Raw genomic sequence first — 139,720 nt, 5'->3', positions numbered from 1 at the left:
CTCTGTCCCTGTCGTGTGAGGCTGCCCAGCCCTCCTGCCACCAGTTCTGGTGACAGTGCTTGGAGGCCAGGACAATCCCATGTCCCCTGTGGCTCCACTGTGGGAAGAGGAGCTGAGGACAGGGGAGAAGGAAGGAGAGACACAAAAGGGCTCTTCACAGAGCAAAGGAATGGGATGGACAACAGCAGATGAAAAGGGCAGAAGAGAGAAATTGATAAACAGTTTTAATGATTGTTATTTTCCTCTCCAAATTAGTGAAAGTTGGTTTGGGACACACAAGCAGGAGTGGGGCAGAGAGGACTGAAGTGGCTTTGTCACTGATGTCACTGAAAGCAGCTGGTGGCTCCCAGCCCAGCAGCAAAAGGGGAGTGATATCCCACGGACCTGGGCTGAGAGGAGGGGGAAAATCAGCATGAGACAGAATGGTAAAAACGCTGGTCATGCTGTTGTAAAAGTCTCTCACTCAGAGGAGGAGGTTGGGGAGGGAAAGGGTCCCACTGTGGAGCCAGAAGGCTGGGAGTCCCCTGGCCACTGGCAGGGATCCACAGACCAGGTGACAAACCTTTCATAGGCTGAGCTTCTCACACCTCAAGTCCTGGGACATGGGACCAAAGTGTAAAGGGGAAAATGTTGATACAGATCAGGTTTATGCTGTGTAAATATATCCTTGCACTGGTATTTGGGAAATACAATCCCAGCCGTGGCCAAGGAGGGATTAGCAGCAGGTTCAAAGGCAGCTCAGGCTGAATATTTGATCAGAAATTGTCTATTTCTGCAGTGCCTGCCTGACTTTGCTCCCCAGCCCCTGAGACTGATCATCCACCCAAGCCCAAGGCCATGTATGAGCAGCTTTTCCCAGGCTCATACTGAGGTTCAGTTTGCCAAAATGCAACTGGAATAAAAGCCAGAGGGATAGAAATAGCCTGTAGGGTCCTGAGGGGCTGAGAGCAGCCCCTGTCCCAGCAGGGGACACCACACATCCAGCCATGCTGCAGCTCCAGCCAGCCACAGGGCTCATGAAGACCCCAAATCCATCCCCAAGGGTTTCCAGCCAAGCTAAGGGCTCCTGGGGAAGCCCATGCTCAAATGCTGCTCACAAGCCTGGCCTCTTCTTCAGACACAGCCACATGCTTGGCCCTACACAAAGCTCTGGTCTGTTCATTTGTCTCCCCATCACAAACTTCCAGGGATTTGCTTTGTGAAGGGGAAGTGAGCTGATCATTCCAAACTGGTGTTTGGGATCCCCAGCCAAGCTCCTTCCCAGTGGATGGGGTGTGGATGGGGAGCTGCAGGCAGGGATGGATGGCTCCACCTACGGAGTGTCAGGATCAGGAGCGGGAGGGCAGCAGAGGATGGGCAGGATGGGGTGACCCTGCAGCAGGACAAGCCTCTGGGCCATCCCTGAGCCTGAATCTCTGCTGACCCTCCTGGACTGGAGCCTTCCTGTCACTTAAGTGTCCCCATCCAGCCCGAGGCATGTCCCAATCCCCCCTCCTCTGGAAGAGGCACCACCCTGAGATCTGGTGTGCCTGGACAGCCCTGCCTGGACTTCAGATGGGGCTCCCTGGGAAGAGCAGCTCCAGATGTACCTTCAGAGCTCACCCCAATTCCACCCAGGCCCAGTTATTTACCGCAGGGCTTATTCTTTCTTCCTTTTTTTTCCCCTTTCTTTTTCTCTTCCTCCACTGGCATTAAGAGCCTAAAAATAGCCTAAAAATAGCTGTGCTTCCCAGTGCAGCCGGCAACACAAAACCAGGTTACCAGTGCCGCACAACAGCAGCCAGCTCGTTTGCTCTGAAATCAAATTTGTTAAGGCATTAGTCTCCTGCTCCCTCTCTCCTCCCACTCTCCCTCCTCACAGCCAGCCCAAGCTTCCCTGCAGCCACTGCCACAGCTGGCCCTGGGCACAGGGGGGATGCCATGGGGTCAGAGAGAGGGGCAGCCGCTGCCAGGGGCTCAGCATGTCCACCCATGGGCACCTCATTGCTGGCCATGCCCAGCAGCCCCATCAGAGCTCACCCCTCGGCTCTGGGAGCAGCTTGGGGGGTGAGGGCAGGGATGGGAACGGGTGCTTCTCCCTCAGGCTGCAAAGGGTGAGCAGTAGTGCCCAGCCAGGACAGCTGGAGCTGGGGGCTCCTGCCAGCCCCACCGCAGGGCACCAGGAGGAACCGGCTCCAAGGGGAGAGACCCTGAGGCTGGGCAGGGGCAGAAGGCAGCTGGAGCCTCCAGGGGCTGGGAGAGGCTGTGGACAAAGCGCGTTGTGTGCTCTGACCGCAGGTCGTTACAGACCAGTGGGATCCTTCATGAATTATGAGCCGGTATCGATCGTCTTTGCCAGTAAACACAGAGTGACCTTTATTAAAAATACACGAAAAACTCACTTAGGGAAACTCACTGACTTCTTGCTGCTGACAGATTTACACAAAAAGCAGATTTGTCCCACAACAGGAAATGTGATGAATGAGGCAGGAGAGGGGAGCAGGGCTCCAGCACAGTAAGGACCACATCCCTGCCAGCTCCTGCACACCAGGACCAGCTGCCTGCTCATCTGGCAGAGCTGCCCACCCACCATCCTCCCATCAGACCCCGAGGGCAAGGGTGCAGGTCTCTGCCCTGGAGGAAGCTGCAGGGTGAAAGATGCCGATTCCTGATGGATGCAGTTATTTGGGACAGGAGAGGGACAGTGTAAATGTGGGAATTTGCTGGGAGCTGCCCACCATCGGTCAGGTCTCTTGGGATTAGAACAATTCATTTTGTGCAGTACAAGAGCACAACCATTCCTCCTGGCCAAGGTTAAACATCCCAGTGCTGCAGAACAGCCTTTGTGCTGGCTCAACATAAACCCCTCATGCTCCCTCAGGAATGCTGCTGCTCCCGATGTGGTGTCCATGGATTAGAGGAAGGAACAGCTGTGGCTCAGAGCTGGATGGAGATGAAGAGCTTCTCAGCCACCACTTGAGCTGTGAGTGACCCCTTGGACTCACCTGTGGGCAAATCACACAGGATCCACAGGGATCACTGAGCCCAACTCCTCACCCTGTACACAACAGCCCCAAAATCCTTCCATGTGCCTGAGAGCATTGTCTAAATGCTTTTGGCCATGACCACTTTCCTGGGGAGCCTGTTCCCATGTCCAGCCACTCCCTGTGCTGCTGAGGGCCAGAACTGCGTGGTCTCCAAGCAGCAGATACCACCAGCCACAAGTGCATTTGAGATCTAATTGATTTATAAATAGGAATACATGGCACCACCAACTCAACGATCTTGGAGGTCTTTTCCAACCTAAATGACTCTGTGGTTCTGTGATCCTACCCGGAGCATCTTCAGGATGATGCCTCAGGAGCTCTCAGCATCTTAGCTCAGGAGTGGGAACTGGTCCCACAAAATGACCTGCACATTTCCCTCATCTTTTTTTTTGCAATTCTGTTTTCCAGACATCAGCAAGAATCTGGCTTCTAAGGCTTGTGGGTATTTTTCAGGCAAACAAATAGAAACCAATAGGTAAATGCACACAACGATAAATCAATCAATCAATGGCTCAATTTGTACTTGTTTTTTACCCTGTGCTGAGGAGAGCTGAGTGTAATAAATATGTACAGAAATGGAAATGATGGATCAGTTCCCAAACCAGCTCAGGTGTTTGGTTTGGGAAGCTGTGAATACCTGGGGCCATGTTTGCTCCTCACCTCCATGACCTGCGCTGTGCTGGGATCCAAGCCAGAGGGACAGGATTTGCATTTTGAGCAAATTTCCCAACTTTACAAGTTGATTGTGCTCAGCTTCCTGCAGACTCCTCTCGGCAGAAAGGCTTTCTGGCAGACAAAACCCCCCTTCTCTCTAGAATCCTCGAAATATTCCATTTTGGAGCAGCCAGAGCAGATGATGGAGGAGACCAGACTCTCCAATCAGTGCCGGGACAGGATGGCTGGGAGCAAGCGGATGCGACACGGAATGGGATGTGCAGTGGGATAAGATAAAACTCCCCAGCTTGTTTGGGCCCATTATGGCACATTATTCATCAAAACACTCAGCTGAAATCAGCCAGCTCCGGGGTTTGTTAATTCGCTCTGTTTCAAAAAAACCTCAGGCTTCAGAGGAAAAAAGGGCCCAAAATATCTCTTTAACAGACTGCAGCCAAGTGGTCCTAGAGAGGAGCCTGCCATCCCTAGTCATTGCCTTGCTTACATCCCTGTGGAAATTTGGGGATGGTTTCTCTGAGCTGAGAGGGGAGGTGAGGAGCTGAATAAGTCCCTGCCTTGTTAAAACATTCGGGATATTTTCCTGCATGGAAAGGGGCTGCCAGGATTCAGTCCTTATCCCGGGAGGTGTGTTACTGCAGCATGCCTGGGTGAATTCCTTGCACAGTCAAAGGTGATCCCTGTGTCCCATGGGAGAGGGGAGGCCTCACTCTGCCCTGATGCTGCTGGTGAGAGATAAATGAATCCAAGAGAGAAAACCTGGGGGCTCACAAGGAAATCTGGGGTCTGTGAGCAGATTTGGAGTTTGTGAGCAAATCTAGGGGTCCACGAGCAGCTCTGGGGTCTGTGAGCACACCTGGGGTATCTCTAAGCATATCTGAGGGGTCTCTAAACATATCTGAGGGGTCTCTAAGCATATCTGGGGGGTCTCTAAGCACATCTGGGTGGCTGCACCCACTGTCTCCCTGCCTGGTGAGCAGGGATACTTTCCCAGGGAGGGAAGGCAGGGAGCGGGCTGGATCCTGCATGAGCCCCCCTCCCTCACCCTCCAAGCCTGTCACTGTCCCATCAGGGGCAGAGGGACAGTGCCAGGTGGGATGGTGCTTCTGATTTCCAAGGGTAGGTGGTTTTGGGTAGGTTGGACCTTGCTGGATTTCCTTAGCAACACAAATGCTGACATTTTCCCTGCCCAGGAACTGCAGATGCAAACGAAGCCCTTCCATCAGCCCCTCCATGGCATCCACCGGGACTCTCGGGAATGTGTGGGACCCCTGCCATGCCTCAGCAGTGACTCAGAGGGTCCCACTGCAATCCCCTCGATCTGGATCTCCTCCTGCAATGTTAAAGGGCAGTCTGCCACAGCTGGAGGGTTTAATCCTGCTGCCCACCTCCCTTCATCCCTGGGGGCAGATGAGCTCCCTTGAGGACCCCATCAAGGACCCCTGGACATCCAGAACCCTCCCTGAGCTCCTGGAATTTGAGTCCCAAATCCAATCTTGTGAACCAAGAACAAATCCTCTGTTTTTTGTTCAGACTTTCCAGCCCTAGCACCAGGCATGTGGCAGCATTTGCCAGCTGGTGACATCGTTGAGCCCCTGTGTGAACCTCTCTTGTCTCTGCTTGGCTCACCAGGGCTGATTTCCACCAGTATGGAATTTCCAGGCTTTTTCCAGGCAGCATTTCCAGGAGAAATCCAGTTTTGTCCTTGTGTTCTCTCAGCCCAGGGATGCTCCTGTGCCACAATTTCCCTGTACCACCACCACGAAGATAAGGGATCCCAGGTTTGGATGGTTTTGCTCATGAACTCTCTGTGGAACAGTTTCATTGTGACCTTTGGGATGAACCTGGGCTTCCACAGGGGACGTGGGCTGAGTCTGCATTGGAACCGTGAGGGCTCCAAGGAGCCTCTCCAGATCCTGGCAGTGCCTGATCCACCTTCCTGAAAACACATGTCCACGTTGTGAGTGTGGGCAAGGCTGAGGTGGGAACGTGGCCAGACGGGTTCTCCTGTGTCCCCCTCGCCGCTCCCCTCGCAGCACGGGCAGCTCCCGGGGGCTGCTGGACGTGCCGAACCCTCTGGAGCAGCGGCTGCAAGATGGAGCCGGCGATCTGGTTTCAATAAAATCAGCAGATTGTTTCATGGCTGGATGGGAAAGTTGTGAGGCTCCAGGATTTGCTCCTCTGGCAGCTGGATCCTGTTTGTCCATCGCTGCAGCTCCCACCCCTCGTCTCTGGAACAGGCTTCCCAGAGAGGGCGTCAATGTCCCAAGCCTGTCAGGGTGTCAGGGGCATTTGGACAGTGCCCTTAATGTGCTTCAGCTTCCTGAAAGAATCAGGTCATTGGAACAGATTCATTTTGTCAGTCCCTTCCAGCTAATATCTTTTATCTAAAATATCTTTTTCTATTCTTAGTCTTATTCTATTCTTATTCTTATTCTATTCTATTTTATTCTCTATTCTTCTTCATTCTGTTCCCACAGAATCTCATCCCACTCTGGGTGCTGTGCTGCTCAGAGCACGGCGCCTGCCCTCAGTCCAGGTGGACGCAGCACTTTGAAATATTGCAGTTTTCTAGGTTTTCTCTATACCTTTAAATTCCAAAAGCATTGTGACTTCTAAGGGAAAAGCCAAGCCTTTAAAGCTGTAAACAGCTGGTTTCCCTCTTCCTATATAAGAGCAATCTTTAAAAAAACCACTAAAACTTTAACAACCTTATTGTTTTTTGAAGTATTTTGTGAAGCTAGGCCATTCCTGGGCTCAGTCTGTTATCCAGGCAAACTGAGTAACAGCAGGACATATCCAGGACAGCATCCCCAAGAGCCAGCCTGGCCTTCCTCCCTTGCCTGGCTCTGTTGCAGTCTCCAGACTGGCCCAACAGGAATTTCGGCTCCATGCTGAAATGAACTTGGGGCAGTAAAAGAGTAAATGTGCAAAGAGGGGGTGAGCGCTCTGTCAGCTTGGTGCAGTGGAACTCCTCCACTTGCAGCCCCTTTATCTTCTGAGTTCTGGCAGTGGCAGAGGCACTGACTCACTCCAGAGCCTCCATCCTGCAGCGCTGTGAATCCCAAACCCGTGGCTGCACTCTCAGCGTTCTGCTCCTGCCAGGACAGAAAAAGCGCAGAGCAGGACAGAGCAGCTGCGTTTCGCGCCCCATCAGCTAAATTTCGATGAAATCATTTTGATGAATTGTTTAGGAAGGGAAAAAGCCCCATTAACTGTGCATTTGCTGTTAATTAATAGGCTGCTTTTTCCTCCTCTGGCACAGCACTTCCGAGCTGCCTCACGCTCTGCTCCGAGTGCAGCATCCTGGGGGGCACAGGGAGGTGGGGAGGGGGATCTGGGCAGGGTGGGACCTGCAGCAGCCTGACCCCGGGGAGAAGGGCTGTTCCCAGCTCCATACCCTGCTCCAAACGTGAAGCATGAGGGTGGGAAAAGCAAACACCCTCATTCTTCTCCCAAACCTCTGCAGGACTGCCCCACCCCAGCCCATGGGCAGCCCCCCGGGCACTGTGCAATGCCAGTGGGGCAGCCGAGGAGTTCCACAGATTCTCAGCTTTCTTATTTCTAATAAATTCTCTTTTTGTGTATTTATTTCCTGTATGTGTCTTGTAAACATCTCTGGAATGTTATTGGAGGGGAACATTGGCTGGTATCCTCCAGGAACCAGACGCTGGAGCTGCTGGGGATGGGAGCAGGGCAGTGCCCAGTGCCCAGGGCTTGCACCAGCCACATGCACATCAGGGAGCTGGCATCAGTGAAAAGTCTCAGCAAATCATTTTCATTCAGAATGATTCTGTCAAAATGCTCCACGGGGGAGCAGAGGAAGCAGTCACACCTGTCCATCTCCTACACAGCCTCTGGCAGCATGGCTAAGGGGACATCCACAGTGTCCCCAGTCCTGGCCCTCAGTAGCACAGAGCCCCAGCAAAGAGCTCAGACTGGGAGAGCTGGGGGTGCTCACCTGGAGAAGAAAAGGCTTCAGAGATACCTCAGAGCCCCTTCCAGTGCCTAGAGGAGCTCCAGGAGAGCTGGAGAGGGACTGGGGACAAAGGATGGAGGGACAGGACACAGAATGGTTTCTTTCCAGCCCAAGACACAAAGAGAAGGGTCAGGTGGGAATTCTTCCCTGTGTGGTGAGGCCCTGGCACAGGGAGCCCAGAGAAGCTGTGGAAACTCTCTGGAAGTGTTCAAGGCTGTGCCACTTGCTTCACCACCCAAGCCAGAGAGAAGAGCCCTGAAACTTTTGGTCCAAATTAAAAATGGTTTGTTTTGAGATGCAAATAGTTTGTAATCAGAAGGGGAAAGGTGGAAATAGCCACAACCTAATTTCTACAGTCTAAAATTAATCAAGCATCTGTGAGGTTTCTTTTAACATGTATTTCTTTTAATAGGGTGAGTAACTTTTGTGTGGGCTGAATTAGCTCTAAATGAAAGCAAACAAGGCATAATTAGAAACTGGTTTACTTTTTTCCTGGTTTCTTTCCCTCTGGAAGGGCAGCAAGGTGTGCATTCAAGGTGTGCATCTGGAAGGGATGGATGAGCCCAGCAGCGGGGTCCAGCTGGAGGGCCAAGGAGGGGGCAGCAGGAACTGCCAGCACAACTGACACAAGACTTGGGCACAGACCAGGGATCATTCAGTGACTTTAAGGCTTCTGGAGGTGCAGGAAAAGGCCCCCTCCCAGCAGCCAGCCCCACTAGTGGCCGTGGCACTGTGGGTCCCTGTCCCGACAGCCAGACATCCCTACTGAGGGAACCTGCCTCTGACAAGCAGCAGGAGAAGGGCTGCTTTGTAAAGGCAGCTCCACGTGTAAATCTGAGAAGCTCCCTCTTGGGAAGTACATGAGTTTCTCATTTAATGTGGTACCACACTGCATTCTTTCTTTATAAAGAGCCCTCATTTAACTTTAGGCGTGTTTGTACATCTAATTAAAAATGGGTCATGTTTAATTGATTTCATATATCACCACTGCTGCCGCCAGCACAGTCCAGCGATGATGGCAGTGCTGCATCCCTGGCACAGGCACATGGCCGGCTCCCAGGTGTCCTTTCTGCTCTGCCCTCGTTCTGCTGGCATTGCCACAAGTGTCACCAGCCCCCAGTGTCACCATCCCCAGGGAACTCCCCCTAGCCAGAGGAGCACCAGGCTGAGCAGGCAGGGAGAGCCTTTCCAGCTGTTCCATGGTTTCCCTCCAGCTCCATGGTGCCCACACACAACCATTGTGGGCTGGTGGTTTCCAAATCCTTGGGCTAGGGAGGAGAATGCTGTTTTCAGGTCAAGGCAGGAGCTGGAGAACTCTCTCCATGTCCCTGCCACCCCTGCATGGGGGCTGGGGCTGAGCTGGGGTGGTGGCACTGCCTGTGCTTCCCATCACCCTCTGCTTGATGTCCCCGGTGTCCCTGCTGCAACACCACCATGACAAGGGACACACCAGCTTCTCGGGGCAGGAGCCTCTCCAGAACACAGGGACAACAGGACAGCAGAGAGGGGGACAGCACTGGGGGTCAGGGAGCATCACTGGGGAGCCCAAGCCTGGCAGGACATGTGCCCAGTGCGTGTGCCCAGTGACTGTGCCAGCCCTGCCAGCCCTGGAGCTGCTCGTCCTGCTCCTGTCACAGCTCTCCAGGGGAGCTGAATCCAACTGTCAGCAGAGAGGGGATGATGAGTCAGCTCCCACCAAAGGCTACACTATTACCTAGCAGCTTAATAATGAAAACTGTCATCATTCCTGCAATAAGGAAAGATAAATAAGTTATTAAAAGAAGAGCCTGCCACCCTGCCTGGGCAGGGCACCGTGCCAGAGGGATATTATTAACTGCTGGCCGTAGCCTGTCTGTTTGGGGAATGAGGGGGATACCCTGTGTGCTCTGAGGAAGAGCTCTTTCTCCTCCAGCTGGCTTGGAGAGGGCTTGTGTGCCTGGCACAGCAAGAGGCAGCACTCCTGCTCCAGCCACCACTCCTGCTCCCATTCCTACTCCTCCTCAAAGCTGCAAAGACAAATACAGCCCCAGAAGAGAGATGTGGCTGGAGTGGGGAGGACAGAGGGTGAGGAGGGGCTGGAGCAGGCTCTGAAAATCTGATCACTCCAAATTGAAGAGTGCATTAATGAGAGCTTTGCTGAGCACTGTCAGTGGGACGCTCTGCTGCAAGAGCACCAAGGGACCAGCCAGCAGAGCATCCCTGTGGCAGTACCTGCAGCTGATGCTGTGCAGAGAAGAGGCTGGTGCAGCTTCCACACCGGACCCTGCTCAGCTCCACAGCCAAGCTCCCCTGTTTGGGGCTCAATTTTAGCACATGTCAATATGTGACACAGCTAAAGACAGCTCTGATGGGGTGAGAGAAAGGTGTGAAGCAGTAAAGGAAGGAGGAAAGAAGTGACCTTCCTTGCCCAGCTGTATTTTAGTGGGACAACATCCACAAGCTGTTCCATCTTTGGCCAGGAGTGGTGAGGCCCTGGCTGCTCTGCAGAGCTGAAGAGAACAAATGACCTTCCTAACACTTTCTCTCTGAAATCCTCCAGCATTCCACTAATAAACAATGTGCTTGTCAAGGCAGTCCAGCCACTTTATCTAAAAATGGCTCCTTCCTTCCTGAACAGTCAGAGAATCTTCCCTGGGCCCTACAGCAACACATTCTCCTCACTGATGTCTTCTGGGGGTGAGTCATCCTCAGGTCTTTGCCCCCTTCCACATCCCCAGCTGTGCCCCCATGACCATGTGCCCACTGATGGTGTGAGCTCCTGGGCGTCTTGAAAAATAGATATTGTGGCACCCCCCTCTCTCTCTCTGGGCTACCTCAGTGCCATTTTTAGCCTCAGCACAGCCCCTGGAACCGCATTTTTTAATCGCTGTGTTTACATGCATCTTCTGGAGCTGCTGAAGTGTCCTGACAAGCCTTTGGAATCAAAGGCTTGGAGCTGCCCCAGGGGCAGGGAGCAAAGAGAAAGAATCACCTGGGGATGGCCCAGGAAGGGCTGCAGGAACACGCCTGGCACGAGGGGTGGGCTCCGGGCCACGGCCCTGCCACCCACGGCGGAGCAGGCCCCGGCACGCCGGCAGCCACAGCCGCCACCAGGCCCACAGGCGAGTTTCCACTCTAGGCCAAGAAAGAACCCGTAAAGTTAGCGAATATCTTAAAAGTTAAGAATCTAACGAGGCCCATCGTGCAGCCAAGGGTGCCAGCTGGGCGCTGGCTCCGCACCCGGCCCTGCCTGTCCCGGCAGATGAACCCCATAGCACCCACATGGCTGTGGGCCTTGGGGACAGAGCAGGCCCCAGCACGCGGCCACCACTCAAATGGCCTGGGGACGCTGGAGAGAAGTGACACTGAATTGTCTCACCAAAGCCCTTTGCTCTCCGGCCCCCAGAAACATTTTGCTCCCTGAAAACCAATTTTCAGGTCTTGCTGTCACAGGTTCATGTTCCCTCGGCCACCAAAGGGTGGCTGTCTGGGAAAGGTCAGTCTCCTGTGCCCCCAGGCTAAAGCCAAGGACTTGTCTGTGTCAGGATTTCGTGAGAGAGACAGGATCACAGGGAGATGTTTCAAATCATGATTATTTATTTACTTCTAGTCTTATCAAGGAGTAAGTATGTCTTCACCTTATTCACCAGATATTCTTGATCTGTGGTCACGAGGTCTTTTAAAAGTTATTTAGCCAATAAACTAATGCAACAAAAGAATGTTTCTACTTTCACACCGATAACTAATTATTTTGGTCTATACGTCTCTGCCGCAGTGCAGACTTTCTTACCCAATCATACAGTGACACACAAAACTACTTATTATACCTTAAACTTCTTATTACTTTTATAATTACTTCTATATCTTATCTTTAAAACCTTTAGACTTCTTACAACTTAACCTGATGTCTTTCTATTTAGGCTTGCATTCTTACTTATGATTTTAAGTTTGGAAGCTTTCTCCAAGGCCTCAAGTCAAACCCTGTATCCATGTCTATATCTAAGCTTGTATTTATAAGATTTTGAGAGCTTTCTGTGTTTGGAATTCCCACAGCTGTGGTGCCATCACCCTGATGCCATGGTGCCATGTCCTCTGTGCCATGGTGCCAGCTCCTCCATGCCATGGTGCCATCTCCTCCATGCCATGGTGCCATCTCCTCTGTGCCATGGTGCCATCTCCTCCATGCCATGGTGCCATCTCCTCCGTGCCATGGTGCCATCTCCTCCATGCCATGGTGCCATCTCCTCTGTGCCATGGTGCCATGTCCTCTGTGCCATGGTGCCATCTCCTCCATGCCATGGTGCCATCTCCTCTGTGCCATGGTGCCGTTTCCTCTGTGCCATGGTGCCATCACCCTGATGCCATGGTGCCATCACCCTGATGCCATGGTGCCATCTCCTCCTCACTGCTGGAGCCGGGCAGCAGCAGTCCCAGCTGTGGCCATCTCAGAGGGAGCTGAGAGCTGGGCTGAGGGTGATTTATCAGAGCTTTCCATCCCTCTGTGCTTTCCTGGCTCTGAACACAGCATCATATGTGGATGAGAAAGCCCTCGGATGCCTTGGCTCTTGCTGCAGGAGGGGACAGCCTCATCCCAGCCCACAGCACAGGATTTCCTCTCACATCCCACTGGGCAAAGCTGACCATGGCTATGCCCCCTCTCCAGCCACCCCTCCTTTCCCCTGCTCTGGTCTGGCCATGCTGAACCTGACCCATCCCTCCTCCCGGTGCTGGTCCCCTACCTCTGCCCCCACTCAGGCCCTGCTTCCAGGGTACTTTCCCACCTTGGTGCTCCTCTGGAGACTCTTTTCCCCAGCCTCCCTCCTCCTGGCCAGCCTCCTGCCGTCCCTGCCCTCTACTGCTCTCCCGCTGCCCATAAAAATATATAGAATATAGAACATTATTTTATTATGTACTATAAAAAAAAACAACAACCTGGAACTAGGAGACACGTGCCAAACCTCAGCAGCACATGCAGGAATGTCTTTGTCCCAGCTGTTGCTGGATTGCCTGAGTCTGAAGGCTTTTCAGGACAGGAGCCTTGTTTTCTTGATTTATGGGTGTTTTCCTGGCACTGGGCAGCAGTGGTGGCAGTGGCTGTGCACAGTCAGTGATGCCATCTGTCCTTTGGGTCCCATCTCCCGAGGCCCTGCCCAGAGCTCTCCAAGCCAGAGCTGGGACTGTGGTATCAGTGGAGCTGCACAGTGTGAGGAGGGGCAGGAGCAGGGGCCTCCTATTGTCCTGAGGATGCTGCTGCAGTTATTGCTCCTCAGCTCCTGTTCCTGTCAGAGCGCTCTCCCTCCTTCCTCAGGGCTGAGCCTGTGCCCATCTGGGATGCCTCAGCTTTTCCTGGGTTCCTCTGAACTGCTGGTTCCTGCACAGGTGGTTTGGGGCACCCATGAGCCGGGAACTGCTTGTCTTTCCTATCAGGGCTGACATCAGACCTTAAACAACCAAGGGATTCCATCCCGCACCAGTACCCACACCCTGAGGTGCCAGCCCCACTCCCCAGGGTGCCAGCCCCACACTAGGAGGTGTCAGCTCCCGGTCCTCCCTATTTTCCTTCCCATCTTGGGCTGGTGAACTTTCCTACAGCCCTTCATTCCTAGCTCCATAAAGCTCCCGATTCATTCCGCAGATATTTCCTGCGCTGGGGCTTTCCGCAGCATCTGCTGGTTTGAAGTGCTCCGTTTATTCGTCCTGGGGGCACCATTACTTTCTGCTTTAGCAGTTCTGCCTGCTCTGAAGTCTCTGCCAGGCTCCATCCACGGGAGAGAAAATTGATGAAAGAATAATAATGATGATTGTTATAAATATATATTTCATTGCGGTGGCCCTTGGTGCACGTGTTCGTCACTGATGAGGAGACCAGAGGGCGAGGGGGTGCTCAGATCCCAACAGGCTCCCAACAGCAGATGTGCATCCTCACCCTGCTGCCCTCCTCCTCCTCCTCCTATCGTTCATGTTCCTTCTCCCTTTATCCTTCCTCTTCCTCCTCCTCCTCCTAAGGCTGTTCTCCACAGAGTGTCTCAAGAGGGTCTTGTGGCCAGAAGAGCTGGACATCTCTGGAGACTCTGGATTCTGGTAGTGCCTGTGGGACATGTCCTGTGCAGGCTGGAGCCACTTCCAAGCTCATCCATCCATTGGGGTGGCTGGAGCAGGGTTCAGGGCGAAGAGCAACTGAGCTGGGAATAGAGCCTTACGAAGTAGGACATGGGGAGAAGATGCACAGCCAAGTCTCCTGGCCTCTGCCTCCATTTCTCCATGGATTTCTGCTCTCATCCAGCTGAGTGGAAACATCAATCACCAATAATTTCACCCATAAATGATCCCCTTCAGCACCAGCAGCACATTTCCCCTCTCCTCAGAGGATTATCCAACCAGGGATTCTGTGAGTGCAGAAGATCTTTCCCCTTCTCTTAAAGGAAATATTTTTCCTTTGTTTCACCAGCTGTGGATAATCCCTTTCCCTCCACATTCTCAGCCACAGCAGACTGAGGATGCTCTGGGCCATTGTCCCGGCCCTCATGGCCACTCAACCTCCTCCACTTCCATTTCCTGCTGCACAGAGTTTCAGGTATTTCCTGTAGACACTTTAAAATTCCTCAAGGGCTTCTCCATTTCACCCGCAGTGGGATGGCCTGGAAGCAGGACAGCAGGAGCTGCGTGGAGTGGGGTACCTGGGAAGGCTTTGTACAGATCTGCATTCTTTGGCTCATTTTCCTGCTGGCCTTCCCACTCGGAGCAGCCCTCCCTTCCCTGCAGATCAGACTAGAGAGCTGTACATGGGCCCTCCTGGGTCTGAATATCAGTAAATGCAATTCCATCTGCAGCAAGGATAACGTTACCACTGCCGGCTCATCCCTGCTCCGGCCAGGAGCCATCTGTGCGCTGGGGGCTGTGCTGGGGACGCACACGCATGCACGGAGAGCACCAGCCCATGGGGCTACTGTTACCTACAGATGGAAATTCATCTCCGAGGTACTTGATCTCCCCTAAACTTCTTTGCTGTAACTCTTCCAGAGGACATCTGTTAAATCCCTCCAGGGATGGAGACACCACCACTGCCCTGGGGAGCCTCTCTCAGTGCCTCACCACCCTTCTGGGGAAGAAATTATCCCTAATATCCACCTGAACCTCCCCTGGCACAGCTTGAGGCTGTTTCCTCTCATCCTGTCCCTCTTCCCTGGGAGCAGAGCTCGATCCTGACCTGGCTGCACCTTCCTGGCAGGGAGTTGTGCAGAGCCAGAAGGGCCCCTCTGAGCCTCCTTTTCTCTGAACCCCTCCCAGCTCCCTCAGCCACTCCTGGTGCTTCAGACCCTTCCCCAGCTCCGTTCCCTTCCCTGGATACACTCCAGCCTTTCAGTGTCTTCCTTGTCTCTCCAACTGCATCTTGCAGAGCAGCAAGGTGGGAGAAAGAGATGAAAATACATCACCAGAGCTTGTGCAAATGTAGATGCAAAATCTGGGATTTTTTACTCCTTATCTGCTGTTAGACCAATCATAAACTCTGCTGGAGCTCCCTCCCCGCATGGTCAGAGGCAGCAAAGCTCTCCTGTCCCCTCGGGGTCAACATTTCCTTCCCCACCTCCCATGCTGCTCCAGTGGTGCATCCTGGAAGGGAAGGAGGGCAAGGAAGAAGGGAGCAGCTCCCTGCAGACGCCCTGCTCGGCCATCCCAGCCTCACCTTCCGGCAGATCCTTCCCAAACACTCTGAGATCCAAATGTAAATGGACAATTCCATGGAAAACCCGCAGCTCAGCTCAAGCAGCAGGTCAGGGATGTTGGCTGAAAGGCTGTTTCAGAGCCCAGAGAGAGACCATGCAGCCCAGCTTCCCTTGTTTGCTCCTGAGGAAGTTGGTTCTTATGGCAATTTGTGCTTCAATAAACGTGAAATAAAATCCATTCTGCCCTTTCCCTGCTGGCGTCATCCTCATTTCCCTGTGTTTATCACATCACATCCATTGCCCCGGCAACCACGGCAGCCCAGGCAGGGATGTCGGTGGCAGGTGGGGCCCGTGCCAGCCCCACACCCCGGCACAAGGATCCCGCTGTCACACAGGTGTCTCCAGTGGGACACACCACGGGGAGGGAGGCAGGCTGGGAATGAGCCCAAGGTGGGAGAAAACAGAAAACACAGAAGAGGATGCTCTTGGCAGGAGCAAGTGCTGGCCCCTGGCAGCACCCACCGGAGGGACTCTGGAAGTGTCTGCCTGTGGGATCTGCAGGTGTGGACATCCACACCCATGGCCTGGCTCTGCCTCCAGGACGGACACAAACAGAACCCCCAGCTCAGACAGAGAGTCTGGGAGCAGTTTGGTGACTTTCTCCCAGTGCAGGTCCCTCTCTGCACTCACTCGTGCCCTCACACCTCGTGGGGCCCATCCTCTGCCCGTGCCTCCCCTGTCCTGTCACCCTCCAAGTTCACCCCTTTGCCCCGGCAGTCGGGAGCTCATCCCCGGTGCATTGGTTCCCTTTAGCCCTGTTCGGATTCACAGCTCCTTGTCCCACCGCTCCCAAGAGAGCTTGCGGACCCCACTGAGGACAGCGCAGCCCGTGGGGTTCCCCCTGCTCCAGGAGAGCTTCGCCTCCATCCAGGAGATGTTCCCAGAGGAGCGAGAGCCCGGCCCCGCTCTCCTCCCGCGGTCTGAGCCTGCCCCCGCGCGGCGGCTCCGGGCACGGACAGACCCACGGACAGACCTGCGGACAGACCTGCGGACAGACCCAGGGACAGACCCAGGGACAGACCTGCGGACAGACCAAGGGACAGACCCACGGACAGACCCACGGACAGACCCACGGACAGACCAAGGGACAGACCCGCAGACAGACCCGCGGACAGACCCGCAGACAGACCCAGGGACAGACCCACGGACAGACCTGTGGACAGACCAAGGGACAGACCCACGGACAGACCCACAGACAGACCCACGGACAGACCTGCGGACAGACCAAGGGACAGACCCATGGACAGACCCAGGGACAGACCCATGGATAGACCCACGGACAGACCCACAGACAGACCTACTGACAGACCGGCACCCACGGACAGACCCACAGCCACACTCACAGAGGGACACACATCCAGCAAGGAGCCCTGCCCAGACATACAGACAGACCCACAGCAGCTCGAGACAGACGAGGGTCACCAGGAGGGAAGAACGATGAGCAGGATGGGAGAGAGACGCTGAAACACTGGGGGAGATGAGAGAGAGAGGACTGAGACTATTCAGAGGGTGGCAAGGCCCTGGCATGGATTTCCCAGGGAAGCTGTGGCTGTCTCATGCCTGGAAGTGTCCAAGGCCAGGCTGGACAGGGCTTGGAGCAATCTGGGGTAGTGGAAGGTGTCCCTTACTTTAAGCTTCTCGTGTCAGTGGGGATGGGATGGGTCCTATCTGTGCTGGAAACAGAACCTCCTGGAGTCTCCAGAGGCAGCTCTCATGTCTCCCTGCCCCACACTCTCTGTGGGCACCAGAGCCTCGTTGCCACGTGCCCAGGAGGGACACAAGCGCTGTCCAGCAGCCAAGGGAGGGGGTTGAATGCTGGGGTCACCAAGCCTTGTGTAAAGCTCCACTGGCAGAGTCAGTGAAGGAAGATTAACCAGCCACAGGGAGTTGCTTCACCTCTTATCAGACAGCTGCTCTCCCTTCTCCTGCAGTGACTCATGCTCTGCTGAGCCCTTCCCACCTCATCTGGGACATGTTACAGCCCTGGACCATACTCCCTCTCCATACAAATGGGGATTCTCATGTAATGGTTGTCTCTTCCTCCTTCTCCTCCTCCTCCTCTTCCTCTCCAGCGTTTCTGCTTTTCGGGTGTCCCCTCACCGGGTAACACAGTCTGTCCCCTAAGCAGGGCTCCCTTTGGCTTGTCCCCACTCTGGAGCCAGCCCTGGAAAGGGGATGCTCCCCAGTGCTCTCCGTTTCCCAGAAGCTGTTCATGCCCGTTTCTGCCTGCTTGGTTTGGCTGCCAATCCTCCCCCGGGCCAGTGTGACTCTGCCCTGCCAGGAGAAGGAGCAGACACCCAGATTCCAGGGAGTGAGCCCAGATCCATTGGTTCCTGGTGACGAGCTGCCAGCTGACATTTCTGAGGAGCTGAGCACGTGCCCCTCCGTTGGGTGAAGTTTAATTTAACCATCTCAGAAGCACACACGTCTTTCGGAGCCAGGGACGGTGGTGACTTGAGGAGGGAACAGAGCTAAATCAGATGTCAAACACTGATTCCTCCACACATCTCCAGGGACTGACAGCTGGAGTCACTCTCACCATCTGTCTTCCTGCTGCAGCCCCCAGAGAAGACACACTCTGTTAGCTGCTCCTCCAGCTAACAATGGAGACAGCGAGAGAACAAATGCACTCATTTCCAGGCCTATGGATTTTCCATTCAGGGATTTTGGGAACACGTTGTGTTGGGAAATGTGCTGTGCTCATCCCGGTAACAGGACACAGCTCCTGTGCTTTTTGTTTTGACACTGATGAACCATCTCCTCCCCATCCCCTGCCCAGGGCACCCTTCGGGCAGGTGTGTCTGGGCTTTCTGATCCTCAGAGGAAAAACTGTCAGAAAGATCATATTTATCGTTCCTCGTGCTCTCATCCTCACCCCAGGCAAGCTTGGAGACCAAAGGGGTTGGCCAGAATCTTGGGACACATGATAAAAGCATTTTGTCTCTAGATAGGACACATCTTCTCGGGAACAAGTCCAGAATTAATAAACCATCTACCAGCAGCCAAGTGCGTTGTGTTAACTCAGAAGTAATGAGGTCGTGGTGAATCACCAGGAGTCTGGGATGAAGGGGGAGAAACCAGCTCAGAAAAACACTGGATTAGACCAAACCTGGATGCAAACCCTGCTTCTTTCTTCATGACTGAAACCACTTAATAGTTTGTGTTCCTATCATTAGAGCTCCATCACAAGCTCCCAGGAAAGCAGAAGGAGAAAACTGCAGGTACCACAGGAGCCGAGCCAGCTCCAGGGGGATGCAGGAGCTGGTGAGGGGGTGGGGAGCTCAGGCAGGTCTGGCCTCTGCCCCCCCAGCAGAAGTCCCCTCGGGGATCCCAGAGCCCTGCCCTGGCCCTGCAGGGACCTGTCCCCACCCTGCCCACGGCCTGTGGCTGATGCTGCTGTGTCCGATGAGGGAGGGAGAGCTGCAGGCTCTTACCAGCCCAACGCATCCCAGGGAGCAGGAGGAGGAGGCTGAGGGCACCTTCCTGCTGTCTCGAGCTGTCCCCCTCCACAGCAGCTGTTCCCAAAGCGTTCTTGTTCCTTGTGGCTGTGCACTCACAAAATGTGGGCAGAGCATGCCTTTGCAGAAGTTTCCCAGGTTACAGGTGTCTGGGGCTTTGGGAAAATGACTCCGTGGTGGAGCAACATCCGAATCAGAGTGCTCACAATGAGAGGGAGCTGCAGTGGAACAAACCCTTCTCCTCAGCTTTGCATATCCATTAATTATTATTTACAGGCTAATCCTGTGCCACTCAGCCTCAGCACCCACCCAAACTTGAATGATCTTTTTCCCTACAGACTCTGGCTTAGACCACCCAGGGGAGTGCCAAGGCCTCCTCCTACCCCCTGCCCTCAATGTCTCAGGGGAGCCTCCTCCCTCTGAGAGTCACCCAAGGGTGTGGAAAGCAGCTGGGAGCAAACTCCAGCTCTGAACATTCCTGTGCATGGAGGTCTCAGCCTCAAACCTGTACCATGGTCCAGCTGGAGCTGGTCTCTGATCTGCTGTGTCTGTCACACTCTTCCCCAGTCCTTCTTCCCATGCTTGTGTTCTGTCAGGTTTTCCTCATCTTCCCCATCCAACCACTCCAGATGTCTCTCCTCTACCCCTGCAGAGGTGCAAGAAGGTCTCTTTGCACAGGTACACTGATGCCTCATCTTCCTCCTGTCCTCCCTGTGGGTCCCTGACCCACATTTCCACTCCCATCCCCGGTATTAAGCTGTGCCATCAGTCCACAAATCCCTCAGGCACTGCCTGCAGCAGGAGCATCATTCCAGGGCTGGTGAAAACTCCCAGAGTCTGCTGGACAGAGGGTTCCAGCCCTCACTCCTCAGGAACCCTCTGCCTTTGCTCTGGAAAAGCTCTTGGGCAATCCCAACACCGTGGAGGTTAATCCAGGCTTTTGTGCATGAAAACCAAGCCAGAAAAAGGGATATCTCATCTCTTCAAGCTGTAAGAGACAGCAAACCCAAGGGACCAAGGGTTCACACACGCCCCACTCAGAGCAGTTCTATTTTATTCAGCCCTGATTTGCAGTTCTTTGCATTCACAACAATATTGAAATAACTCTGGTTTCCAACAATGGCAAAACCAGGCTTGGGAGGGATGGGAGGGAGCTCATCCTGTCCCGGCAGCTCGGTTCCCTCAGCATTTCACACTAGAGCAGGGAACAATTCTGCAAACCACGAGCTGAAAAGTGACATATCGCCGTCCTTTGTTTTCTCATCCATCAGTTCAAATTTTCCTCTTCCCGAGTTCCTGGAAGGCTTTCTTTGTAATTAACTTCCCGGGAACACGTGAGGCCCGCCGTGCTGTGAGTTCCTCGGCAGCACAGAGGGCTGAGCAGGACAATCCATGGGAAGCTGCTTCAGGAATGCCTGAGCCTGGTGCTGCCCTCCTGGGTGTGTGGACACGGTTGGGCACACCCTGATCCCCGGGGGCTCATCCCACGTCAGCCCTGGCGGCTCCCCCATCCCAGGGATTTTGTTCAATCCAGGTGCACTTTTTATTGGATTTTGTTAAATTAAACATGTGATCCTATATTATCTGACCCAACTCTGAAGTCTCCCAGGCGCAGGCAAACTCTGCTGCCTCAGCTTTTCATTTCCATGTTTATTTACTGCCTTTCAGATCGCCTGGGCTGCACAGCGCAGCCTCTGATGAATAAATAACCGGTGCCCTTCCAGGCCAGATTGATTAGATGGATTTAATTAACAAGCCCAGCTCCCCTTGAGGACTATCCCAACTAAAATACTGGAACCAGCCAGTGTGTTACAGCGCCAGGACCTATTGATTTACGGGAATATGAACAAGGGATCATTTAGTGACTTCATCGATGCCATAACAAGAGGTTGCGAGGGGTTGGGTCACAGCTGGTTCATCACAGGGAGATCGTTCCCTCCCACTGCTCAGCCAAGCAGCGCCTGCAAACATCCATCCATCCATCCATCCATCCATCCATCCATCCATCCATCCATCCATCCATCCATCCTCCCAGGGCTGGCTGGACCTGTGTGGCCAGGGGAACAGGGAACCAGAGCAGCCAACTCGGTCTCAGTGGGATTGGAAACCACAGGGAAAAAGAAAAAATCCTCAGGAGATCACAGTGGGGGTTTCTCCACACAAAGGTCAAATCTGGAGCTTTGCTGGGAAGGGGAAGCAGGGCAAGAAGACAAAACCCACGCTGGGCTGGGGTGGAGGGAGCTGTGCTGTGCTGAGGGGAGCTGCCAGGACCAGCTGAGCGCCCATGTGCCCAGGCCCACCTCTCTAAAGGGGACAGATGTGTGACAGGGTGCTCAGCCTCGCTGTCCCCTCCCTGGCTCCATGGCATGGCAGGGCAGCTCCCACACAGCCCTCACCCACAGCACCCCGTGGAAGGTGCCACGTGGGTTTATTAATCAGCCCGGTAAATTATCACAGAAGGAATTGTGTTCCCCTTGTGGGGCCCTCCCCGGCAGCCACGGCACCGGCAGGAGCCGTGACACAGGATCAGGAGCCTGCGGATAATGAGCTGCCAGTGCCGAGCGGGCCGTGCCACCTGCCCTGTCCCTGTCCCCATGCCACCTGCCCCATCCCTGTTCCTGTTCCTGCCCCTATCCCTGTCCCTGTTCCTGTCCCTGTCCCCATGCCACCTGCCCCAACCCTGTTCCTGTCCCTATCCCTATCCCTATCTCTGTCCCTGTCCCTGTCCCTGTCCCCATGCCACCTGCCCCATCCATGTTCCTGCCCCTATCCCTGTCCCTGTCTCCGTGCCACCTGCCCCGTTCCTGTTCCTGTCCCTATCCCTGTCCCCATGCCACCTTCCCCGTCCCTGTGCCACCTGCCGTGTCCCTGTCCCTGTCCTGCCTGCCCCATCCCCATCCCTATGCCACCTGCCTGTCCCTGTCCCCATGCCACCTGCCCTGTCCCTGTCCCTGTCCCCATGCCACCTGCCCTATCCCAGTCCCAGTCCCTGTCCCTGTGCTGTCTGCCCTGTCCCTGTCCCCATGCCACCTCCCTGTCTCTCTCCCTGTGCCTCCTGCCCTGTCCCCACCCCAGCCTGTCGCGGCCGGCTGCCAGGCTTGTCACGGTGACAATCGTCAGGTTTTAATTAGTCTCCAACACGATTCCTGTCACAAACACTCTGCTGGGGGTTGTTTGTTTTAATTTGATCAGGGACAGGCACAGAGAGGGGGAAGAAGGAAGGTAATTAAATTTGACTAAAAATCTTGGAATGCCATTAAAGCGGATGTCCTCATCTGCATAATCCGCTCCCCACAGCGCCCTAAGCTGCCACCAGTTTAGTGTCACTCTCCCGAGGTGTTCCACAACAGCCTGGTGTGGGTGACTGAGTCCCAGCCAAGGGACAGGGGAACACGGGGGTGCCATGTCCTGCTGGGTCAGGACACCAGGGACACAGTGACAAGGCAAATGGAGCCATCTGTGCCTCCAGATCCCAGCCTCGGGAATGCCAAAGCTCCTGGAGCTGTGGCTTCAGGCCCCTGCACAAAGCCAGCCAAGCAGGAGGTGGTGGAGAGTCAGAGTGGGTGTCTCTCCTCATTCTGTAGCCTTAAACAGCAATTTTTGCCCTTTGGTGCTTTTCTTTTCCTACTTGTGTTTTCTTGTTTAACATGGAGAAAATAGTGTTCCCTGCCTGGCTGTCCACAGAGCAATTACCTGTAATTATTTCTGCTCATTGGAAAGTTGTTACTAATGATGTTTGCTGAAGGTTTGATTATTATTGCAAATGCTGCTTCTACATCTGGGGTTGGGGCTGGGATGCTAGGGGAGTTTCTGGGACAAGCAGGTTTTCCAGGGAGGGGTTGTGCTTCATGGAGATATCTCAGTTGGAACCAGAGATTGTGGCGCTCACTTTGGGGTGGGTTTTGTTTGGTAGGGGGTTGTTTAATTATATTGATAAAATAACAAGTGTGATAAACTCCCACTGTGTGACAAATGGGTTTGATGAGACACAGTAAAAATCCTGGATAATTTGGGAAGAAACATGAAATGCCACCAGCTCCTGGCTGGGCTGCAGAGGCAGCAGCACCTTTGGGAGAGCACCCACGGTGGAACTGCCTTTTCTAGAGGCACTGAGGGAACAGCGAGAGCAGGGCAGGGCCAGGGCAGCTTGCCTGCCAGCTGTCCCATAGCACACACAGCTTCAGCAGGTGATGTGAAGTGTTCCTGCCCTAGAAAACCTCTCATAGCCCCCAGCAGAAACAGGATGTTGTAAGAATGAATTGCACTTGGGGACAGGATCACCTTGTTACCATAGATGTGCCCTGGGAGTGCCTCAGCGCTGCCCCAGCTCTGGCTGCAGCAGCCAGGTGCCCTGAGGATGGACCAGCTGGGCGAGGATCAGGATCCCCTGCAGACCCCTGCAACCACACCAAGGGATTTTCTGGGCATCCTCATTCCATTTAAAAACCACAGGGCTGACACAGTGACTGTCACTAAAAGGAGAGCTGGAGCATCATCCTCTGAGCACCTTGCCCAAGTATCCTTCCATCCTGGTTTGTAGCTGTACCACTAAACCATCCCTGCTTCCAAGACTTGTTCTCCTGCTTCTTTCAGCACCCCTTGCCACGAGGACTGTCTGACTTCACTTACCTACAGGATCTGGTCAGATTTGTCCAGTGTTTCCAGCATGATTCTGCCTGGGTTCCTTTTTTAACTTTCAAAGTCCCAGTTAAAGCAGTGTTACCTTCCATTTGCCCACTTCCATCTCTGTTCTGCCTGAAGGATCTTCTTCTACATCTGAGAACAGAAAAGGAATGCAGAGTCCAATGAGGTGCTTCGTGGCAGCTGCAGATGGATAATCTGTGTTCTGAAGTGGGCTGATCCCTCGGGATTCCTGTTGGGACCACTCACCATCCCACAGGACACATGGCAGGCCCTTCTCCAAGCTGAGTGTCTGATCCCAAGAAGAGCTGTGTCTGTCAAGGTGCCAGCTGGCCATTCTTTTATGCAAAAATGAATGGTTTTGTCCCAAATCTCTGTCAGTGGAGTCAGTCAGTGAGGATGCCTGAATTCCCATGATGTCCATGGCCAGACAATATCTGTTCTGAGGAATGCTGAAATCAGAGTGCCTGCTTGTGTGACTGCCAGGCTGGGCAGGTGGAGTGGTCTTCATCCAGAGAGGGGGTAAAAGGCTCCAGGGAAGCCAGACCTGAGTGAGAACTGAGGGATCATCCCAGTGGCAAACAAATCAAAAGGAAAAGCTGGCTTGGTTTGCTCAAACACCACATTACCCCGGTGGGAAGGGGCCTGCATGGCCGTGCCTGGGACATGACTGCAGAGCTCTGCCATGGAGGTCACACCTTCGAAATCCCGGGATATGAATCTCTGCCATGAGGTTGCACAAGCCTTCCCGAGCCCCTCGGGGTCTGTAACATTTGCTGGGCTGCACAGCCCAGAGGCTGAACCCGTGTGGGGAGGTGTCCAACAGCCCTACATTACCCTAGGCTTGGGAGGAGATGCAATCCCAGGAGCTGGACAAGGACTGCTGCCAAAGGGTGGGAAATTCTTGGACCACTAACAAAGCTCATGTTGAGAAATACAACCAGAGTGTAGAGATGCTGTGACAGCAGGGGGTGGGTGATTGCACTGGGCATCACTTGTTTCTCCTGCATTTTTATTTCTCTCTCTTCATTACCATTATAATCATATTTTGTATTAATTGCTAAGCTGTTCTTATCTCAACCCACAAAGTTTCCCTTTTCTTTCCCATTCTCAGGCACACATGGGGGGTGGTGGGAGTGAGTGGCTGTGGTGCTGAGCTACTGCCTGGGGTTAAAAGCCCAATCTGAGTGTGGGAAGAGAAACCAGCTCACTCCATCCCCTGAGAAAGTTACTCCAGCCTACTGGAAGCCCCCCAGCATGAAGATACTGCTTAAATCCCCTGGGAGAAGAGGGTCTCTCCTGGCTGGGGCTGATGTAGGGCAAGGGGAACATTCTGCACACAAAGAAGTTGCAGAGTGGCAGGGGGGCCTGTCCTGGCACAGGTGTGGTACAGAGTGAGGTGCATTTGTGAAGGTGCACACGGGGTGGGGGCAGGCAGACTCCACCAGCCAGGTGCTACCTGTGCACTGAGAGCTGTGGTTGAGCAATGCCTTTAAAGATCCTTCTGCCAGGGCTGAGGCAACAGCCCAAGGATCCCAGGGATGGGCAAATGGTCAGGCTGGGCAAGCATCACTCCTGTGCCAGGGATGGGCCTCACAGCCAGCTGGGATGGCTGCAGCTTCTCTTTGGAAGGAGAGAATCATTAATTTTCCCCAGATACACATTTTCAAGTACCTGTAATGAAAGACAACTGTGCATGTTCCTCCCTGTAATTGGGCTGTTTGCACTCTAAATACAGTACAGCTTCTACCTGACTGGCTAATAAGGAATGATTTTCTCTCCTTTTATCTCTAATTAAGCCAAACTGAGCCTGGCATTGCTGCTCTGCAATCATCTCCCAGTGCAGGGGTTTGCTAAGTTACAGGGATTGGCTTTTATAAGGTTTTAAAAGATTAATCTGTAACAATGTGCAGGGAAAAAACATAAATCTGTTAATGAAACTTGGAGGATTTCAATAAGAAATTGATTTTAAATGTTAGTGTCTGCAAAGCAGGGGTTGGAGGAAAACACTCTTGAACTGATCAGCTGATGGTGCTGAGCAGAGGTGGATTTGGGAGCATGGCTGGGATGGCTCCAGCCAGCTTTGCAGAGGCTTTGGGGTGTTATTTAGTGTCTGCACCCAGCACAGAATCATGCAGAGGGCTGGGGAACCTCTTCCTTCAATCCACTGGGGACTTGGGACCTGAGGATAGGGACGATGTGGGGCAGGACAGGGTTCCCTGTGGGAGTGGGGAGCCTGAGAGCTCACACACCCCTCCATCAGTGCAGTGCTGCCACCCTGCTGGGGCCCTGGAAGATGAGCTGCCAGCTTGGCCTCCATCCCAGGATGGAGAGGGTACACACTCCATCCCAGTGCTGGAGCCCTGGCCATGGGTGGATATGGGATGAGCCAGGGCTGCCCCAGTGTCTCTGCCCATTAGTGCTAAAAGCCAGAGCAGTCCTGCAGCTGCCAATCCCACACTTTAACCAAGCTGAGAGAGGGTTTTTTTCCTCTCCAGGCTTTAATCTTGCAGCTCTCATCACCATCATCTTCATCTACCCCAGCATGTTCCACCCCATTCCCATCACTACTTCCAAAACAGCAGCGAGAGGTATCTGCTCCAGGGAATTCAACAGCACAATGTGGTTCCTCTTCATCAGCATCACCGAAGCTGGACGCTCATCTTCCTCCTCAAGGTGCTCTCCCTGCTGCAGGTGGCAATGCCAGGAGAACCCCAAACCCTGGCAAGGCTCTGGAGCACAGCTGGATGTGGGAAATGCTGGATTTGAGTCTCCTCACCCATGCAGGGGCTGCCCCAAGGGCACACATTGCTCAGCACTGGGCTGTTGCAGTGCCCTGAGCACAGGTTTCCTCATCAGCCAGCAGATCTTGTTAGTACTTTATTAATTGCACAGATGGGAAGAGCAGCCCCAATCCAAAGCTCCAATGGCTCCTCCAATCCAAGTCAAACAACTGCTGCAGTTTCATATGATACAAAACAAAAGTCCCTTAAATACAAAATACCCGGCTCTAAGTGAGCATCACCTGGTGTTGAGCTCTGCCACCAGAGTTATATATTAATATTCCACCTGTACAAGTATTTATAGATAGAAAAAAAGAAACACTTTAAAAAAAATATCAGGAGAAATTTCACTCCCCCACATGTTAGTTATATTTTTATATATATATATATAAAATACATATATATATAAAAACACAGACTAGAGGCTGATTTGTGCTTTTTTTTTTACCAAAAGACAGACAGACAGTCATGGCCAAACTGACACTGGGGGTCTCCAGCTCGTGGGTCGTGTTGCCTTCCAGTTGGAACGACGTCTGGGAATTTGGGTCCCTGCCTCAATGGAGAAACCAGGTCATCTTCTGGGTGCTGACAGCTCTGGTGAGCAGCTCCTTCATGAAGGGAAGGAAGGGTGGAAAGGGGAACGGATGTCTCTGCAGGGAGTAGGTGCACATGAGCCACGTGTAGCTGCCCAAAGAGGGGTGAATCCCAAACAGCTGCCCCTCCTGTCATCCCTGCTCCCTCTGGGTACAGCCCTCAACACTGAGGGCAGCACAAAGGGGGAGCTGGTCTGGGAAGTCTCTCCCCACCTCGATGCCTCTTTCAGGCATTGCCCCTTCCCACTTGAGCACAGCTGCTCCAGGGCTCCAGCCATGTCCTGCCCCACACAAATAATGGGTCAGCGGGTTCAGGGATGGCCTTGGCTTGGAACGTGGTCCATCCACCCCTCCTCCCAGTGACACACAGTGCAGAGAGAGGGCTTTTAGCCAAGAAAGAGCAAGGCACAGGAGTACAGGGCTGCTTCTTCCATGAATTCAGCACCAATGCTGCAACAGGTTCCATCTGCCCCTTGACAGGTTGGCACGTAAGCTGTACCTCTGTATCTACGTGAAGCCCCCTCCTCCCAGAACAGCAGCCTCTTCCACTAGCACAGTGACTCCCTGGCTGTCCCCACTGGGTGACACCACACACAATCCCCCTTCACTGCCCTCCCTCCACTTCCCGACCCTGTGCTGCGACCTGCGGACACGGTCCCGTTTTCTCCGCTCGCTCCTCCTGCCTCACTCCACGCTCCTTCACCCCTGCTGTTGCTCCTGGCTTGTGTGAGGGGCTCCAGCTCCTGCCACAGGCTGCATTAAGGGTCACCCCATGGCCACTCTTTCCCTCTGCTCCCCCACCTCTCCTGTGGGACACCACGGCTTCCCCTCTGTGGCCACCCTGCCCCACAGCACCCGGGCCGTGGCACAGGACTGCCCAGCCCGGGGTGAAAGGACATTTATAAATATGTGCCTCTGTCTCCTCTCCACGGGCACTGCACCACACTGTGCTTCCTTCTGAGAGCCCCAGTCCAGATCCACTGGCAAGTCCAAGTCTGAAAGGACAGAGCATCTTCCTGGTGCCTCAAATCTTTGTCTCGGGGCCGTTGGGACTCAGGGCTGGGAAAGAGTCTCGGATCCTCACCAGCTCCATGGCACAGAGGTGGCCAAATACCCTGTTATACCACTCGGGAGACCGGCCCCTGGAGAAGGGAAGAGTCAGGAGGGGTGAGTGGGCAGGAGAGGCACTGACAATATCACAGAGCAGCACATCCTGCTGCTCCATCCCCTCCCCATCCGGAGGGTCCCGTTACCTGAGGTCAGCCCTGCAGATGTGGGTCACCCTGGAGCGGCCCATGGCACTGGGCTCGATGAGGTACTGGGACGTCAGCACGATGGCCTTGACACCTCCCTCCACCGGCACCTTGTCGTGCTCCACCGAGAGCGAGCTGAGCAGGCAGGCTCCCCGCGGCAGGTCCGTGCGCCAGCGCCTGCGACGGAGCACGAGTCACCACGGGGCCCACAGCGGGATGGGCCAGTGTGGGACCCCACGAGGCCCAGGAAGGAGGAGATGGGGCTGGAGCAGAGGGGAAGAGCCAAACTGAGCCCAAACTCGCTGTGGGTCCCGCCGCCCTCACCGGAGCACCATGCAGTCCCTGCGCGGGTGCGGGGCCATGCTGTCCGTCACGTAGTGGTACACCTCCATGTCCTTGTCCAGCGCCTCCACCACCCTGCTCTGCAGCAGGTCCTCGTCCCACAGGTGACGCTCCCGCAGCACCCGGTGCAGCACCGTGGCGGGAGGGGCCTCAACGTCCGTGGAGACCTTCCACAGGCGCAGAGGGTGCCCGTCCCCAACCTGAGGGCACGAGGTGAGGGTCACACAGACTGTCCCACAGGACCCCCAGTGCTAACCCCTGAGCAGCTTCGCTGCTCCCACTGCCACAGAGCAGCACAGTCCCATCTGCTGGCTAGCAAGGGATGGGGTGGGACCTGCTCTGGCTACTGGAGACATCAACCCATACACATTTCCCTGTTCTCAAGCCCCTCCACCCAGTGGCATTTACCTTTTTGCAGGACAGCTCCGTGTTCAGAGGCCCTGGCGTGCTCAGCCACCCCTTGAATTTCTCTGATGACTCTTTGAGCAGGTTCTGGACACTCTGCTCAAAGTAGGAGTGTAAATCCTTGCTCTCCCCCTGGCACACCAAGTCAGCCAGGGGGTGCGGATAAGCATCTGCGGCCATATAGGAGCTGCTCAGCTGCAGCAAGATTTCATGGGAGACCTGCAAGCCAAAAGCACACAGATGTCCAGTAAGGCAGAGAGATCCTGTGGGGACTTTGTGAGTGGTCCTGGACAGACAGACAACTGTAACTCATTCCCCACGGAGTGGGGAAGATAGACATACAGCTTGCATCACCTCCTGCCCCAGGACAGGCTGGGCTTGGCTCCAGGGTGAATGGCTGTTGGCTGTTGTCCCACTGAGGGAAGGGTGCGCTCAGCCCACCCCAGGATCAGCACCTGCTGGCAACGTCACACCTCCCATGGGCAGTGCTGGGCTGGGACACCACTGCCACCCACCTGGAAGAGCTTCTTGCAGTCAGTGATCATGTGGGACAGCCCCTGTGTCGCGGCCATGTTCTCATTGAGGTCCTTCTGGTCCGGCTTCCCCATGGTGCCCCTCTTGTGCATGGCCCTGTGGGGGATCAGGTGGGCACCTCTAGACCCCCATGGCTCTCATTTGTGTCACAGAGCAGAGCCAACAGCCCCCCATGTCTCACCATTCCCTGCTGGCCCCCTCCCACAGCAGGCAGGGAAGGAGCACTGGGGACCTGGGGCTCAGCCAGCCCTCACCTGGGCGATGTGCTTTCCTTCTTGGACACGTTGAGGTGGAAGATGGAGGGGGCCAGGCACACAGCCAGGTTCCCAGCCGTCATCTGGTTCTCCTCAGCCGAGGCAATGTCGCTCAGGAAGTAGAGCAGGGTCTGCAGCACCTCCCGGTTCTCATCCGGCATGAGGATGATGGCGGCCTGCACCGCCTGCAGCCGCTGCTCCTTGGACACGACTGCGGGCACGGGGCAGCGTCAGCAGGGTGTCCCCACAGCCACCACCCACCCCCTCCATCCAAACAGAGGGACCCCTCCTCCCCAAGAGCCCGGCCTGCCCCAGCCCGGCCCTTACACTGGTAGATCTGCAGGAAGGTGTCGGTCAGCTTGCTGGTGAAGATGGGCTCGGGCAGGTCACGGAAGTACTGCTTCAGCAGGTCGGCCACGTCGTACGCTGACTGCCCCGAGTAGTTGACATTGTCAGGGCTGGTCTCGTTCATGTGCCGGAGCGCCTGGATCCGGGACTTCACCCCGGACTTGCGGAAAATGCCAACCTGCCGGGGCAGAGCAGGGGGTGAGCGGGCACCGGCCTGGGTGGGCACCTGTGGGACAGGCAAAGACACTCCCTCCCCACAGGGATCATCCCTGAACCCACAGGAGACACAGTGAGGGATGGCCAAGGGGATGCTGCTGGGCCCCCACAGAAAATCCCATCCTCCCACTTCAGCACAGGCCACAAGAGGTGAACAACAGGACCCCTAAGGCTTTTTCTTTCCCCAAATCCCAGTGGTGCTGCCCAGCAGCCACGGCCTCACCTGGTCCAGGCACTGGCTGCGCAAGTAGCGCATGGCCTGCTGGATGCTCTGGGGCAAGGGCTGCCCCGTCCGCTGCACGTTGACAATGGGTGGCACCCCAAAAACCATCTTGTCCCTGTAGTCAGGGACTTTACTCCTCTTCATGAACTTGGGGACAGTCCTGCAGAGTGGGACAGAGAGACGTCAGTGCACTGATCAGTGCCCTCAGCACCCTGTCACACAGACAGCAGTGTAGAACTGCTGGAACACACACACACACATTTCTGCAGTATTTGGAATACAAGCAAGGCAGCTTCCCAGCAGGAATGGCAGCACCTTTTATTAAGCTAAAATATTTTGATACTTAGCTATCAAAAGTCCCACTCTCTAATGTTGCTGCAGCACTTTCAATGCCCCACAAACACCTGCAGCTCCCACAGTGGGAGATGATGCCAGGAGCCTGGGGCTCAGCTCTGGCTCACACTTGCCAGAGCAGAGAGCCCTTGGTTTAGCTTTTCCCCCTCCACACCCCGAAGCTGCCCCAGGCTGGGGGCACAGAACAAGTTGCAGCCTGTGGGCTCCATCCTGGCCCCCCTTGCCCCAGCTCACCACGTCCACGCCTGCTTGTGGGGCACAGAGTATTTCTCCATGATGGCTGTGAGCCGCAGAAGGGAGCACTTCTGGAGCAGGTTGAGCTGTGCCGATGACTGGCGGTTGATCTCCAGCGAGGCTGAGTTCAGGCTGGGCCGGTGGGAGTTCTGGAAGCTGTGCCAACGCAGCTTTCTGGGGACACACGGGACATTCCCAGCTAAGGAAACCCTCTCTGCTCTCCACTCCTTCATGGTTATTGACACATCACCCTCTGGCACCAGCAGAACTGGCTGAGGAAAGCCACAGAACTCGGAAACAGCCGTAGCTGTCCTGGGGAGAGCCCTAGGGAATACTGGCACAGGGGAGGCACGTGCCCTTTGCGTTTACGCTTGCCATTAATGAAAACCCCTTTAATCAGGGGTCTGTGCAGGTAGGCAGGGCCGGCAGCAGTGGCAGTGCTGGCAGTGGTGTCCTGCGGCCACCAGAGCGCACCAGCGGCCCGCGCTGTGCTCCGCTCCCGCACTGTGCGGCTCCAGCAGCGCTGCCCTCCCTCCTCTGCCCACCGGGAACACGGGCATCCATTCCCCCGGGAACACGGGCATCCAGCCCCCCCCAGGAATACGGGCATCCAGCACCCCCCCGGGAACACAGGCATCCAGCCCCCCCCGGGAACACGGGCATCCAGCCCCCTCCAGGAACACGGGCATCCAGCCCCCCAGGAACACGGGCATCCAGCCCCCCCCAGGAATACGGGCATCCAGCCCCCCCCAGGAACACGGGCATCCAGCCCCCCGGGGACGGGATCAGGCGCTGCTCCCCAGACCCATGGGCTGAGCACCCCTCCCTGCTGCAGCAGCCCCGTCCCTGGGAGCGCTCATGGCCAGGCTGGACAGAGCTTGGAGCGAAGAGAAAGTGTCCCTGTCCATAGAAGAGGGGTTGGAACGAGACTGTCTCTATGATCCCTTCCTACCCAAACCACCTCGGGATTCTGTGATACCTGCAGGGTCTTGTGAGTGATGCTCCTACCCCCGAATCCCGGCGCTCCCGTGTCTCCATCTCTTCAGCTTCGTTGAGGGAGTTCCCAGTGCTATCAAAGTCACTGGCAGAGGTGCCAACATCCGACATGGACTGTTCTTCGAAATGCAGGTTGGAGGGTTCCCCTCCCGAGTCCGACTCCTCCTCATCCTCCTCTTCCTCACCCCCTTCCTCCCCATCCAGGCCAGGGAAGACGGCTTTACACCAAAGCTCCACTTTCTGCTGCAGCCCCCACACGTGCTGCAGAATGTCGTCGAGGTTCTCGTAGGTGACCTCCCCGTCCTTGCAGAAATCCTCGCTGCTGCCGAACTCCGGCACGTTGTCGTAGACGCTGACACGGCTGCCCAGGGAGCTGCAGGAGCCCCGGCGCCGGCGGGCAAAGCCCCTCGGGGAGGACGAGCCCTCCACGCTGCTGCTGCTGCCACCCCCTCCCAGCCCCACGGCTGCGCTCCCTGCGTTCCAGTGGGTCAGCGAGCTGCCGGCCAGGGGACACAAGCTCTCAATGGAAAGGGATTTGGGGAAGGTGCCGGGCTTGTGGTCACAGGGGATATAGACCAGGCAATCGCCATGGCGAGCCCGGCGCTGGCACTCGGCAGCAGCCCAGGCACCGCCGGCGGTGGTGGCCGTGTTGTAATCCTCCAGGTAGACTCCGCTGCGTTTGGGATTAGAGCTCCCCTTGGTGTCCCCAGGGCCTAGCAGGCGGTTAGTCCTGTATGATACCGAGAAGAAGTGTTTTTTGCTGTGGAAAGAGGCAGGTATCCCTTTTTTAGAGGAGTTGGTCCTGGTGGCTGCAAGGTCCCCACTGCTCTTCAGAGAGCCCCATCCCGGTGGGAGAGTGGCGCTGCTGCGTGGAGCCAGCCTCCTGTCTGGGCTGGGTTTCTCCTTGTCCTTCCTCCGCAGGGACTCAATCCGCTTCAGGAAGCTGCGAGAGCGTCGCTTCTTCAGCTTCTCCTTAGAGCCCTCTCCCTGGCCCGAGGGCTGCTCCGGTGCAGAACCCTCGCTCTGGCTGCAGCTGGAGGCGTTGGCAGTGGCACGCAGAAGGGACAGGGGCTCGCATGTCATGGCTGCAGTGCCCAGCGTGCCACCCGTGCCACCCACACTGCCCACGCTGCCCGTGCTATGCAGGGACGTGGCCTCAGGGTTGGTGCTGAGGTCCGTGAGGACGCTCTCGCGGCTGGACACCGGACACATGGCGCAGCTTGGGGCCTCCGAGCCCTGGGACAGGACATCGGCGGAGCCCACCCGCGACCACCTTTTGCTGTCCCTCTGGAAGGCCCAGCGGTTGCTGATGGCACACAGGTCTTCCTCCTCGGAGTCTTCATTCTGTGGGTGGTTGAGAGCAGGGGATGATCAGTCAGTTGGAGCCGAGGAGGGTCAGCACATCCCCCCACCTCAGAGGGCCACAGCCACCAGCATGGCCCCAGCTGGGGAGGGCAGCAGCGTGTTCACCCCCTTAAACCAGCTCAGGACCCCTTTGGCAGTGGAGGCCTCCAGGAGCCACTCTGTGCCCAGGGCAGTCCCAGAGCTCACCAGGACACTGACCCACCATCATGCACATGATCCCCTGCACCCCTCAGCCCCTCACCTGCCTCGAGCATCCAGGACTTACCTGTTTACGCTGAAAGTGAACATCCAGCTTCATGGAGGCACAAGTGTTCAGGGTCATCAGCCTCCTGCAAGAAACAGGGAGGCTTTAACCTGGTCCCAGCCCCTGTCCCAGCCCTGCTGCAGTCACAGGGATGGCTTTGGCTTCTTTTGATTTCCCTGCCTTAGAGCCTTGGCTGTGCTGGTCACCTGCCACCTGCTGCTGTGGCCCCATGGTCACAGGAACACCCAACTGACAAGGAGACAATGCCAGCAGATGCAGCCAAAGCCAGGCCATGCCCATGCCAGCTGCTGGGGCCACCAGTTCCACAAGTGGGCAGGGGTGGTCTGCTCCAGGCTATTAAAGCAAAATCACCTCAGAAGCTCCTGTGCCCCAGACAGGGAATGACTAAAGGAGCTGAAAGCTCAGAGAGGGAGGGACCTCCCATCACCTCCTGCCTCACTGCACCCAGGAAATGGCACAGGAATCCCCTCCTGCCCAGCACAGCAGCCTCTCTGCTGGGAAACAAACAGCAAACAGACCCTGCTCCTGCCTCTTCTCTGTTCTGGGTGGGAGGGACAGCGTGGAGCCAGCGCAGGGACACGGGTGTGATGATGCGTCCCGAGAGCCGAGGCAGGGCTGAGTCACCCGCAGCACCGAGTGACACATGGCCCATGCAGACAGACCATCCAGTCACTGTCCCGCTCTGCCTGCCAGCTCTGGCTTGCTCTGCCCGAGTCCCGCACACGCTGCTCCCTGCACACCACTGCTGGCAGCTCCAAACCTGCAGCTGCAGCAGCGCCGTGCCCAGGTGGAAACGCACAGCTGGGCTGTGCTGCCTGGTACTGGGACCAGCATCACATGGAGCATAAACACCTGTTGTTTCCCTGGAACCACCCACCACCAGCAATGCTCCCTGATGTGAACAGCTGAGGGAGTGACAGTGCTGGAGCAGGCTCTGAGCCCAGCCAAGGTGAAAGGCAGACAACCTGCTAAGCCCATCACCCCATCAGGCACCCCCCTGAGCCCACCACCCCATCAGGCACCCTCCTGAGCCCACCACCCCATCAGCCTGGGCTGCTGCCCTTGTCTGTGGCACATCCCTGTGCTGATTCCATGTGCAGGAGGGCAAGGGAGCGTTACCTGCACAGGGATTTGAGTGAATCCTGGTCCAGGAAGCTGTGGTCCTTCTTCACAGCACTGATGTCAAGAGGGAATGACGACTCTGGGGAGGGAAGTGACATCAGTGGCAGATCCCAAGCCAGCTGCTCCATCAGGGATAAAGGGCAGCAGCAGGCGTGGGAAGAGGAGGAAAAATCCAAGAGGATGGAGATGACCTGGAGGTGGTGCATGCCCAGGTTCCCAGGTACATTTGGTGAGGGTGATAAGGTGCCCAAGGGCTTCCATTCAGTTTTCTGCTCATCCCTGTGCACTCAGAGACAGCTCTCCCGAGATCATGCATGTGGGACCTGGACCTTCAGCTCCAAGGGTCTCAATCCATCTGTTCATGAAGCCATGGAGCATGATCACCACGGGAAGGGAAACAGAGGGAAACCCTTGGAGGATGTGGGGAGTTCTGTGGACAGAGGCTGGAGAAGGGTTGGTTCATTCAGAGACTCCAGCACCAGCACCTCTCCTCACTGCCCAGCTGTGAGCACTGTCTGGGGCCAGCACCTGGGGCTGGGTGTCCCAGCAGGAACCCAGCCTGTCCTTGCACGTGGGGCCTGCCCCCAAAATAGGCACTGGCAGCAAACAAGCTGCTCATAAAGCCATCACTGGGGAGCTGGTGCTGCGGGGGGCGGGGGAAGTGCCCGGCAGAACAATGACCGTGGCTGCGGCCACCAGAGCCTCGCTTCCCGCTATTGTCCAGCCAGACGGGGCCGGCTGCAGCCGCCGCTCCTCACACCAGCCGGGGCCAGGATCCCACCATGGATCCCAAACACCGCTGAGCCCGAGGCAAGAGCCACCACCACAGCCACCATGCCACCGCCCTGGGCGCCTGGCACAGGAGCTGGCAGTAGGAATTCCAGCCGGGCAATGCCCATGGCCGGTGCCCAGGGAGGCACAGGGATGTGGTTTGCTCCAGGCAGGGCAGGCTGGAGTAGGACAGGGGTTGTGGGAGTGGGGAGGGATGGAAGGAGGGAGAACATGCTTGCTCTCCACGTTACCTACACTGGCTGCCCCTATGCTCCCACCCACGGCAAACATTCTCTGAACCTCATCAGATCTGATGGCTCTCCAAAGCCTGGCTGTCCGTGGCCAAAGCAGCCGCCCCAGGATTCCTCAGAGCCCTGCCCGAAGGGGAAAAGTTCAGGAATGCAGGGAAGTTAACTGGCTGGTTCTCCAGGCCATGACCAAGAGCTCAAAGTGTTACACACAGTCACATAATCAGTGAGCAACCCCCCCTGTCCCCTCCTCTCCCTGGAGCTGTGGGTGCTGTCCCTGCAGCCCCCCTTGGAATCTGGATGAGATACAGGCTCTGAGCAGGTACAGAGCAGGGTCAGAGGCAGGAGGCAGCTCTCACCTTCGTACAGCTGGGCATACTGGGGGAATCCCGCTGCCCGGAGCCAGTCGCACGCTTTCTTGGCTTCGATTTCTGTAAGACAGCAAAGAAGCAGCCTGAGCATCCCAGCAGCAGCAGCAACACCCTGAGAACACAGCCCACCCCCCAGAGCCCTGACACCAAACCCACGTTCTGCACAGAGCAGAGGAGATGCACCCTGCAGAGCCAGTGGGGGTCCTGGGCAGACACAGCTCAGCTGCAGCTCTCTGCCAGCACCGGGCAAAGAGCAGGAGGTGACAGTGATGCCACCTAAATGACAGGGCCACAAGACACTGCTTTAACCTTCTGATGAAACTTTTTGTTTCTGAACTCATCAACCCAAACACAATTCTTGGCCAGGCAAGAGAGGAAGATCTTTCTTTGTAATCATGAGTTCAGAGCTCATCAAAGCTCAGGGCTGATCACTTCTGCAAACATCCCTGAGCAAAGGCTGCCAAAGGAGCCCTTCCTCCCCACCACCCAGCCCTCCCCAACTCTTCCTTCAAGCTGGTGTTCATCCCAGTGGCCACCAAATCCCTGGTGGGGGTTCTTCACCCCTTGCACAGCTGGTTTCCACCCCTCACACAGGGATCAGCCATCACCCAGACGAGCCCATTCAGCAGCCAGCAGGATTTCCTGGGAAATTCCTGTTTAGAGAACTTGAGGGAAAACAGCCCAGAGCTCCCACAGCCACAGCAAGTCATTGCCAAGTGTCAGCACCCATCGGCCCAATGACATTTCTACTGCTGAGGGTGACAACATTTGACCTCAAGGGTAGAAAATGCCTTGGCAGCCTCAGGGTCTGGTCTGCCCCTCCCAGAGGCACCACCCGGCACTGAGTGGGCTGAGGCCAGACCCACCCAGCACTGGAATACCCTGATTCCATCCTCATCCACCCACTGCCTCGGGCCAGAGCTCTGGCTACAGTTTGCATTCCCAATTCCAAACTTAAACGCAGTGAAAAAAATAAAAGCTCCAAATAAGCAGCTCAATTCAGGACAGGACCAAGCCAAAACCCCTGACCCACATACTTGGCAAGTTTTGGTAAGAAAGTTTCAGAATGAGCATCTGGATCTTGGTCCAGACCTCACAGCTGTCATTAGCTGTGCCATGAGTCCTGCCAAAACCCAGGGCTGATCCCTCCTGCCCCCAACAGGGCTCAGACCCAGCAATCCCAGTGAGGAACTCCCTGGAGCAATCCTGGGTTAGCTGGTCCATGTGGAGCATCATATCCCTCCCAAAGAACCCAGCACCCCGTGGGGAGGGCACCCCATGGCTGCATCTGTCCAGCAGGAGGACACCAAGGCTGGTGGTCCCAGGAATGCTCTTTGGCCACGCCAGCTCTGGAAGCAGATCCATCCCACACTCCTGGAGCAGGCAGGACCCAGGGACAGGCATTTCCCACAGCCCCTGCCAGTTCCCACTCCTGCCCAATTCCTCCACCCCTCCACTCCCAATGGAAATTCCGTGGGGTCAATCCCAGCCAGCAACTGCAGCTCCGTGTGCCCCCAGCCATGAGCAAAAGCACCAACCTCCCACCTGTGCCATGGATCCTGCCCCAGGAACGGGTCTGGCGGAGGGCAGCAGGAGCACGGCCGTGGCTGAGCTCACCCCTGCCCGCAGCGGGGCTCAGCTGGTACCAGAGCATGGCTGGGCACAGCTGGGGCCACGCTGGAGCCTGGTGACACCCAGCGTGACCACGGCCACCCCAGCAGGCTGGGAGCAGCCCAGGGCTGCAGCAGGATGCTCTGTGCAGGACTGGGCTCAGCCACCCATCATCGTGGTGGAAATGCGGAGTCAGAGCACGACATTTCCTTCCCTCCTCCGCCTCCCCCACACACGGGCTGGCAGGGGGCCAGGGCCCCAAACCTCCACCTCTCCTCTCCGGGAACCAGGTCCAGGCTCTGCCTGCTGTGCCAAGTCCTGCATCCCCTGGAGCCCCTCAAACAGGGAGAAGCCCCCTAGAGGGGGGGGGGGGGGGGGGGGGCTTTGGCCAGCCCAGGCTGAGCCCTCCTCGTGTGTAAGTGCTGTCATAGAAAAGGTTTCCAAGTGTCCTGTCCCAGAGGGAGCCAGCAGCCAGCTTCCTCCTCTTCCCGCCCTTCCCACGGACGTGCTTTCCCAGGGAAGTGCAGGAAAGGCCGGGCAGGCAAACACTCCTGCCGTGGGGCACGGCCGGACGCTGGGCACAGGGTCACCCATTCCAGCCGCGTTCCCAGCCCTCCCTGTCACCTCTCAGGAGCCTCACCGTCGGGCAGGGAGATGGGACCTGAGCCCAGCACACATCCCTGGCTGCAGCCTCCACTGGGAATCCAGCCTGAGCCCAGGGATTGCTGCCTGGAGACCCTCCACCCTCCAGGCAGCAGTGACAGAGATGGGTTTCCAGCATCTCCAGATGCCAGGATTCTCTGATGTCTAATATAGGCTCATCAAACACTATACCCACCCTCAGCAGGGCACAAAGAGCCTCTCCTTGCCTCCACTAGTCAGAAAACAATTTCCAGGAGCTTATAGCACCTCAGTATCTTTGAGATCTGAGGTTTAAATGGTGCAGAAATTGTCCCACTCCAGCTGCATAGCAGGAGGAGCAGGCACAGGGTACAGGCAGGGTCTGTGCATCCCTGAGAAACCAGGGGATAAATCCCACCAGCTTCCTGACTGCACGCAGGGAAGGTAGACCAGCAGCCCCATTACATTTCATGCTCCAGAGGAAGCTCCCCATAGGAGATGAGCCCTCAGGAAAAGCCTGGACAACCCCATGGCAGAAACCAACACCAAGACCTTCCGTGGAAAAAGCTCCCAATGGTGCACAATCCTATGAGCCACCAGAGAATTCTCCCCCAGCAAAGCCTCTGCCCTTGTCCAGCAGCTGTTGAGGCCGAATGGAGTTTCCCAAGGAAAAGGCATCCACAGCAGCTCTCCCATCCCTGCACCCAGCAAGGGGCAGAGATTGTAACCCAAGTGCCACCATGGTCCATCAGTGGGTCCAGCCCCCCCAGCCAGGACACCCTGACCCCCAACACCCCCAGGAAGGGGTGGAAATCAAAAATGAAGGAAGAGAAGAGGCTCACATTGTTCCAGAAGAAAAGGAAGAAAATCAGCACTGAAGTGGAAAAAAAAAAGGGACAGAATTCCCCAATCCCCTTCTTGCAGTCACTGTGCTGTGGCATCTCCCTGGGGCAACACACTGGTGGCTCCAGCAGGAATGGCTCCTCGCTGTGGAGTGTCTGGGGCCTGACAGCTCTCTCTCAAGTGCTTTTGGTGCTCCATCCACCTCACCCTGGCCTGGAACAGGCGTGGACAGGGAAAAGCCCAGGACATTCCATGAAAGCTCTAAAATGAGCAACCCAGAACACCGGAGGCCAGCAGAACTACAGGCAGGAAAGCCACTTCCCAGAACCCCAGCTCTGCACTTTCACTTTAACAATCAAAGCTGACAAGAAGTCCCAGGCCAGGCTCTCAGCTTCCCACAGAAAGGTTCCAAATCCCCATAAAACGTCCCACACAGCCAATTAGTGTGTGAGGAGAAAACCCCGCCACAAAATCGTTCGCATGTTACCTCATGGAAAGCTGGAAGCAGCTGCTTGGCACTGCGGGGGAAGCTTCAACCCCAGCACCAAGGGGAGAGAATTGCTCCTTTTTTCTTTCTTTTTGATGTGATTTTTTTTCCATCCTGCCTGAAAGTAAAACTGCCTACAACAGGGACTTTCCTTCTCGTCTGTAAGCAGAAGTTTCTTGTCTGTTTATTACAGGAATGACAGAAAGTCCCAACACATCTCCTGAACCAGGGGGATGTGCCTTCACTGCTTGAGAGCACGAGGAGCTGAAGCAGGTGTCCCATAGGAAAGGTGTATCCCACTCACACCGAAGGTAGCAGGGACAAAGGGACTGACTCTGCCTGGAGAAATCAGAGCTGCCTTCCTCCACAGGGCATCCCTCCCACAGCAGCCAAGGGCCAATCCCAGACCCTCCCAGTGGGCTTTGGAGGAAGCCCCCACGGTGCCCTCCCGGCACTGGGCACAGCTGGGACTCACTGCCCACCCAGCTGGGCTCTTGGGGCAGGAGGCACACAGAGCTCCACACAGCCACGGGCACCTCCTGCTTCCAGCTCCACTCAGCAAAGCACAGGGATTTGGGAGCTGCCAGCACAGACATGGACAGGGCACATGGACAGGAATGAGGAATGCTCTTGGATGTTCTCCCAGACACGGCAGGTTTCCATAATTAACCTTCACACAGTAAAAAGGTCTCGTAAGCTCTGAGAACTGCTCCTTGCTATGACACCAACCAGGAATTGCTCAAATGCCTCCTTCACCTCCAGCCCTGAAATGTCTGGTCCAAGGGCATCGCTCCTTGGGGATAGCACCTGGCAGGGGGGATGGCAGCAGAGCCCTCTGCCACCCTGCTCCTGTCCCAGACAGCTGCTGGGAACATGAGGGACATCCCAGGGTGAAAATGATCCTAGAGGTTGCACGGGAATTGCTGGATGGTGTCTGTGAGCACCGGCTGGTACAAGCCAGACAGGAACCCCTCTGCCCACCACGGGGCAGGGAGACTGCAGCTGTTGGGTGTCTGGATCAGATCTGGATCATAATCCATGCAGGCTGGGCATGGAGAGCCCCAGCAGCACCATCAGAGCTCCCCAGAGCACTCCCCCACCTTATCTGTGCCCCGCTCATCCCCCGGCTGGGCTCCAGGGCTGTGTGACCACCCTTATCAGCTGAATGTGGTAGCTCTCATTTCCTCCCCTCAAACGAGCCCAACAGCAGCCTCAGGTCTGGTTTATTCTGTTCTAACAGCTCAACCAGCCTTTTGCACCCACGGTGTGCAGAGCTTTGTGCTGCCAGCACAGGAACATGGCCACCAGGAAACCGAGGTGATGCTGCAGCACCAGCCAACAGCAGCTCCTGCCCTCACAGGCTGGCACCTGGGACAGGTGGTGGGCTCAACCTGCCCAGAGAACACCTCTGCTTCCACAAACATCACTCAGAACAACCTAATTTCAGGTTTGCAGCCAGTGCTGTCTTTAATAAAGATGAGAGAGAAGCACTGAAGCAGACATATTAGCCACAAAAAAAATAAAAGATGTGTAAGATCATGGAATGGTTTAAGCTGGGAAAGCCATTTCAGATCATCAAGCCCAGCACTGCCAAGGCCACCACTAACCCAAGTCCCTTCTTCACACCAAAACATCTTCACAGACCCCACAGGGCAGGGTTGAACAGGGGACAGCCACGCTCAGGGGCATGGGATGCACAGGAGGGAAGGACTGGTGGGCTCTGGGACATGCCAGACGATGGATACTGGCAGCAGGACCAAGTCAGTGTCCCCTGGCACTGCTGTGATGGCTACAGGAGTGTCCCACAGCAAATTCCAGATTCCTGCTCCCCCAGGCAGCTCCTCAGAGTCCTGTAGCCCCTCTGGCCCACAGGACACCTCCTCCCCGAGCCCTCGGGAGCAGGAGCTCTGCGGCAGCTCGGGGGTTACACGTCCTGCTGCTCGGGCTGCAGCTGCAGAGCAGATGTCTGGGGGGAACAAGGGATGGAAAAAGAGAGGAACAGAAACAAAGGGCCAGGAAGGTGAGGACCCTGATCCGTCCTTGCCTCCCCCACCTGCATTTCTGCAGCTGCTCTGACCCCAGAGGAGCAACAGAGAGGGCAGGACTGTCCCACTGTGCTGGGAGCACACAGCAGCAGCCCCCCAAGTCTGAGGGGAAGCCCAGCATGGAGGGAACCTGGGATTCCATCTCTGAAATGGAAAAGCAAGCTCAGAGCACTCAGCCTCTTGCTCCAGCCCACCCTGTGCACCACCAGCACAGCCACCAGCCACCTCGGTCAGATCTAGGCTGGGGGTGAAGTTCCTTCCTTCTCTTTGGTGTTTGCTGAAGCCAGAAAAAAAATCCAGAAGAGAATCCCAGAACAGTTTGGGTTGAAAGGAAGCTTAGAGATCATCTCATTCCAGCCCTCTGCCATGGGCAGGGACAGCTTCTATTACCCCAGGCTGCTCCAAGCCCCGTCGAGCCTGGCCTAGAACACTTCAAGGCATGAAGCACCCACAAGGAACAAGACGAAAACAGCTACTCAGATGCTGAAGAAAATTAATCCACCTTGCCCATCCTGTAGTCCACCCTTTCTAGAATTACACTGTTCTCCTGTTGTCCATCCCAATGATCTCACAAGTGCTTTGTTTGGATAAGCAGACACTGTCGCTCTGAGGGCAGCCAGCAGCACCAGAGCTTTGGCAACACCAGGCATGGCATCCATCACCCCCCACAGGTACCAGCCAGGCTGCACCTCCCCATGAGGAGCCCTCACATCGTTTCTTTACACAGACAACAGCAGAAGTCCAGTTTTCACCACCTGGAAGAGTGTTAAACCCAGCACGGACTGAGGTCAATGTCTGGAGTACTGCACGAGACCCAACACCAGCCACCACCAAAGGCCAAGGAAGGCCAAGTCAAAGGAAAACACCAACAGTTCTGCTACAAAAACAGATCCAGCAGCAGGTCTGGCTCTGCAGGGAGCTCTCAGCTCCAATCACCCATTGAAGCATTTGCATCTCCCATGGATGTGACCTGGTGCAGCTGCTGTCCTGCTTCCCACGCCGAGGAACGACCCCCAGCTCCTACTGCTAAATTCAGGCACTAAAGAACAGTTACTTCCTTAACACACAAGGGAATTCCCTCCTACTTGTATGCATTTATTTGGCATAAACACGTGTGTTGCCAGAGGAACCCATGGAGCAGAATTCCCTTGTGGTCTTGCTGCAGCCTTTTCCATGCTGTACAGAATCACAAACCCACCCCGTTCCTGGATGAAGAATGCTCATGCTCCAGCAGCTTTGGTGGGAGCCCTATGCACCCCCAGGGACAGGAAGCCCAAACCACGGCTGTCACCAGCCGGTGGCCACTGCCACAGCGCTGGCACGGGCACAAGCCCTCGCAGGAAGGAACAGGCACTGAATTCCCAGCAGAGGCACAAAGGGTTACTTCAGGGCTCTTCTTCCCCTCTTAAAGGCAGAAATACAAAAATAACCCCAAATCAAGTATTTACCAGCTCAGCACAAGATCCTGCCTCCTTCCCCACCAGCCCCAGCTTTGGTTTATCAGCTGGTCCCTGCTGCCCAGGGACCTGTATGTGTTCCTTGCTGAGCTGCTGAAATCCCATCCCACATCAGGAAGATCTGCAGAACTCAGGAGCTTAGCCCGAAGGAGTCCTGGATGTGCAGCTGAGCACAAGACACCCCTCAGCTCGTGGGGGTGCAGGGACAGAACCCCTGTCCCTGCAGGGACCCCTCCAGGCACAGCCACGCATCGAGGCATATCCCGAACTCCGAGTTTCAGAATGCAGCCAAGGGACATTTCTCAGGGGGACACAGGTCTGTGTGCACAGGGAAAGGACTGTCACCAGCTCACAGGTCTCTCCCACCAGGACCCCCTTCTGCTGCACCCCAAACACACTGGCACTGCTTGGGCATCGCTCCCCACAGCTCCGGGGGCTCCAAACCCCGCTCTTTTCTAATTCCTCCTCTCCTCCTTCTGAAAACTGCTTTGAAATCAGCCAACTGGTGTCAGCAGGCGATGCCACATCCCAGAGCACGGCTGGCACCAGCACCATCGCACCCCTGGCAGGGCCGGGGGTCGGGCTCGCACAGAAGGATTTTGGCTGAGGCTCAGGAAACAATCGGAGATTAGGAGGAGCTGGCACGCTGTGCTCCCCGGCTTGGCTGGCTCTGCCAGAAAAACCCCCAAATATCGCCAGGGCTGCAGGTCTTTTCAGTGGGGAGCAGAGCGGGGAACGGGAAGCCGCAGGCGGTGTGACTGATGCCAGCCCGAGCTGTGGCACTGCCATCGCCCCTCTGATCCCTGCCCTGGTGCCACCGCAGTGTCCCAGCAGGGCACCGGGCTCCCCGCACGCCCCCCGGAGCTGCCGAGCATTGCACGGGAAAAAAAAAAAGGTGAAGGGAATTCTAGTTTTCGAGAAAAGATTACAAAACAAAACAAAACAAAAAACCCCAACAACAACACAAGTGACACCTCTGAACCCTGCCCTCGCCCCGCTGTGTAAAAGCCAGAGCAAACCCCCCTGCTGCACAGGAAACGCTGCTTCCAAGAAAGCTTTAACAAGAAAAAAAGGTCATTTTACAGCCTTTCCCACCTCCCCCGAGAGCGTTTGCTGGCTGGAGCCTCCCAGTCCAAACACAGAGCTGCAACACGAGCAGACTCACCATGGCAGGAGCTGTTAATCCCGGCTTTGTTCATTGGAACCCGTGGATTAAATGCAGAAAAAAGTATCAGCATGACCCCCAGCCTCCTTCACGCCCTCCTCGGCCACCCAGCACCGTCCACCGGCGGCAAGAGACCTTCCCTCAGGCAATCCATGGCAGAGCTGCAGTTCTCCCCTTGGCAGGGCTGTGCCGAGCCGACGTGTCCCCGGCGAACAGGACATCCCGGCCCCGCACGGCGGGGGTGGAGGCGGCAGGGAGGGCTCCATCCGCTCCCAGCCCCGTCCTGCCCAGCCCGGAGCCCGGGCCCGCCAGGTGAGCCGCAGCTTTCCCTTCCCAGCCGAGGAATAAAGGGATGAGAGCACAGCAGGGCGGTATCGTGCCGGCTCCAGGCGCTGGGAGCGGGGCCGTTGGGGAGTCCCACACTGCCCGGCAGTACACGGGGACGGAGGAGAGGGGTGGGCACCCCAAAACCCCCTCCCATCAGCAGACATCGACTGTTCAAAGCCATGAGCCTCAGCTGAAGCTCCTCTCGGCCGGCTGCCGGCAAACAGCAGGAGCTACCAGCAGGTTCTGTGTGCAAGGCATGGGAAAACTCACAGCCAAGGCTGGGCTGTCATAAATTTCCCAGCCCTCAAGATACCAAAGAGGACTAAAAGCTCAAAAAGAACAGCAGTGACTGCAATCTGAGATATCCAGACAAAATCACCCAATTGTCTACAAATTTCTGGTCTGTGCTGAGCCCAGTGTGCTCCACCTGCCCAGGGAATGCTTCTATCCCACACAGCAGCAGTTGGCTCACCTCTCAGCCCAAAGCAGAGGGGTCAGCACGGTCCAAGCTAGAAGCTGTGGTTGACACAGGATTAGTCTCCGCAATGAAAACCACATTCCCTGTGCCTGCACTTCCCAAACCGGTGCTTTGGCACAAATCATTCCCAGAATGAGCTGTGAGACCCCCGCAGCTGAGCATCATCTCACCTTGCTTCTGATTCCCGGTGAGGAACACCACAGGTCCCTCATCCCTATCCAGGGATGTGGCATTGGAAAACATCCTGCCTGCCCTCAGCTCCCACCTGGCAGGTCTGACCCAGGCCCCAGGGAGGACCCCAGACCCTGCTGTCCTGGCAGGTTGTGACAAGGATGGAAGCTCAGGTAACAGGCCAAATATCATCCCAAAAACACGGGGGACAGTGAAACCTGTACACAGGGGTGGAAACACATCAGGAACATCAGGTTCAGGGTGGTCACTGAGTCAAACAGGAGCACATGGTCTACCTCTTTCTTTGTCCCCCTTTGTCCCAACTGGAAGGAGATGTTGGGGCTGGAGTTGAAACTCAAGGCTTCCCTTTCTTTATGGAGCTAACAGGAGATGCCAGGACAGCAGGACAATGGCATTTAGAAGAAGTCTTAAAGGATGCCACAATTTTCCAAAGGGACAAAGGAACATTTCAAAAAGTGCAGAAGTCTCCTTGCCAGGAATGTCAGGGAATATTATAAGACAGGATGCTGGCCTCAAGCTCTATTGGAGACTTTTGTGCTGATCTGACAGTCAAGATGCTGAATCCCAATGGAAGACCAATCATGGGAATGGCAGAGTCAGCTTACATGGTCCCATCCCTCTGCCTCCCACCAGAGAATCCAGCACAGCCAGGTCTGCCCATGCCCCTTCCCACAGCCAAGCCCACCATGCACCCGGGCATAGGCCAAAATGGGGCTCTTTACATAAAAAACAGCATTTCTGCGGAGCCAAGGCAAGCAAAGCCTTGCAGGACATCGAAGAGAGCCGTGGATCGGGAAGGATCCAAGGATGCGCGAAGGAATCTGGGCTATTCCGTGGCTAAAAGAATCCCAAATCCAAGACCTTTGCCGTAAGCCAGGTGGAACGCTTCCCAGACATGGTTCAAACAATTCTTCTTCAGTTTGGTTAATTAAGCAAGCACTTCCCAGCCTTCTGAGGGATTTACAGGCACAGGAGCTCACACCCCTGGCACAGCTATTCCAGCTCACGGGAAGTTATGACGCCGAACGCACCGGAGCCAGAGAGCCGACAGCAGGGTCAGGAGCAGAGGAACAGCTCCCGGGGTCAGGCCAAGGAGAAGCCCAGGGGTCAGCAGGCAGCAGGAAGCCCCAGCTCCATACATGAACCCCTTGCAGTAGGAAGCAGAGGCCGGTTACTGGCAGAGCAGCGCCTTTGGCAGGAACGGGCATGTTTGTTCCAGCTTCCCTTCCATGTGAAAGCCCCTCTGTAAGGAAAAGATTTGTCACTTGTCGAGAAAGACCCTCTTGGGGTTTTCTGTCTGGGCCCAACTGCACAACAGCCTCACTGGTGCTCACTGCTGGACATGGTGAGGATGGGGCTGCTCGTGGGTCTCAGACCCCCTCCTGATGTTGGGCTGGTGCCAGGGCTGGCAAAGGCTCCAGCCTGTGCTCAGAGCTTCCCTGGGGTGATGCTAAGAACACTTTGCCCTCAAGACCATCATCCTGGAATAGCCATTGAGATCACACAGGGAGGAACCTCCCCAGATAGCTGTACCATGCCCAGCAGTCAGGGCTGTGTCCATCAGAACACTCTAAAATGTTCATCTTTCCCCAAGCAAACGTTCCTTTCCGGTCCCAGCAGTGTGCAGCAGTTGCCCCACTGGTGTTTCTGAGGAAGCCTTTGCCTCAGCAAAGCTCTCCCCCAGCACTGTTGGCCAACATGTTTGTGGTCAATCAAGCAGCTCACACCCTTCTAGAACTTTGTCTGTCTAATTTTATGACTAATTTTTGACTCACATGCAAGTTTTCAGAAGGAACCCAAAGCCACAGCACAGTTCAGCAACCTCAGCATCTTTGGGGACAAGCAGCACCTGCCACCAGCCCCATCCAAGACAGTGCCTGATCTGCCCAAATCATGCCCTGATTGGCCCAAAACCCCCAGTCCCAGTGCCTGGATGTGTGGCTGCTCACCCAACACCGCCTCGCTGAGCCAGAGCCGTGCACACACGGCCAGCCACGCTCCGCTGCCCTGCCTGGCATGTGACAGGTGACACTGACCTGTGACCGCCGCACACAAGGACTCACTGCTCTTCCCGCTGGCTGCTCCCTGAGGGTTTCATTCCCACCTGCCTGTGAGTGTCACAAGGTCCCTGCAGGCTGAGAGCACCAAGCAGGGCTGCAGGAGCTGATCGTTGCTCTCCTCAGCCTCCAGAGCATTCTCAGAGAGAGAGAGAGAGGTGAGATATGGCATCTCCTCCCCCTTCCACTGCAAAAAAACCTCTGTGCCCATCCCCACCCAGGACCTCAGCAGAGCTGGAGAGAGCTGAAGGGGAGAAGTGCTGGAAAAACAGGGAAAGCACTGACACAGCCACCGATGCATCACTCCGTGCCACGATGGGCTGAGGAGCCTGGCCAAGAAACACAAATGCTCAATAATCCATGGAACCCAGTCTTACACAACATCTTCCATGCTGCCAGGAGCCCTTCACGGCTCAGTCCCTGCTCAAGGAGCAGCACGAACCACCTGAGAGCAGGTAAATCCCAGGTGAAGCAGCTGGGCACAGCCAGAGAACAGCCCAAGAACAGCCCAAGAACAGCCAAGATCTCTGTGGGCACTGGCAGTAAGGAGAGACTGGGATCTCCAAGGATTCGAGTTCCATCCCGAGCCAGCACGGAGCACTCTGGGAGGATGTGGCCCTGCCAAGACAGATGTTCTTAACTCACAAAGTTTCCTTCTGTCCTCAGAGACCACGGATAAAGTATCAGTGAACCTTATCAAACACCAATCACTGAGACTCCTGACCTTGCTATCTCTGCCTTGTCCAACTGCTGTGGCCAAAGAAACAGAGACACGAGACTCAGGCTCTTTCCCCAGGACCCTGCCTGGGGGACCCCAACCCAACCCTCAAAACAAAAATTGACACCCAAAGCAGGGAGGGAGCAGAGCTGAGGTGGGGGTGGCCACAACACAGCAAAGTGAGTTGGCTTTACTGAGAAGGGCAGGAAGGAAAAGCGTCAAACCACGAGCTCAGCCAAGGGTCCAGCACTGCTTCCTGCCATGGAAGGAGTTCAGAGCTTCATTAATGAGCCAACAGCTGCAGCTCCCCAGCCTGTAACAGTGTTCACAGAAACAAAAAATTAATTAAAAAACAATCCCTGCTGCTCAAGCAGGTGGGAAGGCCATGGAGAGCAGGAGAAGAGAGGCACCCTCACGGTGTGGCTGCAGCAGGGCAGCCGTGCCCGAGCTCCAGGGACAGCATGATCCCCACCGCAGCTTCCTCAGTCGGAGGAAGAGATTTGGGCACGCCCAGCTCCTCTCAAAGCAGGCTCTGCCGGTAGGGAAGGACAATCCACCCAAAACTCACCAGGTCCCAGCCTGCTCCTGCTGCATCTCCCTGTGCCCGGGGTCCTGCAGCCACCCAGAGCCGGCTGGAGCCTCTCTGCCGGACATCACCCAAGGTCAGGCTGGCAGCGGCCGCGTGCCCAGGGGGAACGTGAGGCACAAAGCTGCAGCTCACCAACAAACTCTGACTGTTTCCACTTCTTTGATCCCACATCACGTTCCACAGGGATCACAGAATCTTGGAATCACAGGATGGTTTAGGTTGGAAGGGATCTTTCAGCTCATCCAGTTCCACCTGCTGCCATAGGCAGGGACACCTTCCACCAGACCAGGTTACTCCAAACCTTATCCAACCTGGACCTGAACACTTCCAGGGATGGGGCAGCCACAGCATTTCTGGGCAACCTGTGCCAGGGCCTCACCACCCTCACAGGAAAAAATTTCTTCCCAGTGCCTCAGCAGCACCCGAGGGTCACCTCTGAGCCATCTCTTTGCATTTAAACACTAAAAATAAAAAAAAATAAAATTTAAAAATGTGTGCTGCTTCTTTTCTGCTGGGAACTGTCCTTACCACATCACCCAGCACCACCTCATTTTATCTACCCTCTCTTCCCTGCTTCCTGCCACACAGACACCATCCGTCAGACCAGCGCTACCTCTGTGCCTGGCCCAGCACAGGACAACCCCAGTTCGCAGGTGATGTTTGCAGCCAGCCCTGCCCTTAACCTGGGAGCCCCCCGGGTGCTTTCAGAGGCTGCCTACAGAGCACCAGTGCTCCCAGTCCAGCCATTCCGTGGCTGGGACCACCGCTCCTCCAGCTGCTGGAGCGGAGTGACACCCCAGCGCTGCCGGGGCCAGGAGCCAAGGCAAAACAATGGGAACCATTTACAGGGCAGGAAGCTGCATCTGCTGGATGAAACGCTATCTTCAAACAAGACGTGTTTGGATAACTCCAGTTTCATAACTCGCCTCTTCCGATGTTAGGAAATCACAGCAATAAAAAAGAAAAAGCAAAATGGGGGAGAAGAAATTTGGCATGGGGAACATCGGGGAGAAACTCGAACCCCGGTGCTGCCAGGGGGAGCCCAGCCTGTGGCATCGGGGTCTGGCTGCAGGATCAAGGATCAAATATCCTCGGGGAAAGAGTTAAATCTGCACTTCCAGGGACACAGTGAATGTTGATCTGGTGCATTACCACGTCGGCTTGTTTGACTTTTCAATGGCAATCAAAGCCATCCTGGGGGAGGGCAGACAGCCACAGCAAGCACAGGATATGGGGTTCAGCAGCTTTCATCTTCATCATCTTCAAGATAATGGAAGAGATGGCCTGAAAGCAGCCCGTGGATGCCAGCTCAGCCTCACCACAGTGACAGCAGCTCTGTCGGGGCACACGTGGGACCCCGCAGGACCCCGCTCCTCGCCCTGCTGGGACAGCCCGCGCCTCCTGCAGCTGCCACCTCCACAATTCGGGACAAGGAGCCAAAAGCTGAGGTCACCCGGCTGGGCCACGGACCCTCCCCAGCACCCACCTCCTCTCCCCACCCTCCCCAGGCCAAATATAAACTTGCTTACAGGAAATGCCTTAAAGAAAAGGCACCTCCCTGCGTCCCGAAGAATGCCCAGAAAATAAACTGTCTCTGGACATGAAGGAAATGGCTTTTTTTTTTTTAAATCACATTGCAAAGCAGCTTTAACCCCTTCACTCCCTGTTGTAAATGCAGCCCCTGTGTGCCTCAGGGAATGTCAAGGTGTCTGGGCTCTGGGTTGGTGACATGAGAGGTGCCTCTTGCCAGAGGCTATCCATGGCATCACCTGATTCTGAAAAAAAATGCCACAAAATCCAGAATCCAAACATAAACTTTCTGTCTGGCAAGGAAAGCACAGGACCCTCGATAGGGGCTCATAGCTGGGGACCCACTCCTGATCTCACAAAAGTGCTGGCTTCATTCCCAGAGCCATCAGGCAGAACGGGGACTTGCACAGCTGTTGGCATTGCTGGAGGGGCTGCAGTGCAGCCAGGGGGGGCAGGGGGCTGCACCTGTGCCCCCCTCCCACCCAGACCCTTTCTTCAAGGGCCCTGAGTGGGGTGTGTCAGTCACCCCCCTGCTCCGTGGGTCCCTCAGGGGGTGTGCTGGGATCTCTGGCAGATGGAAATGCAGCTCCCCAGTTTCCTGTGAGGGCAGGGATGGGGTACCCCAGCAATGCAGCCCCCCCAGCCCCCTGCCAGCCCAGCACTGCAGCTGCTCCAGCCCAGCAGGGACACATGTGGAGGCTTAGGAAGCACAAACGCTGCCTTCACACCAACGTCCTGACACAAGGCACAAGAAAGCAAAAAGAGAAGAAATACAGGAAATCCAGGACGTGGAAAAGCAGCTGCCTCAAACAGTCAGTCAAGGACAGAGCAAAGCCAGCAGCCCCATGTGGAGAGGAGAGAGCTCACTCTCCCCAGGCCCTCCACCATGGGACAGCACAATAAATAAAACAGTAAATAAGCTCAGTGCCAGGATCTGGCAGTGTTCCCGTGCACTCACAGGTCACAGCCACAGAGGGGGTGATTCCATTCCCTCTGTACAGCGGAGGACACCAAAGCAGGAGCAAGGCCAAGGGCACAGCCAAAGCCCTCTTTGTGTCACCAGCACCCCAGCACCCCCCTGAACATCCCCTTAATAACCAGGCACCTCGGGCTTTCAGCCTCAGAGGCACTGCATGGTTTGATGCAATTCAGCTGCTGCTCCTAAACGCCTCCAGTGCCTGCTGTGGTTTGGAGTTTCTCGGCACAGCAGCAGCGCTACAAGAGCTGTGTGGAGGTGTGAGGCCAGGCGTGGGAAAGGGAAGCGTGGGGTCAGCTGCCACTTGGCTGGGAAGCAAATGTCTGTCCTGAGCAGCAGCCAGGGCTCAGGGTTCGGCAGGAGATCACCTGCCTGGAGGAGAGAGGCGATTTCTGCCTCGTCCCTGATTTTACACTTTGTGTGTGTCCATTATTTTTAGCTGGGGGAGAACCACTGCTTCCTACATCCTTGCTTCTCCCAAGAAAAGAGCACCACAGCTCCCAGGACTTCATCCCAGGAGAAATCACACAGCCACATTCCACATGTGGTCCCCAGCGAGTTTGTGTCCAGGAGGCTCATGCCAGTGGCGCTCACCACGCAACAGCCGTCCAAGGATTTGCTCAGGAAGGTGTCTGGAGGCCATGGGGAAACCCTCTGCCTGGAAAATAGAGCTGGAACACCAGCCCTGGCTGCCCAGCCCTGCTGCTCTTCCCCACTGACACTGATGAAATGAGGTCAGGCGCACTCTGCGTCACCGCTGTGGGCACTGTCCCGCAGCCGTGTGACACCTCTGCCCGCCCCTGCCCACGGGCAGTTCCAGTTTCAGCAGAGCAGCAGAGGGAACAGGCTGCCAGCCAAGCCTCTCAAACCCCCACCTGCAGCCTCAGAACCATCCCTGCCCCCAGCCTGGCCCACTGCCCCAGCCCAGCCTTCAGCACTGGCAGCAAAGCCTCGTCCTCTTCACTCCTTTTCCTCTTTTCTTCCTTTTTCCTTTAAATGCCAGCTTTCTTGTCCTCTCTGCCTGCAGGGCAGGAAATCCCCCAGCTCACCCAGACTGGAGCACAGGGACCCCTCAGGCTCAGCACCAGAACACCCTGGGAGAAACCTCCAGCTCCTGCTCTCACTTCAGCAATGGGACCAAGCCCTGGCTGCAGCAGCCATTGAAATCCAGATGTTCATCCCAGGATCACACCAGAAGCCAGGTGTCCCAGGACTTACCCTGACCACCCCACCAGCCTCATCTCCCCTGCAGACCCCCAGGCTTTGACAGTGCACCCCTGCTGGGATTCCGTGCCTCCAGTGCAATGGGACAGGAACTGGCTGAGCCCCTGGGGAGGGTCCCCCGAGTGTTGAAGCTGTTCCCAGCACCGTTAACGTTTACTCTGCCTGTAACTGGCACGGGGTGACAAGTGCCCTGTGCTGATAAGGGCTCTGCCAACAGCCCAGCCAGCGCCCACGTGGCACGGGGACCTGTCAATGATTAACCCAGCAGCCACAGGGGACAGCAGCAGGCTGGGGACACGGCCACCCATGGGTGTCACAGCACCCAGAGGCAGGGGACACAAGGAGCCTCTAGTGGGATCGGGGTCACACTTTCATTGTCAGGCAGAGGACGACAAGTGTGGAATGGGGCAGAGTGAGGCCAGCACAGCTCCACACTGACAATGATCCTCCTGCAGAACATGCAGGTAACACACCCAATGAATCAGGAAAGCAAACAGATAACAAAAATCCAGAAGCCATCACCTTCCGGCACCAGAGGAGTATCCTCTTCCTGGAAACGCAGGGACAGACCCTGTCTCTTTAAATCCCCACGCTCAGCCCCGCAGCCTGGAAAGGTTCACATGTTCCCGAGGTGCCTCTCCAAACGGCAGGAACCAAAGGGCCAGAGCAGCTCAATCATTAACCGTGCGGAGACCCCCGGCCTCGCTGGAATGTGCCGCTGCTGCCGGTCCCCTCCAGAGCTCTGCTCAAAGGTTCACAGGCTCCTCTGCCCTGGCCACCAGCCCCTGGAGGCTCCGGCCACCTTCCAAGCACAGCTTTCCTCTGGTGCTAAATCCCCCCAAACACCTCTGTCACACGTCCCGGCAGGGCTGGAACATCATGTGCAAGAAGGGAAACTGAGAAATAAGAAATGCCAAGTTCCAAGGAGACGTTCCCATGCTCAGTTCACCTGTGACATGGCTTGGGGAGCTGTAACTCCCCGTGGCACCTCTGACCTTGGAGTACCATTGCTGCTGCTGCAGGACCAGCATGAGCACGACGTGGGATGGGAAGACTGGCAGAGCAACGGCATCTGAGCTTTTACAGCCCCCACACCACTCCTAAAGCTTTTTACATGCACAAAACCAGCTCAGCTTTCATCCCTGGGCTGTGGTAATCCTTGTCACCAAACCCAGTGGGCAGAAGGGATGGAGCAACTTCTCTCCTATGGGGCTGGGAGGAGGAAAGGAGACCCCTGTGTTAGGGGATGCTGTGCTGGGCCAGGGCAGGAGTCCCACCACACCACAGGACCCCCCAGCTCCCCAGGCATCAGGGCCACAGCGAACACTTCAAAGGGATTCCCTTCCCTGCAGCCCCGCTGCCAGCACGCTGCCTGAACTTGGGGAATAAACTCCCACAGACACCAAATGCAAAAGCCCTTCCAAAGCCACACTGAGGGCAAAGGCAAATCCCAAACCCCTGCAACAGGCAAACTGTCTCAGGCTTTTCATGGGCTGATCACTTGAAGGAAGGAGACTTCGTTCTCTCTGCTGGCAGTGATTTACCCTCGGCACCGCCTGCATCCCTCAGTGCCAGCCAACTTCCCAGCTTGGTCCTTCTGCCCAAAGTCACGCAGCAACCTCAGTGTGCCCTCGGGGAAAGGGTGACCTTTCGTTCCCCCACTCACTTCAATTGACTTTGAGAACCTTCAAATCTTTTTGAAATTAGTACAAAACCAAAGGGAAGTACTGACGTGCCCTTGGGCACAACCACATTTTGTTCTCTTACGAAAGTGCACTGCTGGCAGCCTGTCCTGTGAGCACACACTGGGGTTTGGGCATTGCAGACAAGGAATGCTCAATGGAAGCATGGCTGGATTTATGCAGTCTTTTATCAGAAAAGGATTTCTTGCAGGAAGTGCGAGCACACGGCATGAACGTGAGCCGCTCCTCAGAAGGAGCTTTGCTACCTGCTCTGTGCTGGGACCTGGTGTTTTGCCGCACACAGAAAATACGGACAAGCTTTCAGGATAAGGATGGGAGCAGATCTTTCCCTTGCAAGAACGGAGGGAGAGCGATGGGATGCGAGCTGATCCGTGGCCCCTGCTCCTGTCGGCACACGCGTGCCGAGAGCGGCAAGGGGCATCTGCACAGCCACCTCCCCAGCTGGGCTTTGGTGAGAATGCAAACAGAAAAAGGCACAGCCATTGATAACAGCTCACGTATGCAAGTGGAAAAGAGTGTGGACTGCTGCCAAAAATTCACGATATGCACTCTAACACCCAGGGACTGTACAAAGGTCTTTCACTAGAAGAGGCTCTGCTGCTCTCGGCACACGGAGCGTTTCAGAACACAAACCGCAAATCCAAACGCACAAAGAGCTGGTGTTTGAGCTCGGCAAGATCAAACAGCCCCTGAGGAAGCAGCCTCTCACCTTGGCAGCACGCTTCTCCAGAGCACGGCTGAGTCACAGTGTGACAAATGACACAGGCACAGCAAACCCATCCGTCCCTACCAACGGCAAACAGCTCCAAAGGAGCCGCTGCAAACGTGTGCCCATGGCACTGAGAGATCAGGGCCTGATCTGGGGCCTCCTGACATCAGCACAGTTTCTCCAAGAACTCACTGACTCTTGGAATCACATGGCAAATCTGTGTTTTCCCAGCCACCGGGTTACTAATCCCAGGTAGAGAAGGTGAGGAGGAGCCCTGGGAAAACCCAGGTGGCCCAAACCCCGCATCCCTCCTGAACCCTGCCAGCAGCGTGCGGGTCAGCGCGGCCGAGCCGGGAGCTGAACATGCCAAACCCAAACCCGGCTGCTCCAAAGGCAGCAGCGAATTCTCGCCCCACACACTGCCGTGACTCAACCCAGGAATGACAGAGGGGGATCCAGTTACTGCACGAGGCTGTCAGGAGCTGCGTACCAGCTCCAAGCTTCTCGTCCTCCCCAGCTGCAGCAACAGCCACCTCATCCCGACATGGACAGCGGTGCCAGAGCACACAGATCCCACCTGGAGGCATTCTGGTGCTCCTGGAGGGCAACGGGGCTGAGCAGCGTTCCCTGGAGCCACAGGTGAATCACAGAATTTCATTCGTGTTAGAAAAGCCTGCTGCAGGCACCGAGCCCAACTGTTCCCCCAGCACTGCCAAGGCCACCACGTCCCCAAGTGCCACAGCTCCAGAGCGGTGAAATCCCTCCAGGGACAGGGACTCCACCACTACCTTGGGCACCCGTGCCAGGGCTGGAGAGTCCTGTCAGGGAAGAAACTTCCTAATATCCAACTAAACCTCCCCTGGCACAACTTGAGGCCACTGTACCTCTCTGTCCCCTCCTGTCTGCTTACTCCATTACACACAGAGCTGGAAATCATTTCAGGAAGGGATTCTGCCATGCGTGTGCAACACGGAGCAAAGACAGCAGATTGCTGGGTGCTTTCTCCCAAAACCCACCTCCTCCTCCTCCTCTGCACTCACTCCCCGCACCCAACCGCAGGTTCCCGAGTTACCTGCAGGCGATGCCCGGTCCAGCCGCGCTCCCAGGGGACCTGTCGAGGGAGTGGGGAGAATAGAGGGGTCTGGAGGAGAATGGGGGGCGCACAGGGGGACCCCCGGTGCCCGGGGTAGTGCCAGCCGACGCTCCGGCTGTTGTCGGTGTGTTTGTGGCCGCGGCAGGTGCGGGGCTGTGCCGCGGGGACCGCCCGCGATCCGCCCCCCATCCCCGGATCCGCCTCCGCATCCCCCGCACCGCCCCGGGACCGCCCCGCTGGACGTGCCGGGGCTCCCGCTACCACATCGGCCGAGGGCTGGAACCCCTCTGCCGTGGGACAGCTGGGGGTGTTCACCTGGAGAAGGCTCCAGGGAGACCTCAGAGCCCCTTCCAGTGCCTAAAGGGGCTCCAGGAGAGCTTGGGACAAGGGATGGAGGGACAGAATAAGTGGGAATGGCTTCTCACTGAAAAAGTTAGGGTTAGGTGGGATATTGGGGTGAAATTCTTCCCTGTGAGGATGGTGAGGCAGTGGTTGCCTAGAGAAGCTGCAGCTGCCCCATCTCTGGAAGTGTCCAAGGCCAAGCTGGATGGGGCTTGGAGCAACCTGGGATAATGAAAAGTGTCACTGCCATGGCAGAGGTTGGAATGAGAAGAACTTTAGGGTCCCTTCCCACCCAAATTCTGTGACTCTGTGCCACATGTGAAACCCTGTGGAACCCCAAACCTCGTCCATGTCCTGCACTGCCCCAGACCCCCGTGCCCCCCCAGCTCAGCCATCCCACTCCCTCCTCCAGCAGCAACTGCAGGGCCTGGCATGGCCCGTGGGACTGCAGGATGGGGACACCAACAGCTGCCACCTCCCTGCAGGGCTCAGAACCCACAGGCAGCCCCCAGGCTGCTTCCCCCACAAGGAGACACCCCAGGACAATTTCTGGACACACCTGGCCATCCCCAGCTCTCCCTGTCCATCAGAGCCAGCAGATGGAACAGCTGGGGTGGAAGCCACAGTGAGGCATTGAGAGGAGCAGTGGGGCTGCTCACAGGCACTCATGTCCCCAAAAATCCCCTTGCACTGCTCTGTAGTTACTATTCCAACAGCACAGAGTTGGGAGGACCTTCTTCACAGCACACACACCTCACAGCCTGGCTCTGGACCACACGCTCCTGTCACACCAGAGGGGCACAGCCACGGGTGATTTGCAAGAGTTAAAAACAGTGCTTAAAATGGACTTGAAGGAGGAAATTTTTGTGAGCAATGAGAGGCGAAAGGGCTGGAGGTCAGGAAGAACCATCCTGAGTATGGAGGGGGAGGCAGAGGAGGCAGAGGGTGAGGTGGAGGCAGGCAGTGATCAGGGGTAGGATGACCAGAAAAGCAGGAGAGAGACCAGGTACGTTGCAGGGATGCCAGAAACCAGCTTTCCTCTGGAAATCACTGCTTGGAGGGATGCCCAAGTTCCCAACATGGGAGAATCAAGTTAAAAAACAGGATTTTTTCCCATTGTTTTCATAGTCTGACAGGCACATCTCCTTCCTTCCTTCCCAAGCCCCTGACTCTCCTCCCAGCAAGCTCCCTCCTGCCTGTGCCCCAGCGCAGCCCCCCTGCCCTGGCTCTCAGCACGGAGGGAAGGGCTCCAGCACAGCCCGCTCAATGCGGCTCTTGTTGGCTACAAAGTCCTCCCGCAGCTTTGTCCGTGAGAGCCCCTCAGCAGCTGGAGCCAAGGGGCGGGCAGGGGGTGGCAGGGGGTGACAGCAGGCAGCCGGGGGCCCCTCGGGGTCACCCCCAGCGAAGGGAGCAGCTGTTGATCTGCGGGGATCGCTGCAAGGTCATTAAAGCGAGCAGTGAAGGGCTGCGAGCACCCGCGGGCGATCCGGGACCAGGACCCAGCCGAGCCTTGGCCCCCACAAGTCCCAACCCCGTCAGAGTGCAGCGCATGGGGAGGGGGAAAAATGGGACAGAGGGCGAGCAAAGCCTCTGGAAACACGATGAGCCAGCACCCCAGGGGACAGCCGGGATGGTTGCTTCACTGGAAAAAAGCGCCGGGCTCAGAGAATTCAGGCATTTCTCCGCTGGTTCCTTGTGTGAAGCAGGAACCAGGCGGGTGTGGAGGCAGAGCAGGAAACCTCGCGGAGACTGGGGAGAGGCGGCGGCGGGGGCAGAGCGGGGCGGCCGCTCCCTCCGGGGCTCCCAGAACGCGACCCCCGCGGGACACGGCTCCCTCTGCTGCCCCCGAAACCTCCGAAAAGGTTACAGCAAGGAAACGGCGGAAAGGGACAGAAAAAGCTACTCCGAGTCCGCGGGAAAAGCACCTTTTCTCCAAGGGGAACCCACACACCCCGGCGGACACATCCTGCACCAGCACGCCACGGCCTTTTCACTGCTGCTCTTTTCCAGCAACCCAGATAAACGGGGGGGGAAAGATTACAGCTTTTATATAAATACAAACAGAGCCCAGAAAGGCACCCACAGGCCATGGGGTCTGGGGCATGTGTGTCACACCCAGCTGCTAGGGGACTCCTGCTCTGCTGATGCATTATCCATGGCTCCTGTTCTTCCACTGCTGTGGATGGAGAACAGGAGAAACTCGTGTTATTTTCACACAGAGGGTGTCACACCCTGGCAGAGCTGGTCCAGCCTGTACTGGCACCCTTTCCCACCTTGGGATGCCCCACTTATCCCTGTCCAGCCACCCCAGTGCAGAACATTTGTTGGCTTTTCCCAACCCCCAGCCCTAAAAGCATCACCCAGGCGCTGCCACCACAGCTGTTCCAACCACAGGGTACCCAGAAAATCCCACAAGGAGCCCCAGGCCCACAGGGCATCCTCAACACCCCTGAAAATGGTGAATCTGCAGGACAGAGAGCCCAGAAACCACCTCTGCCCCATCCACCTGGAGCTTCCAGAACCACAGGGGTGTTTCAGCGCTGGCCTCAGCACTGGTCTCACACCAGCAAGAAGTGAGCAAACCAGCTCCAGCCAAGAGAATGAGGATGGATTTAATGTCCTTCATGAGAGGAAAATCAGGGGCAAGAGGTTGACTGGCACACCCGCAATGGCAGCTGGAGCTGTGTTGCCAGCTGCACGAACACAGCAGGCGGGATCTCACCAGTGCCGAATTCCCCGGCTTCCAAAGGAGGAGGGCGAGCGGGAGGAAAGGAGAAGCTCAGAGACACACACAACAGCATCATTCATGGGAGCTGAGCTTGTACAACAAGGGTCCTGTGTCTGGCTCGGAGCTCCGGGCAATTAAAACAGCAGCCACAGATCTAGGAGAAACAGCAGGAATTTATCCGAGGAATCTGGATTATGTGGCCACCGCTGAAGCAGAGCAGAAAGCCCCCAGCTCCTGGAAGGCAAAACGCTGGCAAGTGATGAGCAACCAGCTCCATTATCCAACAGTTCCTGCCTCACCCACCCGAGTCAGAGCCTCCTCTCGCCACATTGGGGGTGGGGGGTTACTGCTGCTGGTCCTGCCTCCAGACAGTCCCACCAAGGGGAGGGTGAGGACCCCGGTCCCAGCTCACACGTGCAGCAGGCAGAGGCACGAGGGGCTCGGAGCTGCAGGGCTGCTCGGGGGACACAGGGTAAACCAAGCAGTATGTGGTCCCAGAGGTAAGGGTGGTGCTTTGCAAGTCTGAGAACGTGGTTTTCCATTCTGGTCCATCCTTGGAAGCACACACGGGGTTACCAGCACGTGTGAAAAGAGATGCTGAGCAATCTCGTGAAAATTGTCCTGGCAAGGCTGCCTCCTGAGAGCAACCACAGACCCTCCAGGAGACCCCAGAGAGGATCTGTGTGCTCCCTGCTCCCATGTGCATGATCCCAAAACAATCTCCTGTCCCCTGCAGGGGCTTTGTCCCCTAATCCACGGAACCAACAGCCCTTGGCTACAACTTGCCCCATGTGCCAGCACTGAGCCGGGCAATGTCACTGGCAGGGGGGTCCAGCAGTGGGAGATCTTTAGAGAACTCCACTTCCCCCTTGCCTACAACAAATTAAGCTTATCTTCTCATCCCTGAGGAATAGCCCCTGTCCATCCAGCATGTTTTGGGCCATTCCTGAAGGGATCATTTATCAGCAGAAAGAATGAGTCTCCAGGTGTGAGGTGGAATTGTTCACTAAGCATCACAGCCAATGGAGAAACCAGGCAGCAGCAGCTCCTCCTTCACACAGCCCAAAATAAATGGCTTTCAAGATCATTACCCACACCCTGTTATCACAGGCATCTTTACTAGCCATATCAAACCAGTTTTAGCACTAGAGCTCCAAATGAACAAAAACTCCTTAACCACTTTCACAGCCTTGACAAGATCACTGATACAAGCATCATTAAAACATTATCAAATACAAAATAATGCTCTTTCTTTGAAGAAAAGTGGAAGTTCTTTTTACCTGACCGACCCTCGAGCGGATGGTCTGCTTCACCAGTCGGCTCAGAACAGTCCCTGCCTCGGGAATACCACAACAGGCTTTGGGACCGGCACCACTCAGACACGACAGACGGCCGGGCACGGCCCAGAACACCACCAAAATCGCTCGGGTTTGGAAGAAAAGCAGAGCCCGAGCTCCTCAGCCGCGTCCCCTGCCCGCGCTCTGCCCTTTGCATCCACCGCGCTGACACGCACGGAGCCCACCCTGCGCCACCCCGTCCCTCGCCGCGCAGCAAACGCGACATCCCCGCTCTCGGCACTGTCCCGCACCGGGACCCCAGGCCCCGCAGCCCCGGGCCCCGCACTCACCTGCCCGCCCGCGCCGTCCCCCCCCGCACGGAGCGGCGGCCGCGGCGCGCCGGAGCCGCAGCCCCAGGGAGCGCCCGGAGCCCCGGCGCGGAGCCGCCAGCCCGGCACGGAGACCCATCGCTGCCCCGGCGGGACGGGCGAGAGCCGCGGCTCCTCCCTCACCGGGATGCCGGCACGGGACCGGGGCCGCTCCCCTTCCGCCCGTTCCCCGGCCCCGCTCCTCCGGCCGAGAACGCCGCTCGCCCCGGTGGATGCGGCCCCGCTGCCCCCGCAGCGTCCCCGGGACGCGTCACCTGGGACCCCGCTCAGCCCCTTCCCCCAGGGTCGGGCATCACCAGGGGCCAAGGTGAAGGTGATGCTGAGCCATGTGTTCCACCTGCATCCTCCCAAAACTGAGTCACCCCCGCTCCGCTGCCACCCCGCGCCTGGGCGCGCTCGCTGCCGCCTCCGCTCCCGGGGGCGGGCGGGTGTTCAAAGCCCTGCGGACGCGCCGGGCAGGGCTCAGGGGCTCTTCATTAAGAAGAGAAGGAATCAACGTGATCAGACTGGCCTGCCAACACCTCACACTGCTTTTTCCCCATCTGACCTCTCGGGCTTCAGAAACAAACTCCAGTGAGCATCACGAACCCCCAGCCCCACCCCTGCTCCCTTTGAACCAGCTGCTGCCCAGAAGGGCAGGGGGGCTACTTCAGGCACAGGATTACTTTCCTGTGTATGTTAAGGCAGTTTTCATGTCAAAATTCTGACAAAAAAACCCTCATTGTCCAGCCAAACTTTTCCACCAGTTTTCAGTGTATTTTCTCATGATAATTTCAGGAAAATGAGCACACTCTGGTACTTCCCTCTCGATCCTTTCAGCTCATGCAAACCACCCGAGGATGCAGATAGAAATGTACTTTCCTGCCTGCAGTTACTTTCCAGTGAGTCTCAATCGCTCCTCGCTGCCATGGGAAAAACTTGGCGACACTCCGGGCACGAGGCGACTAAAGGAGCCTTTTCCCAGCTCATTCCCTGCACTTCCCACGTGCTCTGAAGCTCACCAACATAGAAAAACCTTCTCTCTAACCCAGGCTCTTCCTTTCTGGCCTTCAAAGAAAATCCCCCAACCTGTGAGCGGATCCTGCTGTCCAGAGGGGGGAATCTGTATTTTGTTAGCTACAGGAAACGGGAAAACTTCCAGCGCTGGAATTAAAGCCCAGAAGGAAGGAGCTGAGCTGGGGGAGGGGTCTCTGTCACTACAGCAGTCATCAGGGGGTCAGAGCTACACAAATTTTAAAGGCAGAGGGACACAAGAATGAAAACTGGTGATTCACCAGCCAAGCCTGAACCCATGAGGGCAAGGAAGAGGAAGGAGCAGCACAGAATCCCCTCATCACATGTCCCACCAAAACCACAAATAATCACATTCAGTTCAGTTTTTCTACTTCCCACCTCTCTGACCCACACCCAACCCCATGACTGCCTTTTCCACCATGTAAGAGCAGCACTTTCTCAACAAGTTCAGAAATGCCCAGAATGGGTCCCTGCTGCCACATCCAGCATCCCACTCACTGCATGGATCCCCTATGATGTCCCTGGCTCTGATGCCACAGCCAGAGCCCCAGTGCCAGGAGCAGCAGCACTGGCACCTCCACACCCACACATGCCAGGACAGCCCCCTGCCAGCCCCTGGCCCCCTCCCTTCCAACACATTCAATGACAACACCAGATCCCAGGCTCTGTTTGTCCCCCAAACCCAGGGAACCACACACATGGGCACAGGTCAGGTGAGGAACTGGGGCCTCGTGCTCAGGCCACAAACCCACCGAGTCAGCGCAGGAGATTCTTGTGCAGGGAGAGAAGAACAGCTCAGCTGTGACAACACATCAACAACAGCTAAATTTAGCAGGTTATTTTCGGTAATCCAGATGCTGGGTAAATACAACCTTATTATTTCATGCAGGGGCAAAGGTTCAGACGAGTCCCTCATGCTGCTTTTGCCTGTTAGTTCACCACATCCAGCCGCAGGAGCCCACCCTGAAATGCTGCAATGTCACCACTGTCTGGCTGTGCTGGCAAAAGCCACCAGCTCCAGCCCTGTCCTTGAGCAGCAAGAGGAGCCACTGCTCCATGACATGGGCAGAGCACCCCCTGATCCCTTTTGGAGGGGCCTGGTGCTACTGTTGGTAGGAATTTTTTCTGAAGATGCAGTTTTCAGGTGCATGGCCAGGCTACGAGCCTTTCCTTTCTTCAAGCTTTTCCTTTCTGCTCAGTCCAGAACAATACATGGGAAGTGAAGGCTGGAGAGGAAGCAGAGGGTTAGGAAATCCATGGAAACCTGACCCAGCTGGGATTGTTCCAGTGGTTCAGTTTGGGGCTGTGCAGGGGCTCTGTGTCCCACCCAGCTGAGGCTGCTGCCCGAGGGGACTGCAGGGTGGCACGGGGCAGCAGGAGGGAGAGTAGGGACACAGGAGTCCCCAGGTGCTCTACAGCTGAAATATCACCTCCAAGAAGGCAGATAAAATCCAAGTTGTTTTCCGCCATCACTGCTGCAGGAGCTGCCATGGCATCCCCAGGTATTTTAGTGCTGGGGGAAGCCACAGTGACCTCCTCCAGCCGGCGTTCAGGGAAGGAGATGTGGCAGCAGAACCACAGCCCCAAACAGGGGCTGGGAATGGGTCTGTCCATGCCTGGAAGGCAGCTCACGGAATTTGCCAGGTGTGCTGGAAGAGCAACAGTGCTGAAGGGGGAAAGTCAGAGGCAAGCTCTGGGAATTGAGGGAAGAGACACTTTGCCAAGAGCTACTGGGATAAACCAGAACCAACTGCACCCTGCCTCATGCCACCATGTCAGGAGCTGAGGTCCTTGTGTCACCATCCAAAGAGACTGAAAATCATCATAGAGAAAGGAAATGGTGTCCCCCAAGCCACAGCCTGAATGGCCTCTGTCTCACATCTTCTGGGGACAATGAGTGAAGAGGACAGCAGGCACCTGCCCTGGCCCCTTCCCAACACCCCTGCAGGCTTGCTCCCTGTCCAGTGTAATCCATGGGAAGGGGAGAACTCCAGCCTGCTCCAGGCACCGTGCTGCTGCAGGTCACAGTGACACCAGGAGCCACTATACCCCATCATCACATCAAGTCACAGGTGACAAATCTCACAGTGAGAAACTGTGCAGCTGCTCAGGACACGAAGCTCCTGCTCAGGACATGAGGCTCCTGCTCAGACATGAGGATCCTGCTCAGGACACGAAGCTCCTGCTCAGGACGTGAGGCTCCTGCTCAGGACGTGAGGCTCCTGCTCAGGACATGAGGCTCCTGCTCAGGACATGAGGCTCCTGCTCAGGACATGAGGCTCCTGCTCAGGACACGAGGCTCCTGCTCAGACATGAGGATCCTGCTCAGGACACAAAGCTCCTGCTCAGGACACAAAGCTCCTGCTCAGGACATGAGGCTCCTGCTCAGGACATGAGGCTCCTGCTCAGGACGTGAGGCTCCTGCTCCTCCTGCCCCCAGAACCCAGTATCCCTCCAGCATCCAGAGCTGGGACAGGGATATGTGACAGGCAGGTGTCAGCTGGGGTCATCTGAATGTCATTGAGCCTTCACCAGGAGAGATCTGCATTCTACAGGCAGTTTTAACCAAGGGGAAAACAGCTATAAACATTCTTTGCCCCAAAATCCCAGTCACAGTGTGATCCATAGGAGCCTTCCCTTCCACAGGGCTCTTTAACTCTTTTTAACAAGCTCTTGACATTTATGTTCTTAATCTCTCCCATGCAAGGGCCAGAGACCACCCAAGACACCTCTGGGGCTCTCTCACAAAGCACCTTTTGTTACCCAGAGCTCTCCTGTGCTCTGGGCTCCCACCAGCCAGACTCTGAGCTCACTCCACCTTTACGTGCATGAAAACAAGAGGCCCTCAGTGCATCACCCTTCGGGCAGGGAACTGTCTGGAGATCCCCAGGCACATCCCATGGGCTCCCTGCACAGTGGGCTTCCATTTTCATGGTGCCAGGACTCCAGCCAGCAGGGTGGGCAGCCCCACTGCCCCCACCTCCGACACCAGAGCCACCATCCACGTAGTGTGTCCAAAGCAGCAGAGCCATCCCAGCTTCAGCTCCCTCCACTTCCAGGGCCACCAGAGCCGCTGGCCATGGGCTGCCCTGTGTAGGATGGGACAGGTTTGACTCTGGGGGTGTCACTGCACAAAGACCCCCATGGCACCAACCAGTGGGATGATGAAAGATGGGACCTCTACCCTGCTGCCACAGCCCCATCCCAGGTTCCTGGTCCTGCTGGCACCCTCTCCCTCTTCCTCCTCCTCTTGCTCCCAGAGACCACCAGCAGCCTCCCCAGCACCCACAAACCCCTCATGGCAGGGTAGCCTCAGCCCCAGCCTCTCCCCCTACCTTGGCACAGGTTTGATCAGGCAGCAGCAGCCATGCACAATCCCCTCAGATCAGCCTGCAGCTGCACTGTCCCTCCTGCCCCACAGCCATGGCTGAGACACTCCTGTCACACAAAGCTGAGGGGCTCCGAGCCAGGGGTGACCTTCCTGCCCATGGCACTGCAGTGCCAAGGCTCTGGAGCTCCCCATGGGATTATCTGCTGAGCACAAAGCTGCTCACCACAAAGACGAGAGGACTTGAAAAGGAACCAAGGTCCCTTTGCAAGTATATTATCTTGAAATATACTCACACTGCTGGCAGAAGAACCCAGCAAGGGGACATTCCTCTTCCTGTGACCCCTGCTCACCCCACAGCAAGGGCACTCCTGCCCCAAAAATTATTGCTGTAGCTTACCTGCATCTTTTTTATCTTCTAACAACGAGAATTTCTGTGAAAAGAAAGAAAGAAAAAAAAAAACAGATTCTTTTTTATTTTATTGTTTCTCACATTTGTGGAATGCTACCCCTCACATCTGGGCTTGGACCCTGCTCCATCCTCCTCTCTGCCCAGAGGTGACCTGAGAACAGCAGTGCTGACACAGAGCTGAGACCAGCAATGCTGCTCCAGCCATAGGACAAGCAGGGCCCTGGCAAAGGCTTCTCCCAAGGGCATCCCACTGGTTTTAAAACACCACCTCCACTCCCAAGGGCCCTGAGCACCGGGCAGACACGGTGTGCCCAGCACGCACCCACCACCCTGGCTCCCAAGGGAATGGGACCAGAGCAGCAGAGCCTCGGCAGCACGTGGGAGACAGCAGCAATCTGCAGAGGTGGAGGAGACACAGAAGGTCCCCATTCCTGGTGCTGAGGTGAACACAGAGCCTGGAACGCTCCCCAATCTCTCTCTGGGTGCAGATGGCCCCGCAAACGGGCCAGAGGTGCCGGCGGGATCGCTGCAGGAATGCGCTGTGCTGCTGAGCCGGCCTTTCCCACGGACCCCCGGGACCCCTCTTCCTGCTGGGGCAGCAGAGCTGAGGATGAGCCAGGGAAGACAGGCTTAACCATGTCCCTGCTGCTGTGCTTCCTGCAGCAGCTGCCCGAGGGGTGCCATCACCAGGGCTGGGGCTATCGCTGTGACCCGTGTCCACAGGGGACGTCACCCAGCTCCTCTGGATCCTTTGGCATTGCCCAATCTGTTCCCACACCTTCCTTTTCCCCATGAAATCTTCCACCAGCCACAGATCCACCTCATTTAACCTGGAAAGCTTTAATCCCACAGACAGAACCCAGCACGTTTCTCTCTGTTCAAGAAATTCCTCAGCAAGGAAGGTGAGAATTCCTCTCCTGATCGTGGTGAGCAGCTGAGCAGCACTGGAATGGGGAGCAGAGCGGGTCTGGGCTGAAGCAGAAGCCTCAGCCCTACAGGAGGCCACTGAAGGCAACCAGGAGGTGGTGCCCTGGCCAGTTGGGCCACCAGACCCCAGGTTGGGCCAAAGAGATGGGCTGAAGCCACTGCTGGGTGCTTCCAAGGAGGCTGAAAGCTGTGGGCACGAGTCTGTGAGGCCAGGCTGGAGCCATCCCAAGCTGCAGCTGAGCCAGTGGCGATGCAGGACCCGGTGTCCATGAGTGTGCCACCACCAGTACGATGGCAATGCCAACACACAGGGATGAGCAGGGTTAATGAGGACAGCTAAGCTCTCTAGAGACAGCCAGGACGAGACAGCAGGGACAAGACAGCCACTAATATTACCAATGAATTTCACAAATGTAATTTTTAGACTTAACTATTTTAAGCATTGCACTGAAAGCCCGGGGGACAGCGTGCATTCCACATCCATTTCACCACAGCAGATCCACTCACCCAGCACAGCCCGGTGTACAGCACTGTCTGAAAAAGGGATTTTACCACTTTTCCCGATCTGAAACTCCTGAAATTCACACTAACTATAACTCCACAATCTCCCCAGCTCACCTCCCACCACACTGCATAGGCTGGGACACAATGAACCAACAGTGATCAGGAGCAGGCAGGGAGAGTCATCTGTTATTAAGGTGACAGATGAAGAATTAAACCCTAATGAAAAATCTCAGATGCCACACCGTGAGAACTGCTGCTGCAGGAAATGAAAAACTGGGGGCCTTTGGCCTCACTGCTCCTTTGTTATCCTGCTCACAGGTCGGCCACTGCCCCACAGCCACGCCACGGGTGACCTGAGCCTCTGGGTTCGGAAGGATGTCCCAGCCCGGCCACTCCACACAAGGAGGCACCGCAGGACCCTCTTGGAATGTGCTGACCACCTCGGGGGCTGAGGGTGCACACACACACACACACAAACACACACACACACAAACACACACACACACAAACACACAAACACACACACAAACACACACACACACAAACACACACACAAACACACACACACACAAACACACACACACACACACAAACACACACAGACACACACACAGACACACACACACACACAAACACACAGACACACACACACACACACAGACACACAGACACACACACACAGACACAAACACACACACACACACACACACACAAACACACACACACACAAACACAGAAACACACACAGACACACACACACAAACACACACACACAGACACACAGACACACACACACACACACACACACAAACACACACACACACACACACACACACACACACACGCACACAAACACACAAACACAAGCACACAGAGCCCAGCGCAGGGCTCGCCGGGCACAGCCCCCTGCCCGCCCAGGGCTGCCGGGACACGGTGACCCAGCAAAGGGCAGCGGGCGAGCTTAGGGCACAGGGACCATAGCACCTACACGTGGCCCAGCCAAAATTAAACGTCTCACATGCACGTGGGGCGCGGGCACGACACCCCCCGGAGCAGACATGGACACCGTGACCCAGCTGAGCCCCGCCGGGGTCCCCAGCGCCCCTTCCAGAGGCTTCTCGGGCAGCCGGAGGGTGTCAGGGACGGACAGCGCGGAGTGGCGCTCCCTTACCTTGGCTCTCTTGAAGCAAGCCCAGAAGAAATCCAGCAGTGGCATGATGTGCGGGCGGGGGCCCGGCAGACCCCCCTAGACCGCGGAGCTGGCCCCGGGCGAGGGGAGAGCCCCCCCCGGGACCCCCATGGCAGCGCTGCGGCGGAGCCGGGCACAGCCCCGGGCGGGCAGCGGCGGAGGGAGGAGCAGCAGGCAGCGGCGGAGGCGGGCCAGCGTTCAAACCCTGCACCGTTATTCAGTTGGTCGGGAACGGGCTTGGACGCGATTGAAATTCCCTGAAGATTGCGAGTTTTAAACAGCTCCAGGCTTTCCTTCCTGCCTGGAACGCGTCGAGCTGCTCCGATTCGCAGGCAGTGGGAAGGGGCGAGGGATGACCGACGCTCCAGAGCAGGAGAAGGGGGATTTTGGCTGTCAAAGGCACATGTAGGACGTTAGAAACCCAAACCCTGGACGGCTCAGATTGTCGCTCCGGTCCTGCCCGAGCTGACTGGCAGCTCCCGGCGCTCTCCTCTGTGAGGCACAAGGTGTACCCAGCCACGGTGCCATCCCTGGCTGCTCAGGTGCTGCAGGCACCCTTACCACAGAGCAGGGACACCTAGGGCCAGCCTGCTGCTGGGATCCCAGCAGGGTAAATAACATAGGGGAATCCCCCCCAGCCGTGAAATATGGCTGTGCCCTTCACTCCAGCTATTCATATATACATATATACATATACATATATATATATATATATATATATAGCTCTGTATCTGCCTGCTGCAAACATCATTCGCTCACATGCGCCACAATAAAAGGTCATGTCACAAACATTTGTGCCAGCCCCCCACTCACAGACCCCCGAGCCAGGATCCTTCCTGCAGGAACATAAGAACACCCCACAAACTGATGATTTGTGTCAGCAGCTCAGAAGGAGCTCGGAAGGGCAAGCAGATCCACAGTGCTGCCTGGGCTCAGCCCTGCTCCCACAGGACCCTTGGTGGCTGTCACCCTCCCTGGATTGGCACCAGGGTCTCCAGTGGCATCACTCCTGCCCACTGCCATCTCGGGCTGGTGTCAGCTCTGCTCTGACAGGACCTGCGGGCAAGCAGAGCACAATGGTTCTGCTCAGGATGTGACACGTCTGTACCCAGCCCCCAGCAGTTGGTGCCTGTGGCAGCTGTGTCCAGTGCCACGTGTCAGACAGGGCAGGCCAGGACGGGGTGCTGGGGCCACAAGGCATGAGGATAAGGGGGATAAGGGAAGGACAAAAAGCACAGGAGGTCACAGCACAGCAGGAGCAGATGCACCTGCGAGGAGAGGATGGTGTGAGGCACTGCCAGCATCCAGCAGACCTGACCAGCACCAGGGCCCTGGACTGGCAGCAGTGCCCTGGTGGCACTGGCACAGCCCTGCCATTGCCCAGCACGGCCCTGCCGTGGCCCCAGCAGCAGCCCACAGGCAGCATCAGCCTCGGCGCCAGCTCCAGCTGCCTCCTTCCATCTCCCCCTCACTCATTCCTCAGCGGGCTCTGGCACTGCTCCCAGCCCTGGCACCAGCTGCAGCTCCTCACCCTGTCCCCTGCATTACTGGTGTTACTGGGCCAGTGCAGCAGGGCTGGGGACACCAAGGCACAGCACAAGCTCTGTACATCAATCCCTTTTCTTCTCCCTTAAAAACACAGGGCTGGGGAGACAGTCCCACCTCTATGGCACCTCTCCTAGACAGGCTCACCTCTCCTAGCAAGGATTTTCCCCACAGGATTAAAAGCCCAGCTCTGCTGCCCTATGGCCACCCACTCTCCATAACTCACCCACCTCTGCCTCAAGGGCTGCAGGTTTTAACCCAAGGACTTGCAAATAGTCCCCTGCAGGGTTCATCTGGGGCACTGCCCAGTGCCAGACATCCCCATTCAGCTCACTGGGCACTGCTGTCACAGGGCTGAGGCTGCCAGGGGACCACCACCGTGGCCAGGACATGGAAGGGCACTGCCAGCACAGAGGCCTGGGAAAGGCTCTGCCATCGTCACTCTGGGCAGTCCAAGGAAACTCTTCAATGATTCTACAGGCTCTGGGACATCTGGGCCTGGGCTGAAGCTGAAGGCAGCTGTCACAGGAGGGACTGTCCCTTCAGAGAGGGTGGCACTGCCAGGCTTGGTGGCACTGGGCTCCTGTTCCCATCAGGGGCTCACCCTTCAGCACTGTGTGTTGCTCTGGAGCAGGACAGGCCCTGCTGCTTCAGCCATAACCCTGCCAGGACCCAGAGAATCACCTCTGCTTGCTCCAGAGGCATCAGGTCCTTCTCCCACTTCCTCCAAAAGCAAAAAAAGCCAAGCTAGCACAAATAGAAGCAGGCTGTCTCCTTCCCAGGCCTGGGAGACAAACCACAGCGGTTTCTGCATACTTGTGTAGCTTCTTCCTACCCGGTCATCCCAAAAGCATTCCAGTAATGCTACATCTTGGATCCTTCCTCAGCGTGCCAGGACACTATCCTCGGCAGGAATAGCTCCTGGGGACTGGATCCATGGGGAAGTGGCAGGAGCTATGAACACCAAATGGGTATTTCTGCTGAGTGGCACAGGGACACAGACCCCACTGCTGCATTTGGCTCTTCCCAAAATTCCTAATGTATCCACTCCACAGACAAGCTTAGAGGACAAGCAAAAGCAATATCCATTCATTCTATAAATATATATATGTGTGTGTTTGCGTGTGTCACTATCCTCCTCAGACCCACATGAGAACCCATTTTAAACTTGAGTTAATTTTAAGAAGCCAGTTCTAAGGAAAACATCACCCTGTACAGATTCACTAAGAGTTTCCCATTGCTGCCCAGAGTGCCTGGAGCTGGGACAGACACCGGGATGTCACCAACCTGCCACACACATCCCGTGTTCTCCGAAAGTCACGGGAGGGTGTTTTGGAGGACAGGTACAGCCTCCTCCCACAAGAGATCATTCCCTGGAGGATGCCATGTCCCCACGGCCGGAGCTATTTCTGTGTCCCGATGAGCTCTTGCTGTGGCGGCTGTCGCACAGATCAGTGCCAGCTCAGGCGGTGCCGGCCAGGCCGTGTCCCCGCAGCCACAGAAGCGGCCGTGGGCACGGCAGGATCCGCGGGGTGTGCTCGGGGGTGTGAGCGGGGCCAGCCGAGCCCCGAGCCGGAGGCACACGGGGATTTTCCACTTTCCGCCGGGCACAGGCATTTCCCGAGGCTGGGAAGGGCGCAGCTCCCGCCGAGCTGGCGTTTCCCCATTAGCACAGTGGGAACAGGGACCCTTTTCTTCTCCCGGCCACGGGGCGGGTGCTGGCGGTGCCGGGGCTGTGACACCACGAGGGCGGTGAGAGGAGAACGGGGGCAGGGAGCACACGGGGAAACCGCAGCCCCCGGGAGCAGCAGCGGGGGCAGGGACAGGGCTGAGCCCCCCGTGTGCCCAGCACACAGAACCCCACGGAACCCCGCAGCTCACAGGGCTGGGACCCCACTGTGGGGCCACCCCTGCTCAGACCCCGGTGCCAGCTCTGGCCCAAGGGGCCAAATGTCTCTGCTGCCACCAAAGAGGCCACAAGAAGCCAGCTGAGAGATGTGAATGCCTAAAGGCAGCACAAGCCACTCCCCAGCTCCCCGCAGGGCCACAGCTGCCCCATGCCACCAGTGAGCCCCCTGCCCACTCGCCACCACTGCTTCTCCACTGAAAAGTTCCTCGTTGAAAATAATCCCGCCGTGCTCCGGTGTCCAATGGCTCACGGGTGGGATGCTCTGGGCACGGGCACTGCCTGCGAGGACACACGGGGCTCTCGGGATTGCCACACGAGCCACAGGCTGCACCGGAGCTCCAGCGCTGAGGGAAAGCTGCTCTCTGCGATGGATAATTAGGCAATTAAATTAATCCCCACGTGCAGCTCCTGTGGCAGGAGGAAGCGCTCGGGTGAGCAGGGCAGTACCCTGGAGAGCCTCCTGGGGCCAAAGGCATCAATCTGTCCATCCCACAGGGATGGAGATACCAGCCAGACCCTTGGCATCCCCTCTGAATGAGTGGCACTGTGGGATGTCCCCTCTCCCAGCTCTGGTGGCCCTCGTGTCCTACTGAAGCTTCACCCTCCAAAGCCAGTGCCATTTTTGCTTAGCCCAGATGTGCACTGGACCCCCAGAGACAAGCCAAGGGCCTGTGGCCCCAGCCAGGGCTGCAGGAATCCCGCTGCAATCCCTGTCCCCAGAGGGCTCCTGGCACAGACAGGTCTGTGCATTTCCCCACACAGGATGCCCCAGTTTGCAAACAGCAGTGAGAGAATTCACAAACACCGACTGATTTAGCGCACACACAAAACCAAACAAACTGTGCAGCTGACTAATCCTTTGTCCATGATAGCTTTGAGGAATTTCTGCTGCACCAGCTGGGGGGTGCTCCTGCCCCAATTCCCAGAGCCAGAAAGCTTGGGGAGTTCAACAGGGGCTTGGGGTAGTACTCAGCTATTTAAATACTTAAATGTACTTTAAAGAGCATAACTGATATGGTGACATTTTTGACATACTATAGACAAGATATGCAAATTACAAATATACACAAATGATCCAGAAGGAAATTGAGGCTTTTTGAGAGCTGTATTCCCATTCAATTCTAATTCCATTTGTATTCCAGCACCCAAGATTTACTGGCTGGGGGCATCTACAGAGACTCCTATGCAGGACAGAACTCCAGCAAAAACCTGCTGCTACCAATCTCTAGCTCTCTTCAAGATGCCTTTGTGAAAACAAGAAATATAAATCAGGCTGCATTTTTTAAGTACAAAAGGGGGCATGAGCAGAATGCTCACCAGGCAATTTTTCCTACCCCTGGGAATAGCACTGAGCTGCTGGAGCCTGGCTGGGACATTAATCCTGGGACATTAATCCCCTGCCCCCAAGGCAGGCACCAGAGCAGCCCAAGGAATTGCAGCAGTTATTATTATTAGCTGGAGCAGGGAGGCTCCCATGGCGAAATGCCCGAGCACAGCAAGGGGTGGGCTGGCAGCACACATTTGTGTCCTCACACTCACACTCAGCCCTGGTACCTGCCACTGACAGCACACTCAGCAGCTAAAACACAACCACAGGCGACAGGGACACCTCCTCCTCCGGCTGGCACGATGAAATGTCATTTAATAAACTGCATCTGAGCCACTTGGGTATTTTTGCACATAGTTCTGGTGACAGCTGATGTCTGGGGAGGATCCCAGCCCTAATTCTGGCCAAGGGTTGGGATTAACTCCCAGGACAGAGGAATCTTGTCAGGTGCAGTGCTGGCTCCCTGCAAGGGCAGGTGTCTGCAAGCTGAATCCCCGGCATGAATTCACACCAGCCTCCTCTCACTCGTGGAGGGTTGAGCCACTCGTGTACCAGCTTTCCCACATCCAAATCCAGAGGTAAACCCTGTCCAGTGCAGCTTCTTGGGCAGGACTGGGGACATGACATCAGGTCTGGGACACAGGATGGGGGACTCAACAGCTAATAAATAAACAAATAATCAGCAATCAAATTCCCTGATAGCTCCAAGCACGCAGCCCCAGAGCAGGAGGTAGCATGGAGGTGACAGGAGCCAGGGGTTTTTGCAAGCCCAGCAGTGCCCAGTTGGTCACATTCCAGCACTGTGGGGTCTCTGGAGGATTGCCACCATGACCCACTGCCTGGCTCCACCACAGTGGTAGGAGACCCTCCTCAGTTGCCCTCAGGAGCCTGGGGTTGCTGTCAAACCCCACCAGAGCCAGGCTGGTCTTGTGGGCACCCTGAGAGCAGAGCACTGCAAAGATGAGGGGGCTGGCAGGGACATGGTGCTCCTCCCTGTCAGGAGCATCAGAGCACAATTTACAGCAAACAGCATCAGGCATATCTTCCCTTGGCACCTGCTCAGTCAAAACCACTGCCCAAAGATGCCCTTTCCTTCAGGCATGGACAAGGAGAGACATTCCACGCTCAGGGACACCAAGTGCCCATCCCATGCCCATCCCTTGCTCCCAGGCACCGCACCCCAGGACATTTCCAGGCTGGACAGGAGCCACGTGCCACTGCCAACCCTCTTTGGGGATGCCAGGAAAGACTCTGAGGCAGCTTCAGAAAACCCTTTATGCCAACCCTCAGACACACAAAGCCTCATTATGTGACAGTGAATTCTTTTCGCCCCCCACAGCAGCAGGAGCTGCCAGGCTTGTCCTGGAGAGGGATCCTGCTCCCAGCTCCGTGCCACAGGGCTGAGTGCAGCCACAAGCTTCCCCACTCCAAAGGGAATCAAGAGGTGGAAGAGGATTTTTGGGGACAGATCCTGGCTGCAGGCAGGGTGCAGAGTGAGTTGTCCCCACATCCTGTGCTGGGCTGTCTTGGGCTTCTGTTCCTGCTGCTGGGGAGAATTCCAAAGCCCTGAGAAAGAAGAGGCAGCAGCCCCAGCCCAGACCTCAGCCCCGTGGGTTTTGCTGAGGGAGGGCTGAGTTATGGAGAGGGGAAGGATTTAAATCAGTGCCCAGGATAAATAATTGCATGCTCTGTTTATGATCCTGAGACAGTAACACAAAACACCAGAAAAAGACTTGAAAAGAACCAGAAAACACAATCCTGGTGAAATCCAGCAGTTCTTGCTGAGCTCTGAAATTCACCCTTTGCCTTTCTCCTGTAGATATCAATGAGCTTATCAGGCTCCTGCCTTGCAGCAGCAGCCATGGGAAGCAGAGGAACAGAATAGGGATGGGGAAGCACCAGAACAGCCATGGGGACGAGACTGTTCCAATGGTTCAATTGGCCCCACGGCTTCTCTGCTCCAAGGGCTCCAGAGCCTGGAGCTCTCTGCAACCATAATAACCAGGACCAGATGTCTTGAGGACCACTATGCTCACACGAGTTTCTCGTTAGCACAGCAGACTCAAAGGGGCACAGAGATGTCGTTGGGACCTGACAGACAAACAGGCTGCACAAGGAGCACAGACACTGCAGTGAGGGAGCCCAGCCAGAAGCCTGTGGGCCCACAGGCACAGGAGGAGCTGAGAGAAAAGCCCACAATGCCCAGACCAAACATGGAGAAAAACAGCCATTGCCAATTCCCCTGGCCAGGGAGGCTTGTCCTCCCTGCAGGGCCTTGGGGGAACACATTCTGCCCTCAGCCCGACGCACTGCCTGCTCTGCTTGGTCACCACCCCAGGATGAACAGAAATCCAGTTCCTAATTGGGAAGAAACCCCTCAGGGTAGTAAGATCAACTATTAAAAGGATACAAAGGCAACTTAACACACTGGGTTTGAACTGCACATCACCAGCAGGAGTGAAGTGTAAACTGAAGCAAGAGTTTAGAGTAAAAGAGATGAGAAAACATCCGTGTCTGCCAGAGCATCACAACCTCAGGACCAGCTGGGCACCTCTAGGGAGCAGGGAATGGGGCACAGGGAGCAGGCACCCGCAGCCACCTTGTGGAACACTTACCAGATGTCCAGGACATGTCTTCATTTCCCCAGGAGACACAGAGAAGGCATTAACCTCATCTTCCTCACAGTCTAGGGCACTGTGGGCTCTCCCCAGGTCTGCCTTGAGCAGCCCCACCAGATCTGTTTTGTTGTGCCTGAACATGTGCCCAGGCTTTGTCTGGGAATGTTCATCAAAAGCCAACATTTCACTGCTGCTGAAAAATTTATTGTGGCCTGTAGCATCCCTGCTGTGCCCTGCAGGTCCCTGTGAGAGGCTGATAAATCTTGATCTGTGCCTCCTGGTTCTCCTGGGAAATGATCCCCAGAGCGACAGCAAGGATTTCTCACGGATCAGTTCATAACCAGGCTCATCCTCAAGAATGCACTCGCTTCTCCTTGGACAGAGGAAGCCAGAGGCACCTTCTTCATCTTCAGCTGATGAGGAGGAGGGTGGGGTAGAGGGCTCATCCTGCTGGCCTGGAGATGCCGGTGGCTTTGCTTGGTGCTCAGTGCTCCTTGGCTCCATCGTCTGTGGCTGGGACCCTCACTGCCACTGGCAAAGCAAAACCAGAACTCATTAGCAAGAACCAGGCACAAGACTACATTTATTTTGCTCTTCCTCATTTTCCTTTCCATTCCATTAGAAAGGGGTGTTATGGTCCTTACTCCAGGATCCTCTGTGCTCTCCTCACCAGAGCATGCAGACCCACAGTTACAACTCAGCCAGCTGGGTTTGTATTCTTCATCTCTCTCTTAAAATACAAAACTCCCTCTATACTTTCAGAGGAGGGTGTGCCTCACATCGTGTCCTTTTCACTGCTGGCAGTGCAGTGCTGGGGAAGGGCTGGGGTGTGGAGGGGGCTCGTTGGGATGGATTTCAGGTGCTGTCTGAGGTGTGTTTCAGGCTCCTGGGCAGAGCTGGGGCCAAGACTTCTGCACAGGCAGGGGAAGTTTGGCTGAGGCAGGGAATCACTCAGTCTCCTGCCACCTGGGCCCAGACGGGAAGAACAGAGTTCCTAGGTGGCAGGACCCTGCCTGCCCACTTTGCCCACTGTCCCCAAGGCTCTGACAATGCTCCCTTGCTTCCATCAGCAGCACAAACAGCAACTGCTCAGACACAGAGGGCTCAGAGCACAGATATGATGAAGTGCCAGGCATGGGGAGGCCATGGCACTCCTGAAAACTTGCCCTGTTCCCTTGTTTGAAACGTGGGCAGAGGGGACAAGGTTCAGGGAGGGTAACTAGGGCAGAAACACCAAACCCATCCTTCCCACATCAGGAAGTGCACTTACCGGGTTTATTTCCAACTAGGATTCAGAATAAGTAGAGCAAACCTTCATTCTTGTCTCCCAGAGACCCTGAGCCCCCCAGCACAGGCATTGCCCCCTGACAAGGTGACAGCAGAGCAATGCAGAGACCCTGGTGTCTGTCCCAGCAGCTGCCCCCAGTGCTGGGCTGTCACACCTGCCCTTGGTGACGCTGTCCCTGACACCTCCGTGCTGGACACAGCCTGTCCTGTCCCACCCATCACTGTCCTTGCATTGAGTACCTGCAGTGTGGAGATTCAGCAGCCTCCTGCCTCACTTCCAGCTCCTGCAGCCATGTCACCTGGTTTCCCTGCCAAGAAAAGCCAAAGGTCAGGAATCAGGTTCACAGTCCCAGCTGTAAACAGCTGCACTGTATGGGTTACTTCCTGATTTTACCAGGAAAATCCTTCCTTCCACTGTCACCTGCTCCATTTGTTTGCCCTAGGGTACAATTCAGCATGCAGAATATTTGCCTTAAAAGATTCGCTTGGGGGACAAAAACACTAAATTTGAGCTTTACCCAAAGTGTAACTACAAAGCCCAGAGCTGCACTTGGGAACACCTTTTGAGCAGAGCAGTTACACTTCCAGGACTGGTAACCTGTTTCCTTTTTAAAAATAAACTCCCCTTTGTTGAATGAATGCATCTTCTTGCCCATGTCCGAGCAGTCAGAAAGGCCGCAGCAGGGCTGGGTGAGCCCGAGCTGGTGGCTGGTGCTGGCAGCTGAGGTTGGCAGGTCACAGCTCACCTCCCGGGGCTGCCTGCGAGCCCGAACACCCCGGCTGTGTCCCCCAGAGCTCCGGGGCAGCGCTGCAAAAGGCTGCCAGGGACAGCGCGGTCCTGCCGCCCTCTGGTGAGCACGGTGGCTTTTCCCAGCACCTCAGCCCATGCTCGGCACAGGGGCAGTGTGTCCCTGTTGCCACCAGCGCCAAGGCTCCCCCAGCCAGGCTCATGGATGTCCTCATTGCCAGCCCGCAGCACAGCGACAGCACGGAAAGACTCACGGCCACTGCCTCAAATCCTGGCGTGGCTTAGGGTGGCTTTAATTCCCCTGGGTTCATTAGCCGGTCAGGGACGGGCCCTAATACCCATTCACCCATCAGGACCCCTCCTACCAGGTTTCTGCTGCCCCATCTCCCCCAGCCTCGTTCAGCCCTGGCCAGCACCGCTGAGCCACACGCTGGTCCCTTGCGTGGCTCCTGAGACCTCCCGACCCTGAAGCCACTGGAACCCCGATTTTGGGGTACAGCAGCAGCACTGCTCCTTCCCTGAGCAGTCTGAGCATCAGCAGGACCCGAGCCTGGGCAGGGCACTGTCCCAGCTCAGCCTCAGGGGCTCTGGCACGCGTCCTGCTCTCTGTGTGGGGCATGGGGACACCCCAGGGGACACCAGGGTAGGGACTGGGGAGCTTCCCCCCACTCCTGCCCCAGCCAGGCCAGGGGAGCTCCTGGTACTGCAGGTGCCACAGGTACAGAGAGCACTGAGCTTCCATCCACATGTCACATTGCCCACGTGACTTTCCAGCTGTTTGAATTTTTCAAGTTAAAACAAATAAATTATTTTCCTTTTTATTGGTATTAAATAGATCAAAAACATATACAACAACTTCTGCTGATAAACAGTATTAAAAAAAGCCTAGTAGGAAAGAAAGCCTGGTTTGTGCATTGGAAGATCAGCCATTTCTCTGCAGAGCAGTTCAAACACTCCATTGTAGGCAACACAGCTGCTTCTCCTTGTCACCCATCCCCAGCAGCTTTAAACAAGAAGGAAAAGCCTTTCCCCTTGGAAAGCACAACAGTTCTTACCACAGACATTTGCAGCACAAATGAAACCTCTCTGTTGTGGTGACAGAGATCACTGCCCTGCAGGGCCCTTGGAGGGATGTGCTGACACCTGGCTGGACAGGATGAGAGACATTCAGGGAGCACTCAGCACTCCCAGGTGACACCAGCACTTTAAAGGAATATCAATCAGCTGATTAATTCTACACATCTGCAAATATCAAACAAGCTCAAGGCATTTTGTTTCCCTGAACCAAAATGTTTTGGTTGTGTTTAACGTGCCCATGTCCTGTTGTCTTTGGGACAATGCTCTCACCAAGGGACAACTGGTTCTGTCACAGCAGGGGCTAGGCAGGACCTCCAGGGGTGGCTGAGGAACAAACCCCACTTTGGGCTTTTTGACCTTCTGAAGTCATGCAAAAAATTTCAAAACATTACTGGATCAATTAAATGCTACTCCTTCAGATAGAACAGCAGCTCAAGTCGCAAGACCCAGAGAGAATCCAAGGATTTCTTTGAAAGTGTGGTTAAATTCTCCTAGAACGGAAAGATTTGGCTCAAGGAATCCCACCACAACCATCAACAGCTTTACCATCCACTTCCTTTGAATACTTCTTTTCAGCTTCAAAAAGCTGAACTAACATTTAAATGAAAAAATGCACACTTAAAAGAAAAACCACATTCCATACCAGCAATAATTTAATGGAAGTTTAAAAATTCCCGTTTCCATGGTTCCCATGTCTATGAACCAGCACAGCTCCCCTCCAGCCCCTTGGTGCCACAGGCAGGCCCTGCCACACACAGCAGCTCGTTATCCACAAATGCAAAAATGCACTTTTAATCTGAAATTCAGCAATTTCCATCCCAACTCCCACCCACTGCCAGTGTTTACAGCACAGACTGCTCTTGCACATATAACTAGAAATTAGGCACATTCACATCTCAGCAGAACACACAGACCTCAGTTTCAGTCTGTCTGCACAAATGTAGGAAAAAGGACATTTTACAGCAGCTTTTTCACCTCAGATATTTCATGGATTGCTGACTGAGAACAACAGACAACATGAATCATTTCAGTAGTTTCCAAAAGCAAGTCCCAGCTCCCAATGTCTGTGCCAAAATACACCTGACTCTTGCACACCTGTAGCCAGGAGAGGTACACAATGAACCTGCAGTGACTGGAGGAGCCTCTTCCCTTCTATTAAAGTATTAAGCAAAATTAAAACCCCGCAAGACAACCCACAGAACAACGTCTGACATCTCATGGGAAGTACAAGGGAACAAAATGCACATTTGTACACATTTCTTTGCTGACCCCATGAACAACCAAAGGAACAATCACACAGAGGAAGGTGAGAGCAGAATTCACATCCTGCTTCAGAACAGTCAACACCTCTAGTACCATTTACTTCCCTTCCTTCAAGCTGTTTTAACACTTTGGAGCCCAAGCCCTGGTATGGTGTTTCAGACTCAAACAGCCTGTGCAGCAAAACCTCAGTGTCCTGCACAGAGCCCCTTTTTTTATCATACATACACATTCATGGTACTTTCCAAGGAATCTTTGCTTCCCAAATGCAGATTGAGAGCCCAGTCCCTGCTACAAAGCAGTCTCAGCATTTCTGCAGGACTCTGAGCTTTGCTCCCTGTGGTCACAGTTCCGTAACTTGCAGAGAGCCCACAGTCCCCTCATGGATGCAGCGCTGAAGGCACCAAGCTGGAACCCTCTTTCCTGCCACATGATGGGATGGACACACACAACACACAGATATACACAAAAGAAACTCCCAGCCACCAGCTCCAGTTCCAACCCAACTGAGTTCTGACTGAACTCTCCTTTCCTGGGAAAGCCCCAGTCCCACAATGCCCTGGCTGTGCATTACACCACTCTACAAGGGAATGAAAACGAGTCAGACATGTCTCTTTCCTCTCCACACAACATTGCAGTGAAGTTCTATGGTTTGATAAGGCATTTTTATCTTCAGTGAGAATCCAAGCACAGGCAGGAAATCTGCCAAGTCGTGCAAACTTCATCTCCCAACAGCTTGAAAATCCAGGATCTCCCGCTCTCTACTCAGATGGAACAATCCCTGTCCCAGTGGGCATTGTTTATTTAACACCAGTACAGAACAGGGCTAAATAAACCCCTCAGCAGCTGGACCTCAGTTATCTTTCACAAAGAGGGACACACAAATGAGCACTTTTTGCAGCTCTCTGGCTTTATCCCACAACCTGCCTTTTTTACAATTTCCCTATATATAAATTAGAAAGATAAAGCCAAGGATTCACTGCAGCGTCCATGAAAAAGTCCAGTCTGTGTACCAGTCCCTCGGGATGGTGCTCACTGGGGGGTGAAGGTCAGGATCATCCAGCTGATGACAAAGTAGAAGAGGAAGATGGGGTACACGACGAGTGCCTTGCGGTTGGGGGGCTGGCTGTCAGCCAGGAACGCCGTGGATGCTGTGGAGACACAAAACACATGGAGCAGGAGAAGCAGAATCCTCACAGCCCCCACTGCATGGAGCAAACTGCAGTGAGGATCTGCCCTGCAACTGTGTTGAAAAAGAAACCACTGCTCAAACCAACAGGCTGTAATCACCAAGTGAAACTTCCTTTATCATACAGAATGACAAGTCATGGAATCATGGAATCACAGCATGGTTTGGCTTGGAAAGGATATCCAATTCCACCCCCTGCCACAGGCAGGGACACCTTCCAAGCTCCAAGCCCTGATCAGCCTGGCCATAAATGCTGATTAACACTGTACAATGAGAGCCAGACTCACAGCTAAAGAACAAGAGAGATTGTGTAAATGCATCACTATAAAACTCAGCATTTTCTAATAGTATTTATAACGTAATCATAGAATAAACCACCAATCTTAGAGAGTTTAATACTTAATCACCATCCTGCTGCCCAAGGCAATTTGCAGATGGCCATGGAAATCACCAGGAGCAGAGGCAGAGGCTGAACCTCTGCCAGCTCAAAAACTGGAAGAACTATTTCCAGAGCCCTTCAGCAGCCCAGGGACACCTTAGACTAGAGCATCCCTTGGTTTTGCCTGAGGGAATGAACACAGATCAAGCTCCCCAAGCACAGGGCACACGTGAGGGACTCACCCAAGGTGGACCAGCCGAACATGGCCCCCACCACGATGAGGCGGATGATGAAGCTGACGGTGCCCGCGCCCGCCAGCAGCACCAGCCTGCACACCAGCATGGCCACGGTCAGCGGCATCACGCAGTACCCCAGCACACACAGGCTCTGGAAGAAGGAGCTGCACAGGGAGACAGCAGCAGAGAACCAGCAGTCAGGCCAGAATTCCATGCACAGGAGCCATGAACTGCCACAGAACAAACCCACACTCACATGGTCCCTCCCAGAAGCTTCGAGTTGAGTGTGATGACAACGGCTCCAAACCAGATGATGACAAAGACCTCGGCAAACTGGGGCCCTCCATCATCCTTGCTGTCTGCAGAGCCACCCTGCAGCATCCTGGAGTGGGGAACAGGGAGAAACAGCTGCAGTGGGGAACAGACAGATGGAGGCATCAGCTTTCCTAGACTGGAGTAGGTGGCAGAGCAGGAGCCCCAACACTGATCCCCAGTTATGCTGCAGGCCCACATTTTTTCATCCATTTTATGTTTTAATTATATCCTCAGTTTTGCACAGGAAAGAAAAATGGTTGTGGCTCAACTGAGGTGATTTCAGTACATTTGTTCCCCTGTTTTGAGGGCTGTGAAAGCAATCAGAAGGGAATCAAGCCATGGACAACAGGCTGAGATGGAAATTAAAGTACCAAAGTTTTGGTACCTCTCACAGCAGTAGAGTAGTGTGTGATTGAACAAACCAGCCTCAGAGAAACCTTGGAATAACTAGGGGTTATTCCAGCAGGCAACACAGCTGAATCAGGACAACATGAGACACCTCCAGTAAAACCATTCCTAGGCCAGGGGACCAGGAAGAGTTCATCCTTAAATCCTAAACTTAAGAACAGGAGGTGCTAATGGGCTTGAAGTGTCACCAACACATTTTATCAGAGAACCAACCCAGCAGTGCTTGCACAAGACAGAGAGGGATCAGATGAAACTGATCTTAACACATTAATTAGTAACTTTAAATGTCTCATTTCCCTCATGCACTGGGCTACAAAACCCCAAATTCCCCCAGAATACTCACAGAGCCAGGGAGACACACAGCACCAGTGGGCCCCACAGATCCCCTGCAGGGAGAGGGAAAACACATCACAAAAGTCACAGAACCATCTCAGTTCCGCTTTCCTGGGAGTGACAGAGCCCCTAGCCCAGCTCCCAAGGTGCCATTTTCCACATCTCACCGCTTTACAATTTTCTTATTCAGCATCTTACACCATGATCTCTAATGAAAATCATTCAAGACCCACCAGTAGCTAAAGCCCCCTGCTCCACCCATCCTGCCCCACACCACCCTGCCACAGAGCTCTGGTGACACCCTGGCTGTCAACTGTGCTGCTCAGGATGTTCAGCACTGCTCAATCCCTGTCCCACTGGATTCTGCCTCTCCTCTGCAGATCAGGAAGGCCCCAGCACGTACAGTCCCTGAGGAGTGCGCTGCTCTTCTTCGGATACATGACATGGACAAACTTCTTCCCAACAGCCTTCAGGTCCCTCATCTGAAACAAACACAAAACACTTGAATTTATCCCCTCACAAAAATTACAGCTTTCAATTAAAGCAAAGAGATCAAAGTAAAGGAACTGGGATAGCAAAAAAGAAGAGGAGCCAACCCAAGATATTCTGTAGCATCCTCTGTAACAATGACTACTTTTCCTGCATTCCTCACCAACCACAGCATCCCATCCTTTCCTGTAATAACCACAATATTGTATCTTTTAGTAACACCAGAATATAACCAACAAGTTGTTTGCTCCTCTAGGGAAAGAAAATAAATGAAAAATACCTTCAGTCAGTAGTTTCTCACAAGCTCCCTCTGCCCTCACATTGATTTCAGGATCACAGAGAAACTTTGGGCCACAATTCAGACACTTTTTGACCCACAGGAATTTGTTTTACGTGATGAGTTCTAAAACAATCCCCGCTGAAGTACAGGTTGAGCAGAGCTGTGCAAAAACACATGTTTTGCAAAACAGCTGCCAAAGACACCAGAAAACCTGAGTTCTACCCCAGCCACAGGTTCAGACTCACAATTGTGTCCTTGACTGGCTCATCCAGTGTGGAGAAATCCTCATCAGGAGAGTGAGATCCCACAGGGACAGTGATCTCTCCTTCCACTGGAATATCCTGGGATATCGACACATCTGCCAGACCTGGGAACTGAATGGGTACAAACCTTCAGGAAGAAACACAACCATGCTCGTGGGCACTTCAGATGGGTTGGGGATGGGCAAAGCTGCTCAGAATTCAGGGATACAACAAATAAAAGGTTCTGCAGCAGAGCCGGGCTGTGGCTGCCCCATGTGAGGAGGTGTGTGTGAGCCTGTCCCCTGTCACCCTCCGTGCTCCGTTCCAGCAGCAGTAACCGAAAGAATAAAAAGCTGTGTTTTAAGGCAGGTGACGGCTGAGGGCTGCACAGCCGCATCACCCCCGAGTACCCGCATTTAACAGCGCCGGGAGCTGCCCGGGCACACACCGAGCCCGCTCAGGGGCCAGGCTTAACCGGGCTGATGCCCTCCCCGCCCGCGGGCGAGGAAAGCTCTCGGGGGGCCGGAGGTGAAGGCAAACAGGGCATAGCCCGACCGGTTCTACGGCAAACGCTGCGGCAGGCAGAGCACGGCGGGAGCACGGCGGCTCCTCGACCCTGCGCCTGACCCTGTCTCCTTTCCTATCTTATTTCCCTGTCGCCGTCCTCGCCCCTGCCCTGCCGCCCGCCCAGGCCTCCAGACCCCGCTTGGTCTTTGCCCGGCACCTGACCGACTGCCTGGCCCTGCTCAGGGAGAGGGGGAGGCCCGGAGGCCCCCGGCCCGCCCGCAGTCCGGCCCCCCCCGGTTCCCCGTCTGGCCTCCCCGGTTCCCCGTCTGCCCCCCCGGCTCCCCGCAGGGCCCCCCGGCCGCGCTCACCAGGGTCCCGCCAGCCCCGCTCCCCTCCGCCGCCGCCATCTTGGCCGCCCGGGCGACGTGGAGGCCACTTGACGTTATCACCGCGCGCATCCGCGTCACGCGCCGCCGCCGGGGCGTCCATGGCAACGCGTGCGGGCGGCGGCGGGCGCGCCCCGCCGGCAGGGGGCGCACGCGGAGCGGCCGGCGGGGCGGCGGCAGCGCCCGGCCCGGATCGTGCGGAGCGGACGGGAGTGGAGCGCGCGTCCCGCAGCGCGCGGAGCGGAGCGGCCGGGGCGGGCGGCGGCCGCGGGAGGCTCATCCCGACTACACCTCCCGAAGGCAGCGGCGCCGCCGGAAGCGCGGCGGGCGCGGGTCCCTCGGCCGAGGAGCGGCTGCGGGAGCGGGCGGGGAGCGGCGGGCGGGGCCGGGCGGGCGGGGCGGGCCCGCGGGATGCCGGCGGCGCGGGGCGCCCGGGGCGGCGGCGGCAGCGCTCCGTAGGCGCAGCGCGGCGGAGCCGGGCCGAGCCGCGGCCATGGGGCACCCGCCGCTGGAGTTCAGCGACTGCTACCTGGACAGCCCCGACTTCCGAGAGCGCCTCAAGTGCTACGAGCAGGAGCTGGAGAGAACCAACAAGTTCATCAAGGAGGTGATCAAGGACGGCAACGCGCTCATCGCCGCCATCCGCGGTGAGCGGGCCGGGGCGGGGGTCCGGTCACTGGGGTGTGTCCCGTTCCCTGGGCATCGCCTGCAGCCCCGCGCTGGAGCCGCTTTGGGCCCGTGCCCGGCATCGCTCCGGGCAGCGCTGGCGTTCCCCGGGCAGCGGCCGCCACCCCCGGCGTGTCCCTGTCCCTGCGCTGCCACCCCCGGGGCCACCCGCAGCTGTCCCCACGCGGGGACAGGCCGGATGCCCCGTCTCGCTGGGTTGACAGCGGCGGCGGGACCGGCCGAGCCTTCCCGGGGATGTGTCCGCTCGTCTGGGGACGGTGATCCCCGCTCGGGGAAGCTGCTCCGTTATTCTGCATCTCCCGGGCGCGGGGCAGCGCGGCGGGGTCATCGGGGGGCATCTCCTCCCCCTGGGGACCACTGCGGGCATCAGAGGGGCCCTGCAGCGCCCTGCTCTAAGTCCTTTTGTTGTCGGTGTTCTGTCATTCTTTAAATCACGGTGAGCATTTTCCCCAGTGAAATGTCGATTTCAGTGCTGGCTTTGCGGGAATCGCCTGTTCAGAAGTGCTGACAGATCAGCAGAGCACCTGGGCCAGGTTGTGTCACCTGAAACCACCGAGTCCCACGTGTTTGACACTGACCTTCCGACTGCTTAGATTTGTTTTCCTTCCCCACAGCTGTGGATACACCTCTGTACACACCTTCCCTGTGCTGTCTCCTACGCCTTCCTGGACTCCATGATCTTAAAGGTCTTTTCCAATCCAAATGATTCCACGATTCTCTGCTGTTACCGATGCAGTAGAATCCAAGCCAGCAGAGCATCCCTGGGGGCAGTGGAGGGACACAGACAATCCACGCTGGTCGCACACGGTTTTCCTGCCAGCTGGTTGGTTTCAGTTGGTGTTAATAGGTTTAGCTGCTGCCCTTTTGTTCAGAATAATTCAGAGCTTCCTTGTTATCGAGGCCGTGGCTGGAATAGCCCGTGTTTGCCCATCTGGAAGCAGCAGAGACAAAAGCTGGTGTGACTGAAACTGCTGACGTCACAGGGCTGTGAGACCTAACGTAGGTACAAAAACCCAAATCTCTGCACAATCCAGGGCAAAAAAAAACAAAACAACCCAACAAAATGGAAATCAGAGGGATTAAAACAAACTTGCTTGCTAATGGAAATGCTTTTCTTCATCACTTTGTTCAAAACCATTTCCCTTTTCGGCGTTTGTAGTGCCCAGGGATGTGAGGGATTTCGCTGGGTCAGCAGACCCAGGGAGACTGGCCAAGGAGGAAGGGCAGAAGCAGAAGAAAGCAGAGCACACACAGACAGCACTGAGAACCCCCAGGGCTGAGGATTTCTTGCCTGAAATGCTGTGGGGTGTTTTTGTAGCTGAGCCAGCAGGCTGCCAGTGAGGTGCTGGGGCCAGTCCTGCCTGGGCTTCCATCAGCTCTCTGTGTTTAGTTAACAGATAACTTAAAAAAAATAGATTTATCTCTGAATCCTATCCATGTGGAGCTGTGGGTGGGAATCCGAGCTACTCACTGGCCATGGTCTCACCATGACCAGCCATGGCTGACAATCCTGTGCCCCTTGACAGGATGGGGTGGAGGTGCCCTGAGCTGCTGGGATGCAGAAGTGGTGGTGGTCTCCTCAGGAGAGTGAGATCCAATGAGGATAGAGGGTGAAGTACCTGAAGGGGCCTACAAGAAGGGTGGAGAGGGACTTTGGACAAGGGATGGAGTGACAGGACGATGGGGAATGGCTTCAAACTGAAAGAGAGCAGAGTCAGATGGATAACAGGGAGAAATTCTTCCCTGTGAGGGTGGTGAGGCCCTGGCAGAGGTTGCCCAGAGAAGCTGTAGCTGCCCCATCCCTGGACGTGCCCAAGGCCAGGTTACCTGAATGAGGGGGGCACTTTAGGGAGCTTTTAACTCCCTTGGCCTTTCATGGATTGAGAGAAATTGGTTCAATTCCCTCCACCCAACTGATATGTCACCAGCTGGAACAAATAAAATTCCAGGGGTGAAGCTCTTTCAGGGACCTGCAGCCCACCATTTCCTGGGGAGGGTCATCCTGCAGTCACAGCTCTACCTGTGCTGCCTTTGAGTGTGGTAATTTTTCTTGCTGGCTGACACCTCCCCAACAGCTGAATAGTCACAACTGCATGGGACATCATAAGGAAACAAAGTATTTGGTATTGCCAAGTGGGGAATTAAACCGACTAAAGTAGAGAATAACACTCATTTGTAACAGTCTTGGGTGTGAAAGCAATAATAGAAAATAATACTTTGAATCTGAAATGGAAATTATTTTTGTTGTAAAGTTGGCTGTGTCCCTTGTTTTTCGTGCCAGGAGGATGGAGAGCCACTGGCAGTGCCAAGAGATGATGCTGGTCCCTCACGTTGTACCGGCAGTGCTGAAACCACCGTGGCCTGTCCCTGGTCAGGAAGGGAGAAGGACTGGGGGGTGTCTGTCCTTTCATGTTGGTGTCCATCCCCTTGGGCTGGCCAGGATCAGGACCTGATGTGGGCACTGGAGATTCAGCTCCAACAGCAGCCTGTGCATGCCCAGAGCTCGCCATGGCCAGTGTGCTGTGACAGAGGAGCCTGGCTCAGGGCACATGCTCAGGCCACTGGGGTGTCAGAAGTTGTGACTCCATGGCATCACTGTGGCTGTAAGAATGGCTGCTTTACAGCAGTTCCTTTCTGTGCTTCAGTGTGGGTTTCTTTAATCTCTCCTGCTCACTGTGCTCTGCTGTGTGTATGATAATACAAAACCACCTATTTCCCCTGGTCTTTGATCTTCTCTCCCAATTAAATATCAAATAGAACTGGAGAAATGTCAGAGGGAGGCTTTTCTCATTAGGACCTGTGAGTGCTGTGATGGTGAAAATTGTCCTTTGAAGCTCGAGGAGCTGTGAGTTCTCATGCAAATGTCGTGTATGTGGTTTTGCACTTGATTTCTGTCCAGCATGGAGCTCTGCAGAGTGCCTGGGACTGTGCTGGCAGTTCCCAGCCTCCCCTGGTACTGTGAGCACTTCATGCTGAAGGATAACAGGATAAAGGAACGTGTAGGGACTGTGTGAGCTTTTCCCCACAAATGGGGTTCCTTGGACACCCAGGGAAGGTCCCACCATCATCATCCTCCCTGCAGGTCCCACAGAGCTGTGTGTGGGAACTGGAGTGTCCCCTCAGGGAACTGCTGTGTCCCTCAGCATGGCACACCTGTTCTGGGCAGGTTTCTGTGCTGTTGTTGGATGTGGTGCCTGGGGGTTTCATGCTGTGCAGCGTGGGAAGCAGCAGCATAGCATTGGAACAGGTTATTTTAATGGGACTGGAGCCACCCAGAGTGTCCTGTCTGCCCAGTTCTCCAGAACCCCATGTCCTGGTTCATGGGAAGGCTGTGGGGACAATGGCTGGAATCTGTTCCTGCAGTATGTTACAGCCAGATCCTGGGGACTGTGTCTAAACAACCCTAAAGCTCCTCTGGAAAAAGGGGAAGAAGAAGGAGTCTATCCCACACCAGGAGAGGCTCCAGGCAAGCAGCAGCTTTGCTGTGAGGCACAGCTGGGCATTGAGGTGCTGCAGTGACAGTGTCTGTCCCACAAAGACAGCTTAGCCATGAGACAGTGTGGAGCAGGGGGGAAATGACCTGCTGGATCACTCTCCTCCCACAATAATGTGATCACTTGTACCTGTCAGCTCCTTGCTGGTCTTCCTCATCCTCACTGGGGATTTTACCCAGTAAGGGCACCGGTTACTGCTGGTAATTTCTAAAATTGTCTCCTGACTTCCCAGCTCTGTCTCAAAAGACATCATACCCATAGCCAGACCCCAGCTCTCCCTGGGAGCATCTGGTCCCTGCAGGTATCCTCAGCACAGGTGGGCAGAGGGTCTCTGCAGCCAACAGCTCCTGCTCCTGGGCTGCAAGCTCTGAGCACAAAACTAGGGCCCCAGTTGGTGCAAATCTAAACCAGACGTGCTTTAACCAGAGACTAAAACACAATAGCAGAAAAAAGAACAAAAACCCTCCCGAAAGCCAACTCATCCCCAGCGCCAGAGCCATATCCTCAGTGCAGGCAGGAGAGATGAGGGGCCAGCACAGGATCTACCAGATCCAGCTGCAGATCCCACTCTGTGTTCCAGGGCTCGGGGATGTGTTTGCTGGGTTTTGTTCCCCCTGGAGCAGCATTTTGGCTGGGCAGAGATGTTGGGTTTGCTTTGCTTTAGCAGTGGCTGAGGCACCAGGCTGGGCACAGGATGGTTTGGCCGTGCTGTGGTGGTCCCAGGCCTGGCTCCTTGTCCCTTCCTCTCTCCCTGCTGCAGTCCTGAGCTCCCCAGCCTTCCCCTGGGAACCCCTGGCTTCTGCTGCTGACACTGCTCCATCTGTGCCCAGGTGTGCCCAGGGCTTGGTTTGTTTTAGGAAGCCCGGGGCAGGAATGTGGGCAGGGGTGGCACAGGCACCAAGCCAGCCCTGTCCCTGCCAGCCTAGGGGCTGGTGGGAGGGCTCTGGACCAGGCTTGAGCACATTAAACAAACCAATGTGCAATATTTTGTGATGGCTTTTTCCAGCCCAGATAAGCTTCCCGAGGGCTTGCCTGCGTACAGCAGAACGAGGGGCCGGGACAAGAGGTGAAGTTGTTTTCACGTGTTCAAGGATATTTTTTCTTGTGCTGCACATGAGGCATGCAGGGAGCTTTTCATCCATCTTCTACTGCCTTTTCTGGCTCCTTCCCTGGGAGGATGTGGGTGTTATCCATATTCTGTGTGTCTCACAGCCCACAGCTCGCAGCAGCACTGCTGCTGACCTAAGAGTTTCCTCTTGAGTCACGGTATGAAGACTCAGCTTTTCTTGAGGTATTGTTGGAATATTTTATTTCATAATGCTGCTGGTGGCACACTGGTAACTAGGGATGTGGCATCCCAGGTTTTCACAGGTGGCTTCTGTCCTGCTGGGTGCCAGCCTGGCTCTGTGGAGTGACAGTGGAGTGCCCGCTCGGTTCTGCTGCAGCGCAGACACCTGTGGCACATCCTGGCCACGCTGCATCCTCCTGCCCACACAGCGTGGCTCTGGCACTGATCCCTGGCTGCCCAGCCATGGATCTGGGCTGCAGGGAGGGCCTGCAGTGCCAGGTTGGGCCATTCTCCAGGGACAGAGGAGCAGGTGGGGGCTGTGGTGTCCAGAGCTGTGCTGCACTGCCTGGCAGGAACATAGAGGTTTGGAGAACTGTGGTTCACAGAAAAAAAACTCTGGTGAACAATCAGCACCATTTACAGGTACTGAGCACCAAAATGCAGCAGCTTTGGAATTACTGGACAAGTTCAAGAGGCAAGCAGTTATTTTTCCTTACTCAGCATTAACAAATCTTCCAAACACTGGAAGCTTCTGTCTGAAGTTCTGACACATGTGCATGAGAAAGCTTTTGGAACTTTGTTGTTTCTGTTCTGGTGTTGGTGGATTGTCCACACTGGCCTGTGCTGGCTGTTTTCTCCTGGGGCACATTCAAACACAGCCTCTCTGCCCCACGTCCTTTCTTCTCACCGAATTCTCCATGCAGTTGAATGTGTGGTCATGAGTTGTTCAACTGATGATAAGACCAAGTGGTCAGACCAAGCAGAACAGCCTGAGATAAAGTCTATAAATGTAAGTACAGCCCAGAAGTGCTCTCTCAGTCTGATCTCTCTCCTTTATATCCCGTTCCCCCCAGCCAAGCCTGATTTTGAAGAGCCTGGGAATGTTTAAAACAAGAATAAGTTTATTAGTGTTACTAACCCTTGTAGCTGTGAGGATGGAGAACAAGGAACAAATCTGTTCCTGTTCCATCACAGGATGAACTGCTGACTTGCAGAGCATCGGGGGACCCTTTGAGGTGGAAGCTCAAAGCCAGACCCCCCAAATCCTTGCAGAGGTGCTCAGAGTGGGGGTAGCTCTTGGCAAACCCCACGAAGTGTGCTCTGCGGTCCGGCTGCCCCAGTGTCGGTGCCCAGGAGTGTCCCGGGAGGTGCCAGCTGGTGCAGGACAGGCCATGTCCACGCTGGCATCGCCTCCCAGCCTGGAGCAGGAGGGATGCGCATTCCTCCTCGCACCCAGATCGCGGTAATTCGGCGGCGATCCGTCCCTGGCGTGCTGTGTGACTCAGCTGGCCCCTGCCCAGCCCCTTATCGAAGGAAACTCTGAAATCATCGGCGCTTGGAGCGAGCGCGGTCGGAACCTGCCCTGCCTGGGAAGGGGGGCTGCAGGGGAGACGCATGCGAGGGCTCTGCCGATCATGAGACGCCTCAGTGGGGATTGCTCGTGCTCTGCCCCGGATAAGAGTCCGTTGTTTTCATGTTTGTTTTCCCCGTGTCCGTCCTGCCTGTGCCGCGGGGAGCCGCGGATCTCGGAGCACGCCCTGCCCTGCGCTCCTGCCAGAGCCCCGTGCCAAGAGCCCGCTCGGCTGCTCTCGGAGCATTTCTGCAGCTCTGCCCTCGCTCCCCTCATGCCCCTGGGACAGCGGCTGCCGCCCCTCCCCGACAGCTCACTCCTCCCAAGGGACGGGAAAATCCGTCTGTTTTCCATGGCTCAGCTTTGTGTATTTCTGTTTTTTAAGGACTCTGTCGTTCGTTCCCCAGCCCCAGGACCTGTTTCCAGGCTGGTATTCTGAAGGTGGTGACTGGCTTCTGGGGGACAGTGATGTAAACAGGTGTATAAATAGGTGCAACAGGCAGAGCCACCTGCCAGCCTCACCCGCTTCCACCTGGCTGCCTGCTTGGCTTCCAGCCCCAAAGTGTCACCTGGCTGTGACAGCCACACCTGGCACTGCCATCCCCAGGGCTCACCTGGCAGCACCATCCCCACTCACCTGGCCGTGCCTGCTGCAGGAGCAGGCATCCAGCAACCTCTGTGATGGAAGTTCTCAGGAAAGCATTTGGGAGCCTCTGTCTGCCCAGCACAGGAACTGCCCAGGAGCTTCCAGCAGCAGTGCTGGAGCCCACAGAGCTGGGCACTGTCCCCCAGCTGTGGCTCTCCCTCCTACACTTGGGTTCATTGCGCTCCAGGGCAGCGCTGAGCAATTCCCTGGTGTGCCAACAGCCAGACCGGGACACCAGGTGGTCTGAAATTCCTGCAGGTATGGCAGCACCAGCTCCATGGGTCTGTGGGGAACCAAAGAACTGTGATGGCGTTTCCTCCTTCATGACTCTTCTCTGCCTCTGCAACCCCAGGAGCATTTGTTTAAAAACCAGTTGCATTATTTCTTACTGCTCATTTCACCACTTTTGCGGATTTCTAACGCCGCTCATCTTCTCTTAGCTTCCATTTCAGCTGGCCACGTGCTCTGGGCTGGCTGCCCCATGTCTCTTTCCAGTTTTGCTGAAGCAACTCCTCCAGCTTTGCAGGGCTGCAAGGTTGATTTGAAAGGCCAGCAAAATGCCAAAGGGGAAAAAGCCACTCTCTGAGAAGTTCAGCCTTCCAAAGTGCAGTTTTACCCATGGCTCATCCTGAGGAGCACTAAGGGATGTGCTGATGCCAGCGGGAGTTTTGCTGCTGTGGGGAGAGCGGGGGTGCCCTGGCTGAGCTGAGCTGTGCTGCAGCATCCTGTGCTGCCCTTGTGTTTCAGAAGCAAAAATCATTAAAAACAATTCATCCAACACCTTATAAAAATGTCCCTTATAAAAATGTTAAACACAGCCCAAGGTGTCGCTCTGTAGGAAACCAGTACAAGCCAGTGAGTGTCACTGGGAGAATTGTGTGTTCCATGTCTTTGATTTGAAATGTGGCTCTGCTGCGTGATTCTCTTCCTGATCAATGGATCTGTCACTGTGGAGATCTTGGGAAGAAGATGCTGGATAACTTAATCCAAGGGAGGGTGAGAGTGTGTCCTCCTCCTAGAAGCTGTATCCCACATCACTCACTCCCAGTTTTCTCCAAAGCAGACCAATATACCCCAAAACTTTGTTGTCCTTCCAGTCTTGCTTGGTTGCTTTGTGTTTTGGTTGGGGTTTTGGGCTGATATGTTGCCAAACTTCCAAGCTGTTGGTGAGGAGACCCATGATCTATCTCCTTGTGCTCCAGGCATCCAGGAAAGCCCCTCTGTGTGTTCAACTTGTCTTGAGCTTCGAGGTACAGCCTCGTAACCTTTGCCAGCTCTTCTGGAGCATGGCAGGTCTGGCAGGGTTGGTTTCCTTCAGGCAATGAGGGAGATAAGGCAGGCGTGAGAATGATGAGTGTGAACCATTGCTGTCTGGGTCCTTGGCTATTTAATTTAACAGTAAATAAGAAAATAAGCTCATCGAGCACGTTTGGGCACTTCCCACAAGGCTGGCTGGGAAAGGAGAAGAATTTAGGAGAATCAAAGATTGAAGTTTAGGATGGAAAAGAGAAACTGTAGAGGGTGGGGGAGAGTGAGAGGGGGATGTGTGAGTGGAGATGATGATCCAGAGGGCAAGTAACCAGCTTGCAGAGCAAAAGATCACTGGCTAGGGAGAGGTACTGAGAACTGTCTTTTTACTGAGAGTACAGCCCTGTTCTTCTGCCTGGAGCCTGGGCTGGACTGGCTGTGAAAAGGGAAGCAGCAGCTTATGAACAACTCAGTCAATGAAGGGCTGATTAGGAGAGGTAAATGTGTGACAGAGTGTGAGACATCCAGTAAATTCTTCTGCAAGAGATTTGTAAAGCACAGCTAAATATAGCAAGTTATTTTTAGCAGTTCATGCTAGCCACTTACTCCTGGCAAGTGGAAAACCCGTGTCAGTGTGGGAAAAATGGCCTTTGTCCAATGTGTCAGGGATTCTGAGTCCCCACAGAGCCTTCAGGGGCACTTGCGGACGGCTTGCCCTGGGTCAATGCCAGGCACTGCCTGTCCTGGGCTGTTCTGTAGTTCCCTAGTGGTGAGCATCTCTCCTCTGTGCAGCACCAAGAGGGCTGGATTCCCTGCAGGATCCTGTGTGGATCTGGGACTACCTAGAAGGCTGACCTGGAAGGTTATTTTTTTATCCTCATCTGAGAAAATCAGCACGTTTCTGTGTTTGAGCAGCTGTAGAGTATTTGGGAGTGTTCCATGAGACTCCTGATCCTGATGGCACACCTGGGCTCAGCATGGGGGAGCTCATGGCTTTCCAGGCTGAGGTATTTTTGTGGCACAGAGACTGGGGAACTTCAGGCAGGTAATACACACAGTGTAAATCCAACAGCTCAGAGCAGAGCCTGGCCCCTTGGCCACTTACTTTGTGTGTTGGCTCCTAAAACTCTGCTGCAAGGACAGAGAATTCCCAGGAAGGAGTGGGTCAGGTACTCTGTCCAGAACTTTGTCCCCAGAGTGGTGATGGTGATCAGCTCCATCTCCTTAGTGATGCAATTCCTTGGGGAATTCTTTGGCAGGAGTTGGTAACAAAGGGCACATTACTTTCCCCTCAGGAATCACAGCCCTGTGTCTGCATGCTGGGAAAAGCAGAATTTCTCATGCTGTACGTGTGCTGTGCACAGCTCTTCACCAAGGAGGAGAAAGTCATCCACAGGGACCGTTGGTAGGAAATGTAGGTGTGTCCTCAGCTCCTGTGTGTCACGGTCTTGCAACGTTTCCCAGACAAAAATGGATTTCCAGGGTTTAGATGCCAACCCAAAAAATTTCCATGTCTTAAAATGCTCTTGTTTAAAGGCAGAGTGAACTCTTACTGTCTTTTGTTTGCTTATTTGAAAAGAAAGTGTATGGCCAGCTTTGATAGTTCTGTTTTCCAGATGAGGAGAAGAAAGCAAAATGCAAAGATGGAGCTCCTGCTTAGCTTTGCTCTGGGTATTTGCACTGCCACAGTCAAAGCCAGGCTGTGTTTTCCCTATTGATTCCTTATGTGTTTTATTCATGGATTGCTGAAGCTGTGACTGAGTTGCTCTGGCACTGCAATCTGTGGGCCAGGCGGATGCAGAACCTCAGGAATTGCTTTTTCCCCCATGGAAATGTCTGCTGGCTGTTCTTCCCCAAGCTGCCCATGCATAGGTGCAGGCAGGGAGATCACTGAAAGTCACTTCCCACCTTCCAGTGCGGGCTGGGACATCCTGTCCCTTCCCAGGAGCAGGACAGGGATGCTGCAGCCCCATCACTGCTCAGCCATTCATGCCTTCACCTGAGTCACATTAAACTCAGGACTGCCTTTGCACTGGAAGTGTCACTGGCCAGTGATTGCAAAGATTATGAGGTTGGGGGGGCGGTATTTTTGTTTTGTTTTTTCCTCCTTAATTTGCAGTGCAATGCCCTGGGAGCAGTGTGTGATGGGCATTAGCCAAAAGGCTGCTGAGCCCACTGCTTGCTCTGCCCCTTAGCTTCTGGAGGAGCAGCAATTCCCACCTGGCTGTTTCCTAGGAAGAAGCTGTATATACCAGCTGCTGCACAGCCAATGAGTGTCATATAAACAAGAGCTGTTTGGGTGTGGATAACAGGAGGAGGTGCTGGCAGCCTGGCCCTGGCCAGTGTGTACCCTCCACAGCTACTCTCCTGCACAGCTGGTTGTCAAAATGTTTATTTCTAAAAATCAGGCTGTCCTTTTCACCTGTGTCACACCTGATGTCCCACTGTGCCTCCGTGGTGTTAAATGAGGCAGCCCAGGCAGGGCCCTCCTGTCCTGGCTCGGAGATCCTGCTGGTCCCCATAGCTGGCACCGCTTGGTTGTCACGGCCACTTCTGTTTCCATGTGCTCAGGGGCATGGTTTCCTCTCTTGGGAACAGAGGACCATTGCAGTCTCACAGACTGTGACCCCGGGGTTGCAATTAGTAAAGCTAATTAAGGATGTGCACCTGTGACACCTAGAGCATTGCAGACCCTTGAGCCGCACCTCTGTGCCCCATTCTCTCTCCGTGTCTGCTCACCCTGTTCCCTCATGGTTCTCTTCTGTGGTGATGGTTTCCTTCTGGTTTAAATTCTAAGCACTGGAGGAAAAAGCAGCAGCACTGCCTGGTTTGGGGCTCAGCTTGTGTTTGTGTTTTGTCAGAGACCTGTGGCTTTTGCTGCGGTAGCAGAGCTTTTTTGCTTGTGGTTTTTGGTTACCTGTGGTTGCTGTCAAAGGTTGAAATGAGAATTGTAGGTCCTTACTGAGCAGGCTGTGAGGCACATCCTTCCAGAGCTGCTGGTTCTGCAGGTGTGTTTGTCCACACATGAAGCGGCCCCGAGTTCTCTCTGGCCTCCTGAGGCCAGCACGGCTGGCACTGGTGCTCCTGCCCTGCAGCCCACCTGGGGCCACTCTGTGCAGGGATGGAACTTCATTTTGACTGGAAGAGTAAATTATTGTAACCACAAATGGTGAAACTTGGCATCGCTTCCTCAGGCTGGAAGGGAGAGGAGTCCTTGAAGACTCTTGATCAAATTCATTTTGGTGTGTTTCCATGGAAACAGGCTGAGCAGGCAGGGTCGTTGGGGTAGTGCTGAGCCTTGGCGTGTTGTTCACAGGGATATTCCAGCTTGGAGCATGGCGTTATTCCTTGATCCTTGTGTCCTGGTGCTGGGGGAGCAGCACAGGCCCTGCAGCTGCCTCTCCCTCCTGCCAGGCTCTGGGGGTGCAGAGCAGGAGCCTTTGGCAACCGTGTTTGTATTGGGAGGGAAAACATTTCCAACACTTAAAACAAGGGAGAATACGGGCTTATCTCCCCCAGCGTGGGATGGAGCCCCGTTTTTCCACACAGCAAATCTCTTCCTGCTGGCTCCTTCCTGTGGTCAAGCCTCTTTCCTGTGGCCATGGCTTATCCCTTTCTCCCTGGTCCCCCTTCCCTGCCTCATCGCTGATATCACCACCCTGCCATTTGTGTGCCACCAGGGGAAGGGGCAACGTCCCACTGAGTGTCTCTGAGCGCTGACACCAATTCTGTGCCTCAGAGCCTGGTGCTGGGCCCTGCAGGGACACAGCCCCCGGGTGGGGACATCCTCTGTTCCCCTGGTACCAGCGGTCAGTGAGCCCTGTGCTGTGTCCCTGTCACCCCCCAGAGCTGTCCCGTGGTGCCAGCAGTCAGTGAGCCCTGTGCTGTGTCCCTGTCACCCCCCAGAGCTGTCCCATGGTGCCAGCAGTCAGTGAGCCCTGTGCTGTGTCCCTGTCACCCCCCAGAGCTGTCCCATGGTGCCAGCAGTCAGTGAGCCCTGTGCTGTGTCCCTGTCACCCCCCAGAGCTGTGGCAGTGCCGCAGCAGCAGCGATGCTGTCCCATGCATGCACACAGGAGCTCTGTCAGGAGCTGATGTTCAGCCAAGGCTCGCTACGTGTGGGAGTCGAGTTGTGTTGGTCTGGAGAAGCCTGGTTTCCATTAAGAGCTCCTCCAGAGCCTGCCAGGCACACATGGTGCGGGCTCACACCCCCTCTCCCTCTCTCCCTCCTTCTCCTCTGGGCTGACAGGGACACATGGCACATGGAGACCCTCTGTCCCTGCCAGGTACCACCTGTGGGACCTGTGTGTGCTGCCGTGCTCCCAGCTCACAGGACCACCAGAGCCATGGTGCCCTGTCACCTGCCCCCATGGATGGATGGATGGATGGATGGATGGATGGATGGATGGATGGAGATGGGTGCTGGCTGGGGGTGCTGCTGCTTTCAGAGGGGCTCAAGGACATACACGGGGCTGGGAGGGGTGTTTGGAAGGAGGGATTGAAAATCACCTTTGGCCAGCAGCAGGGGAGGAGCTGGATGGGGCTACAGCAGCGTCAGGGATGGGGATTTGCAGGGGGATGAACAAAGATTCCCCTGAGCGAGGGCTGAATGAGCCTCCGGCCTGGCCTGAGCGAGCACTGGGGGACTGAGGGGGAATTATTTGCTGAGGTTTTCCATCAAGTCAATGACATCGTTCTGTGCGAGAGTTCACCCATTTACGTGCTCCAGCCCCTGGCAGCTGGGGCTAAATAGCGACATTCAGGCCTGAATCTGCCCATTCAGGAGCAAAGGTTTGACCCATCGGAGGGAGCTGCTGAACGAGGCTTTTGAGGGAGAAGCAGGGGCTGCACTCTGAGCCTGCACCAGGGACCCAGCAGTGCCCCCACCCCTGCCTGCCCAGGGACCCTGGGGAGGGTCAGGAGCTCCTGACCTGGGGACAGTGAAAGCAGGGCAGTCTGGGGACCTGCCAGTATCCCACACAGGCCACTTGATTTCCCTAACATCCATTTCAATGTTGTCCAATTTTTCTCTCTCCTTCACAGTAGCATTTCAGAACATCCCATGATTGCCACCACACTTTTAAGTTTTATTTTCAAATAAAAAAAAAACCCATCCATGTACACCAAGTTCCTATATGCAGCAATCATGGTGCTGGTTTGGCAGCAGTGGTGGGAGCTGGTTACCCGTTAATGTCTGTGCCATTACATGTAATGCAATTGTAATTTTCTGAATTACAATGGTAATTTCATGAATTTCTAAAAGTGCCATCTCGGTGCACTGCAACAAAAGAGTCCAGCCTGGGCCTATGTCTATAGCTGGAGTCCCAAATTAGAGAAAATAGCAGTATAAATCAGAGTCTAACATTATTCCTTTGCTTTTCCTTTTGTCGCCTACGTGCTACTCTCTGAGGTCAGGTGAGTGCAGCCTCCATCTGTTTGTATCTCAGGATCTGTTGCAGCTTTGTGCAGGATGATGTGGTCAATCCAGTGAGTGTGCTGTCCCCGCTGGCCCTGGGTCAGGCTCTGTTGTGGTGTCACTGTCACGTCCCAGGGCCCCTCTGCCAATGCCAGCAGACGCCGTCCTGCAGCCACACAGGGTGCAAAGACACAAAGCATCCTTTGGGCCAGAAACGTCTCTGGAAGTTCCAAAAATAATTTGGACTGAGCCACAGAAAACATCAGGCAATTTCTTTGCTTCCAGCCCGGACTGTTCCTCACCAGCGGGAGCAGCAGGTCCCAGGGCCATCTGTGGGTGCCCAGGCAAGCCCAGCTGAGCCTCCTGGCTGAGCTCTGTGCTCCGTGGCACTGTCCTTCCCTCAGGGCCTGTCTGTGTCCATGACCCCACAGAGGGACAGCTATTTTTAGTCCTGCCTTTTTCCTCACATTTATTTTCTGACTCTACAGATTTTTCTCCCATATTATGAAACGATTCCTGTGAACAGTGGCCAGCCTGTGTGACGGCCCCTGTGCTCCAAGGAGCTGTGCTGGTGCACACAGAGCCCTGAGTATCTCCTGAATGTCTTCCTGCAGGGAAATGTGTCAGTGTCCCTTCCTGTATGTGGCTGGACACAAGGCCATCGATCTGTCATTGTACTGTGTGGTGCATCCATTAGTGCTGCAGAGGCTTTTTCAGAGAGAGAAAAAACCCAAATCCAATGCTCTCTGCAGCCTCTGAGGGTTATTAATGCTGCAGCATTTTCTGCAGGGCTGAAATTCCCAATGCCTATGGATTTTCATAACGACCTTCCTGTGGTCTTGTTCCATTCAGATTAAATTGCTAAGATGTGCAGCCTCTGTAGAACAACTGCAGAAACCCACAGCTGATTGCTCTGTCCTTTTCCAGGATACTCCTCAGCAGTGCAGAAGTTCTCCCAGACTCTGCAGTCCTTCCAGTTCGACTTCATCGGTGACACACTAACGGATGATGAGATCAATATTGGTGAGTTCTCTGCTTTTTGAAGCAGGCTTCCAGTAACTGGAACAGTCTCCCTCTCTAGGAATTAGCCTGCCTGATGGTTTTTGAGCAGCCTCAGGAGCTGGGTTCCAGGCAGCTCTTCCAGAGCTTATTTTATGAAGTTGAGCAGTCACGGGTCGAGTTTCACATTCCCAATTCAGCGGACAATTTGCAGAGGTTTTCCATGGCTCCGGGCCTGCTCCGTGCTGCCAGGTGCTGGGGAGGAGGCAGCGTGGGGCTGCCCTCCCAGCCAGCCCCTCTTCCCAGTGCTGCAGTGGAGCCCAGCGGGTGCTGCTCCCAGAGCTGCCTTTGCTGTGCTGGAAGGGCCTCACAGGAACAAGCTGCCCCACGCTGCCCTGCAAAGGCACCAGGCTGCAAACTGCTGGGAAAAAGGATTGCTGGATGTGTCTCAAATGGGAAACAATGGCTGGCTGTTCCCTAGGCAGCCTTGCAGGGCTGCTCCCTGCACATCTGCTTGGGGATTAGTGATCCTGGAGCCGCGTTACATCCCTGCCCTCCCACGACACAGCTTTGGGAGTCACTCAGCATCCACAGTCTGGGGGCTGACCCAAAGGGCCTTAATGCCCCAAACCCCACACATGTCACATGGATCTGCTCTTGGCACACCCTGCAGGGGTGACAGGGGCTGCAGGAGGGACAACAGGGGATCCTCAGCCCCCGAGGTTCTGACTCTGCCCCATCAGACAAAACACTTGGGCCACTTGCCTGGGCTTGAGGGGCTGGGGCTGCCCGTAGGCTCACAGGGCATTCATGGGGTGGGACACAGGGCACAGGGTCTTTTCCAGGCTGCTCCCAAGGGCTGCACATAAAAGGGGGAAAAAAGGAAAAGCAGCTTTTGTCAGGCAGCAGTTGAAGAGTGGCAGCAGTGTGACATTGCTGGTGTCAGATCTCTCGGCTGCTGTTGGAAGGGGAAGGAAGTAGAGCCTGTTCCTTGGGCTGTTGTATTTAAAGCCACATGAAGCAGATTGCAGCCTGTCCTTCCAAGGCTTGTTTGCTTTATGGAAGGTCTCTGGGTGAAACCCGCTGGAAATAAGTCAAATCTAACGGCAGCAGAGGTGCTGAGCTTCCAAACACATGTGGGTCAGGGCGGGGAGAACTCTGCCATGTAAATGCCCCTCCTGGGAGCTGAGGGGTCTGAGGCAAATGGCCGTGCAAGGAAAGGAGTGTCCCTCCTCTTGGCTGGAAGGGACAGAGCTCCAACGACCAAGTAGTGCTGCTGGGAATGACAGAGGTTGAATAAAGGGATTGTGGGATGAGGGAGAGCAAGAAGAGATCACAGCAGATGTAAAATCCTCTGCGGTGAGAGGAGCATGTTTCCCTTCAGTTTTGCTGGGGAGTATTTGTTTTGCTTCTTCAAGTAGAGGTTCCCAGTTTCCCTGAGAAGAAGCCTGGGCTGTGTTCCTCCTCCCACCCAAGCCCTGGTGTGCCTGCAGGGGTTGAGGCTTCCTTATTCCTGACACAGCAGTGGGGCGTTGACATCTCCGCAGCAGCTTCCATCTCCTGCCTGGGTGCCAGGGATCTGCGTGGGAGTGCAGAGCTCACTTGATGTGCAGGATATGGGAGTGAAGCAGAACACTTACAGGCACTTCTTATGCGCTGCAAGAGAACGTGTTTGGCTTGTAAATAGAGCTAAAGTCACGCTGCTCTCTGGTTGTGTGGGCTCAGAGCAGCCCGGCACCCAAGCGGGTGACAGCGGGGACGCTGCAGGTGGCAGTCAGGACACTGGGCTGATGTTGTTTGTGGTGAGCAGCACTTTCCCCTGGGGATGGGAAAGATCATGGATGCACTCATGTTACCCCACAGCTGCACAGGAGCTCCCTCCTGCAGCTCCTCCACTGTCACCTCACAGGACCCAAATCAGCAGCTCCTGCAGAGATGAAAGGGGCAGTGAAATGGGATGTCATGTTCTTCCCTCCCAGGCACAGGAACTCTTGCTGTAAGGACCTTCCTGGAATGCTTCTGGCTGCCCAGCAGAGTGACTCTGGCATTTCCAGGTGTGGGTGTGCAGGTTGTGGCTGCTGGTGGCCCCCCTGCTCCACACTGCCCTGCAAGGGCTGGCAAATTCTGACCCAGGCCAGTAGCACAGATCCACCCCACTGCTCCCAGGCACTGCTGGGCTGCCAGCAGGATCTGAGCCTTGTGTGTGGTGCAGGGTCAAACTCAGTGAGCTGCTCTGTGACTGGAGCCAGGAAACATGTTCCTGGGCTCTTCCTGTAGAGCAAAGGGGAAAAAACAGCTAGGCAACGTTTTAGGCACTGACATATTCCCTGTAAGTTTGGGGCTGGATTCTCTTTCTCCCTGTGATAATTCTTTTCCTGGCTCAGGCCCCTGGTGTCTGTGTACTCCTTGTCCTGGGGAGCCACAGTGACAGCCACGTGTGGCCCTGGGCGTGAGCACCATGAGCTGCAGAGCCATTGCATTGCTGGTGCTGGAGCCCTCAGTGGAGGAGAGAGCTCAGAAGTCCCTGACTCATCAGGAAGGTCTGTTGTGCCACTGCCAGCTGAGGGCCCGTGTCACGAGGCTGCAGTTGTTCCCTTTTGTGTGTCTCTGCGGCTGCAGAATGAATCCTCATGCTGGATTTTAGCAGGACAGGTACCTCTGCCAAGGTGCTGCTGTGGATGAGGGGAGAGGGTGCTCAGCTTGCACAGAGAGCACAGGAGCATCCTCTACCTGACCTGTGGGACAAGCTAATCCTGTGCCTGCCTTGCTGTACACCTGCTGTGCCCCCCATGTGCTCCCTGCCCTGCCCAGCCCAGCGTGCTGCAGGGAGGGAGGGTCTGAACTGCAGAACTCTGGGGTGTGACAGAGCCACTCTGGGCAGTTCCCACCAGGGCAAGAGGGAGCCTGGGACCCACCAGACCTGTCCCACGCTGTGCTGAGCAGGCTGGAACTGTGGGAAACTTTCCCAGCTAACTCCCAGGTAGTTCCCAGGTGCACTGGGGTGATCAGGTTGTTTCCCCAGGCATCCAGCACACAGCCACACTACCTGCATGGGCAGGTGTCTGCCCAGCCTTGCCTTGCAGCCTGGAGAGATGGGAGTTTGGCTTGGCACTGTCAATGCTCTGCTGCTGAGGTTTCCTCCCCTGTCACAAACCCAGCCCCTTCCCAAGTTCTCCTTCGATGGGCAGGGAGAAGGGCTGCATGTTTCCCCTTGGTGGGTGGTCAGCTACTCCCACCTAGTCTTTTATTTCCCCAGGCTAAATTATTCTTGTTTCAGTTTGTTAAAGGAAAGGTTTCATGCTGTTTTTATTGTAGTTGGACTCCCAACTGCTTATCAATGAGATCTTTTTGTTTCACATCCAACATTTTGGGGAGTGGTATCAGTGTCTGTGACCATGTCTACGCCTGCTGCCTTTCCTCCTGTATATGGACTTTGTGCTTCCTGGTGTTGAATGTGATCTTTACAGCTAAATGCTGAATCACAGGTCATTTTCATTTGACACACTTGTCCTGGTCCTGGCAAGCACCTGCAGCTCTTCCTGGGACAGAAGAGGCAGCCCTGTCCTGCCCAGAGCTCCCACTGTGGGAGCCTGTCCTGCTGAAGGCCCTGGGGTTGGCAGCTCCCCTTCCCCCTGTTTGACCTTTCCCTTCATTTACGCCTTCTCTGACGCCTGTATTGCAATCTCTATAACACAGTTTCTAATAAAAGCTAATTAACATCCTCCTACCTTCCCAGGGCCTTCACTCCTTCATTGCCCTGGGTAGGAGACCCTCCTCTCCCTTGCATAAATAAATACCCCTCAAGGCCAGCCTGCACCTGGCACTGCCTCACGCAGCTCCTGCTGAAAGGGGCCACCTCTTCTCGGTTTTTTTGCCATTTTTTTTTAGACGGCCATGCTAGGGGTGCAGCCACATTGGAGTGTCCTGACATGTGTCCCACACTCTGGTGCCACATCCCAGCTCTGCTGACCAGGCTCTCCTTTTCTTACAGCTGAGTCCTTTAAGGAGTTTGCGGAGCTGCTGCACGAAGTGGAGCTGGAGAGGTCCATGATGGTAAGGAGATGGGAACTGGGCTCTGTCATTCCTGGCACAGCTAAATGCCAAATCACAGCCAAAGCACCATGTGTGTGGTGTGAGGCTTCTCATCACAGGGAAGCTGGGAGCACCGGGATTGTGCTTTGTACTCATCTGGTCCCTGGTCCCATGGCCATGGGCCCTGAGCATGGGGCTGGCACCAGGTGTGGGGGGCTGTGGCTCTCCCAGGCAGAAGAGGCAGGCACAGAGCCCCAGGCCCTGCAGCTGGAGGGGCAGCAGTGTGTGCAGGCAGCTCACCAGCTGCTTCTATGGTGAAACCAAGGGTTAAAGAATAAGAAGTGTTTTTGTTCAGTTTTTGCTGGGTGCAGGATGGCAGGTGTCCCTGAGCCCATCTGCGCTGGTCCAGCTCCTGCAGTACAATGTACTGCCATCCTGCTGCCATGTGCCCTCTGACAGCCTCTCCAGGGCTCCTCCAGAGCCAGTGCTGGCTTCCCATTTCACTCCTAAGTCCAGGAAAAACATGAAAGTTAGGCTCGGTGGAGAGCTTACAGCGTGCCAGGAATGTGCTGCTTGGCTCTGCGTTCCCCTGCCTCGTGCAGCAGCAGGAGCTCCTGCCAGGCTGCACCAGAGGGTCCATGGGCAGGCAAGGAACAGCAGGAAACCAGGAAGGCACTGAGATATTTCTTTATTATTAATTACATCCCAGGTATAGCAGCTCCTTTGGCAGCGGGGGGAGCACTGGAAGGCATTGTTTCAGGGATTATGGGCACTGCCCAATTTTCAAAGTTGGGGTTTTTTGCCCTCTACTTGTAGGACCAGTTCTGTTTTACAGCAGCTCCCTCAGGAGGTTTCACACTCACCATATTCATCAGCTTTAAATTCCCTGAAGAGCTGTGGCTGTGTGGTGTCCTGTCCCCTTCTCTTCCCCTCTCCCTTCCCTGGAGCTTGGGGCAGAGCCTGTCAGGGAAGTGGGGATGGGAGGAGACAGCAAGCTGGTCCCAGTGCCAGGCTGGAGCTGGAGCCAGTGACACAAACTGGGATGAGATTTCACGTGGATTCATGGCAGTGGTGTGCAGAGCACCACCCAGGAAAGCATTTCTCCAACATGAGACAGGAGTGGAAGAGACACAGGCAGGCTTTCCCTTTTCCCTGGCTGTTCCTGTGACAGGTAACCTGTCTGAATCAACAAGGCAAGTCCATCCTTTATTTGAGAGCAGCCTTGTTGGATGAGGGTTGGGAACACCCCCTATCAATTACAGGATGCACCAAAGCCTCCTGGGATGTGTTTGGGGTTTGCTCTGTGTTACCGATGGGGAAGAGCAGGTACAGATGGTTTAAATGAATTCACCTACAGGCAGAGAAGATTCCAGTCAAAAATATTAAAATCTCAGAGTTCTTGGCTTCTAGCCCTGTTCAGCCTCTGTTTAGGAGAAAATTGATCAGCATCCTGCAATTAAAATGCTTTTTCTTTGCATTGTAGGTGCAGAACGCGAGTGATTTGCTGATCAAACCTTTGGAAAACTTCCGGAAGGAGCAGATAGGGTTCACCAAGGTAAGGCTTGTTTGTTTGTTTTCAATGTAAACAGATTTGTTTTCTGTTACTGTGTTTGAATAAAGATTTTCCTCCTGTTGTTTTTAACAAGCAGACAGTTGCTCTGCTGCATTCTGACTTCAGGCACTCAGAAACTCCCTGTTCAATGCTGGCTTTCAGCTGCTGGCATGAGGGTTCGTGCTGTGACTTTTAGTCTGATTTTTCAATCATAAGAGGCTCCAAAGCATTTTCCTGAATTCTTTGGGTTCTCTCCTGGCCTGATTCCAGCACCGCCTCTGTCCTGAGCAAGGAGTGCTTGTTTCAGCCAGGAGATCTTCCTTGCTGCTTTCTCTCCTCTCCCCTTTGTTCATGCAGTGCTGTTGAGAATTAAATACTTTCTGCAGAGAAGTGTGCAGTAGAGTGGGAGGGAGGAAGGCAAGGAGGGAAAAAGGGAAGGAGGGGAAGCAGGAGAGGCCAGCAGGCAGAACCTGATTATAGTCATAGGGCTTTTGTTATGAAATATTTACATAAAGTATCTAATGAGTCTTTCAGATGGACCAAACTTTTAAAGAAACAAGCAATAAAAAGCAAATCCTGCACATGTGGAGCGCAAAAGATCATTTTTCCCTTGTCTGCTATCAAGAAGTCCAGGTTCCATGTTACTCAGCGGCAGCTTAAAATGGGGCTGGCTCTGACCCAGCTCCGAAATGGAGATGTTTTGGAGAACACTTGAGGCTTGGATTCAGCCCAGCCCATCTGGAGGCTTTGACATTTAATAAATACAGGGTTTGAGAGGAGATACTTGATGGCCCTCCTGCCCTTTGCCATGACCTGAGGGCTGGTGTGTGGAACCCTCTGCAGAGTTTACAGCCACGAGCATGGCAGAGGTGACCCCTGCTCGTGTGTCCCTCGGGCTGTTCTCTTCCCAGAGAGCCCTTAAGGTGTGTAAGGGCCACTTTGCCCCAGCCCAGAGCATGCTGTGCCCCGAGAGCTGAGCTGCCTGCTGTGTGCCCGTGTCCTGGCTGCGGTGGCCGTGCCAGGGGGGTGGACACAGATCTCAGCAGGGCTGGTGCCATGGCCCCAGCACTGACACAGGTTCACCTGACAGCCTGCAGCCCCTTCTGGCTCCCTGTGGATGGGCAGGACACTCCAGGTGGAAGCACAGGGTGGTGACAGTGGCAGGACACTGCTCAGAGCAGCTGGAGAGGTGGCAGAGGGCAGAGGGTTGTTGCAGGTGGCTCAGCCGATGTAGTTTGGTTTGGGGTTTTGTTTCTCGTGAGGAATATGAACTGCAGAGGTGCCAGGGCACCACGGTGGGAAGGGGGCTGTGCTGTGCTCCATGCAGGAGCTCACAGGGCAGCACCTTGCACCATGCCAGGATCACAGTGTGCCTGCAGGGGGGTACCACTGTCCCCAGTGCCACCCCAAAGCCTTGAGAGGGTGCGAGTTTGGGAGTGAGCCCCAGCCACTCCTCCCCCTTGTCCTCAGCTCCGATGTTTCCCCACCAGGAGCCTATGCCACAGTGCTGTGGGGCTGCACTCTCAGCTGTCACCTGGGGCACAGAGCCTGCCTTCACCTGCCAGCCTGCAAAGCATCTCCGGGTCATCCCCAGCCAGCAGCAGAAGGTGTGAAGTACAAATGAGGCTCCTCACAGCGGTGCTCTGTCAGTGTGGGTTCCTCCCATCACTGCTGGGCCTGGCAGCACCCTGTGGACCCTTTCTGATCTGCACCAGGGGCAGAGGCTGAGGCTGGGCTGTGGAACAGGCTGGAGACATGACACAGAGAATTTGTGCCCTCTGCTTAGTTTCCGTATTTTGGCAGCGTCGCCTTCTGTGAGATGTTTTCTGTTCCCTTTGCGAGCTGCTGGAGCCAAATAGGAAGAGCCCTTGAATTGGGGCTTTGTGATGCCTCTGGCTGGAGCACAGCCAGTCTGACCAACACATCTGAGTCTGCATTCAGCCGTTCTCCCGGGACAAATGGAGTCTCCTCAGGAGGGGAGGGTGTGCTCTCACACAGGGCAGCCCTGGGCTGGCACTGGGACCCGCTCCAGCCACTCCCTCTGCCACAGCCCCATGGGGTCTCCATTCTTCCTGTGCTGCGATGTGCCACATCACAGATAAAAGGGAGGCTCTGGGACCCCCTGAGCTGACCCATTTCCCGGTTCTGGCACTCATGGCAGGGGATGAGTGTGGAAAGGAGCTGGCGCATATGGAGGCCCCATCCCTCCCTCTCCATAGCCCTGGGGCTCAGCTCCATGCTATGGGGCTGGGACACTTTGGGAAGAGCCTGGCCACACTTACTGAGTCGAGGAGGATTTGAATAGGAAAGTTTAATTCCAGTTTCACTTGGAAGGAGACAGCTTTTAAAAAACAACACAAGACAAACCAAAAAAATCAGAGGGAAAAGCTTGTTTGGATGTACTGCAATGGCAAGAGGATGCTGAATAGCTGCAGTGTTCATCAAAATTTCTTCCATAGGAGATCACATATTCCTAAAAGGTCTTAGTTAATTCCGTTATTAATTTCATTAATTATAATTTTAAAAGAAAGGGAGCATAATAACTTCTACTTGCTTTCATCTCTGGGAGCAGGGCCTAAGGAGAGAGAGAAAGCAGTGGCTGAAGGAAAAATGCCAGGATGAACTGAGTGTGCTTTGATAGAACTGCTCTTTCTACACCCCTCAACTTTTTAGAAACCTGTTTCTGAATTAACTGCTGATACCTCATAAAAATGAGCTATGGTGATCCTCCATCCGCTGCTCTTGCACCCAAGCCCCTCAGGTGTGGATGGAGATGGGGGCTCCCAGCAGGAAAAGTGTGTTTAATTCCTTATGGAGAGGAGAAGTGGCCCATGGGCTGGGCTTCTCACCTGCCACTCACTCCACCTCTCTGAAAATGGGAATTTCAGAGGATCCTAATTAACAACTAATGGTTAAGGAGGTGTTTTGGCAAGTCCTTTTGCCCCTTTCCCCGTGGTGAGCTGGACCCAAAGCTGCCGAGGGGCTCCGGTGTCGCCCCAGTGCCGGCGGCTGTCAGGGTGCAGGCAGGACCCGGCACACACAGAGCAGCCAGAGCTGTCCCACGGGCTCCTGCTCATTCCTGGGCACAGCAGTGCCTGTCAAAGCTTCCAGCTTTGCAGGGTTTTTGCAACCCACCTGCCTGCACTCGGTGGGATCTGCTCGGTTGCCCCCCATGAGCAGTAGAGGGAAGGTGGGTGGCTCTTGGACTTGGCAAACCCTTAATAGGAACGTGGTGCAGCCCTTTGCTGAATATTCATGAGGAACTAATTTGTGCTCATGTTTCCAGATTGTGCTTCAGTCTGGGTGATTTTTTTGTGTTGTTTTTTTTGTCTTGGCTTGCTCTGTTCAGCAGCCAACTCAGAAGGATTTGCAGGTCATTCTTCTGCTGTTCAGTTATATGTTAATTAGCCAGAGTGGGAATGATTGGCAAGCTCCCTCTCAGAGGCCCAAAACAGCATGCTGCACTGTGGTCCTGTAGCACATGGGTCCATCTTGGACATCATTCCCAGTGCCTTCAATCCCCAGGAAGAGCTCAGTGCTCCATGTCCCCAGTGTGCCCCTGCCTGCTGCGGGTGCTGGCAGAGGAGGAGGCTCTCCCCAGAGGAGTGAGTCTGGCTTCCCAGCTCCTGCTGCAGGAGTTCCACTGCTCTCCCAGGCTCTTCCTTTCTCTTCACCAGTCTTTCCCTGAGCAGAGGTGACCCCTCCTCCTCAGAACCCACCAAGTCTTCCCACAGGGAGCTGCCCACAAGCTGGTGGTGAGCTGCTGCCTGGTGGTTTGTGGTCTCTCTGTAGCTGCAGGCTATGTGTCCTGTGGCCATCTGTGTGGGCACCACAGCCTCACACAGCTTGTGGCCTTCTCCATGGGATCTTGTGGCCATCTGGACGGGCACCACAGCCTCCCACAGCAATGTCACCCCTCCTGGGGACAAGCCAGGAGCCACCTGCTCCTGGGCTGCTGCATGCAGAGGTACATCCCCCTGCCCATCCCATCCTCTTCCCTTGCCCCTTGCCACAGCTCCTGGTGCAGGTGAGCAGCCTCCCAGATGGAGAGCAAGAGAAGTTGGTCCCAGCTCTGGCCTGGAGTTTGGCTGTCTTCCCTGGTGGCCTCTGCACAGGGTGGGGGCAGCTGGGTCACCCTAGCTGTGCTGCTTGCTGGTGGTGAGAGGCAGGGGAGGACTCCTGGAGCAGGCTCCAGCCCCATTCCTGCTGCACCTTCAGCTGCTCCCCCACAGCTCTGCTGAGGAACAGGGACAGCACCATCCCTGTGCTGCCACCACCCCTCTGCACACCACCTTGGTGGAGACAGTGGAGCTCTTGGTTGGGCTTGGAGCTAGCTTTCCATGGCAGCACCTGCTTTTCTGTCTCAGGCCCTGCTGCTGGCACAGCCCTCTCCTCTGAGACGTGAGGAGGTGGCCACAGGAGAGCTGTGCCTGCAGCCCCACAGCTCTGCTTCCCTGCACTTCTGTGGCCTTGGGGTTTGGAGGCTCCTCATTAAGGAAATGAAAACAAGGCAAGTTCCTGGCTGCATTAGATGGGGCATTAATGGCACAGACAGCCCAGGAGTTTGACCTTACAGACACAGGAACTGTGTCTGCAAATGCTTTCACTGCACTGGGTTTGGGTTTGCTGATCAGGGAGTTAGTCACGAGGGTGGTGGTTTGTTTTGATCGTCCTTCCTGGCCTCAGCCCCGCAGTTGCTGCACTGATTAAATTAGGATTCACCCTTGGAGGACTCTACTCCTCTGGATTTGATGCAGATCGCTCTGTTCTGATATGTGAGGCTGCTAACATGGAGTCACAGTACCTGATATTGCAGGGGGTGATTCCAGAGGATGCACTTCCCTTCGGCTGTCCTGTAATTCCAGGGTCTGCAGGGCAGAATATGTAATTGCTGAGGTGAAAAGTTTTGCTGGGCTAAGCCTGCCCTGCTCCAGTTACACATCAGCAGGGGTAGTCAGGTTGGTGCCATTTCCTCATGGTAATTGTGCTTTCACCGCAGCCACGTGGGGAGAGAATCCTTTTCCCTGGAAAGCAGCTGGCAAGAAGGTTTGTTACTGTTTTTGGAAACCACCTGTGCTGAGCCCAGGGGTTTTGGGAGCCCCCAGGCATCCTGCTGCAGGACATCCTGACAGACAGATGGAATAGTCCATACAAGTGGAATGGGGAAGCAAAACTTCAGGCAGAGGAAGCTGTGGTCACTACTGAATTCATGAGGAAAATTCCCAATAGCCAGCAGTATGGCAGAGTCCATCTGCTCTGGTTTGTGGTGACACTGGTGTATGCTGTGCTTGCTTATCCATGCATTTCTGAGTGGGAGCAAGAGAAGAGGATTTCAGGGCTTTCAGGAGCTAGATGTCAAAAGATACCAGTAATTCCCCAGGAATCTGGAACTGCTTCCCACTTTCTTAAGCTTTCAAAAGCCAGACAGACATCTGGACATCCCATACATGCCTGCACTGTGTGTTCACCAGCTCCCAACTGCTTGGACCTGGCACAGAGGCTGCTGCCAGGCTGGAATTTCCTGATTTTAGTAATTTAGTTGCCTTCCAGGAATCCCTGATATGTCAGATACCATCTGAAGTGGGTATTTGTCAACCTGGCCCCTGCTCTGTTTTTTTTTTTTTGTGATCACCAGTGTCACAGTCAGTGCAAGGCAGGAGCCAGCAGCCTAGTGCTCATTTCTGCTGCTCCCTGCCTGCTCCCAGGGTTCCTTCTTGAGTGTCTCTGCTGCTCTCACTCACTTGTGCTCTCTTTGCACCACTGCTGACAGGCAGATGAGGATTTCCTGCCTGTCTGTCGACCTGCCAGGCTTCTGCTTTCCCTCTGGTACTCTTCAGAAACAGATGATAAACTCTTTAGAACAGAAAGTTGCCAAAATCTAATGAACCTTTTCTTGACCTTGACGTGCCTCTGACATTTCAGTGTTTGCCCAGTTGTTTCTGGGCTGTGTGAACAGCATGTCAGGAGATGGTGAGCAGGTTTTTGATGTATGAGTACATCTTCAGTTTACTGGATATTAAGAGATTTAGAGAGGGAACAGCACCTCATCAGTGGGGCTTTTTGCCATGATGTTGGCATGAAAAAATACTTCTTGTGCCACAGAGTATTGCTAGACTGGGTCTTGAGGTGTAATTGCATCCAAGATAGGCAAGGGGCTGTGAAAGCAGAGCAAATGAGAAGTGGCCTTTTCATTTGGCTGGGCTGACCAGAATTTGTCCATGGGAATACAGAACTGCACAACGGATTTTGGTGTTGATGCATGTTCTTATCTGGAAAATGCCAATAACTGGTTCTGCTTCAACCTCTTGCAGGAAAGAAAGAAAAAGTTTGAGAAGGATGGTGAGAAATTTTACTCTATGCTGGATCGCCACTTGCATTTGTCTTCCAAAAAGAAGGAATCTCAGTTACAGGAGGTGTGTATGGAATTTTTCTCAGAGTTAGGTCCAGAAGCAACAGCACCAGCTGCTCTAGGTTTTAAAAAAAGGGAGAGGAATCATCCCTTCCAGTAACCTGTTGAAATTGATAATCAGTGAAATCTACCCAAAGCCTGGATTCTCTGTGAGACCAGGGAGATCAAGTTCATAGTTCTCCTGGGTCTGTTGGATGATGGTAGTGGCTTTAGACATTGTCATTGCTTGTTGTCACCTTGATGGTGAAGGGCAGTGACCAGTGGCACTGGCACAGCTGGGGAGTGGCCACTCTTTCACCCGGGGGAAGTGCTCTGGCTGAAAAGTAACCAGTTATTATTCCTTTTGCTGGCCTGGCATCCTGCCTTGCTGCTGGTGCCTTTGGGTGCCTGTGGGGGCAGGCAGAGGAGGGAGGTTCCTTCCAGCTGGTGCTGCTGCAGGCACATTGCAGCAAAGAAGGAAACCCAGCTGTTCCAGCCCACACCAGAGCAGCTGGATCTGGTCAGATCTGTCAGACCAGTTGTCAAATGAACCTATGAGCATGTCTGCAAGGCTCTGGTGTGTGAGCTCTGGGAGCATTGTGTGCTCCTGCCACTGCTGCAGCTCCAGAATTGCTGGTTCTGGGACACAGATGGAGTCAGGCAAGAGGGTGGTGATGGTGGCTTTGTCAGGAGAAGAGGTTTGTGCTAAAATAATGATTGAGCTTTGGGAAAGCCTTGTCCTTGGAGAGTGAGAAGTAGTTTTGGATCCTTGAATGAAAGGGAGCCAGAAATGGGCAGACTTAGAAGAATATCCAGAGTTCCAGTTCACAGCTGGACACCAGACAGGTTTTTAGTGAGGACAGAATTATGTGTGAGCTGACAGACAAAAGCAAGTCAAATATTTTCAAACTACATGTGATGTATTTTTTTTTCCACCTTTCCCTCTTTCTTCTAGGCTGACCTTCAGGTGGACAAAGAGAGACACAATTTCTTTGAGTCCTCCCTCGAGTACGTGTACCAGATCCAGGAAGTACAAGAAAGCAAGAAATTCAGTATTGTGGAGCCGGTAGGAGTTTCCTTTTCTCTCAGTCTCATTGGCTGATGCTCAGATGTGCTGGCAGTGGCAGGAAGGGATGAGTTTCCAGGCTGGATTAGGTCCTGTGGGGCAGGAGTTAACCCTGCACCCTTGGCTTGCTGCAGCTTGATAGCCTTAGTGGTGCTTGGAGCACTGTGAAACCCCAGCCCTGTTTCTTCTGGCTGTCTGTGGATCCCGAGGAACAGGTTGAACACTGTACAGAGCTACAGGTCTTGTTATGGCTTATCTTGGCCCCCTGGGGTTTGGTAAGTACTGTGTGCAGAGGGACAGACCTGCCCTGCTCACCTGTGCCAGCCTGGCCTGCAGGGTCCCAGCCCTGGGTGGTGGCTCTGCCCCAGTGCCAGCTGCAGTGGAGTGTGGGATCCTGTGGATCTTGTGGATGAGCACTCTGCAGATCAGCTCTGGGTCTCCCTGCGGGCTCCTTCCTTCTGGGTGTTTTCTTCAGACAGATGTGTGGGTGGTACCTTGGGCTTTAGGAACACTGTGGTGGATAAACCGTACCAAGGCTGGCATTCCAATGTTGTGAGGAAAAAATATATGTATATGTAATTTCTGTAACCCCACACTCTGTCCATCTCTGCTTCCATTATAAACACAGAAGTTCAGCATGTCCCTTCCCCCCACTGCAGGTGCTGGCATTTCTCCACAGCCTCTTCACTTACAACAACCTGACAGTGGAGCTGACGCAGGATTTCCTCCCATACAAGCAGCAGCTCCAGCTCAGCCTGCAGAATGTGAGTCCCTGCCCAGCTGAAGGACTTTTCTGTGTGACTTCTATTCTCATTTGGATTTACACACCTCTGATGGCAAGGTCTTTCCACCCAGGCAGTCTGGCCATGTTTGCATTGTTGCAGATACAGTTATTTCCATCTCAGTTCACGTGGGTTTTCCCCTCTCCTGCATGGGACAGTTCCCATGTCTGTGAAATCATTTTCTCTGGAAGGGGCTACTGCAGTTGCATCATTTAACCTGGTGCATAAACAAGCCTGAGATTTTCTTTCAGTTTCACAAGATTGAAATTGTACTCTAAGGCCTCTAACCTTGATCTTAATGGTATTGGCTTCCTACAGGCTTGCTGCATGCTTTGGTAAGCTCCTCTGTTGGCCAAGTGTGTTCATGGGGTAGAATATCTGAGTCCTGTTTTTTTTATCCTCAGTCTTTCCTGTCTGTTCTTCATTTCTGTGGAACAACAGCCATAAATCTGAGCCAAGATGGTTTTGCTGGTGGCTCATTAATTGGTCCAGGTAGTACTCCATCAAAATGCCTGGATTTTGTACCCCCTGTTGATGTGACTCTTTCATGCTAAGCAGCCTTTGGGAGCAGAACACACCTGTTACCTGAGCAATGGTGTGAACAGGAGCTCAGCCACTGCCTCTGCTCCAGCCAGCCTTGGAACGTGCTGAAGTTCCTTAATTAAGGGAACAAGTGGCCTCCCAGCTGTGGCACTCCAGCACCATCTCTGCACACAATGTGTCTCTTCAGTCATCCCTTAGAGCTCAGTGGTTCTTATAGCCAGTTTCCATGTGGATTTGTGGAGCGGCTTCCATGTTTCGTACCTTGGGAACTGATTCATTTCTGCTATAGCACTGCAGATTTTCTAGGAATAAATGACCTACAGCTCACTCTTTGCTCATGTTCAAATATGTTTCTGTTTGTTTCCTGTTACCAGACAAGGAATCACTTTTCCAGCACACGGGAGGAACTGGAAGATCTGAAGAAGAGGATGAAGGAAGCGCCTCTAACCTGCAAGCTGCCCGGGCAGCCGACCATCGAGGGCTACCTGTACACTCAGGAGAAATGTAATGGCTTTGGGATGCACCTGCATGCAACAGGGAACGTGCAGGCCTGGGCTGCCCTCACATAACCCAGCTGTGGGCTGTATTCAGCTCCTCTGCCCAGGCCAGCCCTGCTGCAGTGGGTGTCAGCACTGCCAGGGCACGGCATGCCCAGGGTGTCACCTTCTGCCAGTGCCCGAGGTGTCACTGCCTGCAGTGCCTGGGGAAGCACCAGCAGCCTCAGCTGGCAGCTTTGTCAGCAGTGGCACAGAGCTTTGTCCAAATGACTTATCTGTGACAGCACAGGGCTAATTGCCCTGCACTCCAATGAGATGGGATTTATGACTCCAGAGCCTGGAGCTCTGGCAGGCTCTGCCTTGGCTGTGTTTTACCAGGATGAATCTGGTGTCCTGCCCAGCCTCCCTCTGGCAGCCTCTGCAGGCAGCTGAGCACAGCCAAGGTAGAACCAGTGCTGAGTTAAGCTGCTGAGAGCGAAACTTGTCATTCTGAGCAGAATCAAATCAGACCAAATACAGCTTTTTCCAAACCCTGCCTGCAGCTCTCCATGGCCATGCAGCAGGAATGTTCAGGGGACATAAATCTATACAAAATCGTGACCTCTGAGGCTACAGACAACTTTGTAAGCATTCATTCTTAATCCTAGATAGAAATCTATTTATACAAATATTTGTATGTCTGTTTATCTTGCTTTTAAAAGAAAGCACACTCAGTAATTTTAGATCCCAAATGTGGCATGTTCCTGCAGGCCAGTGGCTATTTGCTGCCTCTATTTATGCTTCCCTATAAATAAAGTATGAAGAGTTGTTCTTCGTGACAGTTGCAACTTAAAAACAAATTACAGAAAAAATACCAGTTGAATTATTTCCTATAAAGGGATTCAGGTAAGAAAACAGAGAAAAGTGTCAATGAATCCCAAATTAGGAACTTCAGAGTATTTTAAAGGTGCTGTTGTCTTTATTATTGAGTTTTCACCCACAGGAAAAAGTAGTGAGGTTTGTGAAACAGAAATTCAGGACATGTAGGATCCTGCCAGTGTAGGTCTTGGCTGGGCTTGGCCAAACCAGCCTGGCTTGTGGTCAGAGTCCCACAAACGCCCTTTCACCAGCAGCGAGCTGGGAGGGTGCTGAAGGCAGCTGCTGCCCTGTATTCCTGTCCTTCTCTTCCTTTCTGCTCCTCCCCTCCTCCAGCTCCTCCTCTCCTCCTGCTTCTCTCTTCAGCTCCTCCCCTTTCTCTCCTTCTCCTCCTCTCCTCTTCTTCTCCTGGCTCTTGCCCATGGAGACATCTGCAAGGGAGATGTCCCCCGGGGCTGGCAGTGTCCATCCCCAGAGAAGGGAGGACATGTGGGCAACACTGCCCATGCCTTGCTGGATGCATCCAGCTGCAGCCCTGTCCCTGATTCTGACCTCTCGTGTTCTGCAGGGGCGCTGGGCATCTCCTGGGTGAAGTATTACTGCCAGTACGAAAAAGAGGCAAAAACCTTACGGATGACACCCATAGACCAGAAGCCTGGAGCTAAGCAGGTGAGTTGGATGTCTGCAAACATTGGCCCAACCACCAGGCCCGTCTTCCACCCATGTATGGCCTCCGTCCCCGTGACAGCTGGCCCTACAGAGGGGTGGGCTCTGTCCCCTCCCTGCCTGCACAGGGCACTTTGTCACCTGGAAGAGGCACCCCTGTGAGGAGAGGTGTCACTCCACTGTGTCCCTGGGAGCCCAGGCCCTGCAGGGCTTGGCAGCAGACGTGGGTTGTGTGACATGAGAGATACCAGACGGTGCTGGCCCGTGAGTTTGGTCTGGGGTGAAGCTGGTGCCTCTCTGGAGCAGCTGATGTTGCTCCTTCCCTGTGCACAGGGGCTGGGAGCCACAAGAACTGTGGCAGCCACTGAAGTGCCTGAATGACTCAAGTTACTATGGGAGCTACTGCTTCCAACTGCAGCTTTTCCTTGCCTCAGCATGTGCTCACAGCACTGGTTTGTGGTTTAATTTCTACTCTCAGCACTGGTTCTGTGAGGCTGGGACAGTGTAGGGAGAGGAAAGGGCAACAGTGAAGCTCCAAACTGTACTAAGGCAGCAATTTGGGTAACTACTTTCACAAAGTGCTTTGGTTTCCCAAAGTCTGGGAGTTCCCTCAGTCCCTGCGCGTGACAGGGGAGGGGTGGGAGGATGGAGCACAGCCAGTGCCTCCAGCTGAGTCCCCCACCCTCCTCTGCCATGGAGCCTTCCCCAGGGCCTTCCCAGCCAGGCCTGTGTGCTCCAGTGTGTGAGCTCATGGTCTGGTTTTGGCAAGGCTCTGCACACTGCAGCGGGAAAATAAAATAGATGTTTTGCAACCCCTTGGCAGAGAGCTGGGCAAAGAAAGATCCAAACTATTGTATGGAGAGATTTGTTGTCATTTGTGCCATAAGCATGTTTAGTAAGGCTATAATCTAGAATAGATCTACTCACTGCAGGTGAGGGCTTGGAAAACTTAGTGCCTTACCAAACACTGGCAGTCTGGTAGCCTGCACCATCAGGTCACAGCTGGCCAAAAAGCCACAATCAAATTATGAATTGACTCTGCTGGGGAGCACAGGGATTTGAACAGAGGCAGAGCTGAGCCTCTCCAGAGCACATCTGCTCTATCTGGGGTGAGGAAGTGTACATGCCTTTGCCACATGGTGTTTGTGTAAAGCCATTTGGTTCATCAGTGGTGTTGGTAATAGGTTCTGATGAGCAGCCCTGATAAAATAAGGACGTAGCTGTGTCAGAGCATGGGTGAGCCTGGTCCTGGCCTCAGAGAGCAGGGAGTGCCTCGCTGGGTTGGTTGGAGCAGTGTTCCAGCACTGTAGGGCAGAGTGCTGCTGTGTGGGGTAGTCCTGCAAAGTCCAGAACATTCTCTGGCTGAGAACAAGCCTGGAACTCAGAGCCTCTTATGTCTGCCTGTGATGATGGTGGGAGAACCACCCATTCTCCAATGCCACCGGAATATCAGGACAGGCACCGTGGGCAGTGCTGGGCTGGGCTGCAGCTGAGGGGCCTGAGGAGCCCAAAATCTCCCATGTTTCTGTCCTTTCACCTTGGCTTTCATGTTCTCTCCTAGGGCACATTGGACTTGACCCTGAAATCCTGCGTAAGGAGGAAGACTGACTCCATAGACAAAAGGTTTTGTTTTGACATTGAAACTAATGAAAGGTGAGAGGCTTCGTGTCTGGAGGCCCCAGAGTGCAGGGGCCTGCAGTAAATCCCTCTTTGCTGTCTATTAAAAACAACTTTTCTTCCTTTCCCTGCCTGTCCCTGGGGGAACTGTGCACAGGTCCGGGACCATCACGCTGCAGGCACTCTCAGAAGCCAACCGAAGGCTGTGGATGGAGGCCATGGACGGGAAGGAGCCGGTGAGTGTTGCTGGAGCTGTTCCCAGCTGGAATGTGCTGCCGAGCAGTGTCCTCTGCCGGCGGGTGCTGCTCGGGATCAGTGCTGCACGGGCTCCATGTCGATCCCTCAGTTCCCACTGGGGGTTTTGGGTTTCCCCCGTAAATCTCGGGATGTTCCTTTGCTATGCCAGCTCTCCTGAGGACCGGCCTTTCCAGGGCTGGTTCGCTCCTATTCCTGCTCCTCACTGTGTTTTGTCTGTCCCTGATCTTAGTCACCTCTTCTACGGTGTCACTGCCCACCTTGCACCCGTGTTCTCCCACCTTTCTGTGCCTACTGGTGTTCCCTTCCTTCAGTCTGAGCAAAGCCCAGAGCCCTGTGGTTTGCCTACAGAACAGAGAATTTCCGTAGCAGTAGGTGCCCCACTGAAATGCAGGCAGGCAGCAGAAACTCCTTGATTGTGCAGATAATGGGTTCTTGCCTAATTATAAAATGAGAATTCTATGGGACATTGTCTTTTTTGCTGTAATTGCTTCTGGGTAATCTAGGGGTGATTTATGGGATGCTGGATTTTTCTTTCAGAAATAAATACCAAATCATGCTGATGATGTTTTTGATTCTCCCTCCCCCATTCCCTCCCCTTTTTCAGATTTATCACAGTCCCATCACGAAGCAGGAGGAAAGTGAGTCACTTCTGTTGCTGTTCTTTGGGTTCTCACAGCCTTGAGGTTAGGCAGGATTTTCCTTGCAGATACACTCATCCTCAATTCCTGCTGAGTAGCACTGTCCCCACTCCCTGACAGCAGTGTCACTTCAGGTTTTGTACCAGTGTCTGGCACTGAGCCCAGATAAGGAGTTGCACAAAGCTGCAGTGAGCAGTTTTTATTTAGCCAGGAGTAGTGGAATGTGAGGTTCAATTTGCACCTTCAAACCCCAGTGGGAGGTTCTGAGGATGTGTCCCTTAACAAAAGTTGTAATAGGGCAATAGAGGTGGCATTGAGTTCCCTGCATCTCCCACCCAGCACCATGTTCCATGTCCCCCTCTCAGTGTGCAGTGGGGTGTACCCTGCAGAGCCCAAGAACACTGAGACACACTGCAGAGCCCTGGAAGCCCTCTGGGGCTCTGTTAGCTGGCTGAAACCTGCACTGCTCAGAGCTCACTTCATCAGCTCTGTAACTAGCTGGCTCTAGGGGGAGCATTCCCAGAAGCATGAGGACAAACCTGCTGTGTGGCTGTGTTCACATCACACATTGGGAGGAATGTGAATTGGGGTTTCACTGAATAAACATTCTCTATTTGTCATAGATTAGAGCTGGTAAGAATTCCAGTGGTATCATAGTCCCCAGTATCAAGCACCAGGTGGGTCTGTGCTTATTCCTGGGGTAGGGCTAAGAGCCATCTGAGCTTGGTGTAGCTGTTGCCCAGAGCAGACAGAATCAATATAAACAACCTGCTGAAAAGGCAGGGATCCCATAGGATTCCCCAGCTCGGTGGAGCAAGCGCTGTGCTCAGTTTTCCTCAGCACATCAAGCTGGATTGGTTTTGCTTTTTAATCCTAGTGATGTAGATAAGCAGAAATTACACAGTCCCATGATGAGGAAGAGCTTTAACTACAGATTTTGCTCTGGAAGTGATTATTCAAGTCTTTATCATACACAATCCAAATAATTTATACTATTATTATTATTAAACACCTATTTATACTGTTGTTATTAAAGACAGAGAGGGGGTAGGGAGCAGTCCTGCAACTCAAAATAAATTTGAGGAAAAATGGGAGAACATATGGAGCTACTAACTCCTTTGTCAGGATGTCCAGAATGCCGGTGTTTCCTGAGGGGGAGGGGAGGTGGGTGCAGGTGTGAGCACTCTGTGTGCTGAGGTATTGTGGCTCTGGGTGCTGAGAAGAGCTGGGGCTGGAGCTGGGGGGGTCCCAGGGGTCTCCAGGAGTGCTCAGGCAGCTAACACAGCTTCCTTGTCCAAAACAGTGGAGCTGAACGAGGTGGGCTTCAAGTTTGTTCGCAAGTGCATCAACGCAGTGGAGACCAAAGGTGAGGAGCTCACCCAGCCCAGTGCTGTTTCCCATGGCCTTGAGTTACACTGTGGTTCCTGCAGAACTTCTGCTTTTAGCTGAGGAATGTGCTCTTCACTTAAATGCATGTTCTTCAGGAGCAGAAATCCCACCTGGTTTGGGATGTTGTACCAAGTCAGTTGGGGTTGAACTTTCACCTTTATACTGTTTTGACTCGTGGTTTTCTCAGATTTGGCCCTGAGCACAGCTGTGTTGGGCAGGAGAACAAGGGTGGTGGCTACAAGCTGCTTCAGCCCCAGGCTGTGAAGCAGCAGAAGCAGGTGGAAGGGTGGCAGTTCATCCTCTGGGCTGTTACATGTGATCCAGCCTGCACCAGTGAACATCACCCGTGTGGGACAGGGACCTGGATTCATCTCCAGATGTGGGGTTGGGGCTGCTGGGGCTGTGGCAGCCAAAGCCCACAGGAGTGAGGAGCAGCAGGGACACAAAGACCCTGCTTGCACAGCTAGGAGAGACAGTGATTCTGCCTGTCCCAGCACTGGCCAGTGTTTTCAGATTCTGCTTCAATGTGTTTGTCTCCTGTGGGGGTTTGAGCAAATCCGTGATAAAGCAGCACCCCACAGAAATGGGGTGTGTGGGCTGGTGTGTCCCATGCCATGGCTGGGCTCACCTGACCGTGACATGGTGACCACGGTGGTGCTGGTGGCCTCGGCTGCTGTGGTGAGCAGAGCCTGGGGAGTGGGGCAGAACCCGGGGAGTGGGACAGAGCCTGGGATATGGGACAGAGCCTGGGGAGTGGGACAGAGCCTGGGATATGGGACAGAGCCCGGGGAGTGGGACAGAGCCCGGGATATGGGACAGATCCTGGGATATGGGACACAGCCCGGGATATGGGACACAGCCCAGCAGCAGGAAAACAATTCCACTAGATGGGGCCTTTGGACTACCAGCGGGAAACCTCGGCTAACGCTCCTGCCTTTGTCCTCCCAGGAATCACTACGGAGGGTGTGTACCGGACTGTTGGCAGCAATATCCAGGTGCAGAAGTTACTGAATGCCTTTTTTGGTAAGAATTAATCATTCTGTGCAATAACACTTTCCTGTTCTTGAATTGTTTGTGAGTGACAGAGAGGACTGGGTTCCAATGTGAGAAATGCCCAGCATGGGTTTTGGTCCCTGTGACCCCTCTGAGGCTCATCTTCCCCCTCTTTCCTGGGATAACACAATGAGATGGACTGGGAAGGTGGCCTCTGCAGGGAACCCTCCACCCTAGTGTAAGGTTTTTCTCTGGAAGGATGGGGACACCTCGCTGTGTGCAGTGTGTATGATAAGGAGCCAATGTGTGTGTTAGGAAGTCAATAGATGAATTCCTGCTGTGAGCCTTCCCATGGCTGGATCTGTCTGTCATACCAGCTTGGCAACTGGGACCAGTGGGTTTATAGTTTGTTTATAGTCTTGGCAGGTTGTGGTGCCCAGCAGCGCTACTTTGTGCCAGGACAGGCCCTTCTGGGCTGAGCCCTGGCTGAGGCCATTGTACTCTCACCTCATGGTCACCTGTGAACCTCTCTGGGACCCTTTGGGGTCAATCCTCACCTGCCCAAGGCCAAACCATTCTTCCCATCCTGCCTGGGGCTGGGGCACAGGGCAGGGATTGCACTCACCTCTCTGCCTGCCTCAGGCCCACGCCAGCTCAGACATCTGATATTAACACAGCATTCAAAGGCTTTGGCTGTTTCCTATTGCTTCTACTCTGGATGTTGTTTATCAGAACCCTGGTTTGTACTGGTGTCTGGCTATGCCCAGTTCTCACAGAGCCATGACTTCGGGCATCTGCCCAGCTCCACTGGCCTATGACTCATTGCTGAGCCTCAGGTTCTGTTGCTGCTTGATTCTCACCCTCCCTATAAGCAGCTTTGTGGTTTTCTCCTCTGAATCCCACCAGTTAGTGGCTTTTTGTTTTGTTTATCTGCATGGGTCTGGGTAACCACTTGCCACCCCACTGCATATGAAAACACAATGGGAAGTCCAACACCACAGAAATAACTGCTGAAGCAGGATTTCATCTTTAACCACTCAAAGGAGATAGATTAGTATTTTTTTTTATTCTCTAGTCCTATTTATTTTCAAAAATAAATCCCACTGTTTATTTCTGTAGTCCAGCTTCCCCCCATCCCACAACTACATCCTTCATTTTGTGGCACCACAGACGTGATGTGGTTTATTTGGGGGATAAGCAGGAGCAAATTGTATTTCCATGCTGCTGGGCCTCCCCTGAGCTTCCTCCTCTCTTGCACCAAAGAGGGAATGTTTCCAGAACAGCCTTCAGCAGAGTAGCTGCAAATGAGGGATTGGAGCTGGCATTCAGATTACTTTGGATATCAGAAAGCTTGTCTTGGACCTGTTAAAATGCATTGTTTCTGCCAGCCTTGGGGAAAAAATAAACTATGGAGAATATGCTCTCAGTGACTTCTCAGAACTGCTTAAATTTTACCTTGTGGTTCCCTCTTTGTCCCTCATTAACACTACTCCCCAACTTCTCCAAAATCCTGACACTGGTGCTGTTTTTCTGCTTTTCCCAGCCTTGGGAATTAGGAGCTCTCATTGTGTGCTGCTATGGCTTCCTGTGTCTCATGTGTCTCAAGGGGAAACCCCATCCCAAGCAAACTATTCATTAGCAACCTCTAAATGAACTTTATTCTTAAAGGTTTTCATTCTTCTTACAGATCCAAAATGCCCCGGGGACGTGGATCTCCAGAGTGGGGATTGGGACATTAAGACCATTACCAGCTCACTGAAGTTCTATCTCAGGTAGCACTACAGGTCACACCTGCTCCTAGAAGGCAAAGGGGACTGGGGCTGATGCAGATGAAAGGTGAAATGAGCTGCCAGATATTCACATCTGGCTGTTGAAAAGAGCAAAGTGACAAAGGCTTCAGGAAGAGGAATGATAAATATGGGTGTTGCAGAATCCCTCAATCCCATGGGGAGGGCTGTTTCACTGCTATTGACTGCAGAGGGAAATTCCACTGGAACTTGGTGGCACTGAGGGATGAGCCAGTTTTCCCATCGATCCAAGATGGGTCACAAGTGGGTCACAATGCCCTGCTAGCTCAGTTTTCTTTCTGGTTGTTGCAGGAACCTGTCTGAACCCGTCATGACGTACAAGCTCCACAAAGAGCTGGTCCTGGCTGCCAGTAAGTCCCACAGCTTCCCCACTGATGGTCCCTGGCCCTGCTTTCCCCAGTCAGGGTCCATCAAAATCACTTAGCAGAGTTCTGCCAGCCCAGCTTGTGGTGTCCAGCTGCTTCACCTGTAGAAGGAGCAGTGGCTCTCTCCTCCAAGTGCTTATCTGTGCAGGGGATGTGGTGCTGGATGTTCCCTTCCCTCCTTTGCTACTGCCCTTCCCTCAGACAGGGTCTTTTGCTCTCAGGGGGTCTGGAGAGACAGAGGATGTCACTCACTTGAAAGCAGCACAAGTCTCTTAAAAGAACTGCTTCTCCCTGGTATTGATATATTTATTTTAAAACCTGTGAGGGAATGGGATGTGCTGTTGCCACCCAGATAAGTAGGTGTTCCCTTTAGGTTGTGAAATTTGTCCTGGGATATTGAAAACAGAGTGTCTACCAGTACATGGAAGGTATTTCTCTGCTGTAGCTGTTGGGATTGAGTCCCAGTTGGGAAAAACAGAGATCAGCCAAGAAGCTCAAGTGTAGTGCCAGGGTTTCACCTGTGTCGAGCCAGCCCATCCTCGGTTGTCACCTCAGTTGTCACCTCGTTGTGGACGTTGCAGATAATCTGTGACAGTTGTGAGCCAGAGGCCTGTGAGGGGACAGGAATGCACGAAGCTGGTCATCACCCTGAGCCTGGGAGTGCTGGTGTTTGGAAATGTGTGGCATTAGATCATTCCTCATCCCACTGTACCTCCAGAAGTCACCAGGAGACTGGGAGGTGTCTACTTCTTCTTCATGTATCCCTCTGGAGAAGGAAAAATACCCATTCTTTCTTGGAAAGGGAAATGTTCCACCGCTTGCTGAAGGTGGTCAAGTCCAGGATTTATTAGTTTCAGAGCTGATTAAGCCCATAATGGCTGAGTGTGGGCAGGACCTTTATCCCTTTCCTGCCCTCCCTCAGAAACTACTTGCACCACTGAGATTCCCAGCCACCCAGACCCCACACCATTCTTTCCACACTGAGTATTTTATTGTTTTCTGATTATTTATTCTTCTAAGGGTGACCTCTTTGGTCAAGGACTCAGGTTTTTTCCCTGCAGAATGTTTTGGGTGTTGTTTAGTGGCAGAGCTCTCTGGGCTGATTGGACTCCCAGAGGGAGGCTGTGTGCTGCCAGGTGTGTGGAACAAGGGTGTGAAGGGGAGGACCTGCCCATGCCCAGCCTCTTTTGGAGTGTGTCCCTGGGCTCCCTTTCAAGCTCCATTTCTTCCTCTTTCCACTTCATGTTGTTTCTCACAGTGTTTTCTGTTGCTGTGAAATCTCACTTCCCTCTGCTCCCTTTCACTCCCATGCTGCACAAGGGAACAGCTTCCACAGGTTTCCTTTGGCTTTCTATTTCCCTGGTGTATTTAGTTTGAAAGTGTTGGGTACAAATTCTTCTTTGTGTTCCTGCTTTCCAGAGTCCGAGAACCTGGATTACAGGCTGGGAGCCATTCATGCACTGGTCTATAAACTGCCTGACAAGAACAGGGAGATGCTAGAACTCCTCATCCAGCACCTTGTCAAGTAAGCAGATGTTTTCCTCTAAAACCAAAGAAAAGGGAACAATGGAATCAGCAGAAAAAATCCTTTTGGGAGGTCGGCTTTGCAAAATTTTACCCACCATAATCCCCTTTGGAATTTCCATGTGGATTGCACAAAGTGGGTGGCTGTCCTTGCTACCCTCTGCATGAAATGATGCTTCTCTTTCTGGTTGCTCCTTCCATCCCCTTTCAGACATGCACAGAGCAGGAAATTATTTAAAAATTAAAATAATCTCTGAGAGTAGAGACTGTAAATTGTCATCCCTCAGAATTTTATTGGAAACCACACCATAGTGTGCTCCCTATATTCAGTTCTCTTCCTTCAGAGAGAGAGAACATTAAAACCAGAAGTCAGTTCTGGATAAAAAGGATATAGGATCTAAACAATTCCTTTTGTGTATATGTTATGCAGATAACTTTTGATTGCAGAGTTAAAGAGGAGCTGGGAGTGGGAAGAGATCAAATAAAGCTGCTGTCAGCACGTTGGTTTCTCTAGCATCTGTCCAAGCCAAATGTGTGCTTCAGAGCTAGAGCCATGTTTGTCACTGCCGGGGAAAAAATTCTGAAACACAATAAAGAGAATTAAATGACTGATTCTCAGTGTATCCTGGGTTTTGGGGCTTTTCCTTGGAATAAGATCTGGAAAAAAAAACAACCAAACCAAGCTCTATTCCTCCTTCCCCTCCTCTCTGCAGCGTCTGTGAGCACAGCCGGGAGAATCTGATGTCACCGTCCAACATGGGGGTGATCTTCGGGCCCACCCTCATGCGAGCACAGGAGGACACTGTGGCAGCAATGATGAATATCAAGTTCCAAAACATCGTGGTCGAGATCCTGATAGAGCACTTTGGGAAGGTACGGGGCAGCCCTGGGGCAGCTCCGGCTGCTCCAGCCTGCTCCTGCAGACTGTTGCTGTGGCAACACGGCAGCGCTCGGGCTCCTTCTGGAGTCTCCTTGGGCTGGCTTTACATAACACGCTGCTCTGAAAGGCTTCAGGAGGAGGCAAAGAGTAGCAGGTGTGTTCCTCAATGTTGTTGTTATTTGGTCCCAGAGGAAACAGTGAGTCTGGGCATTTTTGCCTTTTTAAATAAGGGGAAGCTTTACTGAAAAAAAACAACTTATTGTGTGATTGGACATTGCAGAGCTTCACTCTTTCCTTTGCTAGACAGGAGCTAGGCCAGAGCAGAATTGGTTTTAATGGGAACAGTCCAAGATGCAACACTGGCACAACTGTTAAATCAGTGGAAAAAACATAGAGCAGACAAGTGTTGAATGGTTGATGAAAGTAATTCAGCTGTGGTTGTATTCAGATACAGATACAGGGACACTGTGGAGATGATAGAGGGAGTCTGAGGGAGCTGCTGCCTGGGGTAGAGCATTTGGAGGAGCTGAGGCTGGTGCCCATGGCCCTGGGCCACGCTCTCACAGAACCAACAGCCCTGGAGAGCCTCCAGTCTCTTCTGCCTTCCATGGATCTGCACTGGGTATTTCATATTTCAGTCTGAGCATCAGCCACGTGCCCAGCCAGGGTCTGGTTGCTGGGGTGGTGCTGAAGATGCACGTGCAGACAGCAGCTTTGTCATGTGGAGTTCTATCTTTGGAAAGCAGAACATTCCGCTGTGTCTGTGCTCACACTTGCTCTCAGCGATACCTGACACCGGCTCAGGGGTGTCGGGTGGCTGCAGGATGACAAGAGCTGGGTGTTAATATTGAAAGCCAGAGCAGCGTTTCCATCCAGAGCAGCAGATCCCGAGCAGGGAGCAGATTACTGCCCTGGTAACAGCCTTGGGCTCCGAGGAGCAAGTTTGGTCCTCCAGCTTTTCCCAGCAGAGCGCAGTGTCCAAATCCCTGTCGTGCCTTAGAAGCAGGAAGCGCGAGGAGCCATTCACTCAGGGATGCTGTTTGTTGTGAGGGGGCTGGGACAGCTCCCAGGGCACAGGGCAGCACATGGGAAGGGGCAAAGCTCCCTTTGGAAAGGGAAGAGGCAGCCAAAGCTGGAATAGTAAGGTTCTTGTAACAGGGATGTGGAGCCAGAGCAACCAAGTGGGGACCACATGGGGACCAGATGAGGGGGTGGGAGTTGGCTGTGATGCCAAGGATTGAAACAGGATGAAAGAGCTCAGAGAGGCTTATGAGTACCCACAGCAGAAGCTCATTAAAACACCAGCCAATTCCTGTGTAGGTCTCTATGAACACTTGTAATAAGTTCCCACTGAAAAGCGGGGACTGGTTTGTGTCTGGAACCTCACACGCTGGCTCCAGTGATGAGGCTCTGTGCTCCCCTCCTTACAGCCTGTAGCACAGTCTGAGTCAACACACTCTGCCACCTCTGAGAGCTGGGACGACAGCTTTAATTAAGCCAGATGTCCTTTTGCTTGCTTTTAATTTTTCCAGCAATAAGGTTAAGTTAGTCACATTTATTGGATTGAGTTTATAAGCTTGGCGTTGGAGCTGAGAGTGTCTTCAGCTCACACATGAGCAAACAGCTCAGATGAGTCTTGGAGGAAGAGGGGAGGTGGGTTGTATGGTGCAATCTGAAGACTCTGAGGACAAAGTAACTATTCATGAAGAGTTTGTGGATAATTACTGTTTCCACATCTCATGTTTCAATGTTGCAGTTAAATTAAATAGGTTGATTGTTCTAGAAACACCTTCTTCCCTGTTCAAACCTCCTTAAGATGAGGGTCTGTCAATATCTTTGTACCTTTAGGTTATTTAATTTGGATTTTCAATTAGAAGTAAATCAGAGCCTGCACTCACCTCTTCAACACAGTCATTTGTGGTTGGTTTAGCTTGGGTTTCAGGTGTTGAAAACGGTATTCTTTGGTACCTATATAAGTGTCCATGGGGAGCTTAATGTTTCTTTTAAAAGCAGGATCAGATTCTGCCTGGGATATAGGGATGAGGTTGATATTTCCCAAAAAATTCCCTCCTACAGGCAATCCTATGCTTTTTTAATAATACACGAGCTGCTGCTTTTAATTCATGTGCTGCTATGTCACGATGAGAGAGTGCTCCAGACCTTGTGTTTTGGAGCAGGGAACCTGTCTTGCCCTTGCCCAGGGCAGAGCCCAGTAGGCAGTGAGCCAGCACCCGCCCCATGTCACCAAACCCTGAGTGTGGGGGTATTTTCCCAGAGTGGGTGTGTAATCTTCCCTCACTGGAGATATTCCAGAACTGTCTGGACACAATCTTGTGCCATTTGCTTTAGGGAAACCTTGCTTGAGCAGGGAGGATGGACCAGATAACCCACTGTGGGCCATTCCAGCCTGAGCCATTCTGTGATTCTGTGTTGTTCCTTGTCTCCTCGTGCAGAGTGGGCCAGGCTGTCCAGAGCAAAGCCTGGTCCAGGCACTTGGATTTATCCAAAGTAAATCCAGAGGAGATTTATCCAAATTATGCAGAGCAGCCTGGGATGTGGAGAGCTGTCTGCCACTGCCGACCCTCCCGGGGCACACACTTGGGACCAAGGAGTTGAAACTAGGGACATGTTTTCCTCTCCCATCCCCCATCTTGGTTTCCTAGCCCCCCTCTTTGGCCTGGAGAAAAAGGAATATACTTTTGGTTTGAATTACCAAAATGAGGCACTTAATCAAAGCAGAATGTTACATTTCTTCATGTTAAGATTTTTCTGGGTGACGCAATAAAGTTGTTTTTCCATATCGAAGTGTGGCCCAAGGGTGTGGTGACCCAGCATGCTGCTGGAGCTGGCACAGCTCTCCTCCTCTGGGCTGGAGCCAGGAAGGGACCAGCTAGCTCCCCATCTCCTAGGACAGGCAGTGCAGCCTCTGGGCTCAGCAGCTCAGGCCACCTCTCCATAGTAACTCATGCTTTAAAGCCTGGTAAAACTCCAATTAGCATCCCTGGGAAGGCAGCTGCTTTGGTCTTGATACGGTATTTCAGATCTTCAGATGTATTTCTTTTTCAGCTCTTAAAAAAAAAGCCCTGACATAAATGAGAACCTCTCAATTAATCTCAAGCAAATAGGTGCCACATGACCAGTGAGAAAAGGAGATAAAATTTCTCAGTAGCATTGTTTTTATGCCAGTATTTCATCCCAGGTAATTTCCTGGTGCCAAACGCATCATTGTAAGCCAAGAACTGAAGGGTTTTAGTGTTAGATCTGAAACTGCAGGTTGGTTTGGGTGTTTTGGGGAATGTATATCTTTGACAATGGGAATCTTGATGTTGGTCAGGAGCTAACTGCTCCAAAGCTTCAAAGGCTCCCTCATCTGCTCCAGGGGAGTTTGCTTCTACAAATGGTTTGTGTTTGTGATCTTCCTGCTGAGCTGCAGGGACAGTGTCAGTGGTGGGGACAGTGTCAGTGGTGGGGGTGGTGTTGGTGATGGGGATGGTGTTGGTGATGGGGATGGTGTCAGTAGTGGGAACAGTGTCAGTGGTGGGAACAGTGTCAGTAGTGGGAACAGTGTCAGCGGTGGGGACAGTGTCAGTAGTGGGGACAGTGTCAGCAGTGGGAACAGTGTCAGCGGTGGGGACAGTGTCAGTGGTGGGGACAGTGTCAGCGGTGGGGACAGTGTCAGTAGTGGGGACAGTGTCAGCAGTGGGAACAGTGTCAGCGGTGGGGACAGTGTCAGTAGTGGGTTCAGTGTCAGTAGTGGGAACAGTGTCAGCGGTGGGGACAGTGTCAGCGGTGGGAACAGTGTCAGCGGTGGGGACAGTGTCAGCGGTGGGGACAGTGTCAGTGGTGGGGACAGTGTCAGTAGTGGGGACAGTGCCATGGTGGGAACAGTGTCAGTAGTGGGGACAGTGCCATGGTGGGAACAGTGTCAGTAGTGGGAACAGTGTCAGTAGTGGGAACAGTGTCAGCGGTGGGGACAGTGTCAGCGGTGGGGACAGTGTCAGTGGTGGGGACAGTGTCAATAGTGGGTTCAGTGTCAGTGATGGCCCCACACATTCCACTCTATGCTGAGCAGGGCCACCTGCAGTGGGAGGTGAGGCAGCGGCCCCTTTGTGTCAGGTCGCCTGAACATGTCTCCCTTTACAGATCTACTCTGGCCCCCCAGAAGACACCACAGCCCCCCCGGTGCCCCCACCCAGGGTGGCTGCCCGGCGGCACAAGCCCATCACCATCTCCAAGCGTCCCCTGAGGGAAAGACCTGTCTTCTTCGATGTGTCTGTGGAAGAGAGTGGAGGTCAGTCCGGCTGTTTCCTGGTGCCTTACCTGCCTCTCACCCCTCCTGCTTCCTCTAACACCTTTCCAGGAGCAATGGAGGTAACAGCAGCAGGGCTGCACTTCCAGGGTCCTGGACACAGCAAGCAGTGAGGGCTGCTCAGAGAGAAAGGAAAGACAAAAACACTCATACATTGGTTGCATCGTGTCACAAGTCAGACATCCTGGGATTTGGGTTTTTCTGCTACTTCTGTATTCTCCATTAGCTAAACTAAGGCTGGTTCTTGGCACAGGAGAGGCCCAGAGGAGAGGTTTTGTGGCATCAGAGGCAAAAACCTGCATGGAATGTTGTTAGGATGGTAGCCAGGGAGGGCTGTGCTGCGGGATGCCCAAGGAGGTCTCAAACTGGCTCAGCTTCTGGCAGTTCCACATCCAGAGCAAGAACTTCAAAATGCTTTTTTCAGGACACAGTGAAGGTATTTTCTAGACCAAGTTCTACTCTGACATTATGATAAGGGATTCAGCATTTCCTTATGTCAGCTGGATTAAAAGCAAAGGGCACATCAGCTTAAAATCATATTTCTGCACTTGATTTGCTCTGTCACTGCAGGGTGTGCCCTGATTCCATAGTCACCGAAGAGATGGAAAGTCTCTTTCTCCATTAGTTTTCAGAGTTCTGATGATGTTTAGGTGTAAAGTGCACTTTGTAACACTGGCAAAACATGATTGATTCACATTGCACTTTAAAACCCCCAGACTGCTAATGGAGCTGGGGCTGGCCTTGCATTTCAATGCGTCCCCGACCTGAGAGCAGAAGCATTCGCCTTGGACCGCCCCGAGGCTGCAGGGAGCAGTCGGGCTCATAGCAGAGCTCCTGCTCCTGGGTCTGTAGCAGAGCAAGAAGGGTGGGACGAGTGGCTTTTGGAGGCTCATCAAGCGCCGGGCACAACTAACCCCACTCTATGCTCTCTTGTCTCCACAGCAGAGCGGCTCGGGCAGACCCCCAATGGTGGCGGTGTGGAGGTCCCCAAGCCCCTGCTCCGCAGCCGCCTGCCCGCGCCCCGGCCTGGGGGGGACGAGCCAGGGCGTCCCCCCTCTGAGAGCCGGCCCCAGCCGCGCCCTGAGCCCGAGCTGGGGAAGCTGGGGAACAGGCTGCAGGATGGAGGGGTGAAGCCAGCTGGCAGGGCGGCCAACGGGGTGGTGACCAGCCCTGCCCTGAGGACAGCCACGCTGCAGGCCAGGAGACCGGCACCCCGGCCGGGCATCTGCGGCAGGGAGGGTGAGTGTGCACCGGGGGCCTGGCCAGAGCCAGGCAGGAGAAGCCCGAGGTGCCCGAGTCAGCCCTCCCTGGGGCGGGTGGTGGGCTTCTCCCCTGGAGTCCTCTCGATGTAGCTCAGGAGGGGCTGGGAGACCAGAACAGCCTAAGCGGTGGGCATGAGTAAAGTCTGACACTCATTCCTTGTTGACCTGACTCTTAAAGACTTGGAAGGGTTAAGTGAATAACAAGGTTGGCTGGATCTTGGGAAAGAAAAGCAGCTGAGGAAGGGACAGGTAGTGTCACTGCCCAGGGTGAAAGCTCAGCTGCAGGAATCACCCATTTGTTCTGTTCCTTCCCCTTTCACAGAGCAGCACTGCACAGGGTTTGGTTAAGAACGCTTGTCATTCCTAGGAAGTATCAGCTTCAGAGTCATCAACTACTCTGAGTTTGTCCTTGGACTTGTTTGTCCCAGTGCCAGGAAGGCTTTTCTGGGGCAGGTACTGTGGGAACTTCCTTTCCCTGGACTCTGTCCCTCCATTCTGGCTATTGGCCACTGTCAGTGAGAGAGTGTTGAGGCAGAGGGACAGAACTAAACCAATGGACCTGTTCAGTGCCCCTTCATAAATATCTGGCCTCTGCCAGAGCTTTCTGCTCAGTGTTTGTCATCTCCATCCCTGCAGGTGACTGTGACGGTGTCCCTAAGCCACGTTCCCATGGTGATAAGCCCGTGATAACACGTCCCCCCGTGAGACCTCCGGATCCACCATGCAGGACCCCTATCCCTCCAAAGCTGGAGCAGAGGCCAGATCTGATAGCAGGGACAGCAGAGGAGATGCCCTCATCTGTGTAAGCCATCTCCCCGTGGCGGGTGCATGGTGCTGGTGGGGACACCTGGGGGCTCAGTGGCTGGAGCCTGTGGATGTCCCCATGGCACCGGTGCAAGTGCAGGTTTGAGTGTCACTTGGAAAGCTGAGCAGAGGGCACGGCCAGGGAGGGGAGTGGGGCCACAGCAAAGGCAAACACAAAGCTTTGGAGCTGCTCAAGCACAGCTCAGGGCTGAGCCTTGTCCCATCCCCTTCCCTGCTTTTCCTGGGTCAGTGGAGATGAGTCCTTCCCTGCCTAACCCAGCAAACCTCTCGAATGAGACACTTTCTGGGGCAGGACAAGATCCAGCTTGGATCTTCTTAAGGAAACTGGATGGAGTTCAGCTTCATCTCATCCTCAGATTTCTTTCAGATTTTAAGAGAGTCAGAAACCCTGCTGGCTTTAGTGGCAATTAACCAAAAGAAAACAAAAGGTGCTGTGAAGATCAGCTCTGTGCCAGAGCTGCCTGGCAGAACTTCTCTTTCTTGAGCTTGGGCAGAAGCACGTAAACACTGAAGGAAAGACCATAAAGGGATGGATGAACATAGGATTATAGGCAAGAGCATGGAAATAATGACTGGATGTGGCACACAGTGCTGTTTTAGTTGGTGTGGTGGTACTTGGCCAAAGGTTAGACTCCATGATCTTGGGGATCTTTCCCAGTGTAAATGATTCCATGATTCCATGGTTTTATAGGCAGCCCAGCCAAAGCGCTGGGGGTGGTGTGAGGGTGGAACGGGCACAGAAGGAGCCCAGCTATGCCTTGGCACAAGAACTGTCAATTGAAGGTGATCTCTGCAGTTCTGCCAGCGCTGCAGCTCATTCCCCTGGCACAGAGCAGATCTCACTAGCAAATTGCCAGGTTGAATCAGAAGAGAGACTTCTGTTTTCTTTGCAGGGTGGCCTCTAGGACCAAGTTCTTTGAGACGGCTTCCCGAAGAACAGGCAGGTAAGGCTGGCACAGGGAAGGTGGCACGTGGGTAGCAGCAGCCCTGCAGCACAGGGTGCTCCCTCTGAGGCAGAGCCAGCAGAGACAGCCCCAGCCCAAGGCCTGCCTTGTCTCATACTTAGGAACAGCAGATGAGGCTCAGCTAAAATGCTGAAACTAAATAAAGAGCACAAAGCGTAAAATGTAAGTCCAAATACAGACTTGGTAAGTTAAATCTGCCAAGTGAGAAACATCCCTGTGTATCCCTGTTACCATGTGTGTGGATCTGCTTGGTGTAGTGCCCATTCTAGTCAGGCTTTGTGGGAAGATCAGGTCATGGCTGAGGTGATGAGGGCTGGTTAGGTCCCAGCAGCTGCCAAGAGAAGACGGCTGGTCTAGCACAGAGGGTGTGCAGACAGGGAGCTAGGGGGTTATGGGGACACACTGTGGGCAAAGCCCTCGGCTCTGAGTGGTAGCAGGTGCCATTTGTGATAATATTTACTCAAATAAGCCTCAGCTTCCTGCTCTGAAAAGCTGCCAACCTCTGCCCAAGGGAGAGCAGGTTTGTGTGTAAGTGTGAGAACTGCTGCTGCTGGTACTGAGTGAGAAAACATTTGTTCTATTGCAAAACAGACCCCTCCCTGCACATTACCCAGCCTCAAGGAGTTTGTGGAGCTGAGTTTGAGCTTGCTCCTTGCACTCAATTTTTCTCTATCCTTCTACTTCCATTTATCCAGTTCTTCATCACCGCAAGGCAGGATCCCTAGTGATGAGAGCTGAGCCTAAAGGTACGTGTTTATGACAACAAATCAAATAATAAACTGAAAGTAGACATGTAATACAAAGTCAGTATTTATGGGGTTGTGGGAGTCCAGTGGTTCTGTCATTACTAGTGGATTTGCACTGCTGCATAGAACATAGAGCTTGTTTTCTACTTCCAGGCTTTGTAAGTACACCTCAGCCCAGCTGGACCCAGGAGACTTTCTGTGTTTGTGACCCAGGAGTCAGAGCTGAGCCTTGCCAGCACCAGTGCCCTGGAGAGCAGCTATCTTACCGGACGATGATTTCCGAGCCACAAGTAGCTCAAGAAATTAGGAGAGGGAGACCATGATGGAGAGCAGGTCCCACCCACACATGTGTTGAACTGTTCCCTGCCCTCCCACCTCTCCTCCCTGCAGGCTGTGACAGCGCCCGTGTGTGCCCGCGCAGGTGGCGGCAGCATGGGCAGGGCTGGGGGACACGGACCTGTTCACCTGCTCACTTTGGAGAAACACACCTTGAAAAGGGTGTTGGGACAGCACAAAGGCTGAGTTCCTTTGTTCAGATGCCAGAGCAAAACAGCTGCAGTCCCCGCCTTGTCCTGAGAAGCCCTTCCTTTGTGCTTGTGTCCCCCACTTGGTGTCAGTGTGTGGGACAGCCATGCCTGGTAACACTGCCCATGGTGATGCAGGCTGGGCAGGGACAGGTGAACCACTGTGCTCAGCTCAGTGGGATGTCTCCTCATCTCCTCCTGGACATCCCTGGCCTAGGACACGATGCTGACAGATGGAACTTGGCCAGGGGCTTGACCTGAGCCATGGCCACAGCCTTGCCTGGGGTCAGCTCTCAGGCAGCACCCACAGGTCAGCAGCCTCCAAGGGCGCAGCTGGGGAAGGGGGAAGCAGGTGCTCCTCCTCTTCCTCCACTGCCTCCTCTTCCATGTGAGCCACACTCCCACAGATCCACTTCTCACAGGCCCACCAAGAAGTCTCCATCCTGGGTGATTGCGGTGGCCAGCACAGAAGTGCTGAGGATCTGAAACTCACTGTTTGTGGGTCAAACCCTGTTTTCTTTTTAAGAACTGCCCAGTTTCTTACTTACTTGTTTATTCATTTCCAGTAGAAGATGCCTAGTCTGTCCCTCAGCCATGGTCCTGTGGATGATGTCCATTGGCCCAGGAGGTGTCCCTGGCCAGGACCTCTGTAGCAGTAGAGGCTTGTCTGTTCCTCCACTGCCACCAGCACCCAGTTCCAGGGCTGTGCACGGCAGAGAGGCACTCCTCTGCTTCCTCCACCCACCCAAAGATGATTCCTCCCTTCTGAATGGTTTTCTTTAGGTGCTGAGACCATTTGCAAAACAGTGGCCAAACATTCCCACAGCTGCTTCCCAGCTGCTCCATTGCTCGAGCGTGCTGTGTCCTGCCTGGTGCAGGTCCTTCCCACGTCCTGGCGCTTTGCCTCTGCATGACCCTGTGTCTTTTATTGCTGAATGGCACACACTGGCACTCATGTGCCATGTCCATGGTGCTCTCCTCCCTTGGCTTCAGCAGTGCCCCAGCTGCTCCCTCCTTCAGGCCTGGCTCATGAAAGTGGCTTTAAAACCAAACCAGCCTTGTGCTGTGGCAGTTGAGGCTGTGCCACATGCACTGGCAGCATCTGGGGATGTGCTGGGCCCCTCCTGCTGCAGCCCCTCACCAGGGGCTCAAGGATGATGCACAGGCTCATCAGGGATCTCTGAACATGGATGGAGCTGAAGCTGGAGCTGAGGCTGCTGCTGGTACCAGCCTGGCAGTGGGGCCACCTGCCTGCAGCACATCAACCCCTGGCCCTGTTGGGGTCTTGGGCTTGTGGCTCCCACACAAAAGGCCAGCATTTCCCAGATGTCTTTCTTGCTTTGGGCTGCTGTTTGAGGACCCCCTGAGCAGTTTGGGAAGCTCCTTGGGTTCTGCCGATGCACGTGACTCTGGAGGCAACATCCTGCAGGAGCAGTGGTTTGTCACATCCTCCTCCTGCTCATGCCCACTGCCCAGCACAGACCCCAGGACAGAGCCAGGCTCCCTGGGTAGGGAGAATCCAAGGGTGGGTTGGTTTCAGTCTGACAGTGTGAGCAGTGGGGAGAGGCAGCTCCTTGCAGACTATTTCATGGTGTCTTTTTAAAGTTCTTTGTCACTTGTATGTCTGTGCTGATTTTTCCTGCACCTGTGGGTACAGCTGAACACGGGGGACCAGCAATTGGAGTGGTGGGGGATGCTGGTTGTGCTGGTGGGTCCAACCCCTGCTGCCACGAGGCACAATCCCTGCTGCTGTGGGGCACAATCCCTGCTGCTGTGGGGCCAAATCCCTGCTGCTGTGGGGCACAATCCCTGCTGCTGTGGGGCCAAATTCCTGCTGCTGTGGGGCACAATCCCTGCTGCTGTGGGGCACAATCCTGCTGCCAGGAGTGACAGCTGGGTCACCCTATGCAGCACAGCAGCCCCCCAGCATCAGCCCTGGAGCCATTGTGATGTGCAAAAGCTTAGGTTACTGCAAGTGTTTATAAAGTTTCCATGAAGTGAAACAACCTCAGTGTGTTTTGTTTCTCTTCCCCAAGCACTGGGCCCACTGCCGCCCCTCTGCAGGCAGGCCCTGCTGTGGGGGCCCAGCTCTGTGCCCCAGGCAGGCCACACCGGGTTCTGTCCATGGGATTGGGAGTGCCCTGAGCTCTGCCATAGCCCCACTCTGGGTTTGCAGTCCCCAGTGCTGGTTTTCAGCATTTTTCTGACTGGAGAAGCTGCCCTGCCAAGGCTGAATATTCCTGCGCTGCCACAGTGCCTGGACAGCATCCTGTGCTGTGGGTCACTGAGACTCTGGTTTTCCTGTGGCCACCAATGGCTTCTTTCCATCTCTCCAGCACTTTTTCCCCTCCTCACATCTATTTTCCCCCACCTTTTGCCTCTGACATCGTGCACCAGCATTTGCTTTCCAAGCCTCCTGCTTTTCTTTAACAGCAAGCCCTCTCTCAGGAGAGAACAGCTTTTTTCTCTGAAACAGGAATCTTGCAGCCAGCTTTGGAGCCCGGATTTCTGGAGAAGCCTGACAGAGGTGATGGCTCCAGAGGGTGTTCCTGGGGGCCCAGGGACAGCCGAGCTGTTCCCACAGCCGTGAGGGTCCCCAGCTGGAGCAGGGGAGCGTTCCCACCCCCACGCTGCTCAGGGCTGGCCGCTGTTTTTGGGATCCTCCTGCAATGATTTTGTGTGGGCCCGGTCCCCGCCCACGGGCTCTTGGTGCAGCCCCGGCCGGGTTTGCCAGCTCGGAGAGCTCTGTGCCGTGCCCTGGCTCCGGGCCCAAGCAGCCAGAGCACTCCCGGGGCGGGCATGGACACAATGCACCTGGAGCAGCAGCTGGAGGGTTTTCTGCTTGTTTTTTCTGGCTTCTTGTTTCTCTCAAAAGTTTCCTTGTGGGGCTGTAACTTTTCCAGGGCTGGATGCATTCAAAACAGCGGCATTTGGGGAACTAAACAGTTCTCTTTCCTCACTAGGCCTTGAGTGAAGTGATGATGAACTGGAATGAGCATTGAGGCACTGCCCCAACAATCCTTGTCTCCCAACCCACAGGTGCCTGGCTTGCTTTCTTACAGAAAACATTTGGATTTAATATGAGCAAGAAAATTATTTTCCAGCACAAGTAAAAGCTTTCGGGTTTTTATAGAGAGAAGATAACAAAACAAGCAGTTACAAAGCTTTAGCCCAAGCCTCAGTGAGTTCTTCCCAGAGGAAGAACTTGAAAAGGCCAAAGACTGCAGCAGACACATCTGTGTGATAAATTTAGAATTGAAATATACTTAGTGGAGCACCGACATCTGAAATTTATGTGCTACACAGAGACCCATGAAGGCACCAGAATCCACCCACGTGGGACTCCTTGGAGGATCAGAGCCATAGTTTTCAGCTCCGTAGCTCTCCCTGACCCATCCCTCTGCACAATTACCCATTTGGATGCTCCGAGCTGGGAGCAGCTCCCTGCACTGGGCGGGTTCCTGGCAGTCCTTAGCAGGTTTCTTGGCCCATACACATGGCTGTAAATCAGGTCAGGCCTCCAAAAAATCCTGTGATTGGCTTAAACAATCAGGAGATGCTTTGAATCAGTAGAAGCCATAATGTTTTCCATTTTCTATGTTTTCAGAAGTTTAAGAAGTGCTTTAACAGCCTCTGCCAGTGTCTGTAAGAGCTCCCACAAGGCAGAAGTTCTGAAAATTCTTGAAATCCTGTATAAAATGTGGTCATGCCTATGAAGGCTCAGAGAGGTGAGTCCCCAGGAGATCCATCCTCCCACAGCTCCATCCATCCTCACTGTGTCCTGCACACACTGGCCCCATTCAGTGCCTTGCCCAAGCTCTCCCGGTGGTCCCCGTGCCATGCTACCACACCGTGTCCCTGTGCCCACCCTGCTCCTACGGGATGAGACACAGGGCATGCCCAGCAGGCCCTGTTTGCCCTCCCCTTTGCACCTGCCCACAGCTGGCAGAGGAAAGCAGCAGCAGTTTTGGATAAGGAGCAAACCCTAGCGCTGGCTGATGTCCCTCATGTCAGGGCACTCGAGTCAGCATGACCCCACTGAGGTCTGTGGCTGCCCCTGGCTCGTCCTGGGAGCACGGCCACAGCCCTGCCATGGAAGGCACACAGGGCTGGCTGCAGCAGGGTCACAGTGCTGCCGCTCCCAGGCCCCCAGGGAGGGGAACCACTGCTGAAAGGGCTGTTTGACACAACTGATCAGTATTTTAGGAAACAGAACTTCTTTCTGTTTTAAAAATATCCCACTTTCTGCTATGAGGACAAGAACAAATAAATGGCCTTAAAGCATAAAGCCATTTTGGGGTTTTCATGATGTTTTCATGTTGACTTCTTTACAACAACTGGAAACATCATGTTTCATGATGTTTTAGTTGGCTTCTTCATGGTAACTGGACTTTTTCCTGTGAGCTTGGTTTGCCATTCTGCTGGGGAGCCAAGGCATCTCTAAGGGCAGCTCTGGAGCCCGCTGGCATGTGGCTGTCACCATGCTGCCAGGCCCCACAGCTCCAGCAGTTAGGAATGATCAGGGAGGTCAGCAGCTTCCCTGTGACCTGTAGGTCCTGGTGAGCTGTGCAGGGGGGATGCAGGGTGTAGGATGTGGGATGCAGGATGTGCAGCAGAGGTGGCTGGAGCATAACTGGGCAGAAGGAGTTAAATGAGGTGAATTTGTCCTTCAGCTAGTTCTGACCCAGCTGCACCCAAACAGCCTCACTGTCTTCCCACAGACACTGCTCAAGTCACACAAGCTCGGGGCCATCAGAGAACAAGCCCAGTGTAAGCCCAGGAGGTGCAGCCACCTCCATCATCCCATGAGGTGCTGGACCAGTGGCTCCTGAGTGTCCCTGGGGATGCTGGTGTCCAAGTGGGCATTTGCACCATTTGGCAGGTGACACTGGGACTGACATGCTGCAGTTCCTCTTTACCCAATACACCACACCAGCCCTGAGGAGCTGAGGCCTGCTCAGTGTCCATTAAGGGTTAATTTTGACAATGACACATTAATTTTTTTGCTGTGGCTCAAAGCAAGGGATGGGATCAGGTTCCTTGCAGATGACAAACCCAAGGGGTTTTGTTCTCTTGGCTGTTCCTCAGCTCACGGGGCACGGTGTGTGGACTGCTTCTGTGCAATTACACACCAGGCACTGCCAGCTATTTGTGGCCCAGTGAGCTTTTTCTTCTTCCCAAGCTCTTTGCTTTGTCTCAGTGAATCAAATCTTGGCCCTGAGCAGGATTCACATCTGTGCCTTGAACTAACAAGTGGCTGATAAGTACCTTCTTTATTACTTGGAGAGCATAGGTCAATTTTATAAAGACGTTCCAAAAGAATGGATTTACAACGGTTCATAAAGATACCAAAAACAATGACAAGAGCAGGAGGACACTGGCCTTTATTAGCTCCTTGCTTTGAGAAATACATTAATCAACTGAAATTCAATTTAAAAGACCAAAAGAGGAATATATGAAAGGATTAGCCAATTGATATGTA

General features: G+C 54.5%; 3 protein-coding genes across 7 annotated transcripts; 1 reads left to right on the top strand and 2 right to left on the bottom strand.

Moving 5' to 3' along the window:
- Nucleotides 1-26,346: 26,346 nt before the first annotated feature.
- STARD8 (StAR related lipid transfer domain containing 8) lies at nucleotides 26,347-68,251 on the bottom strand. Of its 4 annotated transcripts, XM_058848246.1 has the most exons (15): nucleotides 68,074-68,251; nucleotides 65,460-65,493; nucleotides 36,145-36,216; nucleotides 34,764-34,845; nucleotides 33,645-33,708; nucleotides 31,998-33,358; nucleotides 31,019-31,192; nucleotides 30,431-30,590; nucleotides 29,971-30,169; nucleotides 29,644-29,854; nucleotides 29,371-29,485; nucleotides 28,859-29,074; nucleotides 28,433-28,650; nucleotides 28,109-28,285; nucleotides 26,347-27,997 (listed from the first exon to the last, which is right to left on the bottom strand). In XM_058848246.1, exons 1-15 carry the CDS (start codon nucleotides 68,116-68,118, stop codon nucleotides 27,880-27,882), a joined length of 3,246 nt encoding a protein of 1,081 aa, XP_058704229.1. In that variant the 5' UTR covers nucleotides 68,119-68,251; the 3' UTR covers nucleotides 26,347-27,879. The 4 variants fall into 4 exon arrangements, with proteins under 4 accessions (XP_058704229.1, XP_058704232.1, XP_058704230.1 ...); XM_058848249.1 differs by lacking the exons at nucleotides 65,460-65,493; nucleotides 68,074-68,251 and adding an exon at nucleotides 55,961-56,138; XM_058848247.1 differs by lacking the exons at nucleotides 65,460-65,493; nucleotides 68,074-68,251 and adding an exon at nucleotides 44,386-44,620.
- A 10,184-nt stretch (nucleotides 68,252-78,435) lies between these two features.
- YIPF6 (Yip1 domain family member 6) lies at nucleotides 78,436-84,676 on the bottom strand. Its single transcript, XM_058847966.1, has 7 exons — nucleotides 84,609-84,676; nucleotides 83,737-83,865; nucleotides 83,126-83,204; nucleotides 82,733-82,775; nucleotides 81,923-82,048; nucleotides 81,673-81,830; nucleotides 78,436-81,013 (listed from the first exon to the last, which is right to left on the bottom strand). Exons 1-7 carry the CDS (start codon nucleotides 84,645-84,647, stop codon nucleotides 80,895-80,897), a joined length of 693 nt encoding a protein of 230 aa, XP_058703949.1. The 5' UTR covers nucleotides 84,648-84,676; the 3' UTR covers nucleotides 78,436-80,894.
- A 358-nt stretch (nucleotides 84,677-85,034) lies between these two features.
- On the top strand, nucleotides 85,035-137,464 carry OPHN1 (oligophrenin 1). Of its 2 annotated transcripts, none has more exons than XM_058847990.1 (24): nucleotides 85,035-85,273; nucleotides 99,683-99,778; nucleotides 103,746-103,807; nucleotides 105,270-105,341; nucleotides 111,650-111,751; nucleotides 112,682-112,792; nucleotides 113,452-113,556; nucleotides 114,492-114,621; nucleotides 116,038-116,138; nucleotides 117,697-117,788; nucleotides 117,910-117,988; nucleotides 118,615-118,648; nucleotides 119,952-120,014; nucleotides 120,986-121,060; nucleotides 122,718-122,802; nucleotides 123,130-123,188; nucleotides 124,623-124,728; nucleotides 125,441-125,600; nucleotides 129,751-129,898; nucleotides 130,862-131,155; nucleotides 131,815-131,980; nucleotides 132,897-132,947; nucleotides 133,664-133,714; nucleotides 133,868-137,464. In XM_058847990.1, the coding sequence occupies exons 1-23, from the start codon at nucleotides 85,120-85,122 to the stop codon at nucleotides 133,704-133,706; spliced, it is 2,388 nt and encodes a 795-aa protein (XP_058703973.1). In that variant the 5' UTR covers nucleotides 85,035-85,119; the 3' UTR covers nucleotides 133,707-133,714; nucleotides 133,868-137,464. The 2 variants fall into 2 exon arrangements, with proteins under 2 accessions (XP_058703973.1, XP_058703972.1); XM_058847989.1 differs by having other exon boundaries at nucleotides 130,859-131,155.
- Nucleotides 137,465-139,720: the final 2,256 nt, after the last annotated feature.

The sequence above is a fragment of the Poecile atricapillus genome, chromosome 12 (assembly GCF_030490865.1).
Source record: "Poecile atricapillus isolate bPoeAtr1 chromosome 12, bPoeAtr1.hap1, whole genome shotgun sequence".
In the NCBI taxonomy this organism is placed as follows: domain Eukaryota; kingdom Metazoa; phylum Chordata; class Aves; order Passeriformes; family Paridae; genus Poecile; species Poecile atricapillus.
The sequence above is the reverse complement of the archived record's forward strand: the minus strand, read 5'-3'. Positions and strand labels throughout refer to the sequence as shown.

Bases quoted from the DNA above. Each gene is read 5' to 3' on its own strand.
- STARD8 (XM_058848245.1), bottom strand. From the start codon at position 37,810: ATGCTCTGGTACCAGCTGAGCCCCGCTGCGGGCAGGGGTGAGCTCAGC. The intron at 34,846-36,144 runs GTGAGAGCTGCC...TTCCCTCCCCAG, and splicing joins GTATGCCCAGCTGTACGAAG to AGTCGTCATTCCCTCTTGAC. The intron at 29,075-29,370 runs GTGGGTGGCAGT...TTTGGCTTGCAG, and splicing joins ACTGCAAGAAGCTCTTCCAG to GTCTCCCATGAAATCTTGCT.
- YIPF6 (XM_058847966.1), bottom strand. From the start codon at position 84,647: ATGGCGGCGGCGGAGGGGAGCGGGGCTGGCGGGACCCTG. The intron at 82,776-83,125 runs GTACGTGCTGGG...CTCTCCCTGCAG, and splicing joins CAGCGCACTCCTCAGGGACT to GGGATCTGTGGGGCCCACTG. The intron at 82,049-82,732 runs GTGAGTATTCTG...TCCCCACTCCAG, and splicing joins CTGTGTGTCTCCCTGGCTCT to GATGCTGCAGGGTGGCTCTG.
- OPHN1 (XM_058847989.1), top strand. From the start codon at position 85,120: ATGGGGCACCCGCCGCTGGAGTTCAGCGACTGCTACCTGGACAGCCCC. The intron at 111,752-112,681 runs GTGTGTATGGAA...TCTTTCTTCTAG, and splicing joins AGGAATCTCAGTTACAGGAG to GCTGACCTTCAGGTGGACAA. The intron at 131,156-131,814 runs GTGAGTGTGCAC...CCATCCCTGCAG, and splicing joins GGGCATCTGCGGCAGGGAGG to GTGACTGTGACGGTGTCCCT.